Below are 121,896 nucleotides of genomic sequence, written 5' to 3'. Positions count from 1 at the left end.
CCCGCCTTAGCTGCCGTCAAACAGCAGCCCAAGTGACCAGGCAGGAAATATTGCATCAGATTACCAGAAAGGGAAGAAGAGTGCTAAGCAGGGAGGGAAATCTCCCAGGGAGGCAGTGTGCTGGACTGGGACCCAACAGAAGCCAAACCTGTTTTCCATCTCTGTTGCCGATTTCTGCCCCACTCTAGGCTGACCCCTTACTGTGAGGGGGCAGAAATCTATATAAATAAATGAAAAATTTTAGCAAACATCTGTTCTGGTGTCAATACCTTGTCACATCTCATTTTCTGCTTGTTGAAACAAACTTTACCCATGCTTCCTCTGCTGCACTTGGACTAATTTATCATGCATTATGTATGTTCCAGAGTTTAATTATTCATGAATCCCTCCACCCTCACCTTCTTCCCCTTCCAAGTGCAAGGACCAGTGGGCACAATTCATCAACTCAAGCTCTCCGTCAGCAGCAGCTCAGCAAGGTGTGAGCCTGCAGCCTGGCCCAGCCGTGGCCATTGCTGGCTCCTGCCAGAGATGCCCACATCCACGTGCTCACTGACCGGCCTGGCCTCGGGGAAGCGTCGGAGCACTGCCTCAGGCCTGGCTGCTGATGCGCGGAAATGTCATCTCCTCTGGGACTCCTCAGCAACCCTCCTGCCCCTCAAGCAGGTGCTGTAGGCTGGGGGCAGCCTAGTGGAACCCCAAAAAATGTGGGGTGGCCACCAAAGTGTGCACCAAAAACCCCAAAGTGAGGCTGGAAACAAATTCTCCTCATCCCCCACAGTGGCGGGAACCCCGAGGAGCCGCCTCAGGGCCCTCAGGGGCCTCTTGCCTGGGATGGGACTCATTGTTTCTCCCAGCACCATTTTCATTCCATTTCTGTCTGGAGGGAAATGTCTGAAGAAGGCAAACCCACCTGCTGGGTGCCAGCTTGCACAGGGGCCATGCCAGTCCTGTTCCCAGCCATGGTGGGAGTGGGGTACAGCGGACGTGGCCACATCGGACGAGGCCTGCTGGCGGCGGGGTGGGCAGGAGATGATCCGTGCCTGGTGTGGTGCCCGGGTGCTGGCAGCAGAGGAGCAGCCTCTGTGAGGAGAGGGGCCAGGGGCTGCCCTGCGGCTCCCCAGCCACACCACCGTGCACTGCCTCTGCCTGAAACTGGAGCTTTCTCTGGGAAAAGGCTCTCCAGTGAGAGCACAACTCTCACCAGCAGCGAGGGACGGTGTGAGGAATAGCCCTGGCAGCAGCCTGGGGTGGACGAGAGGCGAGGCAGCACGAGGAACATTTATAAACCCATGGAATGAGGAATTACTTACAGCACAGAAGCTTTTTCTGAGAGCCAGGCTCTAAAAGTTCTCAACTGCCAGTGCCATGGGAATCTTGGCTTGACTCAGGTATGTTCTCAAGAGGATCATACATGGGACCCATGGAGCATAAGAAAACACCTGATGCCAGCCAGGCCTTCCAAGTCAGCTTCCAGCATGCAAATCCAGCCAAAATGAGAAAAAGTACAAAATTATTACTGGTTTCTGTACCTTCAGTGCCAGGTACTATTGCTTGCATTTTATTCCAGCCCTCATTTCTAAACAGCCACAAATAGATGTTTTTAAAAAAACAGAGCATTTTTCTCCTAATTTTAGTAGCAGTGATATCCCACGGTGTAGAAGAGGTATAATCTGCTGTCACCACTGCTGTCCTGGGCCAGTTCTCTCACCTGTGCTGTATTACTACTTCATTTAGCACAGAATGCCTCAGTCAACACCACTACCTAATGCACCAAGTATAATGTGCTTTTTTTAACTTTTAAGGCTTCCCCTCCAGCTTGTATAACATTGCTCAGCTGATCTCTTAATTTCCTACATGCAAAAATCAAGCTCTTTGTTCTGAAACCACACAGCTTTCATCTGCTGCCAAAGGGGAATCCATCTGGGTGCCGTAACTTCCACCCTTTGAAATGAGTCCTCCCCACACCCACTAGCAGACAGGAGGCCTGTGGCCACAATTCAGGATGCCTGCCTGATTTTGATTTACCGGGGAAACAGGGAGAATTGGAGAGAGCAGGCATTCTCATCCTAGTCACAAATCCTTCCTCACAGATAAACCTCACAGGATGGGGGGATTTCCCATTTCACCCAGTTAGGGTGTAGCACCACCCTAACTACCCCTGTCCTTACCATTGGCTTTCCACCTGTGCTGTGAATTTAGTTAGGCAAAAAGATGGCATTTAATTTAAGTGTAGGAGTTATTTTGTGTTTTTCCATCCCTTAGAGCACTATGGAATTGGTTTCCTGTGCTGTGGCTCTGCTTGGCACACAGAGCCCGGGGCTGGTGCTGGAGACTGGCCCATGATGGAGATAAAGCCTTTGCAAGGCATGACTGTGAAACACTGCTCTGTCCACTGCAACTTCTTGGGCTGGCCCCTCTGCTGCTTTTGCAGAGCAAGAACCAGATCATAAAGCCAGACACATCCCATGGCAATTGATCAACCCCAAATGTCTCGTCCCCCACCCACAGCCCCTAGCCCAGGCAGGTCCCGCTTGTCTGGCCACCCTCACACCTGCTGCCTGCCCCTCAGACCTCCACCTTCTCTTTCAGTTTCATTGTTGAGGCTATTTCTTGCTGTAATTAGTCAATTGATTCCCCCATATGCGAACACTGAGGCATCCTGAGACTGTCACTTCAAAGGGCTTTTGTCACCAATAATTGAAGCATCTCCACCCAAGCAGACTGTGCTTTTGATCAAGGATAAGCAGTTTGCTCCTGACTGTGGGCCAAGGAAAGCTATAATTTGATCACAGTTGCTGGCAGATGTCCTAGTGAGCAGGGGAAACTCACTTTGTTATGCTTAGTAGCTCCTGCCTTTCAATCATGGGAAATCATAATTTGACTATTAGCATGTAAGAATTTTCCTTCCACACCAGCAAAGTTAAAAGGCCACTGTCAGCTTGGAACATGATGCCTTTCCCAGGGAGGCTGATGAGAGGCTTCACACTAATCTCTCCTTGCTGTTTGCCTATCAGTTTCTGGTAGTCTCAGGTTATTGAAATGTTAGATTTTTTTGCAATGGAAGTACTTAACTCCACAGAAATGATTCACTTTTTCCTTTTCTGTTGTGTGAAACAAGAAAAAGCACCACAGCTTCACTTCTGCAAATATTTGCAGTTTACACCTGCAATGAAAAATACAGGTTTTCCCCACCACATCCTCTCAGCACAGCAAGAGTGCTTTCTGCTTCCCCCAGGCTTGGGAAAGCAATTCATCCCCACAACCCAGCTGCTAGCATAGACATCAGTTCATTTTGCAATTCTTTTTGGGGTATTTCAAAGATGATTGTTTGGCTTTGTTAATGATACCAACATTGAATAGCTTACAAAGCCCTCTGATTTTATTCCTACTCCATCCATTTTGCTGAAAGGAGCTACTTCTGAGCTGTTTGCAAAACTGCCTCCAAATGTCTCCTAAAAATTTTGTTATCTAAGAAGTCTGAAAAATAGTAAACCATTGCAAATGCTGCTTATTAAAGTGACCATGGTCACCACACTGCTGTCTCATGCCTCAGCTGCTGGTTATCTCCTGCCTCTGGCCATATCATTCATTGCAAACCCTAATCAGGAAATGGTCCTTCCCTCCTTGGCAGCTGTGTCCTCAGCCCAGAGGAAGCAGCCACCTGAGTCCTCCAGAGCCACCCTGCCTTTTCCAAAATAAACTAAAGAGCAAAGTCCTTGGAAGCTGAAATGTCGGCTGAGTGAAAGCTCAATCCCAAGAAAAACCGCAGTGTAGTGGTTTTTTTCTGGGTGCAGAGAGCAGTCTCTGCCGACTGTGATGCTGCTGGTTGAGTTTTGCCAGAGATTCTGTCTCTACCTTGTAAAAGCATTTACAACATATTGATCACTTCACGTAGTAAATTGCAACTACAACGTTTCATCTGGAACCAATTGACCATAGCTCACAGAATAACACATCCATGTACTTCTAATATCATTTAAAGCAAATGACTTGGAGAGAGCTTTAAGGTAATAACATTGTGCCTTCATCAGGCTGACTTATAAAATCTCATTGCAATAGAATAATGTAACCAGAGGGGGGGAAAAAACTAAAAAAAGAAGTAAAAAGATATCTAATTTCTGTCTGTGAAATGGAAAGTGGATAACCTAAATATATGTGATGGATGGCTCAGTGCAATGCTCTTCAGGAAAGAGCATATACTTTCTACAGCTCTTTAGAATAAGATCCTAACTCAAATCTATAAATCAGATAAGAGAATACTGCGTAAAAAATACATCTTGAAATAGATCAACAAATAGAATACTAAAATCTACATACAGGAGAGCTGTTGGGGTCAGGGGAATTTGCCTTCAGTTTTACATGGCTCACAATACCATCTGCAGGAATTTGAAAGGATATTACTGATTGACATCCATATACATTCAGATTCCCAATTCTCTGTCCCATCCTTTTCTGTGTGCTTAATATTGCTAAAAGAAAAAAAGAAAAAAGGAAAAAAAGGAAAAAGGGGAAAAAGGGGAGGAAAAAAGAGAAAAAAAGGAGGAAAAAAAAAGTAACCTTGGTTTACCAAGGCCCTGTGCAAATTGCCTGCTCTGTCTATACCTACATTCCCTCTGTTGTCTGACTTGCAAGAATAGGGGAGAGAGAAGGTCATGTTTCACATGTGACAGGAACCAGAGCTTTCTTCAGATTTCTCAGTATTTCAGTCCCTTTCGCTAAAAAATGCATTTTAAGAAACAAACATGGAATATTTTCCTAAATCCTGATTGAAACAACCATGTTCATCTTTACCTCCAATTGCTTTAAAAATATGTCCAAATGGTGAATGAATAAAACAGAAAGAAATTCCCAAGAAAGATTTTTTTCAGGTGGAACCCTTCAAATCTTTCTTTCGTGGCATTTTTTTAAAGGCAACACTTTCTAAAATGAAAAAGAAAAAAAAGAAGCTCACTTTCAAAACACCAAGTGGCAACATCAAGTGTCTTAACAGAAAAAACATGACTGGTACTAATGTGATGCCAGTGAGCTGGACACACAAAAATATCTATTGAGACAAACATTATGAAATGTATTTTCTGACATTTCAGTCACATTTTAGGACATCTTCATGTAGGGGAAAACCAATTCAGTAGCTTTAGACCTGCCTTATAATTAAATTACGAGTTTAAAGGTTTGACTGATCTACATTGGTCACAAATTTTTCGCTGTGTTTTGGTGAGTGGCCTCCAGAGCTCAGCTTTCATTCAGCACCTGACAACCAGACCTGTCACCATCAGCACTGGGAGCATCACTCAGGCCAGGAGGCAGCACCTGAGATTCAGCTCAGCCAAATCCTACTCAGCAGATCTTCCACAGGACTGGTGTTGATACATGAGCATGGGAAGTTCTGATGTGAAATGTTACTTCCAGGTTTGATTTATTCCTTGCTCAAAGGCTAAAGGATTTGTAAGCAGCTAGGCAGTGGCAGATAGGTGTGTGAGAGAGCTCTAAATCTTCTGGAAGATCTATCTCCATTATTGCCTTGTTTGTAAAAAATGGATCTATCACCAGAGCTTTGTATTGAAATCTCACCTTATTTCAAATGGGAGACAGAGGAAGCCAAAGTAACTTAGCAGATGTTGCCAGATGCTTTAAAAGCTACATTTAAAATCTCCCCAAGGACCTGTGTATAAAAAAGGCAGGGTAAAGTCACGTTCAGTGTTACACACACACATACACAAACAGATCCATTAAATGAAACAGCTTTTTAACTGTTATTTGTATTGAGTAGTACAAGCAAGCACGTCATTGTTTGCTGCCTTTATTGATGTATCTGCACTGTGTTCAGCAATCCCATAAATCTGCTATTGCTGGGGACAGCTGTGGAGCAGACTGATAAGCTGGGAAATGAGCACACAGCTGGTAATGCTGAGTAACCAGCTCTAGGCTGGTCCTAACCAGAGCCCTTACACCTTGGAATACACACACCATCAGAAAATGCCCAGGTATCAGCAACACTGAAGCAAGAGCACTTCCCGAGGTAGCAAAGGATTATTTGGTATTATTAGGCTATTGCTGAGCTTAGGAGTTTCTGAAAAAAGGTCACTAATCAGGTGTACAACACTCATACAGATCTCTGCAGAGCATACAGGGGCACGGTGGCCTGGGCTAAGAGTGACATGGGCCAGGGCAAGGAAGGGGAAACAGCACAAGGAGTGGAGGGAGGCTATCAGAATCTGGGAAGGAAGTGAAAAAGGAGCAGCCTGGCAGGGAAAGCTTTCCTTGGAAAGACCAGCGGTATCATGTGCCATCTGGAGGCTTAAACCAGAAGTGAACAGGATATATTTCCTTTCTGGAGTGACAACAATCATGTTTTAGGTAGATGCATATCTTAATCAGAGGTGACATTAGACCATTATCAAAAAGCCTGTTTTCCTTCTGATAGCATATGCCCAACTCTGGAAGTATCACATCAAAAATCTGCTAGACCAAAAAAAAAAAAAACAAGTCTAGATATCCCTCAGAGAGGATCCTTGATTTCCTGTCCATTCTGCCCTGAGGTGAAACAAGGGCAACTGCCTGGCACTGTGTGTGAAGAGCACTCTGTCCCTCACACACTGAGCAATCCTAGAAATCCTGTCAGCATTAAGAATATACCAGGAATGTCCATTAGACATCAGCACTACACTTGGAATATTGCTCCAAACAATCTGGCTTTTGTCTGATTACTTGAAAAGTTGGAGATAAAATGTGATTTCAAGTAACTCACTTGGGATCAAACTAGACACTTTCCTCAGCAAAAGGGGATAATTTGCTAGCTTTGCTTCTGGCTGACAGAAAATTATGTATATTAATTTAAATTGTAATAAACCCAGGGAAAGAAACTTGAATGAATAAATGGGGGATTGCTAACAGGGACTAAGAAGAACAGGCCTGGATTCATAATGTTCTTCTTCAGATCAAAGAAATAGCTTGAGAGGGGGTCCCAGCTCCTCCCCTACATGAGATGTACTAACAGCTCCTTCCCTTCAGCCAACAATGCTGGCAGCTCCTCCTGGTGCTTCCAACTCAGGTTTTCTGCTTCATTTGCCTCCTCCTCCCTCACAGGCAGGAGGCTGGCACAGGCAAGGGGTTTGCCCAGTCCAAGGGTAAACATGGAATGAAATACAAGATTGGAGAGAGGCACTGTTTGGTGCCAACATCAAAAACACTTCTGCAAAGTGCTGAAAATGGAATGGTTTGCAGGCAGAGGTTTTTCAACACCAAAAGGTCTTACATGAGGAGCTGAAAGGGACTCCCTGAAGCAGTGCCACAGCAAAAGAAGGAAGTCCAGTAACTTTTCTGATGACTTCAGGAAGTGGAGACCATTGTACCTGCCCACCTCAGAAGCAAGTAAACTGTTATTTGCTTGCCCCTCATTCCAGCCCTTGACCATAGTGATTGCATCTGCATTTTTAAATTAGTTTTTACCTGAAGACTCAGGAGCTGTTAAGACCTTGGCTTTTTCTTTTTGCTTCAGAATAGCACACTGTGCAAAGATTTCAGGTGGTTTTCCCTCTCAAGCCCCCATTTCTGACCCGCTTCCACAAAAACACCCATGTGTTCATCTCCAAACTCTATATGGTGCCTGATAGCACCCAGCCAGGAAGAGCATGCACAGGCAGCATCAATACATCCCATTTATCAAGCCAAGAACAGGACAGAAACATTACATCCCCTCCATTCTGACCTCTCTTTAAGGCAGTAAAGCTAATACATGCCAGGTACAAAATGGGATTTCCAGATATTCAGGTTCAGCTCTAGCCACGCAAACAGACTAAGGCTCCAAATGGCAGCCAGAACAGCTGGCTTTTCCAAAGCTCTAATAGCACAAGGGTAAGACCAGGATGATGTGGCTGGCACATGATCCCACTGAACAATGACAAGACAATCAAGCTTGGCTCTTCCCATCTCACCATGCAGTCGTTTCAGAAAACGCAGCAGTTGCCACAGAGGATCCCAAAATTTTAGTGTGATGAACTGGAGAGCTGCTGAGTGCCAGTATCACCCTCCAGGCATGTGATCCTCCTCAGGAGTGATTCAGATGGCAGCCAGGAATGGCAACTAAGAATTTTGGGAGAAAGGCACTTAACTGAGATAATTTTCTATGCATCTACAGAGAGGTGATCTTTAATCCAGCAGCCAGCTATAGCATCACAAAGATATTTCTGCATCCCCTTCTATCACCACCTCCAGACAATGCAATATCTTCAACAGACGAAACAGTCCTCACTCTTGTTTCTCTGGAAGCAATCAAGTCTTTGAAACACTGGTCCTCCCCAAGGCTATTTCAGCAAATGGAAATCTTTGATGACCTTGGATGATGGTCCTGTTTTCTTACCTGGTATCAAACTCTTCTTTTAGAGAAGCTACCAACTGCCAGGACACATTAACATCAGATCCAGGGCCTTCCAGGGAAGTTTGAATGACAGATTATCACTGTCCCAGGGAGCTCCAGTGACTGCAGTACACAACTGACTCAAGTGCCACCCCAGAGGATGGGAGCCCCCTTTCCATTTATAAAACCCTTCTAAATGAAATGGGTATTTTAGCAAATTAATTTGATTCAAAACAGAATCTCAACAAAGGAAAAATAAGACAAAAAGTGCTCTAGGATGATGCTTTTTAATTGTTATTTTTATCTTTTTAAGAACAAATCAAACCATTAAAAATATTACAGACATGTACTGAAATTTCCTGTACAACAAATATGAAAACAATAAAATTTGTACATCATTTCAAGATATTCAACAGTCACTTATTTGAAACACATCAACTTTTCCCTTCTTAAGCAGGCCCCAAATGGGAAGAAAGAGTTAAACAGAAATGCAAGAGATGCAATTGTCACATAGTGGAGCTTTCAGTGGACAGCTTTAAATAAGCAACAGTGAGAGAAAACACTGACCAAAGAGACAGATCTCAGCAATTATAACACAGAGAACATCAGAGGGCATGGAGAAAACATTTGCAGGAATTCAAGTCATCTTGAGCAAGACAGATCCATCAGGCAGTGGAGCATTACCTGTACTCCTTATCCTGCAGAGACATCCTATAGGGAATGTCCTACTTACTCACACTGACACTACGCCCAACTTTATGTTTGCAACAGCTTAAGCCTTACCAACTTTTTCCACCCATACACAAAATCAAGAGGTCAATTATTTCAACTTTCAGTCTCTTCTCACAATGTGTCAGCTTTGGAAAAACACCTGCATCCAGTTCTTTAAAAATGGATACTCTTTAGATGATGGCACACATGAGAATTGGACGCCTGTTTCCAACACCAAAATAATGGGACAGATCCATCTGTTTTCTGTAAGAGGATCTGGGCAGTGGTTAGGCAGAAACACATACTGTCCTAGCTCATTTTCTGATGTTCTGCTGCAACAGAATAGAAACAACATGACCTAGCATGGAAGACTCGTCTCCCTCTCCTCTAAGCTACACAAAACAAGGGCCTTCAGAAGCGAAAGAGCACTTGCCACCCTAAGGCAGCAAGTTCTTGGGAGACCTGGAATAACAAATACTGGCTCTGTGCTCTGCACAGATGTGCAGTAATTAAAAGAATAAGAGAGTTAAAGAAAATAACATGACTGGAAAGGGCAGGCTTTCCTCCCTCCCAGTTCTTTTGGAATGGTTCTGTTTGGTGCAAGTGGTTTATCTTTGTCATCTGACAGCAGCTTAGGAAGAATGCAAATGTGGAATCCACATCCACTTTGTGGGCTGCCAGTTTGGATGGAGCTGGGCAGGATCCGGAACCTCAAGATGAGGGTTTTTTAAAGTATTTCCAGAGAAAGAGGAACAAAATTATATTCAAGAACCCACAAGTGGCTGCTACAAAAAAAAAAAAAAAACAACCAGAAAAACCCACAAAAAACAAACAAACAAAAAAACCAACAAAAACAAAAACAAAAAAAAAAACAAACCAACAACAAAAAACCAAACCAACAACAAAACCTAACAACCAAAGGTGCGCTGTGGTTTGTCCTCCAGTTTTGCTCACACAGCACACCACAGTTTCACACCAGGTTGTAAAAAATTCCTCAGGATATTTGTAAAGTTACAGTTGTGCACCAGGAATTCCTATGTTCTCCTTCAGATATTGGATCCTGTGAGGTTGCCAGGTTCCACTGTAAAGCCACATATACTTCTAGCATCTGCAGCTTTTTCTGACAACTCTACTAAAACAAAGAAAAACCCCCAAAACAACGACAACAAAAAAGCAGCAGAATTTCAGGGACTCTGGTTATTAAACCTTCATAAGATTTTTTTCCCTGCTTTATAGCTATTCTATAGCATTATTCATAAACTTCATATTCATCTACAATGCAACCAGTGCAACAATCCAAAGACCAAAAAAAATACCTTCTCCCCACCCCACACTACCTAAGTCCTTCATTGCTAATGCCTTCCTAAGTCTAACAGTTATGTACCAGCAAAATACTTCCAATCTGATCCTTGACTTGTGAAATCAGCAAACGGGGAATTTCTGCTTGTTCCTTCAGTTTCTAAAAGGACCAGTCAAAACAAAAGCAGCAGTATATTAAAATAATTACAAAACAATTACACTGGATCAGTGAGATGCAGGCAGGTAAGATGTGTCTCAGTTTTGAATGGCTAAAACAACCGAGAAATTTGTCTTTACAGCAGAATTTTGTGCAATGTCTTTTGGTAGAAACAGTAAAGCCAGTCGATCCATTTGGGAGTGCTTGAACACTTGGAACCTTAGTTTCAGCATTTTCACAGATTTATATATTTGAGGAAAAACAAAAACAATGATAAAAAGACACCAACCTGAGAAAAACTCTATTAGAGTGAGCATTATTCAGTAAATCATATATTGCACCTTTAAATAAATCATTATAAATTGTATAAAAACAGGAATATCAGGCAGGAACAGGGAGGAGCTATTCTGTCCTTCATCCACACGCCCACACACCCCCCGCACACACATTCACAGATTCACTTGCTCTGTTTTTATCTACAGTTAAAGCTCGGAGTGACAGACCACACTCCTTTTCCTCTGGCAGAGGCACCAAAACATTAAGGCAGGGGATATTTGTGGTGAAATGCAAAAACAAAGCTCACCTCCAAACTTCTGGAGAGTCCTGCCAACAGTGCAACTACAGTTAAGTTTGACATAAGCCTTATTTAAAAATCTGCGTTCTCATTAAGAGTTTCAGTACAAAAATAGAATCTCTGCTGTTTTTTTTTCCTAGAGTAGCAACTAGAAAAGGCACAATTTCCAAGTATGAATGTCCATTTGAAGGAGCCATTTGTACTCCTTTTTTAAATAAAAAGGAACACAGAAAAAAAATAGATCACAGAGGCACATATCTATTAACTAAGTAACCAGATACAGTAGATAAAATATGTTCCTGAAACTTATAATTAAATATATTAAAACAACCCACCAGCCTGGTGTCTGTAAATGAAATCATATAAAATTGTAATAAAAAGCTTGTGTTATTATTTTAATATTTAAACTCTAGTTCACTGTTCATACTGCAAATGCTATTTCACCTATCAGTACTGTTAAATTCCCAAGAAAAAAACAAGATTCCTCTGTTAACTTTAAAAAGTTTTGCTTGGGTTTTGTTGTTTGGGTTTTTTTAACACGAGTCTGCAGCTCCTGCCAGCGTTGTCTTTTTCCTCCTGTAGATCACACCTTTGAATGCAGACAGAACTGGAGAAGCCAGACATGAGACACTGCACACAACCCCAGAAAACATGAGTCGGACACCTCCCTCTCCTATAGGCAAGTAACACCTCCTGGATGGAGGCACTGGGTTCCTTCTGGACTATGCGTGGTAGCCATTGGCCTTCCCAAAGGCTGGCCCAGGTGTGAAGTTTTCATAGATTGCCATTGCTGTCACGTTTTGGTAGATAAGGTCCGTTTTCCTCTCCCTCTGGGATTTAATGATATCCATGACACACTGGTTTAGGAAGACGTACTGGTCCTGACGGGAGAAAGAGAGATGGAAATACATTTCTAAAAAATACCTGATTTTGGAAGAAATTCTGTTTCTGAATACAGGTTTGGGCACTGCACTGACTGTTATCAGAGTGCTTGTTTTAGAACATATATATAATATAGGTACACGGTTTGTGGTAATTGGGAATGGGGCTGCAGCAGAGCCTCATCCCCAATGGGCTACAGCTGTGACAAACAGGTGAACAGCATTGAAAGCAACGAGACACAGAGTGCCCAGGTGCACTGACCAACACCAAAGGGAACAGAGGGCACACAGGTGCAATGCATGAACATGAGGGGTATAAAAGGCTGGGCTAAAGAACAAGAAGGGCAGATGCTTGCAGCCTTCTGAAGTGACATAATGTTACTCTGTATAGGTTGAAGCTTTCTGAAATCGTATGGTGACACTCTGTCTGTCATGGCTGTCTTGACTGACACATGCTGTGACATATAGTTTATAAAAAATAGAGGTTGAAAGGACCTCATGATGTAATCTGATCAATGCCCCCCCCCAAAAAAAAAAAAAAAAAAAAACTAGGATCAGGTTTTGCTATCTAGAGCTAGGATCTGTCATGCCTAATGCTACCCCTAAAAGACTTTCATGATGGAGATCTTACAGCCTTTTCCAAATCGCCTTGAGTTAGTCCTTACACCAAAGTGGTAATTTCTGTAGGAATACTTGTATTCCTGCAGAACACAAAAGCAAAGATGCACACCGAGACCACTTGACTCCAGATAATTCTGGCTCACAACTAAAGGATAAACCCCCCATGGGTAAAACTAGTCTGCAAAAAAGTCTGCTTCAGGATTTGATTCCTTCCAGCTGCAAATGCCACAAAGTACTCTGTAAAGAAATTGCTTGGATGTACTGTGGTCCCTGGCTGCAACTACTTTTGTGGAAAAGAGATGAGGCAGGAAGGAGGGAAGTTAAATGAAGAGCAGTTTTAACTCCTTAATATCTCATTGTCCTGTAACTCAGAGCTACATCTGGATGATTACGAACATCTGAGAAAGGTGCTGCTGGATGGGAGAGAGCCTCACCTCAGTCTGCACCATGAGGGGTCGGTGCATGCGGAGGTCGTACACCACTCCGTACACATCCACGGTGTTCTCCATCTCCATCTGCTGGATCAGGCGGTCGATGGCGATGAACGTCCCCGTCCTCCCGACGCCAGCGCTGCAACAACACGGACAGGCTGTTTGTCCTTCCTCCCAAACACCTGCTCACTGCTGGCATGACAAATAGCCAGGCAAGCCAGGATGATGCCTCCTACTATTTCAGTGGCATGGGTAATAAAAGTCTCGGCAGCACGGAGGGGTGGCTCTTACCACCACCAAGAGGGGCTTTTCAGCCTTGCTCATGCACAGGATTTATACACAAGCTCTTGAGAAGACATCTTTTCCAGCTCAGTTTTCCAGGCTAGGAGAGATGCTCTGTTCTTATGACCTTTTGTATCACTTCCTTTGCTACCTACACAGCACTGTTAGTTTCTGAAACAACGGGCAAAGGTTTTAGTTTGGCAAGGCAAATAGCCCATGTCCTTACACAGAGAGACTTACTTTGGTTCTAATCCCACTGAAATGGAACTGACTGTAAAAAAGAATCCACAAGACAAAAGGGTGTCTAACAGAAACACCTTCTTCCTACCTGCAGTGCACCAGAGTAGGAGAGTCCACTGGATTCTGGCTGTTGTACTCATGGACAAGGTGCCTGAAGTTGATGAGAAGATCTGTGGTCTCCGGCACGCCGTGATCCGGCCAGGAGGTGAAATGGAACTGGCGCACTGTGTGGCTCTCAGGGGTGTTGGACTGCAGGAAGAGTAGACATTATAAAACTAACAAAAAAGACAATGAAAACTGGCTTCAGAGGAGTGACAGCTGGGCTTCCTGACACATGTACTGGACCAAGCCCAGCTTCATCAAAGATGCCTGTTACAACTGCAGTGATTTCACCAATAATATTCCAGTTTCATTCTTCCTTCTGCTGTGGTAGAGAATATTTTGAAATACTTTCCTTGTAGTTTACTCCAAGCTCATATCTACTGCATTGTATTTGCTGATGGGGCTAATTGTTTGGTCCAGAAGATATTACAGCTATCTGCATAAGCACAAGGTTATTTACACACTAACAATCAACAATCAAGACAGTCCTCACCTTTTCTACAGTGAAGTCCCTTATTGTCCATTCTGGAAGGACAACTTCTGAGACCATTGTCACAATAATGTCACCGTAGCTCTTGGGTTGTTTGTCTGGCCAGTACTGCTCACATTTTGTCTAAGAAGAGAGTTACAAAGTTAGACACATCGCACACAACAATGAAACAATTCACTTTCAAATTACCCACCACCTGAAGTGGGGCTAGAAAGCATGTCACACTTCTCAAGGGCTATTCCAGGGCAAGAGAAGATCTATCAAAATCATTCTTTAGAGAGAAGAACCCACAATCCCTCTGAGACAATCTATACTGGTAGTAAGCAGATATAAAAAATAAACTAAAAAAAAAAAAAAAAAAAAAAAAGGCCACTTTTTAAATTTAGGAAATAGTCTTCCTCCAAGAGGATGGTTGTTAAAAGACAGTAGCCAGCCTCCAAACCACTAAGGTAACAACAAAATTAGAAGAGATGCAGCTGCCTTCAAGAGACAAATCAGTATTGATAACAACATACCCGGGCTTGTTCCACACATTTTGTCAACATAACAATAGAATAAATACTCTTTTCCCAAATCATCTGCCAGAAGTCTTCTATTGTATTGGGTAATGGACCCTGTGCAGCAATAAATGCCTTCTTTGAGTTATAGCCCTAAGATGAAAAAAAACCCAAAATAAATATGTATATATATACATACAGCATCAGTGAGAAATAAAAGCTGATTTTAAACATCATCTTATGCCTACATCAGAAAAATATACATTATATTTCATTTCAGCTAATGAAGCAACTTACAGGCATATAGTTTGCATTAATATAGTCAGTTCCAGAGCTTTGATTTGTAAGTTTAACACGAGAAATATCATCTGCAGAAAGAAAAAGGGAAAAGACAACCATGAATTTTTGAACTGGAACCTTTCAGAACAATATTGTTTATCTAATGCATAGTTTCTAAATAAAATGTGTTCAACGTGCATTTTAAGAATAAGAATATAACCTTAGGAATCATAAATAGCAGTAGCCTTCAGAAAAAGGAGTGGCCAGAATAATCACTCAAGAAACACAGATTATTTTGGTTTTAAACATGGTTTGGTATTGCCAATTCATATGTTTAATCCAACACAAGATTTACTACAGTTTTAATTACTGAATTAAAAAAAAAGTGATTTGGCTCCTGCTGCCATGGCAGCCAATGTTTTTCCCCCAAAGCATCCTTAAGTACTTGTCACTGTTCACTTTTCAATTACTTCTGACTCTCTGCTACATTGGGATGCCCACAGGCAGCTTGACAGGGCTTAAACTCTTACTTCATCTGCAAAGCTGGCCAGCAGCCAGCTTAATATTCCTCATAGCTTGCACATTTGTTTGTCAGTGGTCAATTGTTATCCTCCTGTATTTTCAACCTGTATTGCACATATCTCACAAATGGAAAATTAAAGTTTTCTTGTTAAGGGAAAGTTCTTTAAAGAAGCTTTCTGAAGGGAAGACTCTTTCAGGTGTGTTTATACAGTGGCTTTGGGAAAACAGCAGCCCAAATTCATTCATTTGCAAAATGATATTTGAAACCTCTGGGTACTATTAAAGCTGGATTAGCCAAACCCAAAGGGTTTCACTTAAAACTCAACCAGTTGCATCTTCTGATGCAAACCCAAAGAGAATAACTCACATGGCAAGACGTTGTTGTATCTATTTTTCCCCCTGTTCTCAGGAAGTTCAGCAGCAAATTTGGGCTGATGAACACCAGCAGACTTAAGTTCCTACAATAAAAGGAGGATTCATTAGCACCTGGTCCTGGTTTAGCAATCATGCAGAAACATGACAAACAGAAAAGTAGTCCAAACACTTGTGTCCTGTACTGTAAAAGTAGGCAAGTTAAACTGGGATAAATGTCAATAAAAATCATCTTGTTACAGAGTGGGAGGGTGACAGTGGCAAATCTTTTAGAGAAGGGATTAATACAGAATGTAGGAACAGCAGCATGTTTAAAACCCACAGATGGACTTCAAAAGCCTGGAAACAGTTTTGTGGAAACAGACACTGATATCAATGGCAGCTCCTTCCGGCCCCAAGGCAGGGAACTACTGCATAAGCTCTGCAGACATTACAGGGATAGAGGAGCATATCATGAACCAACATCATGAACCAACTGAAGGAAGCAAAATCTGAGAGGAAGGTAAGGTGGAGCATCAGCCTGTGAAGTACAAAGACAGAATTTGAAGAAGTAAGTCAATCAATAGCTTTGAGGAGATGAGAAACAGAATGAGATTCTTTAACAGCAGACATGACAAGACAGAATCCTCCCTGACGCTTCCTTCCTGTCCTTCGTTCCCTACAGCAAGTGAGCTTTAGCACATTTCATAGAAAAACTCTTATGGTCAGTAAGCAAATCATAATTGCTGTTTCTCTGACTGAGCTATTCACAGGTGTGGTTTGCAAATCACACCCACGCACTGAAGAAGTCAGTGAGATTAGCAACAGACCTGTCTTGGTATGTACAAAAAACCCCAAAACAACCCAAGATGAGAAAACTGAAGTGCACAGAAATTATACAGTGTCCCCTAGGCTAAATTTGTATATGACTAGGGCAAAAATTTCTCTGGTGAGAGCTCTGACAAGTAGGCCATGCCACAAGCCCACAGTCAGAGACAATAATTCAGGACAGGAAGTATTTATCATGCACTTCAACTAAATTCAGAGCTGCATAAGGGAAGGCTCCAGCTTAATCATCTCTATAAAAAAGGACCCTTCTTTTCTCCTTCAGTAAGCCTTGTGCATGGTCCATAGGAAAGATGATTTGTCTTTCCAAAAATATTTGTCATGAAGCTCTCTCCCCACTGAGGGCACATACCTCATACTCTTCAGCAAAACCACAGTTGGAGTCAGCTTGCTGCTTCTTAAAGTATGACTCAAAGTTCTCCACTTTAATCATTTTTGATCTAAAATGAGAAAAGCCACGTGTCAGCAACTGGTGTTAGGTAACTAAGCCATGAATTAATTCAGTTAATGTGTTAGAAAGTATGCTTTACTTACTTCTTGATTCTTCAGGAGAGGGTGAGGGGAAGAAAAAAAAGCTGATTAGACACATGCAGTTCTATTTTTCATTATGTGAATCTAAGACTGAACGCATGACTGTTAGTTGCAGCAACAAAACAGTGCATTTACAAGGGACAGGGCATCAAGCATAGCATTTAACTGCTCTGTTAAATCAAGGAGAGAACAGTGCATTCTTCAGGAGAGGAACATCTCACAAGGTGTCAGCCAGCTGCTTACTCCCACTGGATTGACCCCATTCCCTGGTGTATTTTATGCCAACCATCAAGTCTGCAGAGGTGGGATTCCATGGGATGTCCTGGCCATGGCTTTCCACCAGCACAAAAAGTGGTGCCATAACCAATAATATGATTCAGTTGCAATGCCTATGACTTCCAATATATTGTGGTTACTCCCTCCATGGCTAGCTTTTACAATCACAACATTATCTGGATGAATGGCTCAGCACAAAGTAGTCATTAAAAAAAAAATCAGATCACAGAACATATTTTGCCTTTTTGCATTTTATCAACAATTCTGATTGTTCCCTCAATGTGCACAAAGTCTGTGTTTCATTCAAACCCTGTCTTTCAAAAACATGTGGAGCATTTGTGTGTCTAATGGTGATTCATGAAGTGAACACTCAAATCCCTGTGGTGGCTCTAGAAGTTTCTATCAACATGATTTTTTTTAGTCTGCATGCTGGAGTCTTTCAGTTCCACAAGGAATTAATACTTCAAAATTCTCTATAAAACTGCACAGAAAACAAGTATCTGAGTTTTGAGTAATTTTTTCAAATATCACTTAAGCTCAGAAAATACCAGGAGAAAAGATATGGACTTACTTAATTGGAGAAAAAGACACTTCAGTATTTCTTTTGTCTTTCCTATAAGGTGAAGGAAAACAACACAGGTTTACAGTAGAATTCAATGAAATTTATATGAGACTTCTTATCTGTTTTCTTGTGCCTGTTGAGAACAATTTCTCTTAAAGCATCTTATTCTGAAAAAAAAAAACCTCCTGAGGCAAACTTTTATACCTGGAATTAAAACAAAAAACAAAAACAAACAAAAAACAAACAAACAAAAAAACCCACACACACAAAAAAAAAAAAAAAAAAAAAAAACAAAACCCAAAAAAACCTTCACCCTTCTTTTGGTAATGTTGTGCAGAGACTGTTTCTTTCTCTTAGAACCAGAGTATAAAGCCTGGACACAAAGCACATATTTTGTGGAAGATGTACAACTGAGGGATCTGCACCACTAACTGATATCTCAGGAGAACTGCTGCTAATCCTAGAATCCCTACAGGAAGTGCTCAACAGTGATGTGCCATTCAGTGGTAGCTGAATGAAAATAAATGTTGCTAGCTTTAAAGGAAGCCCTTACTATGGTTGTACACAGCTATTGGATACAATTGTAAAAATAACAACAGCTACTTAAAGCAACTAAGAAAACTGGACTAAGGGCCCTATGGCTAACTCCACATAAAGGATGGTCAGAAGCAGGAAAAAGCCTTTTGCACTCTTACATCCCAGATGATTTGAACAAGACTGGAAACTGAGAGACCAGCTCAAACTCATCAGCTTCTGGAAATTCCAGAATAGAAGTTTCATGTGACAGGCCATCAAGCAAAAAGAATGACTGATGGATAACTTAAAACCAAATCATCTAAGGTACAATTACACCCAATTGCTTTTTGCACAATAATTTGAGATGTTTGCTCACTTGTGACTGAATGACTTCATCACTATTGAATGGTGAGGCACTGGCACAGGTTGCCCAGAGAAGCTGTGCATGCCCCATCCCTGGCAGTGTTCAAGGCCAGACTGGAAGAAGCTCTGAGCAGCCTGGGATAGTGGGAGGTGTCCCTGCCCATGGCAGGGGAGGTTGGAACTGGATGATCTTGAAGATCCCTTTCAACCCATTCCATGATTCTGTAAATCTGTCCTATGAGTTAAAATCTATTTTGCTTAGCTCTTCTCAACTCATTAGTTTGTAACTATGGGCTTAAACAAAGTTATTAAACACGTGGTTTGATACTTCAACTCTAATCTGTAACAGACATTATAATTTTAATACAACATATTTTAAAATATCTTGACAGTCATGTATCATGACAGAGAGAGCTCTTTTTAGGAGAAAGATACTGAAGTGAAACACTGGTGCTCCTCAACACAACCAATACAACAACAAACACACATTACCTTCTCCTTCTCCAGAATATGAATCCCCCGACAGCGACTACAGCCAAGATAGCCAAGAGGCATCCAATAACCACTCCAGCAATAACACCTGATAAAAGAGAAAAAGTATTACTCATTGTCCTCTTCAGTAACTTCTAACTGAATCAACATGATACAGCAGAACCTTGCAAGTGACTAACCAACATGCTTCACTCTACTAAAATATCTTGTCTTTACTGTCATTTGGTAGTACCAGTATTGAAATGTCATTAAGAATGATAACCAGAGAAAGTTAAATTAATATAAAATTAGGATCAAAGGACCAGTATCTGCATTTCAATACACCTGCTTCTAGTTTAGCAGAACTGTGAGACCATCAGTTGCTATTTGCCACTTGCTGCTACACTGAAGTCTCACTGTGTCATCCAATCCCTTTTAGCATGCCATGGCTTATGCCTACTTCTGCACTGGAATCATACATGGAAAAAGGGATCACCTGCAGAACTAGCAAGGTATGAATTTACAGAGCAGTGCCACTGCAAAGCTAGAAGGAAACTGTTCCTACAGAGAAACCAACGGGTGTTTTGATATTATGGAACTTGCCATAACTAAGGCATCTCCACATCTCTGTGTGTACCAAGCCACCAGTCCTACTTTTGACATTAACTATACCTGGATCCTGGGGCAGTAAGACTGGTTCAGAACAGGGTGAAAATGATACGTAACTATCTTCCCCCTCAATCACATCATCCATAAAGGTTATATTAGTGAAACCTGCAACACATGCCCTGTTGAAAAGGAAGGAATAAGAAAAAAACAAAACGAGGTACATTACAGGGTTTTAACAGCCTTTAGCAAGATCTGTAATCTTTCCATTAGATGATCTTCTAGATTTCAACAGCAGAAAACTTAACAAAAGAGTGGCTTGAAATAAATACCTGTATGAACGAAGAGGGATCAGTGGTCCGTTTTCATAGCCATACATTGTGTTTCCCTTGCCTACATTAATGACCTTTTTATCACTCTGAGAACGGGAAGGATGTGATTCTGCCTGCTCTGTTTTTATGACATACGTAACATAGGCAGTTGTTTTCTTCTTCTTGAAATCTTTGTATGTGTTGTTCAATTTAGACTTCAAAGACTCAGAACCTTCGGGAAACAACAAGAACATGGATATAATTCATCCCATGGTTTTGTATCAATTGACACAGTGGCTGAGGTGGTCACATTAACTACAGTTGTCATTCCTCCACAAGTACTGCTTGAAATGAAATGCTGAGAGCAACAGAATCTCAGAAACCTCTTCCACTGCAGTGGAATCTACTGCACCACCTCTCCCCAGTGTTATTTGTTTTAATTTGCAATTGGTTTTTACTTCTAGCATGTATAGGAGCTTCTGAATAAAGGTGCATGAGTGCTGGAACCAGGCATCCTCGTAGACAAGACTTCACCAGCCAAGTCAGCTTTATCCATATGTGTTCTATCCATTCTTGTATGTAGAGAATAAAATGCAAATGGTGGAGAAAAAAAATCCATCAGTATTTGTGCTACCTAAAAAGCATAAGGCCTCATTCAGGGTGACACTAAACTTGTCCTGACCTTGTTCTATCCTATAAGAAGTCTCAGACCTGAACTGTAAGAAATGAAAGAGGCAATTTCTGCTTTTCCTTGACATAGACAAGCACTGGACAAAACAATGGTCAGAACAGTTCCCCCTTCAGAAGATTAAGAACAGGCTCCCACAGTGAGTAGTGACCAACAGGACACCATCTGCAGAACAGCACCACTTTACAGTGTCTTGTTTTTATAGCAGACAAACCCTAGAATCTTGAGGCAATTATACAGTTGAAGCATATGTAACCTAAGAGGTAATAATAAACTCAACTTACTAGTTGTCCCAACAACTCAAGAGCAAGCCAACTGACAAATCTTCCCAGTGCTGAGGCAGGACAAAGAATCTCACTCGTTTGACAGAAGTTTGGTCTCTACTGACTGCCTTTACAAAGCTAAAAGGTCCTTCTAAAAGTGGGTATAATACTGAATTCACCTTTAAAAAGGAGAAGCCTTGCAGGAGGTTCTGAAAGGTGGAAAAGCTCTGGCAAATTTTCTAGAGCTGTGCAGACAAGGGGTGATCTACCACCAGTTGCAAAGCTCTCCTCAACTGTAACTCTGCAGCAACAGGGTGCAAGACAACTCTTCCAGAGCACTAACTTGGTCTCATTAAAAGACGATGAGGTTGCAAATAACTCAGCTGCCTAGAAATGGGTGTTCAATACTACCTGAGGTATGTTATGTCTTGTCCCTAGTTTCCATTCCAACAGGATGTACATCCCTGGTTATACCTGCAGCTCCTCGTAGATGCCTTGAATGCCACCCTACGGCATTTCAAACAGCCTTAGACAACAGAATAAAGCAGAATATCTCTTAAACAGCAGAATAAAGTCCTCTCTGTCTATCCTAAAGGTAACCATAACTGGTTTAGAACAGAAAAACACATCTCAAGAATATTTGTAATATTTCAACAATAAGGCTGAAGAGGTGCTTGGCTGTGAGGCTGTCTTCTGCTCCCATCAAAGCACTCACTGTAAATTGCAGATGTGGGCAACCTTCCTCCCTTATTTCTCTCAGTCACATCCTGCAAATTTCTCCTTGAATACCTTCCAATCCAAACCACACAGAAGAATACACCAGATCTCCTTGTGACTAACCAGGACTGGCTGGAGTTACAAGCAGAGCTGCAGGCAAAAGACTGGCATTCAAATCAGCAATTCCAGGGCAGCTGAGTAGGCATGTGAAAAATAGGAATTTTCTGCACTGATGTGATGTAACATATATATATATATATATATATATATATGCCCACACAAACATGCATTTCTTGGATGTATATTGCATGGAAAACCACTGAAGGAAGATCTATAATAAAAATTCAGCAAAATGAATTTCCAGTATTGTAACAAAGGAGAAGCATGAATGTCAACACCCACTGAGCAGAAACTGTCTCCATCAGGTGCCTTATTCCTCCAGGGCACTGGCAAAAATGAAGAGTTGTTCAAGTGGAACCTATGCTGCAAAACTAAGTTCCTTAATTTAGTATTTTATCACTAGACATTCACCTATCAGAGATATTTCTCAGTTTTCTAGTTTTCCATGGAATTTAACTTCCATTAATGCTGTCAATGATATTTAAGCCTTCCACCCACATCCCATCCCCCTTAGTTAAAGTGTTTTGGATAAAATCAGGAAAAAAAGCTCTTTTCCTTTTAAGACCTTACTGCAGGCATCTTTCAGCTGAAGAAGAAAGGGGGAAAAACATTTCATATTCCAAAGCTGCTTCTATTAGCTGGTCTGAAAATTATTCTGTGGGGAAAGAAAGGACACTACACAATCTTGGGGAAAGGAATCACTGGCAAATCAAGGTGGCAACAGCACAAGGGCAATACATAGAGATTTATGTACAAAACTAAGGCAGGAAAAGACTGAGAAAACAGGCACCTTCTGAGAACAAGGAGCAACCTGACTTCAAGCAAGGTATCTGCCTCATGATTTCTGAAAAGTGATTGAAAATTCTGGGTCTGCCTTTTCTTTATCTGTTTAACACCTATTTAAAGTGTAAAACATAATGTTGCCGGGTAAATTGTTTCAGCTACATGATAATATCATAAACATCTTACTTTGATCTTCTGTTGTAATCATTATTGCATAGGCTTCCAATGGACCATTCAGTGAATCAAAATCAGAGAATTCAACAGACAACGAGCTGTGACTGATGACCTTGACTGAAGGAACTTCGGTTGGGGGAGGTGGGTCTGCCAACAAAAACATTTTTTAGTACATTAAGCACTGATAAAAGTTTTCCAAACAAGTAAAGGCTGTGATATCAACACTATTCACATAATGCATATTTATTGTGCATCATATTAGACTATGAATTAATATAGTGTTCTATTCATACTCTGCAGGCTGATAATGTAGCGCATACCTAGTCTGGTATTCTGCAATCATGAAGTTAATATTTTTGTCCTACAAGTATCTTTCACGCTCAGATCTTAATGCTTACCAGTAATGCTGGTGTGACACAACTTGTCCACTGGAGAGCTTTCAGGGCCATTTGAAAGAGTTATAATAGTAACATTATATGTGCTGAAAAAATGTAAACGTGCTGTTTGGAAGGTTTGCTCCAAGCCTTCTACCGTGCAGTGTGGAGCCGATTCGTCTGTCACTACTGCAGAAGTACTTATATTATATATTTTGATTCTGAAGCCAGAGTTGTTACCAAAAGGACATTTCCACTTCAGCATTAGGAAAGGCTCCTTGGCCACTGGCTCACACTGAAGGGAATCCACTGAGACAGTAACTGCCAAAAGAAAAAAGAATAACAAAAAAGGAGGAGTAAGAAATCAACCTTGCCCTTAGAAAAAGCTGTGTATTTGTATGTTATGTGTATAAATGTTTTTAAAACTTCAGTATTCCTTCCCCTTTTAAAAAGATGCCTACATGGCACCTACTGCCTACACAAGGACTTGTCACCCTATGAGGAAGACAACTATTTAACACAATACACAGACCTATTCTGGGCTCTTTACCTCCTCTACAGACAGGGTTACTGGGAAAATTCAGGCTGATTATCTAGCAAGATCAGCAACATTTTCAAAATATTGTTCAACCCTTTAACATATTACTCTAAGTGGATTGTTAGAGTAGTATGTAGACTGCCACTAAATCCCTCTATAATTATGTAAAACTCTTAGTGGTGAACACATAACAAAATTAATTTAATCTCTGTCCATTAAGAGCACAGCAGTAGCCATCCTTAAAAGCAGCAACTATAAAAGTCAGTTTGGGTGAGTCTTCTAGGACGTAGCATAAAAACTGCAACCTTATGACCAGATACAGAAAGATACTTAGAAAGTAATGTAGCAGGAAGACTGAGAAGAAATGTTCCCTTAACTAAACATCTTGTAAAACTTGGCCTTCAGGACCAAAACACTTATAAACCTACAATTAAAATACACACCAAATTTACTTTCTCTCTTGGTAAGGAAGTATTTGGTACTTTCAAATACAGGGGTTATAGACTCATCTATTAAATTATTTTGTTGTTAGAAGGGGTATTATTTTAAGAAACTAGGGAGAAGCACAATTGTGTACCAAAAAAAACAGATTTAGTAAAAACAGATGTGAGTGACTGGGTCTTGCTTCTACTGCAATTTATAAATATTTATTTTTCTTCAGTAACACTGTCAGCTACTCCGACAAATACAGTGAAATTATAGGAGACAACAGACAAGTCCTGGAACACCTCTGACACTTGGCGACAATGGATGTCTGGTTTCTAGAGGAGTCATGACTTTTGACCTCTATCCTACGACTGTAGGAACAGTTAGATGAAGTATCATCAGTGCTCCATGGGAAATGTCAGAGGCCAGCATACTCTATTCCACTAAGGAAAATAATGCTGGGCTCTGTAAAAGTCATAAGAAGACTCCAGAAACTCAGCCAAGCAGCACTTTCAGAGTACCAGCAACTCTCTAGTTCATCTCAGAGCCCATGTGGAAAACCCACTCAAGAACTCTGAGCCAGATTCATTTCACCTCAGTCAAAATGGGATAAAACAAAGGAAAGGAAAAGGCAGCACATGATCACAACAAGGAGGAAAAGTCACAATGCCTAACATGAGGAATGAAGAAGTATCTCAGCCTTCTCCTACCTGCTGATGGGCTGAGCAAAGCAGCAGGGCTGACAACCACACCATTCTGTGCTGCCCAAGATCAGCGGCATCCACGGGCCCTCCAAAGGGGGAAGTCCCCCAGGCACAATGCACACTCTGTGGGAGGCTTTCCAAATGAGAACCTGAGGACTTCACCCAGAGGAAACAGAGGGCAACAAAACCCCCTGCAAAGATCCTCCTCCCACACATTACCATTGCTGACTCCAGGTAGGATGTGTGAAGCACTTCTGCCTAACAAAATATTGTATTTCAAACCCTGGGCAGGTGGGCAGAGCCCTGTATTCCACAGCAAACCACAGGCTACTAGGAATAGGGATATGAGAAACCATGACTTACATGTATACAGGAATATGGATACTCCTTCTCCTTCTGTCTCATGATCAGCTGCTACAGCAAATACTGTGAAGTTGTACGGTGTCCCAGGGATTAACCCCGTAATTTCTGCTCTGGTTTCATTGGATGTCACATTCTTCACAAATGTACCACTTACAACCTGTATCCTGTACGTGTAGGTGTCAGAAGCGCTGTCATTCACCACCCATTTTAAGGTGACAGAAGTCACACCAATGGATTCTGCCTTGAGATCAAGAACTGGGCTGGGCCCTGTGAAAGGCAAAGTAACAGCTTGTTAACTTGCAGGAACAGCTGCTCACAGACAAGGAAACAAGAAACACAGCTAAACCAGGGCTTCACTTCCCTCACACCACTCATGGTCCACAGTGTAGGAGCACCCCAACAACATCACCAGGCATTCCTGGAGGCTGTTGCACCCCTGAGCAGCTAAGACAGAATTGATGGAATGTAACCTTGAGTGGCATTCATCTCCCTTTACTCTAAAGCAGAACAGATCATTACGATGCCACAGCTCCCAGGATTTTGCTCAGAAATTCAGAGGTGTTGGTCAGGAGAGATACAAGGTGGGGGGACTGGAGAAGGGAGATGGTGGTCCATCTGCATATAGCAAAAGGTAAGGAACTTCAACTATCACAAAGAGGAACAGAGGTGATGAAAGGTGGCAAAGGAGCAGCTTGCCTAGGTCGTGCCATGAATGCACTCCTAAGCCAGTGTTATCTACAGTTCAGTCTGCTCCAGCCACTGGGCCCCACATCACAGTAACTCTATATGGGAGCCTTTAAAAGAATGTTATGAGGTCCTGATCCTCCAAGAAGTGAAGGCAACAGATGTACCCAAAAAATCCCAGGCCACAGAGAAAGTTCTTGGGAAGAGTCCACTGTGACACAGGCCTCGGTAACCAACTTCAATAATCATTGTTTTAGAAGTGTTTGTTTTACTCTGGTTTTTCATAGAAGGCTATGTCTATTTCACACAAACATCTCTGACTGCAGGCCGGCAAAGCAAAGCAACTCTGCCAGCAACACTATTAAATTTCAGGCCATGTGCAGGTGGGCAGACCCCTGTGCTGCCCAACAAAACACAGACCACAAGCAACAGCCATGCAGGAAACTGTGACTTACTTGTATATAGGAATAAGGATACTCTTTCTCCTTCTGTCACATGATCAGCTGCTACAGCAAATACTGTGAAGTTGTACGGTGTCCCAGGGATTAACCCCGTAATTTCTGCTCTGGTTTCACTGGATGTCACATTCTTCACAGGTGTATCATCTGTACCATTTACAACCTGTATCCTGTACGTGTAGGTGTCAGAAGCACTGTCATTCACCACCCATTTTAAGGTGACAGAAGTCACACCAATGGATTCTGCCTTGAGATCGTGAACTGGGCTGGGCCCTGTGGAAAGCAAAGCAACAACTCATTAACCTGCAGGAACAGCTGCTCACAGACATGGAAACAAGAAACACAGCCACAACAGGGCTTCACTTCCCTCACACCACTCATGGTCCAGAGTGTAGGAGCACCCCAACAACATCTCCAGGAATTCCTGGAGGCTTTTGCATTAACAGCTGGGTAGCAGGAAATTGAGAATGAGCCACCTCAAGCATAACTCATTTTCCTTTCACAGGCTAAGGCAAGAAGGGCACAGGCCAGCCCAGTACCACCACTTGCAGGGTTTCACCTGGCAAAAAGGTAGGCAGCAAGGAGAGAAGAGTGGATGGGAAAGGTGCCAGTGGTGCAACTCTGTTCAGCAAAATATAAGGAAGATGAAATATCGCGAGAGGAGGATTAGCAGTGATGAAGCAGACACTGCTGCAATCCTCATGCCCTGCACTTCACTCCCATAGAAGAGAAACCATCTCCAGACCCTCTGGAGACACTGTCTCCAGCCCCCTATTCTTTCTGCATCTTTAAGAGGGCAATTAGCCATTACAGACAGACAGCATAAGGGAGCCTTTTGGGCATTGACTGGTCAGCTAGGATCATACATGCAGGCACGTTTCAGGAAAAGACAAATGACAAGAACAGTCATCCATTTTCCTTCAAATGCACTGTGTGGAATGATCAGGCTGGCCTACTGCCTTGGAAGACAGCTTCAAAATGGTCTCTCCAACACCACATGTCAACACTTTTAATACTCAGCATGGCAAGCTGCTGGATGGCCAATGGAGTTCTGATCTAGCACTGCCTGAATCTCTCTCCTGGCTGCACCATGATGGCAGCTATAAGCTCCCAAATCACACAAGTTTGCTGGCAAAAAATGCTCTTTGTGGGAGCTCCTTAAAATAAGAATCTCAGGCTCTTTCCCATACTCTAGGAAACAAATGCAAATGCCCCTTCCCCAAATTTGCAAGAGATTAGTGCTCAGGGAAAAGTCTCTTCTCTTTCTTGCCAATCTTAGAGGTAGCTTTACCAGCAGCTTTCTACCAGGGCAATTCTGCTTCTACGCTAACATCCGATACTTGGAGATTGGCCATCTCTAGATCCAGGATGGAATCATCACCTCTGCCTGCAACAGTCTTAAATTACAACCCTTGGGTGGGTGGGTAGAGCCTCAAGCCACACAGCAAAGCGCAGACTTACTTGTATACAGGTCTTTGGACACTCCTTTTCCTTCTGTCACATTATCAGCTGCTACAGCAAATACTGTGAAGTTGTACGGTGTCCCAGGGATTAAATCGGTAATTTCTGCTCTGTTTCCATTGGATGTCACATTCTTCACAGGTGTACCATCTGTACCATTTACAACCTGTATCCTGTACGTGTAGGAGTCAGAAGCACTGTCATTCACCACCCATTTTAAGGTGACAGAAGTCACACCAATGGATTCTACCTCGAGATCAAGAACTGGGCTGGGCCCTGTGAAAGGCAAAGCAACAACCTGTCAAAAAAAGAAATAAAGAGCCACAGCCACATTTCCCTATTCCACACAGAATGAGCATCACTTGGAGCCAAGCATCACTTCCCTGTTTCAGGCATTCACTCTGAGGCATCTCCAGAAAGGTCATAAGAGCTTTGGGGAATATTTTATTTCATTTCATATGCAACAATTACTTGTTTCCACAGTGGTTTTCCAGACAGAGGAACAGATGGAAATCAGGGAAGGAAATAGTCCAAGCTGATCTTGGTCTGTTAACTCAAAATTGTGGCTGTGAGTCTCAATTTGAGACCTTCGGTCTAAACTCTCCTCAGTACCAGGAAAAAGAAATGGGCTGCTTGAACAGGTCCAACAGCTGACATACCTTAGGGGGCTGTGTCTGTAAGCCCGACTCAGCACCAACTCCAGACAGATAAAACTCACTTCAGACAGCTTAGACAATTTTATAGACTCAGTAGCATCTCCAGGACACACTCCTCTAAAATTGTTTTGTAGGGACATTGCCTGTTCTCTTCGCATTTCTGAGCTATACACAAAAGTAGTGTCTACTCCTATCCCATCTGTTTAATCTGGGAAAAAAAGTGCCCTGGCAAAACACCAACAAGACTGGCACCACACTCGATAATGTTACCCTAGGAAGTGAGTCAGTCACAGCCCACAGGAACCTCAGACCCCAGACTCTGCAAAGAGCTCAAAACAATTTTTAAGAAAAAAAAGCCTCAGTGACCGTGGCACTACATCCCTGCACACCACATCTTTTGGTACGAGCTGTGGCAACCCACTCCCAGAGGTGCTGTGAGGGGTCTACTCAGCCCTCAAGTGTCTAGGAGAAGTCATGCTGTGGTAGCAGCTGGATCTCTACACAGTCTTGAGCAGACATGCTGATGAAATAACTGATTCACAAGTGCCACATGCAAGCACACAGACAATTTCAGTCCTTTTGCAAAGACTGCTGCATTCACGCACACACACAGTTGGAGCAAAAAAGCGATGTCACAACAAGAAACAGGACAAAGCTGGAAACCCAAAGTAATGAAGTAGAGCAATTTGGTACAAACAGCACAGTTACTGGCAATAAGAGACAACATTTCCTTACTTGTATACAGGTGTATGGGACTTCCCTCTCCTTCTGTCACATGATCAGCTGCTACAGCAAATACTGTGAAGTTGTACGGTGTCCCAGGAATTAACCCCGTAATTTCTGCTCTGGTTTTACTGGATGTCACATTCTCCACAGGTGTATCATCTGTACCACTTACAACCTCTATCCTGTACGTGTAGGTGTCAGAAGCGCTGTCATTCACCACCCATTTTAAGGTGACAGAAGTCACACCAATGGATTCTGCCTTGAGATCATGAACTGGGCTGGGCCCTGTGGAAGGCAAAGCAACAACTCGTTAACCTGCAGGAACAGCTGCTCACAGACATGGAAACAAGAAACACAGCTAAACCAGGGCTTCACTTCCCTCACACATGGTCCACAGTGCAGGAGCACCCCAACAACATCCCCAGCCATTCCTGGAGGCTGTTGCACCAGTGGGCAGCTAAGAGACAACTGAAGACAAGCCATGGTGAGTGGCATTTACCTCCCTTTGACACTCCAGAGGAGAAACTTTGGTCGTCATTAAAGCAGAGCTCCCAGGGAATCCAGAAAGGGATGGGAAGGGTTAGACAGGAAAGGGATGGGTATGGTTGGCAATGCAGGGGCCTTCAGTTTGGTTTATTGGTTGGTTTTTGGTTTAGTTGCTGTTGGGGAGGACTTTTTGGTTTACAGTGGGGGGGGTTAGAGGGAGTTTGGTGTTTAAGAAGTAAATAAATAAATTGAGGCTATACATGAAGCACTATACATGAACCACTCATTCTTAGCATCTGGCCCAGGTAAGGCTCCTATTAAGTTACCACATCAGGCAGGTGGGCAGAACCCTGTCTTTCATAGCAAAGCACAGACCATCAGGAACTGGAATGTGAAAAACTGTGACTTACTTGTATACAGGTGTATGGGACTTCCCTCTCCTTCTGTCACATTATCAGCTGTTACAGCAAATACTGTGAAGTTGTACAGTGTCCCAGGAATTAACCCCGTAATTTCTGCTCTGTTTTCACTGGATGTCACATTCTCCACAGGTGTACCATCTGTACCATTTACAACCTGTATCCTGTACGTGTAGGTGTCAGAAGCGCTGTCATTCACCACCCATTTTAAGGTGACAGAAGTCACACCAATGGATTCTGCCTTGAGATCAAGAACTGGGCTGGGCCCTGTGAAAGGCAAAGTAACAGCTTGTTAACTTGCAGGAACAGCTGCTCACAGACAAGGAAACAAGAAACACAGCTAAACCAGGGCTTCACTTCCCTCACACCTTTCATGGTCCACAGTGCAGGAGGACCCCAACAACATCTCCAGCCATTCCTGGAGGCTGTTGCACCAGTGGGCAGCTAAGAGACAACTGAAGACAAGCTATGGTGAGTGGCATTTACCTCCCTTTGACACTCCAGAGGAGAAACTTTGGTTGTCATTGAAGCAGAGCTCCCAGGGAATCCAGAAAGGTTGGACAGGAAAGGGATGGGTATGGTTGGCAATGCAGGCGATTTCAGTTTGGTTTATTGGTTGGTTTTTGGTTTAGTTGCTGTTGGAAAGGATTTTTTGGTTTACAGTGGGGGGGGGGGGGGTTAGAGGGAGTTTGGTGTTTAAGAAGTAAATAAATAAATTGAGGCTATACATGAAGCACTATACATGAACCACTCATTCTTAGCATCTGGCCCAGGTAAGGCTCCTATTAAGTTACAACCTCAGGCAGGTGGGCAGAACCCTGTCCTGAACAGCAAAGCACAGACCATCAGGAACAGGAATGTGAAAAACTGTGACTTACTTGTATACAGGTGTATGGGACTTCCCTCTCCTTCTGTCACATTATCAGCTGTTACAGCAAATACTGTGAAGGTGTACGGTGTCCCAGGGATTAACCCAGTAATTTCTGCTCTGGTTTCACTGGATGTCACACTCTTCACAGGTGTACCATCTGTACCATTTACAACCTCTATCCTGTACGTGTATGGGCCAGAAGCGCTGTCACTCACCACCCATTTTAAGGTGACAGAAGTCACACCAATGGATTCTGCCTTGAGATCATAAACTAGGATGAGCTCTGTGAAAGGTAAGACAACAACCTGTCAGCCTGCAAGAACGGGTGCTCACAAACACGAACACAAGTAACACAGCCACACCAGCGCTTCACTGGGCAGCTAAAAGAGAACTGAAGACGAATCATTCTGAGAGGCATTCATCTCCCTTTGACACCCCAAAACATAAGCACAGGACATTACAGTGACTGAACTCCTTAGGCTTCCCTTGGGAATCCAGAGGTGGGCAGCAAAGCAACAGAGTGGAATGGAATATTTACTTAGAAGAGACCTACAACAACTACCCTCATCTAACTACCTGACCACCCCATGCCTCACCAAAAGTTTAAGGTTATTACTGAGCATATTGTCCAAATGTCTCAAATACAGAAGGGCTTGGGGCACTGACCACCTCTCTAGGAAGCCTATTGCAATGTTTGAACCCTCTGTCAGTAAAGCAATGTTTCCTAATGTCAAGCCTAAACCTCCCCTGAGGCAGCTTTGAACTATTCCCACTCATCATATCCCTGGACACCAGAGAATAGAGATCAGCCTCTCCCTCTGCATTCCCCCTCCTCAGGAAGCTGAGGAGAACAATGAAGTCACCCCTCAGCCTCCTTTTGTCCAAACTACATAAGCTCAAAGCCCTCAGCTGCTCCTTACAGGACAGGCACTCTAGCCCTTGTACCAGCTTTCCAGCCCTCCTATACAGGCATTCAAGGACCTTCACATGCTTCTTCAATTGTAGGGCCCAGAACTGCATCCAGTATGCATTCAACTCCTTCATCCATACCTTTGATAAATACGTTGAGCAGCCCTAGGATTGAGCCCTGAGGACAGCACTGGTGGCTGCTCACCAGCCAGACACAGCCCCACTCTCCGGAACCCTGGGAGTCCTGCCCTGCAGCCAGCTCCACACCCAGCACACCACGAGCCCACTCATCCCACAGCCGGACAACTTGTCCAGAAGGATGCTGTGAGGGACAGTACCAAAAAATCTTACTAAAATGCAGAAATACTACACTCACCACATTCCCTTCCCCACCAGGCGGGTGACCTTACCACAGAAAGATCAAATTAATTAAATGGGACTTTCCCTTTGTGACCCATGTCGATGGCACCTGATGACTGCATTGTTCCTAAATACCTTTTAACAGTACTCAGTACAATCTCCTCCATAATTTTTCCAGAACTGAGGTTGGTCTAGCAGGCCTGCAGGTTCCTGGGTCTTTCCTCCCACCCTCCTGGTAAATAGGAATAGCAGTGGCTGGCAGAGACCTCCCCAGGCTCCCAAGGCCTTTGGTAGCTGATGGAGAGTCCTGCTGTAACACCAGTGAGATCCTTCTGCACTCAGGGATGAATCCCAACAGGCCCCACGGACTTGTGAACATTCAGCTGATGCAGGTGGTCCCTCACAGTTCCAGTGGCCACAAGGGGAAAGCCACTGTCCCAGCTCTCATGGGCCTCCAGCTCTGGGCATCGGGCACACCAAAGTCTATCACTATGACCAAAAACTGAGGCAAAATACACATTGAATGCCTCTGCTTTTTCTTCATCCCTATTAGGCAGGTGACCATCTTCAACAAGGATCAGTCCAATGCTTTCTTTAGATCTCTCCCTTGCTATTAATGTACTTCAAAAAGCCTTCCTCGTTTTGTCAAAGAGCACTGGCCAGTTTCAACTGTAACTGAGCTCTGGCCCTTGGTGTCTTCCTCATGCATAGACAAACCACAGCTCTGTAACTCCCCTGAGAGGCCTGACCTCACTTCCAGAGCTCATAATTTCTTAATCTTCTGGAGCTCCACAAGGAGTTCCCTGTTCACCAAAGCTGGTTTTCTGCCCCAATTGCTTGACTTTTGACATAGGGAAACTGCTTGTTCCTGTGCTTCTAAAAGGTGGTTTTTAAAAACTGAACAGCACACGTGGATTCCTCAGCCCTCAAAACCAGATTCCCAGGGTAGGCTGCTAAGTAGAGCCCTGAACAGCTTAAACTTTCAAGACTCCAGGAGAGCAACTCTGCTGTCTCTTCTTATTCATTACACTGTAAATTTCAAACTTTATCATTTAATGATCACCACAGCCAAGTCAGCCACCCACCATGTCCCATGAGTCTGACTCTATTAAAAAACACCAACTCTAGAAGGGCATCCTTCCTAGTTGGCTCACTATTTGTGACAAGAAATTATCTCCCACATGAAGAGATATGGGAACAAAGATGGAGAGGAAGCAGGGTGGATTATGTTTGCCTGGATTTTCTTTTTAAAACCAAGGATGTATTTCTTCCCCACCTAAAGAAGCACACTGCTTACTAGACATTCCAGACTAGGCGACAGCAATAAGAAATCACATCTATACATACAAAAACTTTACATTTTAGCCTTCAAGCAGTTAGGAAGAGCTCTGAGCTGTCCACCATTTCCTTACTTGTATACAGGTCTGTGGACCTTCCTTTACCTTCTGTCTCATTATCAGCTGCTACAGCAGATACAGCGAATCAAGGCTATGCTTCTTCCATACATCAAGCACTCATTTTTAGCAGGTAAGGCTCCTATTATTACCTGGCCCAGGTAAGGCTCCTATTAAGTTACAACCTCAGGCAGGTGGGTAGAGCCTCATGCTGCACAGCAAAGCACAGACCATCAGGAACAGGAATGCGAAAAACTGTGACTTACTTGTATACAGGTGTATGGGACTTCCCTCTCCTTCTGTCACATGATCAGCTGCTACAGCAAATACTGTGAAGTTGTACGGTGTCCCAGGGATTAACCCCATAATTTCTGCTCTGGTTTTACTGGATGTCACACTCTTCACAGGTGTACCATCTGTACCATTTACAACCTCTATCCTGTACGTGTAGGTGTCAGAAGCGCTGTCACTCACCACCCATTTTAAGGTGACAGAAGTCACACCAATGGATTCTGCCTTGAGATCATGAACTGGGCTGGGCCCTGTGAAAGGCAAAGCAACAACTCGTTAACCTGCAGGAACAGCTGCTCACAGACAAGGAAACAAGAAACACAGCCACACCAGGGCTTCACTTCCCTCACACCACTCATGGTCCACAGTGCAGGAGCACCCCAACAACATCACCAGGCATTCCTGGAGGCTGTTGCACCAGTGGGCAGCTAAGAGACAACTGAAGACAAGCTATGGTGAGTGGCATTTACCTCCCTTTGACACTCCAGAGGAGAAACTTTGGTCATCATTGAAGCAGAGCTCCCAGGGAATCCAGAAAGGTTGGACAGGAAAGGGATGGGTATGGTTGGCAATGCAGGCGATTTTAGTTTGGTTTATTGGTTGGTTTTTGGTTTAGTTGCTGTTGGAAAGGATTTTTTGGTTTACAGTGGGGGGGGGGGGGGTGGTTAGAGGGAGTTTGGTGTTTAAGAAGTAAATAAATAAATTGAGGCTATACATGAAGCACTATACATGAACCACTCATTCTTAGCATCTGGCCCAGGTAAGGCTCCTATTAAGTTACAACCTCAGGCAGGTGGGCAGAACCCTGTCCTGAACAGCAAAGCACAGACCATCAGGAACAGGAATGTGAAAAACTGTGACTTACTTGTATACAGGTGTATGGGACTTCCCTCTCCTTCTGTCACACTATCAGCTGTTACAGCAAATACTGTGAAGTTGTACAGTGTCCCAGGGATTAACCCGGTAATTTCTACTCTGCTTTCACTGGATGTCACATTCTTCACAGGTGCACCATCTGTACCATTTATAACCTCTATCCTGTACGTGTATGGGCCAGAAGCACTGTCATCCACCATCCATTTTAAGGTGACAGAATCCACACCAATGGATTCTGCAGTGAGGTTATAAATCAGGCTGGATCCTATGAAAAGGGAAAAAAAAGCTAACTTACAAGAATATTTGCTGACAAATAAACACATACAGCACTCTCCTCCCTGCCATATCCAGTCTCTGTAAAACAGAAATCTGCCCGAGAAAATAATCAGCCACCTTTCTCTACTGCAAGGCGCATTTACAAGCTCTGCTATCTACTCCAACCCCTCAAGCTTCACTTCACCTCAAGCAGTAGAGCTCTCTAGGTGCAGCAGTGATTTCTGTGCTGCCTCAGCTGTGAGCTTCATGCAGTGTGCTGACAAAGACTGGGATACACAACACACGGTCATTTTTTTCCTTAACTTGATATTCCAAAGAGAGGAGCTCTTCTAGGTGCAAGATTCACACACCTGTCCTGTACATATGTGACACAGAATATTCTCTGCTAGGCAGAGGACTTCAGCTGTACCTCATCACCTATGCATTTCAAGTCTCTATGTCCCAGTGAGTTGAACTATTAACCTGTAATGTAAAAAGCCATAATAAGCAGGAAAGGGAGTCTGAGTCTAACATGGATAAAACTATTCCAAGGCTATGCTGCAATCACAGCATGAAACTGCACTCCTAGTCAGGCATGGAGATGCATTTCTTGGCCTCCTTCTCTACTGCAGTAAAGTAGTTGGATTCATGCCCCTGCAATGCTGAACTAGTGCAACCATGATACAGAAGTGCAAAATACCCCGAAGATTCACATCCCAGTCACAATCCAAACCACAAACATGTTACAGTGCTTAGATCACCTCTTGTCTCAGACAGTGATGCAGCCCCGACCACTCTTTCACCTGCAGAGGTTCTGTTCCCACTTGCAGAGTTTACTGATAGATCACCATTACTACTGGTTGCTGGTTCTGCAGTTGCATTTTTTGAGCTGCAATCCTCAGTGCCTGAAAGAACACAAAACTCTGTCTTTACAGTACTCCTGAACTTCCCATTTGCAGAAGTACAGTCAGTTACAGATATCATGCACAGACCCACAGTCATTTCTGTATTCCCAGTTCTACAGAAACCTCAATGCACATTTCCTGGTTTTACCTCTTAACTTCTGTGAGATTATTTGAACTATTATTTAAATTCACGTGACTGCCACATGATTTTGGCCATCCCCTGACTCCACATATGGTTTGGATGAAAGCTACTATGACCTCTCTTTTCAGTACAGTTTTGTTTGAAAGCAGTTGAAACAACTTGCAGGCACACTCCATGTGTGTGTTTTCTTCACGTATTATCAGAAATTTTGTTTAACCTGGCATAGCAATTTTGTCTCTTCCCCCTAAGCATATTCCCCTCTTCCCTTCTCATATTCCCACAATGTGTTCCCAAGTAAGTAAGGAAGAGGCATGGTTCTGTATCTAGAGCCAGAAACATTACATCAATTTTACAGGCCAAAGCATAGAAAGCGTTGATTCAGACCCTAAAATTTAAAGGCTAACTCATTTAAATCTGATGTTCAGTATTAAGGTAGAACTTATCTGCACACATTTTCAGAAATTTCTGCCACATGAAAACATGTTATTTTGGCCAGTACCACATTCTAAACTGAATTGCACTTCAGAAATTCTTTAAAAGCATCACTTTGTGTGTCTTTTGTTTTTTAGGGTTTGTATGGGTTTTCTTGCCTTTAAGCTTATTTTCCCATCTTTCTAAGCATATTACACCTGCACTTCATTTTACCAGACCTCTCTACAAACTGAAAAGCAAAGAGATTTAAATACAGATTTAGATTTTTAAATATCTTTAAATGCATTGAAGGTATTATAGTCACTAAAATAACTGAGTATATATTTTTAACTGCTTTCTAAAAATTCTTTCAAAGAAGCTTTTTCTTAATACTTTGCTGATACTGCTTAATCTTTCTTAAAACCAACTAAGACAAGGAGAGTTATATTAAAAAAAAAAAAAACCAAAAAAAAAAACCAAACAAAAAAAAACCAAACAAAAAAAAAGAAGCAAGCAACAGAATGATACTTACAAGCAATTGTACATCTGACCTGGAAAACAAAAACAAATAACAGAAATTAAAACTACTGGAAGCTCAAACAAAATAAACAGTAGTTTAATTAACATGAGGGAGGAAGAAATCTGTTTTAAGTTTCCACATTTTAAAAAGAAGTAGTTTATTTTGTTGCCAAAAAAAAAGGTTTGAATAACAGAAGTTGATTATTTTGCACATATATAAATTTATAAACCAAACCTATAAGATCTTAGTTAAAACACACTTTAGTTAGTAGCCTTAACACTGTCCCACAAAAAATGGTAGATGCCAATTACATCTTTCTTATTAGTAAGAATATTCCTTTCATTCTTTTGCTGTATAAACCTTCTTATTACTTCTCACAAAAGAGTGTTTTCTGTTTTCTGAAGCAAACACAGGGTAGTCAAAGTTCAAAACACTTGATACATGCTCTGAAATCACATTTACATGTGTACACACATCCATAACATATCAGCAGTTGCCATTTAACTGCAGCCTGAAACTCCTCTGCTGGTAATACTGACAAACACAGCAGAATTTTGCTTTGAGAATGATTTTTAGCCTTCAAACTTCATACTTTACTTTCAAATAGCCATTTCCTTTCCTGTAGGAGTGAGAATTGGCCCATAAATTGTCATATTAACATCCCTCCAGGTGGCATCACAAAATGCCGCTTAAGGGAATGAAATAAAAGCCCCAGACTGAGGTCTGCAAAAAGGATTCTTATCTAAGGCACTTGGAACTTTTGTTTTCTCTATCCCCATCCAATTTCTTAGCCATTTGTGCAATTCCATGAGTTAACTCAAAATAAGCAGCTAACTCACAAGACCCTAATGCAATGCTGGAATCCCAAATCACTCACTGCCCCAGCTGTCTTGTTGCTGGTGCCACAAGGAGCTCTGGCAGCCGTAGCTCCTTGCACCAGTCATGGGTCCAGGCAGACAGACCCTCAAAAAGCAGTCAGAAAACACCATTAAATCTTGTTCCTGTGATGGTCTCAGTGCCACAGCAAGAAGAGTTTGGGCGCTCTTCCTAGGCAAAAAAAGCACTTGTAAGCATTAAAGACCTAATGCCCGGTCTTGTCTAGCACAGCCCTTTGGACAACGTGGCGCACAACAGACATGACATGGGATGCAAATGTCCTACATACAAGTGTGAGGCTCCTCTTCAACCTGAGCTTTTGAGAGCTCAGCCAAACTGCAAGGCTATTCAGGAAGTGAGGAAATATTGGCCTGCACCCAGGTCAAGAGGACTTCATGAAGCGTCTGAGGAAGAAGAGCTCAAGAAGGAAACAGCCACTCTGAAGGCCGGAAGACACTACCGTGCAGTGTCCAGAGTAGAAGAGCTAAGCTGTGTGGAAACAGCTGCTGAATAATAAGAGGTGAGATCCCCTCCCCTCATTGCAATTCAGGGCAATCTACAAGCAAAGGCAAAAGGATGTTATGTTTATTAAGAAAAGGAACTCACAAGAAGAACAAAATCAACAAGAAATGCCACAGGACTAAGCTACAGTGATTTCTGCAGCCCTACAGACAAAGAATCAAGAGCCTGACATCATTCACAACCCGTCATGTTTTAGTTACTTTCTCCTCTGTAGAACTGCATGAAAATTAACTTTCTCATCTCCTTCTTCACAAATTATGAGTTCAGGGGCATGGCATCCTTCCTGAGCAACAGGAATGACAGGTATTATTATATGACTGCAAAGCAGGCATGCCACTAGCGAATACCCTGAACCCCTCCTTTTTACCATCCCATTTCTTCCCTGCCAGCTCAAACAAGGAACACAATTGCTGTTTTATGGGCATCTGATCTAATGGCAAATAATGACCAAGCTGCTTTAAATTTGGTTGTACTGTCACATGTGGATGGACAGCGGGCATCCTTTTATTAAGGATGCTCAAACAACCTCAAAAAGGAAAGTTACACTAAAATTCCTGTCACATGATTAAAAAACTGCACCCCATCATTCTACTTGCTCAGCACACACTGGCGATACTCCCTCAAAATACCCTTCTGACTTTCCAGAACCCTATGTGAAAAATCAAATTAAAAAAAAAAATCACATCCCACCAGCAGCAGGAAGGCCTCCTTCTGAAATCCAAAACCAAACAAAACAAATGATCCCATTCCCAAGCATCAGCCTGCCGGACTCAGTCATTCCGTGTTGTACTTTCCAACATCAGCCACGAACCAAACTGTTCTCAAACCTGATGTTATTACTTAGAATTTACATAAAGCATTTGTTTATGATTTCAGAGGATATTTGCACTGAACACCTGATTCTCCTTGTGTTTGCATTTAATACATCATGAGCCCTGCCATCTCTGCTTTTCTTTTCCAATGACACAAATCTCTATTATTCATTTATACAGTTGGGTAATTTTTTTAACTTATGTGGAACTTTGGGAAGGGGTGGAACATCCTTAACCAAGAAAAGAAAGCAAAATGCCAAATACTGATAATTTCAATTGAAAAACAGGAAGGAAATGTATACACAAACCCATCACTGTCATCAGCTAAGGCAAAGGAATTTTTTCGCACAGCCACATGTCACACAGCCATGCTTGGCCTAATCAAAGGCTGTAGGTTCCAGAGGAGCTGAGGAATTAATTTGAACTTGCACAAGGCCTGTCCTGTGCTCTCTATGTGAGCAGTTTACAACTGACCAGGAGCTGGTGGTGTGTGATAGAACCCGAATTCAGCTCCATCCTCCTCAGGCCTACACTGGGTTGCCTAACTGAGGAATCAGTACTAGCCTCACAAGTAATCTTATCCAGGAATTAAGACATGGTACAGGAAAACTTATTTAAAAATAGTGGATGACTGAGAAGACCAAATCCCACTGATATTTGATAACTCAGAGTAAGATATTTTCAGGAGTGGGATTTAAAACACGCCAGCTCTACACGTGCACTGGGAGAGCCACAGGGAAGACAGCAGTGCAGGACTTCAGCTCAGCATGGCTCTGCTGCCAAACTGTGCCCTCTAATGAAGTTGGGGTTCCTGCTCTGGGGAAGACCCTTGTGGACAGCAGCCAACCTACCTGCTCCAGTTTTCAAAACAAACAGCATGGTTTGGTTCACGTAAATATAAGGTCAAAGGCTGCCTAAACAGTCAAAGCGAGCAAACCAAAAAAATCTTAGCCAAAAAAACCCTTAGCCACAAATCCTTTCCAAGAACACCACTTGAGGTTGCTGCTTACTGTTTCTGGTGTGATTGTGCGCCTTCATTGTGTGCCTTGTGACTCAGATGCAAGAAGCCAGGGAGTTAATCGCACCCCTCTCAAAGCTGATCTTCCAAGTGTGTACCTTTGGATCTTATAGTCTCCACCCACCCATCCTCCCAGGTTTGGAGTTCCATGAAAATACCACCAAGCAATCACAGTGGCCTCCAAACTGCTTCTCAACAGCATTTGACCAAAGCAGCAGCATAATTAAGATCACTGCCCCATTAGACAGTACTCCTGATCTCACACCATTTTTTCCCCCTCTATGTCCAGCTGTGGTTAGTTGTCCCACATGAATGACTGTGGGCTTTGGGACAAGCCACCACACAGCACCATTATGATGGCTTTAGGACTCCAGGCTTGGCTTTGCTGATGCTGTCAACCACCACCACCACCTCCCAGCCAACAAACATTAACCAGCAAAGACACAGTAACTTGGCCACTTACAAACCCCTCTCTCACCTCTGATATCTCCTACTTAGCATGGATTTATTCAGGAAGTATTCCCACAGAAAGCTTTCACTCAAGGTCACACAAAGTAAGTGAAAATCAAACTCAGGAAGCCCCACAGTAACGGAAATGGACTGCCCAACTATTGCATCCACAGACTGATCCAGCTTTCCAATACTTGTTTTGCTAGGATTTTTAAAGCATGGCCTGCTATTTCACCTGGGAACATCTTTCCACTTGCCTGGAAGTGCAAAGTCTAAATCAGCAGGGAGTGACACCTTTCTGCTGGAGACTGTTATCCTGCAGGAAGACAAGGTGGGTTTTGGAAAGATGAAATGTTTCTGTCTCTTGAAACCCATCACAGAGCTGTTCCATCTCATTCATTTCCATATTATTTCCAAATTAATAAAGTTTTTAAGCTTACAGCACTGGGCAAGAAAATTGAGTTCACCTGAATTGGGGCACAGAACTATGTGCTCAAACCTGTATGAACCTAGTTCAAGTAACATGCCTTATCTGGACAATGTGTGGGTTCTGGGGTGGAAAAAATATCATACTGGAAAATTAGTCAAAATATACTTGGGTAACATAATAGGCCTATTTTCCATTTTTTTTTAAGAAAATGACATAAATCTTCAACTGCAAAGCATATCCCTGCATTTAAGCAGAAAACTTCAAGTGCAAATCACGGGACTATTAGAAAACACAGCATCATCAAGGCTGGAAGAGACCTTCAAGATCATCCAGTACAACTGTCAACACAGCACCACCACAATCACCCCCCTGAACCATACACCCAAATGCCACATCCAAACACCTCTTGCACACTTCCAGACAGCCTTTAATTTACACAAAGGATATGCCAAGCCAAGAAAAATAGGTGTTTTCCCCTGTGCTCACTGTCCTACAAGGAAAAAGGCAATGTGGATAAAGCCTGTGTGCTGAAGGAGTGCAAACATAACAGTTCAGTTACCAATTCCAGTGGCATTTGTGGATATTAGGCCTCCTGTATCAGGTCCTTACTACTTGAAGGAGGAAATAATCAGCAGGAGACTAAGTCAGAAGATAACATTTAATTATGTTACATAGTTTCATTGAAGAGTGATTACTTTCTGAATTCAGTGCTAGAGTTTGAGGTTGGTTATAATTTTTTCCCCCTTTCTAGTGTATATTTACTCTCCTAAACTCACTTTATCTGCAGTCCACAACAGTTCTGTGTTTTTGTTATTTTTCATTCAAATTAACTCCAGATTATCTCAATAATATGATGCATTTATTTCCAATGAAAAATGGAAAATATGCTGTGGCAAGGATCAATTCCACCTGTTTTCCTTCTGAGTACCTATTTATGCAGGTACTCACAGCCCATACACAACACACCACTTCACAGAATGTTTGTTGTGAGTGGGTTTATGCTAGATTAAAAAAACTCTAATTTAAAAAACAGCACTAAGTTTTTGTAGGATGTTTGGAGTCTTCTTTTAACCCTAAATGGGTAGCTCTGCCAATGAGCCTGCACAGGACCAGATGGAGATACAGAAGAAGAAAGAAGACTCGGAAGAAAGAAATGTGAGCTGGTGTTTGTTATGAACTGGGTGGGGCTGGACCCTCCTGGGCCACCCTGCTGTATTTGGGAGCTGTGCAGAACCCTGAAACAGCCACACACAACTGTGCACAGGCTATTTTCAGCTGTTATGCAGTTATGTGAAAGAGGAAAGACTATTTCCACTTTGCATGTATTTATATTTTGCCCCTGACATTTCTAAATTCTGACTTCCCTGAAGCAAGCATTTCTGCAAAGAGAGGCCAAATACAAATTTTTTTTTTCTACTGGTTTTTATGAAAACATAAGAGGACATTCTAGTTTGTGCAGCACCTCCAATGAACTGAAAGTGCTGCGGAAGACAAAGCCTTGTAAGAAAACAAAGATGAGACACCAAAAAGATATTTGTAATGACACATACCAGAGCAAGCTCTTTTTTCCTTGATTCTTCTGCAAATTTTGCCTGTATCTGCTTTTCAGATGGCTAGCCTAGGAGCAAGGAGTTTTCTGGGCAACATATCCAAAATAAAGAGAAAAATACAGACACCAAAACCCAAACATGACTGCATTGCAACTGACAGCTCTCTCACCACAGACCCTAGAGAACACCATTAGATTTAATTCCAGTGACTTCCAGTTTAAAACGTTAGTTTAAAATGTTTCCATGCAGGCCAGTAGCAGTTCTGTTTCACCCAGACCTCCAGGGCCTGATTAATTGCAGCCATTAAGTGCTGCAGACCACCTCATAGTTTAGTAGGCTCATTCCTCCAACTGAGGAAACCACAAAACTTCAGCCAAAAGACAGGCTGAAAAGTTTCAACAAGCTTAAATAATTCACATAACCCAGTAAGTTATACATGCAATCCAGAGACCATCCTGCTGAAGGAGGTTATACAGAGAACAGGGTGCTTATTTGACAATGGCAAGGAATAATACTTGAAACAACTACTTACTAAACCCCAAACTGTTATCCTACTCATGTTCCATGCTGGTTTCACCTGAGGCAGAGTTAACTTCCTCCACAGTGGCTGGTGTGGGACTGTTTTGGATGGGGTACTCGGTTGCAAGCTGGGGTTAAACCATGACACTTAACAAATATGGGTGGAACTGGAGATGGAAATGCAAGAGCAGTGCTTGAATTGGAAAAAAAACCAAACCTCTTCTTCTAAAGAGGAACTTCCAGCTAACACTGCCAGTAATTTCATTTTTTAAACTGAGGAAGCATCAGCCTTTATTTTATGTGAACAAGCCACATTCCTGCGAACTGCTCAAGAGCACTATTTTTTCACTCTGACTCATTACTCAGGCACACCCTGGAAGAAGCAGGATACAATGAAAAAATGGAGAAAGGAAAAAAAAAAAAATACCCTGGTGGCAATGAGACAACGCTCAGTGTCGCCAAGTCAGCAGGGCTGGCCACCCAGGCACCATGGAAAACTCACACCAGAGCCAGCAGCTGCCTGGCCTTTGCAGCACAGTCACAAAAAGGAGCAGCATTTTTCTGACAGAGCCCTAGTTCAGATCTGCTGAGCTGAGTGCAGTCAGGACTCTCAAGTTTCTCTTATCACAATGATATTTCACTATGCTGTGCCAGACACTTTGGACTCTGCACAGTCTTTGCACGGGGAAGTGTTAAAAAATACTTTACAAGGAGAATAACACTGAGCTGGATTTGGTTTGAGAGGTTTTCCAAGTAAAACTAGTTGCAAAGGGATTTTAAAACTTACACTACAGCTCAAAGACAACATCAAGATTATTTATACTGAAAAAAAGGACCAAATTTTTCATCTATGACACCCTGTCTGGTGGCAGGAGAACCATGGCCCGTGAAAGCCTTTCAGCTCACTCACACAGAGCTCAAAACTGTCTTGTTTACACAGAAAATCCTTTTGGGGGGGCAGCATTGATGCTGGTACATGAATGTTTTGCTCTTTCCTGCCTTAATTCTATACTTTTTAAAATACAGTCTATCTTTCTGTCCTTATCAAGGTCCGGAAAACTTCCTAATCTAAAAATCTGTGAGTTGTGCAGCTGGGAGAAACCAGCCTGTGACCACTGCCCAACACAGACTTCTCTCAACCTTCATCTCCTCCTTCACGCTCTGTTGCCGTTTATTACCACTCATTTGTGCTCCTTCAGTACATTCAGTTCTAACTCCGTGTGAAATGCTCCACTAGAACCCAAATAAATTTTCTGTATGGCACTGCCCGTGCCCTGTAGCCGGGTAAATCTGTCCGAAGGGAGGGAGGGAGGAAAGCAACCCTCCCTCCCCATTTCCGAACAGCAGCTTTGGAGCAGTCATACAGGTTGACACCACTAGAGGCCCCAGTAAAACCATCTAACTTCAGCGCAAGTGACTAACAGCAGGGAAATACGCTGCATTCCCATTAAAGTTGACTTTCTGGAAAGCACGAGGCTAAGGATGACCACGTTAAGAGTGTAAAATAGGGATGCAGATGTCAGCACTGCCTTGTGCTGATTGTCGGAGATAATGACACCAGGCCGAGCTGGCTTGGGCAGGCTCAGTGCATCTTCTAACATCATAAACCTGTCACAAGGAAAGTAATTTCATGCAATAAATTACTGGCTGCACCTTAGACTTTCTTCACAGTGCTTATTTACAAGACATCACATCTTCACATGCACTGGTTTACAGTGAATCTACATTTTTTGATGGGATCTAAAAGCAAAGTAGCTTGACTTCCTCAAAACAAATGTAAATTGCCTTAGAGTAAAAAACATGATGTGGAACCTTTTCCAGCTCCAAAATAAGCCAGAGATCTGGCTCATCTACAGGGATCAGATTATCACTAACACAAACAATTTGATTAAACAATGTTTTCCCATATGTTGTTTTCATATGCAGCACTATGGGGCTGCAGGAATACTCTTGGGGTTTGCCTGCTATCATCAGTCCATTTAATCCTTTAATGAATTTAAACTGTAGCAAAAGACAAATGGACTGCAAGCGTTCAAAACATGTAGTAGTACTCCTGGGAGTGAACAAAAGATCTCATTGTACAGCTCCACTAAGTTCATCTGGGGCTCTGGTAGAGTCTCTCTTTTCCTCCTCTTTGAACAGAAGCTGAATAGAAGCAGGAATGAGAATTGGCTCTGCCATTACCCCATTGCCAGACTCGTTTCTGTGAATACATTGAGGCTGCATGAGAAGTTATTCACTGACAACAACATGGGCTCTCTCTCATTCACCAGTCAATAGACACATCTCTCAAAGGTCAACTTCATGGCCATCTGGGAGGACTGGCTGTGGTGGAAAAAGGCTGGATGGTGCAGGGTCAGAACCAGAGATCAGACCGACACTGCAGCCTGAACAGCTGCAAACTTTTTATTCCAGAAAAATAATACCCATGACTTCTCTCTCCTTCCAAGACACATGAAGGAGCTCCTACTGATCTGTGTATTTGGCATAGCTCTGATACAGATCGAACAGCCAGTAGCTCATTTCAAACTCTTATTTCAGAGCAAGATGTTTATGTTCTTTATTACCAGTCTGGAAACATGCTTATTTCAAATACACTGCACATTATATCGCTGTGCAGTGTTCGCTTAGCCTTGTGTATCCCTTGCAGAAAGAAACCAAACCAAACTAAGAAAGCTTTCAAAGCTAAGAGTTAATTTTCCCAACATGTTGCTCATCCTTTGCTTAGAGCAACAGTACACCACTGATGTGGCTTCCCATAGCTTCTGCTGTCTCCATACACTTAGAGATTTTCTTCTACCTACACTACAACCCAGAATATAAAAGCATATATCTTTCTATTGCACGGTCTTTGCAGACAAATCCAAAGTTTTTGTAAAAGATTGCTAAAAAAAAATTTAAATCGCAATTAAGTGAAAGACAAAAAAGACAAAAGACAAAGTTCATTAAATTTACTCCAGCTTGTTTTACCACTAAATGAAGATCCACTACCATTGAGTTTAATGATGAAGCACAACTTTTACAATCAGAAATTCCCCCTCCATTTGAGGATGGTTCTCGCAAATTTTAAACACACAAGATTTTTTTTAGAAAAAATCTCCATACAAGTTCTGCTTCTGATGACACACCCATGTATATTTCATACAGGCAACCTCTCATTTCACAGACTTCCTTGAGAAAATACATTAAATGCACTTTGAAATTTTATTAAAAGTATGAGCGCACTATTAAGAATAATGGTGTCACACAATAATATCTGACAGTGTTGCCCTAATAGAAAAGCAGAAAGGGGCAGCAACAAGTGCAGTACCATCCTCTAAGCATTCTGGCAGATTCTCCCTTTGGCAAAGTCAAAGTAGTAGCAACTATTTCCTCAACCACAGCCAAGAAAAAAAAGGTAGATATTAAAAAGTACTAATACTGGTCAGGCACTGACTCTGCAGAAGACATTGGAGGTAGGGGAGGGCTTCATCAGTACTTCTCTTTTTCCTACCTATGCTATTAACCCCTTTAGTCTAATTATTTTCTCAAGCATGTTAGGTACACTTAGAAATTCAAATGGAGCTATGTTCCTGAGGTATCCTCAATGTCTCTCTTAATATGTCTATATGAAATGGCAGAGTGAAAGATGAGCAGCAGGTACTATAATCAATCACAACACCTCATCCTTCCTCTTTAGTTTTGCTGCTCTTTAACAACACATTAACACTTCCCTCAATTCATTATTCTTTGACTCAAACTGAAAGTCACAAAAGTAGATTTGATTTCTCCCAGATTATATGTTCAGAGTCTTTGAAACAGATGTGTTCTCTTTAGCTCCTCAGCCCTCAACAGACCACAAACATCGAAAGAGAAAAAATATCACTGCTTTTCTAAAAGGTTACTAAACTGAGCTAAACTACACAAACAGTTTCCTTGCACCACTGCAAAATGCCTGGAAAACTCTGAAGGATAAGAACTTCATGATTTCCAGACAGACACATTTCTTTCTGGCCTGGTGTTTGGTGTTTAATTTTTTATAATTTATGCAATAACTAAGGCATAACAGCTCTATCATATTCAGGGAGGAAACAAGGACATATCCAAAGCCGGAGAGCTAGAGCACACTCACTGCTATTATTTATTTGAAAAAAAAACCAAACATAACAGAAAACTTAAAAAACCCCAACCAAATGAAAAACAACCAACAACAAACCAATGCCTCCTCCTCAAAAAAACACCCCAAATCAAACAAACAAAAAATCCACAAACCAGTAAGGCTGTGCAAATGCTCAAGTATTCTATTAAAATGCACCTAGTTCACAAACAGAACTTTGAATTATCTGCTAGAAATATGCTTCTCAAGTTTCTCATCTGTGTGTTTAAGGCTGACAATACCAAGCTCTGAAGAGAAAACCCACATAAATGTGTCTGTGTTTGGAGCAAGAGCTTTGGGGAAGGTTAGATGGGAAACCCTTCAGTTCACTGTGGTGCATTTTCATGATGCACACGTGGGGCAAAGCTTCCTCTTCACACCCAAATACTAAAGCCACATTAAACCAGCTGTAAGACAAAGATGAAACTAAGTCCTTCATGCCTTGCATCCTGTTTTATGTGCATGCCACAGAAGGCTAAGTCATTTACTGTCTCTGCTCATCTAATAGCAGAGTTCCCTCAGATTAGGGGGATAACATACATATTTGTAACTATACACTGCTGCTGCTTGCCAACAGCAACAATTGTAAAGCAGCAATATAAAAAACAAACCTTAATTGCTCTGCACCACACTGCTGGTGGGATTTTGGTATATCTGTAATCTTAGCACAATAAAAAAATTACACATGAACTCAGGGTGCTGAGTTCCAAAGCCTCATATCAGATGACACAAATGACCTTTGTTACCCATGTGCAGGTAAGGGAGAAAGATAAGAGTGAAGAGGAAGTTAATTGCATTCCAGCTGCTGAAACCTTGTTATCTTGGTATCTTTTAATTGATGTGGTTTTGCTTCCACATCACCTTCCCTAAACTGCTCTTCTAGTGGCCTCAGGCTCTTTGCTCCCCACCTCCCAACAAGGGTTAAATGGAGAGTGATTCACAAGGTGGATTCCTCTGCACCTCTCCTGTCTCTAACAGAGATATCCAAAATGTCACCGTTATATAATGCTGCCAGAAACGTGACTACCTGAAGAACAGGTTTGAATATAGAATGTAAAACATTTATAAGAATGATTACATACCAGAACAAAGCAGTGCATCCTTCACAGGCCACAGCAGCCTCTCCCATCTCTAGGAGAAACTGCTTGCTTTATTCCTCCTTACATTTCAACTGCACAAAACAAACTAACAAGGAAAAGCACTTTGGAACAATTGGCCTTATTGGTGACAGCTGACAGTGGAGTTTGATCCACACCCCAACAGGGTTTAATCTCTGGCCTGCCTGGCAGCACCTCCACCCTGTGTTTCAGCAGCAGTGAGGAGGAATCCTGCAGACACTACCAGGAAGAGTTTCATCAAGAGGGAAGACTCAGCTAAGACGACACATACAAATGAGACTGAGGGCACGCCAAGCCAAGTCAGACTAAAGACCACTGTTCACTGCACCCAGACTGCCCCTGCAAAGCTGAAACACTTTTCAAAGGACTGAGGAACACATTAGCTTGAATACACTAGCACACACAAAGCCCCAGTTTAGAAAGATGCCTGATCCACCACCTGACTCCAGCTATGAAAATGAAAATATACCCACAGACTTTTCTTCTGTCATGCACTGGGACACATGAAGCTCCAGATGCCAAAAGGCAAGAAGGCAGATGGCTAGACAACCCCTAAGGGCTGAACATCTCTATTAAGACATTTTCTCCTTTTCTTTACTAGCAATATATCCAGTCTGCATGACCCAGAGCCTTTTAAAATCCACTGTTACAGCCCCTTCTCCCGTGCCATACAGTGGTTTTTACATCTGTGCTGCCTCTAACAGCAACTGCACATTGTGAAGTCTGTGTTCAGAGCCCACTTTAAATGCAGACTAAGTTTTAGAGCCCAGTCACTGTTCTGCCTCCCAAAGACACTTACCAAAGCACATTCCTTACAAGTAAGCCAAACAAACAGAAAAGAGTTTAGATAACTAAGGGGATTCCTTCTTCTTTGAAAATAGAGGCGTGACCAGCAAGTGTGAGCTCCTGCAGTGTCACCCAGGGGGTTCAGTGCAGGCAAAGAGATGAACTCTGATCATACAGGACATTGTTGCATGTAAGAGGGAAGACACAGAATCACTATGTCTCAAGATCATGGGTTAAAAAACAAAGCAAAACAACACTGTGAACAAAAAGACCAAAAAAAATCCTCAACCAACTAGAATGACTTACCAGGGAAAGCTCTAAAATCAGGGATATGTTTCTAGAAACATTTCAAGATTAAAGCCTTCTTTAGAAGCAAAAAGGTAGAGTTTGTAGCTGCCAAAGGGAAAAAAAATTTGCACTGAATTGCACTTCAAACAAGCATGTTTCATTATTGACTCCAAGAACATGAAGTTACCTACTTTCATTCATTCAAACACTACTACTCTGGTGCCAGGAATGCAGCATCAGCAGAGACAACCCAAGCACTGAAAAAACCAAAAAAATTACCTTTTTACTGACAGAGGTCAGCCCAGGGGTAATCCTGCACTGAAAGGAGCAAGTACTACAATAAGAGACAATAATTAAACAGGAAATTCTCTGGTAACATCTGTGAATTTTTTGATCCAACATCTACCACTGGATATTTCCTAGCCAATTTCCCCTAAAATTATGTTATTCGATATAACTTATCAGAATTTAACCTTCTTATTTAAATGAAAGAAAACAAATTGCAGTTATGGTATTTTTAACTCAAAGCATTCATATTGCACGTTAACCAAAACAGTCTCATCTGAATTACATCCTGTATACCTGACATTTGAACTGCCCACACTGGAGACTGGGGAGTGAGAAAAAGAAAGAAGGGGATAGAACATCATTCTTTCTACTCTTTATCCTAATTTAACTAGAATTGCATCCTGAAAGATACTTCCAGTTTTTCTAATGACCCTCTTATCCCATTTCTACATATACTGTATGAAGATTCCCCCATTCCCAAATATTACTACAGTAACATTTTAAGCTCTTACACTGTTCTTTCACATACCCCTCCAGTATCACAGGAACACTTCATGTATCTATAAATTCTTATCCCCTATAATATGCAACCTCTGAAATTTTTAATTAATTTCATTAGTATAAATTTTATTGCAATTCCATCAAGAGAGCACAGGGTGTATTTATAGCAGCTATCAGAAAAGCTGGGTGTAAATGGTGGCTCAGTCACCCCAGAAACAGTATCTGCATAGCTACACAACCCAAAATAGAGCCAAACCATCATCTTCCAACAGAGCTGATCTTCTGCAGAAAAAAAACCCTTTCCAGTAAAGCACCAGAGCTTCCTCCTTTACTTCAAACACTAATCAGACACCCAAGACACAGAACAGCTTGGAATAAGAAGTTTAAAATGCGCAATAGTTTCCTCTCTTGTTATAGAGAGTTTGTTGCCATGTAGATACCTTGCCCGTGTTACCATATGAGCCAGTTCCTTCTACTGCAGTACCAGAGCTCTCTTTTTAAATTTATAGGTTTATAAAAAACCCTAAAAGAAACCCAAGTAAAAGAAAAGCCTTCTTCCCCTGACTGCAGGAGTGAGGTTTGCTTATCAGCTGAACTGGATCCATACTGCTCACAACAGCCCAAAGACTATATAACAATAAAGAAACAGGCCTAGCAAATTTCAATATTGCTGCTTCTGGATGGAAAGGTTTGGTTTTTTTCTCCTTGTTCAATCATTTATTCATTAAGAAACAGAGTTTCAGGGAAGACTAAACTATTCATGAATATGGGCTGAATTTACAGAAGGGTTCACTCGAGGACAACCCCCTGCGACTCACACTGAAACCGAGGCGGGAGATGGGAGAGGAACTGTTTCCATTCCGACAAAAACCTTCAGATGCTGAGCACGGGCAACAAGAGCCAAGGCAACAAAGGGCCACAACCAGCCACAGTATGGTGACCATGGTTCCCAACAGCCCCACGGCCACAGCACTCGGCTGGCACACAGCAGATCCACGCTGAAAGCTCCTCGCTGCCTGGCCACAGAGGGAAGGGCAAATGGAAATGGGAACGGGGCTCCCGCTCCAAGAGCCGCCAGCCCGGCTCAGAGCTGCCCTCACCCCGTGCCCAGTTGTCCTTAATTACCGCCAAGCTTGGAACACATTCCTGCCAGGACAGACCCGAGGTCAGGCCCTAATGAAGAAAAAAAAGCTTCAACAAAACACATACAGGGATGTGCCACTGGGAAAAACATGGGCTGCCCCTTCCCCCCCAGCTGTCTTTCCATCAACTCCTTCCCCTGGGGCTCTTGAGTTTAAACACAAACCACAGAGGCAAAAAAGAAGCCCAAGGTAAACCACTCTGACATGAGGTCACACCAAACAGTCAAATTACCCTAAACTACCCAAATTGTGGGTTTGTCTTGCTGTAAGACTTCCCCCTGTTCCCAGCCTCCACTCCCATACCCACTATCTAGTGGAATTAAAACAATTTTTCCCCTTGAAAATGTTTTTTTTGGGGAGAGAAAGTTATTTCCCCATATCTATGCCACCAAATGCAAAAATAAAGATGTAGATTTTTTGGTATCTTTTCAGAAAGCAATTTTTTTCTTTCCAGAAAATCTAGCCACTGCAGAACTGTGCGCACTTCAGCGAGGGTGAGTCTGGGACACATTCACATTTTATTAGCACCTAGAAGCCAACAGCTCTGGGAGCAGAAAATCCTGTAAAAACAATAAATAAACATTCAAAAGAAACGAGGGGGAAAGGCATTTGTTTGCACACCAGGGTGGGGCAGCAGCAGAGGACTAAAGACATAAACTATTCTTTTTCCTTTCTGTTTAGCTTTCTGCATAATCCCTCTAAATAGCAGTAATTTGGGGAACAGCATCAAATTCCTCTCTCAGAGGCCACTCTGTACATACCCCTTATTCAAATGTAGTTAGAGCACAAAGGGAAGAATGATATTCATTGCTGTCTGCTGCTCAGGGTGGGACTAAATCTACTCAACAAGCCCGTATGGAGACACCTAAAACACATCTACCAAAATTAAAAGCCTGGGGAAGGAGGGATCTGAAACAATCCCAACTTTGTTGACAGGCAAAAATAGTAGGAAGTTAGACCCAAAAGTCATTTAATTATAAGTAGGACAACAGTATGAAGTGGCAGCAGTGAAATCATAATGCCACTCTCTGACTCACATCATGTATGCACAGCAAGGCAAGATTCTCCTGCCTGGGTTATTTTGGGAATCTGTGCTCTCCCATATGCTGTAATTGCAGCATTCCAGTCTTCTGAGTTAGGCCCAAATAGCTCCTTTTATTATGGCACCTTTACTGAAGAAAAAAAAACCTGTATTGCAGGCACAGTTTCTTACCTAGAAAGCGGCCACTCATACACAAAACTGCTCTTTCAGTACCCACGCAGCTTTCATGAGGCATTATACCCAATTAAGTCCCAGCAGGGCTGTCCCTTAGTGATTACTCAAGAGACTGGATGCTTCCAGCTCTATGGCTTTGGACACAACTTGCTGTCAGCTGGAAGTGCTGCCCCATTTATTCATCTTGCATCTTCATGATCCATCTGCAAATTTAGCTCTACCCTACCTGATGACAATAAATAAGTAAAAGGTAAACAATTAAATATAAAAGAGAGGCTAGCTGCTGAGGTTAAACCGAGTTTTGCATTTCTCTCATTGAGCAGCTTCTGTGAACTGCTTTCCCCACCTGCTGCTCTGACACGTGGCCAAGCTGGCAGGACCCTCTTCCCAGTCCTGAGTGGGAGCAGCAGCAGCCACTTGGCACAGGAGATCAGGCAGAGGAAAGCCTCCACCCTGCGGCACAGCTTTTTCAATCACCACTCAGCCTCAAGACTTCTAAAAACAAGATCAAGACAATGAAAGATCTCAGTGATATGATTGCAGCCAAAATTGCTTTTTTTTTTTTTTATTTTTTTTTTTTTATGTGCACACAAATGAATCAAAAGTTCCTGTCCGATAATGTCTTCCAGCACACAACTCCCAGCCAGTGGCACATGCCAGGCTGGGGTGGAGAGCTCCAGGCATTCATGGCTCTAACTGGAAGAACACCCAGTGCCTGGCAGTATCAAGAGTTTTATTTCCTAATTTCCATTCTCAAAACAATTGGTGCAGAAAGAAGTGTGTGTGGAGAAATATTTTATATCTATATATTTGTTATTTATGTTAAAAATGTTTGTATGGTTTAATAAAAAGAAAAATCGGTATTTGAGATATCTTTTCTGTTATTGATTCTGGACTAATGTTATGACATGCAGCAAACCTCTGTTTTTTTGCAGAATCTGTTGCTTCTCCTTATGCCAGAGAGTTGTTTTAACATAATAGGGGAAGAAAGAAATAACTTTTAGCATTTTCCCACAGTTCTAACCCCCACCAGCAAGAACAAGGCTTTAAATATATAAATAGCCTGGCAAGTGCATAGTATAAACCACACACCATCTCAGGGCCACTGTCTTAAAGAAAACTATTAATATTCAAAATGGGATGTGGAGAAGGTGATAAGGGTTGCACTCGACATATTTCTGTATCTACTTTTGAAGAACACCGAGTACCTCACACAAAAATGTTGTACCAGGTGCTCTCCACCCGCCCCCATTTTATTTTCCATGGGCAGCTCTCCCAGCCACATTGGTATTTGGCTTCTCCTGAAACCATGACAGCTTTTAATTGAGAACCGTGGCTAAGAGAACATATGCTCTGGGGTTTGCAGGGGACAGGAGTTCCCCCGAAAGCCATTACACAGAGTTTCAGGATGTTAAGGCAGGAAGATGCAGATGGGTTCACCCCAGCACAAGAGGGACATGGCTGCCCCAGCTTTCACCTTGCTTGAGGTTTCCAGAGCAATTGCACCAGCAGGAGCTGCAGTGTTCCCTCATGCAATTGGACATTTGACACCCAGAAGGTCCCATATTGCCAAATACGAAAGAATACAAATTTCCAGACAGTACACACTATTTCTGTGGAGCACATTTTCATTATGGGTATAGGAAGTTGCCGAGAAGTAAGATCTCAGGAAGCTGAGAAGAGGAACCAGATCTTTGAGGGACTAACAAGAACCAGAAGAGTTGCAATAGGATTGCTAAAACAGAAAAAACAGATCCCTTACGGGCAGGATTAAACCTTGTGCTTTAGTTATAAAGCCAATCCTATGTTCAGGGGAGGTGGAGAACTAACATGGAATCTCTCTCCATAGCTGAATTTGAAGTTCCTTTTTCTGCCAGAGCTGGAGGCATCTACCTTTCCCAGGCACCTTCCCCTCTTGCTGCACAGTTCAAGTGAGGGGTGAACACAGCCTCCATGCCCCCCATGAAAGCAGCTCACGTTTGGCTTGAGTGAATAACAGGAAAAGAGAAGAGGGCTCCCTGAGAAGCCGAGGCTTCACTCACTCTGTGAAGCTGGAAACTCCAATCTCAGCCTGGCTGTTCTGTGTCTGCCAAAAACCTTTGAAGTGAATTCTCTGAAGTTGGCCAGAAGCGGCTCTGAACTGGGGAGAGTGACGAGGAGGGCGGATGGGGGCCGGCCAGGGGCTTTGATTCCCACACAGTGGAGTCCAAGTCAAGCTTGGATTCAGCAGATAAAAAGCATTTTTTTAAAAAAGTCACCATTCATTTTACAGGTAAAAGATGTAAATCCTAACTCATGTTCACAAGATGACCCGTGGGCCAAACTGCAAGTCTCAACAAGTGCTACAAGATTCAGAAGTGTGCATGTATTTCAGCCTCACACTGCTGCAAACATCATCCCTTAAAGAACACCTTTATGATAGGACTGGATGAGGTACCAAAGCCCTTCACTGTGTGTACTTCTGCAGAAATGACTAACAATTCCCTTAAAGCTCTCTGCAGCATTTCTGCTACAAGGCAAAAGGAGATCTCAAAGCAAGTTTGAGTTTCAGAGGGGCAAGTAAGAGTGGGAAACATGTAAAACTGGCATTTTCTGGAATCCTTCTGCAAAGGGCATCTATGATCCCTATTTTCAGTACTTTACACAACATCACACAGACTGTAATTCTAAGGGTTACATCTTTGGAGAGTAGCAATAAGAAGTCTGGCTTAAAGTAACAACCAGCCTTAAAGCAATCCTGATCCACTGGGACCTGGCAATATATTATCCCTCAGAGCAAGAAGCATGATAATAAAATAAAATATCAGCTGAAAGTATTACATACTAGAAACATTTCATCCCCCTTATGATGCCTGAGGACCAAAGGAACAGAGGCAGTAACTGCAGTGCTGAACACATGCAGGCAGTTTTTCAGCAAACTGATGAATGGGAATTTGTGAAGTTTCTGTTGCACAGAGTAAGGAATGAGGCAGAGCAGACTGCCAGTATTTGGCCCACAGAATAATGAAAATGTTAGACATTATTTGATCATGCAAAAAAAAAGTGCAAAAGTTCAAATGGAACCAGTTGCACATAGAAGACTGCACCAAGAATGAAGTGCCTGAAATTCTGGGACCCTGGGTTTAGTCATACTCAAGTATTTGCTTCTGTTTTCCCTTTCCCAAAAGCCGTACATTCTTTAATACAATTACTTTCCCTTATAACTTAGAACTTATTGTAACTGTAGAAGTGTTTTCCATTCAGTCCCTGACCAGCTGCATGTAACAACCAAGAGGAGAGATGAAGATTTTTGTTTCACAAGTCCTCTTGCTGCATTTTATAACGATTTCTCACAGACCTTTTTACAAGCCAGTATTTTAAATTATCTTGGTAAGGAAAAGGAACTTGTCAATGCTATTTCCTTTTTATTTGCTCTGCTAATTTAGGGGCTTGTTGCAACAGACTAAATCAAATGACTTTCAATTTTGAAATCTAAAAATGCTTTGCAGCCTGCGTTTAACACATGAAGATTTAGAGTACACATATTATTTGAAACACAACACAGCAATGTCTCATAGTGAAAGGAAAACATAATAAAAAAGATGCAGGATTTATTGTACAGCCCTGAGTATAAAGGTTCTTAAGGCTGCTAAAAATGGTGCAACAGTTTCTACATTATTGTATCTCAGCAACTTGTACATCAAATTTGCAGAGCTCACAGACAAGTTGCCATTGTTACTCTATTCACTCTCACTGGGTTGTGGTTTTCTATTTTGCTTTGCTTTTTAATGAATTACTTCAGATCTGCAACTTGAAATCACTTAACAGTTCCACTGGGCTGCTTTTAGGAACACTTCTCATCTCCTTGCCTACAGAAGCATAACTTGTTAGAAATTACATGAAGAAATATTACAGTTCTAGTGCAGGGAGGTTACTCAAAATAAGCACAGCAACAAATGTGTTAAGCAGAAATATATTTAACTGGCCTGCTGGCCACAGTCACTTACTGAAGCCAGGAACAACCTTATGCAAAGTAGCTTCAGTTAACATGATGGTAAAAAACACACAGTACTATTTTAAAAACTTTCAGTTTCAACAGTGTTTAACCAGATAAAGTATAGTTCTTAGCACTAAGACAGTTTCCAGACATAAGTATTCTTTCTCCTCAGGGACACCACAACACACAAATGAAAAGATTTTTGAACTAGACCCGGAGCTAAGCCCTCTCAAGTTGTGTATTTAGCATGTCATCAACACAATGAACCAATAAATTGCTGCCCCTTCCTTCCATGCTTTGTTTTTAAAGGCCTCATTGTACTTTATTTCAGTTTATTTAAGCAAGATTTCTATCGCTGCTGGTACAGAAACAGGCAAAACTTGTTATCTTTGCAAATACAAAAAAAGCCTCTGAAAAATACATTCATATATATTAATTGCTCTGACCTTACAACTTAACAACTTAAAATTTGTTTGTTCACTCTAATCAGAAACCACAAATCAATATTCCTTCATACCTTGACAAGTTATGGAAATGAACGACATCAGGAGCAGCACTTTTAACATTTTCCTTTTTTTTCCCCTGACAAGCTCCAAGATCAGCAAGAAAGCCAGGCAATAGACCAGTTGTAAAACTATTAGTGAGCTTGCAGCACTTCCCTGAACATACAGCCTTTAGGAAGACTTCCACACCGAAGAAGAAAACTTCACACTAATGAAAAAGCTGAAGGCTAATTACTTCACATTGTGGGGATTTCCTATGACCCCACAGACACCGAAGAACAGATCGGAGAGCAGCTTCTAAAGATTTTCTCAGATCAGCTGCTCAGGTTCTGATGCACACACGGGTGTCAGCAAGTACTGTCTTGACAGACTTTCTCCTATTGCCTGCTTTCTGAAACACCCCAGACATTCAAAATAAAGACATGTGACTCATTTTCCCAACCAACTGCTTACAAGGATTATTGATTTCATGGGTCATTAGACACATTCCTGCTTTTTTCATTGTCTCTGCTGCAGAGCGGGGATGGGAGCTCAGTGCTCTCAAAATAATTATGAATTTAAGAGCAGCACTGACAGAGAAGAGAGGGGGAATAAAGAAAAAAAAGGAGGGTGGGTGACAGAGATGACATGGAACAGAACACCAGTACTTTCAGCACAAGAATTCCCAAAATACACCAAGGAATGCCAAGCCTTCTCTTTCTTCCCAAAGCACCATAAGGCAACAGCAAACAAGAGGAAGAGTTAGATAAGGAAAGAGCTGCAGCAGAGCTGGGAACTATGTTTGCTGTTTGCTTCCCTGGTTGTGGGTAAACATCCAAACATTTGTATGACTAACTGATCTTCATCATTAAATTTCTGTGTAAACTTGCCTATATCAGAACATTTCATCTTCGTATCTTAGAATGGAGGGTTTTGCTGTTTGGTTTTTTTTTAATTCTCTTTTATTTCAGAAGCCTAAAAACATGGGGCACAGACTATTTTATTCTCTGATTACTTTTTGCATGGGGAAACTCGAAATATGGCCAACAACACGTCAAAGAGCTGAAAACAGGTAACCTACATACCTATATGTAATCCATACAACATACACCATATGTGATCCATATAACTCCATAAAAAAGGCCTGCTTATATCATGAACAACTGTACACAGCCCTTCTCTGCAGCAGATCAGTACTAATGCTTTGGCTGAGCCCTTAGAGCAGGAAGAGGTGCCAAGTGACAACTGGAGAAAAGAACTTTTGTTCAGCTTTGTTCTTGCCACCCCAACCTGCGATTATTATTTTAACCCCCTCTAAAAGAGCCAAGTTTGCATTCTGAGGTCTGCTCTGTGTGAATGAAGCACACCCCTCTCTCTGCAGTAGAATACAGACAAGGGGGAAGTTTCCTCCCATTCCTGATTGCACAGAACACTCCTACAATCACTGTCATCAGCCAGGTCCCAATTCCTGCCCATGGACACCTGCTCTGCTCCTCTGCCGCTCTTTTTCAGGAGCGGGATGCGGGCAAGCTGACAAGTGACAAGTTCCACTGTAGAAATTTCAAACATCACTGAGCCAAGCTACCAGCCTAGTCTCTGCCAGGCAAAGCAAGCAATAAATTACCAGGGCAAATTTTGTCAAAGGACCTTTTGAATCCTTAGGAGAATCCCATCTGCCTGACTCCTTCAACCAATGTAGCCCAAACATGAGTCCCAGCTCAGGAGCCACCTGCAACAACCTGAGAGAGGAAACTGCACCACAAAGAGCTGCAGGTTCACCTCACCTAACAGGTCTCTTTAAACATTTTTTCCATAAAAGCAAGACCCAAAATCCACAGTGGGTTTTCTTTGTCACTTTTGTTCAAAGAGTTATTAAGTGTCATGTTCCAAATGGAGGCAAAAAGAAAAATTCAAAGGCACAAAAATCAGATTGAATAACGTTTGCAGTATTTCTGTCTATTTTCACATCACTATTTTCAGTGAGACCTTGTTCATAGGTACACAACATCAAGGTGGAGTGCACACATACAGACAAAACATTTACAAGTGAAAACATCTGGCAACAGTAGCTTGAAACTGCTTGAGCTGTAGAAAGGACTTCAGCCTGCTTTGGAGCTTTTCCTGGTAAAAACTAATAGGCTTTATATTCAATCTTCTAACCAGAAGTAATTCCTTACCAGCATGACTACAAGAAAAGTCTAAAAATCACCTTTCTTGTTAAAAAGTGTAATAAACATCTTAGACAATATGAATATTAAGCCTCAAATGAAACAAAATGTGTTTGGGGAAACAGATAAGAGCCTTTGGCTAAAATAAACAACTAAGAAACAAAAATTATTTCCCTAATGTAAACTGGAGGAGGAAGAAAAAATATTTGCCAGTAGATTCCCATGTTCTGACCTCTGCATGAACTCTAAGTAACCAGTCTGCAATTTCTAACAGCAACAAAAAAGGAAAGTGCATAGAAAGATACTGAAGGATCCCAGTCCTCCCAACTTTTGCTAAGCAGACAGGACACAAGTCAACTGAAAAAAAAAAAAAAAAACCAAACAAAAAAAAACAAAAACAAAAAACCAACAAAACAACAACCAAAAAATCAAACCAGAGCTTATACTGCACAAAGCTGCAGCTCCTTGTAGTAAATCACCAAAATGCTTCACTGGAGCCACCACCGGTGGAACACTGCAAGCCACAGACCTCTACATGCCTTGGGGACCAAGGCCTGACTCCAACTGCAAGTTCCTTCCCAAAATCTATGTATGCCTTGGGGTTTAGGTACATAATCAGTTCAAGGTAAAACCAGCTTGATTTAGAAATGCCAGATACTGGATAATCTATCACAACCCAATGTTAATGATTCCCCAGCTTAATTAGTGTTAGCATAATCACACATCTCTACTCCAAAAGGTAATGTGTTGATAGACAAATATTCAAACTGTTTTAGGGTACCTTAATGAGGATTTTCTAGGCTGAAATAAATAACAAAGCCCAACTGCACCCACTGAAAGTGTCAGAAAAGTTACAGGAGATCTTCAGCAAAGTAGGTGCTTTGCCTTCACATAGTGTTAACAAGCAGTAACTACTCAAATTATTGTGGATAAATTTGTCTTAAAAGTGGCAGAAATATAAGAATAAGGCGATATTACAGTGTCTATAATACACTGCATGTTTTTATTAAAAGAGGGTTATTCCTAAGTAATTAAGAAATTAACCATTGTCACTAACATCAGGTTCAGCAAGGCACAGACATACACTAATACTTTTTTTCTCATATCCCACGGTTTGTAGCAGACAGGTCCCTAGAAAAAGCTGGTAAGTTTGTTTTGTTTTGAGTGATAGGAAATAACGTGCTTTTGCTACACAGGTGTGTAACATTCTCAGCACATTACTTCCAGTTTTCTTGAAAAAAACAAATTCAGAAATTATTTTTAAAAGGAAAACTGATTTTTATGCTTGGAGGAGCTTCTTGTCTTTGCAGCTGTAGGAGAAACTGAATGCTGAAATAACCTCATCGACCATCAGCACATTGCTATTGCCACCCTGCTGGACTTTGATTTGCTCTATTAAAACAGTTCACACATTTAGCTCTGAAATTGGCATTTGATCTGAGGCTGACATAGATGGATGATGACACTGCCTAAGAAACTAAAACATAGTTAATATAACTTTTACTACTGCTGCTGCAGACTGGTTGACCCTGCCCATTCCTCCTCTCCTCACACTGCCCTCACTGAGACATGGTCACCCACCTGACTGCACAGTGAATTTGTTTAAGCAGCTCATTTGGCAGAGAACCTCTCTTCCAGAATAATGGGAATAGCTTTCTGCTAGTTTAGCTATCTCACCCAGCCCAACACGAGGTCAGACACGGGCCAGCAGAGTGAAAGGGAGCAGCTCACGTCACTGAGGGCGACACAGGGAAGAAGATGGCCATTAGATTGGCTCAGCTGTTTCGTAAGGCCTCACCCTCTTTCAAACATAAAGGAAAAGATCTAACACTCGCCCATTTCAATGGCATTTGAGGCAGGAAAACATTCACCTTCCGGCAACAACAGTCATTTCACAGAGGTGGCATATTTCAATTATGTAAAACAAGTAAACAGAATCATTTGCTTATCATTCTTCCTGGTGAAAGCTCTACTGGCAGCCTACTAAATGATGGCATGTTCTCTTCTGACCAGGAATCTCAAAAGCATCTTTTCTACAATCCACTCATTCCCTGCCTGCTTGCCTCACTTTCCTGTCTTTTGCCTATGTGAACCAGTTGAAAGACACGAGACAGGCAAGTGACTCCTTTAGAAAAGCCACACAAATTCAGGTCCTTTTGCCTTAACACTGTACATGGCTGGACATGAGAACATCCTTTTAGAAAGGCTGTTTTCAAAAGCACTCTCTATTCCAGGCACGCTACTTTATCACTGCCATGACTGAGATGCACAAGGCCCTTGCAGAGGGATTATTCCGACACAGCAGGAACAAATCATCTTTCAGCCAGCACCAACAATGAAATGAATGAACCAGTTGGGAACCCTGATGCAATTCATTAGACAACCTGCACTACTCCTTAGCAGAGGTTAGTACAGTATTTATTCACAACAGAAAAGGTACCATGTGTTCTTCAAGTAATTACTATAAACACTGCACAAATTAACTGCCATTAAATACTTGTTTTTAAATAAAATGTTCTCCTTCCTCTGTGCAATAGCGTTAGTGGAGAACACAAATACAGCAGCTTGAAATAGCAGAACTTGAAGAAAGGAGGAGGAAATTCAGCACCCTTTATTTTGCCTGTTCGTGCAAATTACATATATTTGCACTTCAGTAACACTCAGAAACAGAAACCAGGGCACCACTCTATTGAGAACTCTGCTCTCATCTGGCAAAACCACCTCCTGCCCATTGCCCTCCCAACCCAACCACAGCAATATAGGAGGGTCTTTAAGGCAGCTGGCAATTGCAAAGGATTTATCCCTTCCCCACAGTGCAAAACATTAATTCTATTTGCTACAACATGTGTTTTGAAAGATGAATCTACAGCATTCACTTGAGATAAACACTTCATGGTCCAGAAAAGGTTCAGACAGACAATCACCTTTTGTGCTGCACGTGGAGGGTACAAACTGTAGGAATGACAAAGTGAGGTAATCTACCCCTCTCTGTTTTAGTTATTTCCAAACTTCTGCCACCTTGGCAAGGAGACTCAAAGTTACTAAAATCCAGTGGACCAATGTAAAGAATTAAAAAGCCCCAACCTTGCAAAAAGAGAAAATTTAAGTCATATGCAGAAATACAAAGCCAGCAGCACACACACACACCAAAAAAAAAAAAAAAACAAAAAAGAAAAACTCAAACAAAAAACATTTCCTTTGGCATAGAAAGGGAACAGGCAAGTGAGATGTCAGAAGAGTTAAGTGGTCACAGGCTCCACTTCCCATCATCAGCAACCAAAAGGCACAAGGGTTCACTTCAACAGACAGCCAGACCTTCCATCTTCCTTTAGAAGGGGAGGAATTTTCCCCTTGGGCAGGGGGTGATGCTGAAAATAAGACATAAACTCCTAAAGGAAGAACAAAGTAAGTAGCTAAAGCCCTTCTGAGATGTACAAGGGAGTCAGAAAGAGGATGGGAGAAATAACGCCCCAGGAGCTCTTCACAGCTTTGAGTGCCATTTTATGAAATGGTAATTGAACTCTACACAGCCAGTCATAAATGTGTAATATGCTTTTCCTACTGAAATAATGAGAATATTTCCCTTATAATTTCAATACAGTGAGTTCAAAAAATATAAAGAAGTCACACAAGAAGAAGACAAGCTGCATAAAAGCTAGGATGTTCAAAACAATTGCAAGAACCACTATTAAGGTGTGCTTTTTGCATATAATAAAACCTATTATGTCTAATCACAGAATATATTCAAGCAACACAAAATCCCACATATTCCTTGAAAGACTAGACAGATAGCTCAGTGCAAAACAATGCACTACCTGTGCACTGAGCTTTTCTGATGAGGAGCAGGAAAAAAAGTAGAATTTCTGTTGCTGTACATGCCAAAAAAATTGTACTACTGCAAACTGTCTTCCAACATTCCCTTAAATTATCTCTGTTGATAACAGCAGAATGCAAGTTAGCTCAATTCACTGAGCTCAGCATTACCCGATTTTTAACTAAAAAGCTGCACTGTTAATTAGATTTTTTTTTCCCTGGTTTTAATCAGTTGAAGATATTTATTAGGGATAAGCACAGTTCCTGAAATCTATGAAAGCTTCTGGGTTTATAGATGTATCTTACTGTTTCCTACAGTACCTTTTCCTTCCCTGTTTTGTGTCTGCCACATGCAACATGACCAAAAACACAGAGCAAACAAAACTGACTTGGTGAAAGTGTTGCCAAAAGTTCCAGGAGGAAAGGGTGCACATTTTGGGGTTGCTTTTGTTTTTCAAAAAACTTTCAGTAATCATCATATTCAGAGTCACAGCAGTAGAAAGGTGTCATCAAAAAAAAACAAAAGCAGAAGAGTTGCTGCTTTACAATTTGACTAAGTCTGCTGGTTTAGGTGCTAGAGAAATTTAGGGTAATTTACTGCTTAAACCTTCCCCAAAAGAATGCCCAGCAGATCACACTAAGTGGTCATTTTTAACCTGAAAAGATGTATTTTTTCTGAGATTAATCCAACCCCTCCAGAAAAACATAAAAGGTTACAACAGCCACCAATACCTTAATTTCTTCTACACACTTGTATTAAACTCAGCCCTCAAGACCAATGTGGAAAACTGAAGGGGAGAGTGAAATGGAGAAGAGCAGAGTACATATTCATATATCCAAAAGGAAGCAAAGTTTACCAAACATCAATAAGCAATACTGAAATACAGAAACCTGGAGCACAAACCCCAAGGTGAATGACACAATAAAAGTAGAGCGTGCCTTATTCTGCAACTTCGGTTTTATTGCATAAAGATTTGTCAGGAAATGTGGCTCACACAGTGTGTATGCATTGCAATCCTTGGTTACTATAATGCCTCTTACAGAGTACTGCATGACAGGTGCTCCTTACAATGACTAACAGGAGGCGGTTGGGTATTTGGGGGAAAATGCCCTGGGTTGTAAAGAACTGTTTTTGTTTAATGAGTAATAGGCCTTCCTCACCCCTCCAAAACTGAAAAGTCAAGGAAGGAAAGCAAACACTGAGTGAGGTTACTGTGTTACAACACAATTCCCCCGTGCTGCTTTTAGCTACTCATTAACTTCCACACATATTAAGCAGATAGCAAAAGAGACAAACTCAGTTGTTTCCCCCTCCACACCAAAACAAAAAAATGAAGCAAAAAAAAATGAAGCAAATGATAGGTTTAGAACCACCAAAATCACCCAAGAGATGCATTGTACCATGGATAACAGCAGTATGGCTCCACACTCGATGGATCCCTACTATTGCCATGGGGCCACAGAGACACCAAAGACATGTCTGGAGCCAAAGTTTTACCTGGAAATTCCCATACTGTAACACAGCCAGATCCAGCACACCAAGTGATGCCCAGAAAAAAATACACATCACAAAACACCAGTTAGTTGTCATTTCAAGCACCTGACCTAAGAAAACATTCTTGTCAAGGCAAGGCCTCAAAAGTAGGCTTAAGGGTGACTGCCAACACACAGACTTGGACAACAGGCAGATTTTGGCTTCAGCAGTTTTTGGAATTGATATTTTGCTTAGGCAGTGTGTGGGGCTCTAGTGACAGCTCAGGGGAGGCTCAGTGAGCAGTCACAGAGGTAAGAAGCCAGCCAAGGACAAGAGCAACGCTGTGATGAGCTCCTGGCACCAGGGAACAAAGGAGTTGATGATGCTCCTCTTCCATGAGGACACCAGGGTGGTACAGGTCAGCCCCCACCTGAGAAAGCACCACGACCATCCAACAACGCCAGCCTTCCCACAACTGCAATCAAGCAAAATCACAGCAGGTGCTGGAGGATTCCTCCCCATAAAAAGGCTTTCTTTTTATTAGCAATGAAAGACGAACAAAACCAAGACCATGAAGCACAAACCCCCCTGTTGTGACCCCTAAAACGATGCACAGTCTACAAAAGACAAACTAAAATGGACAGAGCAATGGACCTTTCACTCCCCTTAATTCAATTCTCTCCTTTAAGTCAGTGCACTATTATTGCCCTCGTAATGAGACTGTAACACTGAAGTTTTTCAGCTTGATGGTAAAATCACGTAGTGTCCATCCATCTCCAATAATAGCAATATTGAGACAATGAACTCTATTGAGACATCTAATAAGGCAGATAGTCATTTGCATAGTACATTTTCTGTGACTCTCTGTAATACAACATCTCAAAGACTCAATTCAGACTATTCTCCTTTCCCACAGACATTTTAAAAAAGGATTCTTTTACTAGAAAAAGAAACAATGACCCCTCCCATAATAGGAGAAAGCAAAAGATAGAATTTTCCTGCCTATGATGAGTGCACACTTTTGCCTGTGTATTTTTATTTAGTTGGGCTAGCTTCTTTTCCTTTTTTAAAATTAACTCTATGTGCTTTTCATCTCTGTTGTGGCTTGAATGCTCAGAAGTTTATTTCTGATTTTGTTCCAACAGGCTTCTGACCAGGAAGTACTTTGGGATCCCCATCCACCACCACAGAAAAATTTCATCTTTAATTCCTGTGCTACACTCTTTTTCTTCATGTCTTCACATATTTCTCTCCTGTGTGACTCCCTAAATTGTGATTTGCTGGACACACCATGGTTTTGGAGATACACAAGCCCAGTTATGAGCCCTGAGTTTTAGGATGGGCTCTGCAATGCAGTACTTGGGTAAATTTGACAAATCACTTACCTCCAACAGACTGTAACAGCCTCAAAGAAATGTACATGCACATAATGGATACTGTGCCTCAGAGTTCAGCTCAAATAACACCTCCAACTTAGAGAGGAGCCTTAGAGAAGCACCAGTGATTCTGTCCTTACTCTTCACAATCCTTCTAATTTGCCCTCTTTCCAGTAATAAATCCTGGACTTTGTCAGTGTTCCATTTGGCACAAGGAAGCACACATCTTATTCCTGGAGGTGGTTAAGCTAGCTCTACCTGTATAGTAAAGGCACACACTCAAAATACTACCTCAGTGTGCTCCCACAGCTCTTGTCTGCTCTGCCCTCTGTTCCTCAGCATAGTCCTAGACAAGCTCCAGATTTTCTTAAGTGCTCCATTTTCTCTGCCAGAGCCCAGAAAAGGAGCAGTGTAAGAGAACACACATCCATAACTCCCAGCCCATGATACAATCATTGATCCACCTTTGGCCATGAACACTAGCTCTCTGCAGCCAGGCCAGGGTGCAGAGGAGACAACCACTGAGCTACCAAAGTCCTTGGACACTCCCCTGCCACGTCCCAGAAAACCAGCGGTGACACACACACTCTTCACACGGCTCAGGCATGAAGCCTCCCTGCAGAAGGCTGAGCCAGAGCACTGCTCTCAGGTTAACCTTCAGCAGCTCAGTGCTGGGCTCTTAGGAAAACAAAACTAGAGGGCATTTCTGGCAAGTCAGAGAAGGTCAGCGGAAAGGGAGAAAAAGCTGCCACACAACAGCCCTAGTGAGGAACAGCACTGCACTCTTGGTCCAAGTTTCTGATTTTATCAGATTATGCCACAGTGTTAACATTGTTTATGGCCCTATTTTGTCTGTGAATCACCCACTCCCAGAGACTCTTCCTCCACCCCAGATTATAAATAGCACCATATACAGAATGGAGCCTGTAAAGCAAAGGAGACTTGCTGAAACAAAATAATGTATATTGAACTGACAAAAATCTTTCAAAGGCCTTTCTTATTTATTTATAGTGCTGGCTAGACAGGCAGATTCCCACATTTTATAAACCGTGTAGGTCACTATCTCCATTGCTCATTCACAAACAATTCTGCTAATAAATAAAAAAAAAGGCCTTCTGGTGATAACTGAACTTATTCCCCAGCACACTGCTTCTTGGCACATGCCTTTTGAAAAGAGAGATTTTTAAACAAACAGTATTATGTATTTTTCCTGTTTCAAGCAACATATGTCTAGACCATGATATGACAATATGACATTATTTATGTATCTGGAGACATTCAGACATTGCAATCCACCTCTTAGTGCTCTATCAGTACACAGAAGTAATTTTCTACCATATCATAGCAGACTGTGACTTAAATTTCCATTGATTCTATTTTCACAGGAAAATACATTCTGGATAACAAGTACGAAATCCATCACAAAGAGGGATCCATCCATCAAAAAGAGGGTTTTTAAATTCCCTCTTTTCTCCAGAAACAACTTCTTGCAGTGGGAAGTTCACAATGCTGTCATCCAGGTGACAAAACAGACAAAGATATGCGGCCAAAAGCTGTAGAGAACAGGCTCCTGGAGTCCAAATGCACACAACACATTTTTAAACCAAGACATAATGAGATGCAGGCATAAGGAGCCAAATAAGCACAAGCCTGGGCATTAAAGAAATCCAAATTCCCCTCGAGATGGGATGGGCAGAAAGCAAGCACGCACATTCTGCTTTGGCAAGGCAAACCTTCAGTGCTCCTGATGAACCCCAGGGAACTCGCCCCATCTTTCCATCCCCACACTGGGATGTATTTGCCACAGCTTCACACCAGAAGAGGATCTGGACTGGATACACATCAGCCCAGCAAGGGCCTGCCGAGCTCAGGCACACACATCAAACACACACTGGCAAATATACACCACTACAATGTCCCCACCAGCTGCCTGACCCTTTTTACCAGGCAGACACACCAACACCAGAGATGCTGGGGCTGGAAGAAACCCTTGACTTTTCCTCCAATTACAGGGACACAAAATGCCTGTGTAAAAGACATCCTGCCCAGAATCGATCAAACAGAAACAGAAGAGCCACTGAAACAATCCTGGCATGTTCTACTGATGAAATTTCCTTTTAAGTGCCTAAGGTGAACCCATTCAAGTGCTTCACTATTTGATTCACCATTTTCCCCCCTGCCATTCATCACACGATTATTTGTCAAGCTAACGGTTCCTTAATCAGTTGTAGAAGTTCAAACCTGATGTAGCAAGGTTCCTCTTTAAAACACAAAGGAGGAGTAAAACAAAGCACTCCAATGCATATTTCAGGAACAGTTAAATATATTAATACTGTTGTTCTTCTTTATTTTGTAGACTCAACAAAAATCAACTGTTTATAATCTTAGCAAAGAAAGGAAAATACTAGTGCCTGGAAAATATCACAGTAAGTCTGGACATCATTAAAGCCAAGTACATGTCTTTTTTTTTTATTCTCCTACTGCTTATCTCAACACACAGTTCCTTTTCCTTCAGCCTGTTTCAAACAATACTTGATAATAAACAAACAAAACTAGATAGCAAAATAAATTATTTCTCACTAAAGGCTCATTTCTTCTCTTCTGTTCTACACTTAAAAATATATACTGTGGACATACACAGTCACACACACACACACATATATATATAGAGAGAGAGAGAGAGAGAGAGAGACAACATATATACTGAACTAGCTAATACTACTTAAGACTATCCCATTATCTTAAAGTTACTCAAAAACTTACTAGTATTAAAAATTACTTTTTTGTAGAAAGCAAAAACAAGAGTAGGGTCCCCTTGCAATGACCTAGCAGCACTGAAATTCAGAAACTGCAAGCTGTGTGCCTTCACTTCACTGTTACTTCAGACCCTTGTGCCTTTTTCTCCACATTTAAGAAGTTTTCCCAGGGGCTGAACACATTGATTTTCATCATCACTCCAAAATACTGACCAAAGGACCTACAGTAGCAATATTTAACCTTCCATAAGCTCTTTCCACACAAAAAACATGTCCGTAATAACAATCTTTGTTATTACAAAATCTGATCAACAGAGAAGGAACTGCAAGATCATAAAACAGGACTGTGCCACAATAACAGTGATGGGGATCTCCCACGTAAGTTCTCATTTATGCACACAAAGGGGAAACAGGGAGGAAAAAGAAATTTAATTAGAGCTGACTGAAAAGTGAGGCATATGGCTCACAGGAATTTTTGCTTTCAATTAAAGCACCATCCTCCTCCTCAGCAAGCTAAATAAATACAAAAGAAACCAAACTATTCTGTATATGCAAAAATTGAATATAAACATGAAATAAAATTGGGGTGCAAGCTGTACCACAGACCATGGGCAACTACAGTCTGAATCCTGCAAAAAACACTTTGTCACCACACTAATAGAGGCACTTATTCCTCTCCATCATCACTACTTTTAACTATCTGTTTCCCCCTCATTAGTAAAACCTATTCCACCTACATACCTAAAATTTGACTTGAGATGTGGGCAGAAAAGGAAAGGGAGAGATAAAAAGTTGTAAAGAACAAGGATGAATTTTAGGAGTAGACTTTTTAATAGAGAAATCATGTTCTGAAGTTTCATATTGATAAAAATGCTAAAATATGAAAATAACTATGTTTCTAAAATAATATGTTACAGGGAAACATGTAAAAGACAGGGCCATTAAGGATGGATTTTCAATCAAAATGACAAATTGCAATTATATTTATACACAGAAGACTTAAGAAAATGGGATACACTTGATTTAGAAACAAGTATGAGAAATGCTGTGAGAAAGACCATCCATACTTGCTCTAAGAAAACTGAGACTGGGTGGAGCTTTCACCCACTTTAAGTTACACCAGGATTACCTGGCCCAGAGAAGGGAGAGTTTAGGAAAGGCTGTGACACTGGGCTGCGCCACAGCTCTGTCAAGGCTGCCCATCTCAGGTGTGCCTGGAGATTTCACCACAGCATCACCACCACAGTGTCTCTAACTGAGGGTGCTCTCACACACTGAGCATCCCACACCACAGAGCTTGGCTGGGGGCGAACACCTGCAGCAAGACAGGAGCAGGAGGAAGAGCTGTTCTGTATGACAGGGAGACAGGCACTGATGCTCTGAAAATCAAGGCCAACTAGTTAAATGAGAAACCTGAATGGTAATTCACAGGGTGTAATGTGACATTACCAGATCTCCTATCAGAAGATCCTTCTTCATAACTTACCCCAAGTGCTCTGGAGGCAAAGTTTTAGGACTATGTGCCAGCATCTGCCTATATATATTTACTTAATTATGAAATGTTGCAACCAAAATGCTTCAAAACACTGAGAAAGGGGAAAAACAGATTGCTGTGCCAATGCTAAATACCCTAAAGACCTTTTTTTTTTTATGGTCTGGCAAGAAATGGACTTTCCCTGACCCCTTTAGCACTCTCTTCACTAAAGCTGCCCTTGCTTTAGCTAGGAAAAGCTTACATATTTCAGAAATACTTAGGATATCAAAATAAAAAGTCTTAATTGACTTTTGCCTATTGGAGCCTTTGCAGAACTGGAGCACTGGGGGAAAAATGCTCTCACCTCAGCTTGAAAGCAAATCAAAAAATCAAGGGGGGCAAACACACCGCTTAGTAAGGCTCTGTATGGGGAGCTGCACTGGGACACCCTCTACCTGCATCCCAAAATATATCCAGGAAATTTCTCCAGCAGCACCTTCTCATGAGGGGGCAGGCACTGAGCAAAGACAGCCAAGCATGGGAGCAGAAGAGTATGGCTCTGCCTCCATCCTTTGGAAAGGGGCAGATTGAAGTCAAATGGGCAGCTTTAACTCCAACACGTCCTAGGTTTTCAGAGATGGATTATGCAGTCACAGAAATGATCCCTAAATTCAGACTGTTTACACACATACTTGCTTAAAATAACACACATTTGGGCACTTCAGAACAGAGACTGCCTTCCCATGCATTTTCAAAAGAAGCAAGGTAGCCCCACTCCCAACTAGGGAGATTTGAGCAATATCCTGAAGTGTATATATATATACACATGCAATCAGTAACACCAGTCACATCTTCCCCTCAATAATGGTCGCCACAGACTGGAGACTTTGCTACTGTGCAGTGAAACAGATGAACCAGACAAGCTCACTCCTCTTAAGCTCTCAGATCGTCATAGGCTGACCATCAGCAGACACTGATCATCATCACCTCTTTGCAAAGAGCACACAGCTGGTGATCTCACGTAGAGACAGCCCGCAGGTTCAACACTAGCTGTCCAGAAATGCCTTCCACCACTTTTAACCAGTATCCAAATTAGAGGGGATAGTGCCATGTTATCACGGCTGTCAAGTGTGCAGAGGTCTGGGGGTGGCAGGTGCGTGTGAATTTGGCCACCCTCTCATTTCAGGAAGGGATGTCTCATCCCAAGAGGATCTAATTAAGAAGAAGGAGGTGGACTGGTCGGTTTCGTGTCAGAGGGAATACGGTCCAGCTCTGTGTAATGAAACAGCGCATACTTGGGCACTGCTTCAACAGCTGAGGCACGCTGCTAGCTTACGTAGGCTGCAGCAATCTTGCTCCTCATGTACACTCTGTTTACTCATCATCCTCCCCCAACAGCCTACTTCCCTTTCTTCAGAAACTTTGCTTCCCTTCCACAGAGATGGACATGATGGAGGAGTGCTTACACCCCAGGCTCTAGTAGCCTCTCGTACACTTGTCCCCCTCAGCTGCACCCACTGGCAGCTCTTGTTTAGCTCTCTTTGCTGCATTAAAGCAGGGTCAGGAAGATCTCAAAGTCCTCCAAACACCACCCAATACATACAAACCACAGACTGCTCACAAGACCAGTCACAGCCCTATAGGACATTCAGAAACAAACTGTGGGTTTTGTTGGTCAGGAAAAAAAAGCAGTACTTGCTGTGCAAAGACAACAGAAGGGTTTGTTTCAGTTATGTACAATACACGCTGCCTGGGGCTACAACAGCCTGATGGAAGCCATTTACAACACAGATATTTCACCAGCATACTGATTTTTGCACCTTTTCAATAAGCTAAAGGCTGTTACCTTTAGCAGGGTGTGCACATCCATGTGCCATCCCTTCAGAAGCTCCCTAGCATCCCAATGCGTCTCACTGTCTCACTTGCTATGAGTAGAGGCTTCAGAACTGGGACTTGCTCCATGACACATATCCAGGGTGATGTTCACTGTCCCACTAAATGCCTGCCAAGGTTTTGTGCAGCCTCACTCACACTCCTACTCCCTTTTCCCAAGCACTCGAGTGGTTTACCACAAGCTGCCCTGTGTCTAGAGGTAAATGTCTAGCTCACCACACAAGAACCCTTTCCCCATCTGTGCCTGATGTAAGGAATGCCTTTCCTATCTGCAAACCCACCAAGAATTAGCCAATTCACTTAGAGAAGAAAAAGACGAGGCCCCACAGCCCCACTTTTGTCTGATTTATAACCCATTCATGACCAAAAAGGAACCCTGTATTCACAAAATACAGCAAGTTATATAAAGGAAGCTTTTTTTCCCCCTTGCAGCTCATATTTTTATGCAGTTTTTGAGCAGAAGTGAATCCTGGCAGAGAAAGGTGAGGTGGAGCACTATGCTGATTTCCTATATGCACCTGCTGACTGAGAAAGATTCCTTTTTTGAAGTCATTGCCAGAGTCCCCAACCCCACAAGATTCCATAGTAGTAGCCATGTACAATTATAATGTCCCATGGCATTTACAACCTCCAGGTCACAAACCACTGCAAGAAAGGGGAAGAAAGTGCAAAAAAGATTTGAGGGGTGGCAGGTGTGCAGCTCCCAAGTCCTCAAACAAATCTTGACACAACAACCTACTGCAATTCCTAGAACTTCTCAGTCATTAGCTTTATCCTCAAAACTCCAGCAGAATTTCATCAGTGCTATGTTCCATGCTGGAGCATGAAACAGCAAATGTCCGACTTCAGGAAAGCAAAAGTAAGAGGTCTTTGTTCAGAACGGAAACTGAAGTTTGGCACTATCTTATCTCCCATCTTTTCCACACATTTCTACAGGAGGAGACAGAATGTTCAGCTGACCAGCTCTCACTGCAAAACTCAGATTAACATTCACGGAATGAATTTTGATGAAATCTGGAGACAACAGTAACAAATACCACATGCAGCAATGACTGAATAAATGCCCACATATGAGATACCTGTTTGCTCTTTCATCTTGCCTTTTTCAATTTAAAAAAAGTCATTTACAAGAGAAAAGAAGCAAGCAAGGTAGGCAATTTGCAGAAACAAGACTGCAGGAGACTCAGTCTGCAGCAACAGGTTTTTGCAGAGCTGGGCATTTCAAATTGCTATTCTTCTTAGCAGCTGTGCCAGGTGTTGTGAATAGCCCGAAACTTAGGGAAAGGAGGAATCACTGCACACACTGCTTACAAACCATAAATGCACTGCACAGAATTCTGCAGGCAGCATAACCTGTGGGGCATTATCAGAAATGACCTTCTGTCCAGCAGGAGCACCGCAAGCAGGCAGTGGCTCTGCTAGGATGGAGCTGGGGTTGCTCTGTGGGAATCACCCACTCATTAACTTCATGATTTAATAATGCTGGATGGACAGAAGTCCCTTCCTGCAAGTGAAAAACAGTGCAAGTGAGTGAAAAGGACAATTTTTTTTTTTTTGTAGGCTGCTCAGACTTTCAGAAATTTAGAAGAGAACTATTTGCACCACTTAGATCAACTCCTAACCAATTCCACCACGAAGAGAACTAGGCTCCATTATCAGTGAAGAGGGAAAAGCGTGCTCTGCAGTAACTAAATAGCAGCTCTGACCTTCTGCTCACTCCTCCTGCAGTGCTGTGCTTCACACACTGAACCAGGAAATAGTTGAACAGATACACGTAAAATTATGAAGACTGAGTCAGAAGACAATAGTTAAATAAATACCAGTTAAACCACATACCGTAGATCTGTCTTGTAGGGCTGGGAAATGACTATCCCCTAAGGCTGCTCCAGATATTGCATCCACCTGCAAATATTTGCTGCTGGCTAAAGCTCAGCACATGCACTCTCAGCAGCAGCAGCAGGACTCCCCAAAATAGTGCAGACAAGAAAGAAAGAGAACGTTAGCTAAATTCAGAGTACAAAAAACTAATTATATCTTTTAATCATCAAAAGCATATAATAGCTTGTTGGAAGACTTTTTTAGTTTGGGTGTTTGGTGGTTTTTTAAAGCACATTAAAAAGTTAATTAAGGATGCACCTCTTTTTTTCCAAGAATTTTAGGCCTTCAAATTCATGAATATAGAGAGCTGATTGTTAGCTTCTTTAATGTGGCTATTTTACTACGAGTGTACAGCAGACATCAGAAACAAGAATGTCACAGAGGAACTGAGCACACACAATAAAAGCTCAGAAGCAATTACACTTTCATTATGTAGCCTTAAATCCACATATAAATAAGTTAAGACATTTATATTTTAGATAAACTAGCCTTCAGCAATTGTGAAAAATCATTGAAGAGAAAGACAAGATAAAAATGCACTAACATGGTGCTGGAGGACTTGGCCATTAAAGTCACATCTTCTGAAGAAACATCTAAACACTTTGTAACAACATTTCATCTGTAACTGTTAAGCTGGAAAAAAGGCCTGTCTGCAAATGGATTCAACACATGGGGGGGGGGGGTTTGGTTGATTTTTTTTTTGGTTCTGTTAACAGGCAAGGCTTTTTTTCCCTCTGAAACTATCTCACTAAAATTTTAACATGTCCAAATGCAAGTCCTTAATAAGTTACAGGCAAAGGCAAGTTTTCTCTCTTTTAATAGGGAGAAAGGAGTGTATTGTTGAGATTTGTCATACTCATACAATTACCTGCATTGTTATGGAGATTACAGAACAAAGGCCCAACAGATCCACTTCCAGATCTTACAGCCTTGTCCTTTCCCGTAATTATTGTCTTAAAATTGGATTTCATTTAACACATTCACAATACCAATATCTACCAGTGCTTAGCATGTTCTTAGGGTAGTTCCAATTATTTTTAAATTGATGTAATGGTAATGTATTTAATTTATCACTCAAATGAACAATTTAGTAGAACTAATAAAGCAAGGGCTCTTTTTAGTTGGTTGTAAGAAGTCTTAAAACTAGTATAAAGTTCATTAGAATAACTGGCTAGTCTATCACTCACTTGAAAATAAATGCAAAAGAAACTTTCACAAATTTATTTTTTCCTTTAATCTCAGAAATAGCATTTTGAACAACAGAGATATTGAATTTTTAAAAAATGCCAACAAACAACTTTTATCCTGCAAATATTAATGCCACTCCTTTACCTGATATAAGAGTATGTCAGTCTCCCTTCCTCAGCTGTCTGATACAAAATCTATCAGAAACTCTGAGTTTAGAACACCAGGCGTGTCTGTGACACGCTCAGTGTGCCAGCTAAAAATCTGAGGCCAGATGCTGACCTCAAAGTTGGGCAGCTCATTTCTCCCTGGTGCCCAGCTGCACAGAATTAGAGGTGAATTACCCTGCAAGATATTCAAACTGAACCAAAGATAACGAACTTCCCCTAAGAAAGAACTTCTTTTTTTTTTGTTGAAGATACACGCTTACAACGACTGTGAGAAGGAAACTGTGGTTACAATTCCCGTATTTCTCCCCTATAAAATAGAAAAGTATAAATCCATAGAAGGTGAAACCATCAAAGACCTCAGTTAACCAGGCACAGCCTACTTAACAAAAAAACAAAAAAAAAAGCACATCAGAACTGACTACAAAAAGGACATTTTCATTGGTACTGAACTTCAGGCCAAGTATTAGAAGAAGCAGCTGACCCTGCAAGCAGATGGAAAGAATACTAGAATTTTAAAAATATAATTAATGTAGCAGGAAAGTCATGGACTCAATTCCAAACTTGATTATAAATGGGCAATTATAAAACCTGCAGTCTCAAGAAGATATTAGAATTCCCATATCTGCCTTCACTACAGAAAAGTAAATGAAGAAAACAGAATCTGATGATCCAAAAGGACCCTACCAATTTATTGCTGTCCACTTTATTTCCCCCTTGATTTATAAGTACTTATAAGTATGTAAAATTCCTGCAGAATCAAAGATCATCACAAAAGGAAGAAAACCCTAAACTCCCTTATTAACATGATACAATTTTACATATGTAAATTTCATGCCAGCCACAGGCATTCATTCTTTTCCTCACATTGTGTTTCATAAAAAGTCACATCCATTGTTTAAAAAGTACAATGAAACTGTGGCACATCTCATATTGTGCTAAAACCACCAGCAAGGCTGAGTCCATCTCCTTTGATGGTTCCATACTGCTACTTCTGCTCATGGGCATTTCTTTCACCTGCATCCCAGAGGGAAACAGTGGAAGCCCTTCTCTTTGTCAGCCAAAACCACATCTTGGATTCAGAGAGCTCATTTACCCCAAATCCCTGCTAGCACACAAAACTAGTAGCCTTTCCAATCCGGATGTCCCTGGTGGTGGAAGACTCGTCCATTTCCACACCAGCATCCACCCTGCTCTTTCCACTTCGAAGCACAGAGGCCACCTTGCACAAAGTCAAGCAGCAGAGCAGGTTTTGACAAATAAAGACAAAGATGGGACCTCTCTTACTATAAATTCAGACAGTAACAATTCCCCTGTCCTTAAGCTGATGCAGACAGATGAAGGCAACTAAAACGAAGTCTCACACCATTTTCCCCTGCTGTATCATGAGACCTTCAGGAAATTAACTTGAAAGTTTCAAAAGGAGAGTCTGGGAATCAGTTGTCTGAGCTACTTTGGGCATCAGGAAACCCTGGGAAGGAAAGGCAGCAGAAAGAAGCAACATCCACTTATCTAAGGGACTGTTGATCTTGCAGGCACAACAACAGCAGTTGCTACAGGGAGGCAGCAGGAAGCTTTCCCAGCCTGTAATACCATGGATGGTCCCATGCTTTGCTGCTTATATAGGCTGGCCTGCCCCAAAGCTAAGTTCTGCTGCCCCATTCTTTGCAGCATCCTCCTGTCTCATGAGTCAATATGGCAGTCACAAACCAATCCTCTGGCTAGCATCCTCTGCACGCCTCTCTCCTTTGAGAAACAGAGCTGGTAGAAAATAGAACTTGCAAGTGAGGACTCAAAATCAGGTATGTAGAAACAGACTTGCCAGCGGTGACCTGCTCATGTGTGTATATAAGAAAATAAACAAGGAAGCTTATTTAAAGTGCTCTAACTTACTAGAATCTAAGTGCACAAGAGGAAATAACGACAGAAAGCTCTGCCTAAGCTCAACCATGATGGGGAATGCAGAAACAAAAGCCAACAGCATTGCTGTGCAAAAACACCCTCCAGAGCCATCTACCATTGCAGAGACAAACCATCAGCAAGCAGAGCAAGATGCGTAACATCATGAACATCATCAGGACCAGGAATCCTCTTACAGGCACGAGAGCTCCCTGTCTAACCACCCGCCCACCAAGACATCCATGAATGATTCATTTTGACACACTCCATTTAAAAAAAAGTCCTGCTGAACTAGCAGAAGCTTTTAAATATGCATTTGAAGTCATGCCAATCTACAATCCCTCAATGACCAAGGACAGGCTACCTTTTCCACAAAGCTGGTCTGCACAAATAACCCTCTTTGGGGAGCACTCCCATGCAGTTCAGCCCAACTGCTTGCAAGCTGGCAGACACCAAGAAAAACCCCTACCAAAATAGTGGCAAGAGGAAGTAAGGATTTACTCTGAGAATGCAGCTAATCACAGAGCCAGCTGTGTTGTAGGTACAACTCTAACAGCCTAACAAAGGAAAGCTCCCAGCCACTCACCTGGGCTCTGATGGGAGAGAGGGCTCCAGCACTTCGGGGCTCAGAGGTGCTAAGAGACTGCATCTGCTCACCAGGCCACAAGAGACAAGCTGTAATTTGCAATAAAGCTCTGCACCTGATGTTCAAGTCTTAACTTGGTGATTTTACAGTCTCGGAAGCAAAAATTTCTTACCTTCAATAAGGAAAATGGGGCTGACGTTCACACAAATTATTCCTTATATTCAAGCCCTGGCTCATTTGGTGCACAGAACACAAAAGCCAGTACTACAGCATGTGGACATCATTCTCCTGCACACCACAAAGCCAAACCAATCAACCAAAAAACCATTAGGCCCTTCCAATAAACAAAACACCCAACCCAACATTTAAAGCAAATACCCACATTCTCAACCCTAAAGCAGAAGCCCACATGCAGAACATAACAAAACCTTTGCATGCAATAGAAACTTCCCAATGACACACTACCTATTTCTTTTACTTGTTCAGTTTGGCTAAAACTGTACAGAAGAATGAGAAAAATCAGAAGCGCACCAAACAAACGGGAGGTTCAAGAAGAACAGGAAACAAGCAGATGAGCAGCACTGGAGAGAAAAAGACTTTCAGGCACCAGCTAGGAGAGCCTGAAGGTGATCCTAACAGGGGTCCCTTCTCCTCCCCAAAGCAGTAGTCATGTCAAACACAGCCTTCACCCTCTTCCGTACTCACACCAGCTGGGTTTGAAGCACCGTGTAAAGCCAAGGTCAGGTACAGACCCCACAGGTCTGGCACCACAGCAAACACCAACATCCTCCTTCCTCCATTTACAGCTGCCATTTCTTGTTCTTTGTAGCTGCAATTTCTTCAATTCTGAGACATGGTTAAAAGCACAGTTACCTTTTCTCCTATTACATTTCTACATGTGGAGAAAGAAGGTTTCCTACATGGCCTTTGGTATCTTCACAAAGAGCACAGAAGGAAAAGAGGGATGGGTGGACTGCTTGGTTTCTGATATCAGGGGGTTCTTCCAATTTCCTGGTGATGGTAGGAAAATAAGTACTTTCAGTGATGTGCCAAATACCAACAACATTTATGGAAAGATATGGATATAGCTTTCCCTGCCTTTTCCACTGAAAGCCCATGAAGGCCATAGAAGATAACTAAATGAGGCCATGAATTTATTGATTCAGCTCTGTTTGGACGACATTTACATGTCCATTCTTTGTTGGATTACAGAAATACTTTTCCCACTTAATCTTGGATTTTCTCCTGGAATTTTGGATTAATAGCCCCAGGAGGCCTGTTTATGTGCAGATACATTTGGGAACAGCTGGAAAGCACTCAGAGAAGAGCCTTGGTGCAGCCTTTCAGAGCAGTGCATCTGTTTTGTTCTTCTCTTCCTGTGATGCCTGATCACTCTTTGCCCCACACTCTTTGCTTTCTAACACTTCCTATTAGCACATGTTTACTTACACTTTATTTTCTACCCTCTTCTCCTAGTTGAAGTCCACCCCTGCACAGTCATCTCCTGCTGAAAATTAATTTCCTACTGATAGCTCCATTTAAGGCAAAATTCTTTCACTCACCCATCCCTACATAGCAGTAGGCCCTCTCTGCTGGAGAAAACTCAGCTAGCTCCTCCTACACTTCCAGCAACCTTTCAAAATGTTCAAGGTACAATCTGCATTCAAATTCTGGAGTCAAACTAAAAGCATCAGGCTAACAACCAGATGTGCAGCCACCAACTGGTTCAGTAGTGTCTCTCGCCTTTGCTCATACTGAGAATCTTTCAAGCAGGCAAGTAAATGTCATAGGTAAGCTTCACACCTACAAACATCCAAGAACCCAACCGCTCTCCAACACTGTCAAAATGCTCCTTCTGTAATACACTGTAACTCTAGTAGAAAGAAGGAAATGCATAAATTAAAATTATATAGATTATGCCCTGCACAATGAACCACCAGAGATTTTAAAACAGCAGCAATTTTGCTCATATTTAGAAACTCCAACCATAAAAAATTACATGCCATGAAAATTTTCAACAAAGACTTGCATGTAGCTCCCATAATTGAGGAAGTACTAATAATAGCGTGGCTGTTTGCACAGACAACATTTCCACTGTGAGCCTCAATTCTGATCTCAAATATGCAGAAGAAGATATTTTGTTGTGAGCTGCTGGCTGGAGACTCAAAGTACTGGAAACCATGTGAGAGTGCTGCAATGTGCAGCCAGCCTATGCCTCTAAGGAAGCACATCCACGCCACGCTGAAGACAAAGCCTCCATTGAGCCCTGCAGAAGGTGCTTGTGTTGCGGGGCTTTGTAAGGAACATAAAGAAGCTCAGGAAATTAACCTGTGTTGCTGTTGTAAACAAAAATGAAAGCAGTCATCACACAAAAATAACCTGGCCTGGCAGATGAAAAGTTCATTTCTATGCTCTGCAGCCACAAGCAAACTCTGTTCACAGCTCCAGCTTCCCCTTCTGGTCTCTGCTGCCCAAGGTCAGGCCTGCTCAGGTCTCCAGTTCAGCAATGCTCATACCTGTGTTTTTAATAGTGGCCATTAAAGGGTTTGCCCCAGAAGTGCACATACAGAAGCAGCAAAGGAGCCTCACATTCCTCTGTCTTTATTCTTTTGTAAGCCTGTAAATGAGCTGTATGTAGACCAGTCACAAAATTAAATGGAAATTACTATTAACTTCTTCTTGCATGTGCTGAAGATTACCCAGAATAATTTCACAAACTAAAATTTAAATTTAGTGTACTATGCAGAAGACTCAACAAGGATGATTAATAATGACCAATATATAGCAGAAATTATCTCACATGCAACATACACATGGCAAGCCCACATTTGAGATAAGATGGTTCCTCATTTAAACTCCTCACTTGAAAATTCAGACCAGTAATTAAGTCATAATCCTGTATAATCAACTCACAGAGTATCAGTAGTTCTGTGGATGGAATAAGATGTAACAACAAGCTATTAGGCCCACATAAAAGGCACTTATAATTCTAAACACCAAAACAAGCCCAAAACCACTGTCTGTTGCTTTTTTAGAAGATGGCATTTATCGTATCACTGGCGTGATCACTCTCACTAAGAAACAGAGAGCAAGGTTTGTTTTTGAACAACTCCAACCTTGCCCACTATGTTGTAATTCCTGAAAAAATAAGCAAGATGCTTATCCTTGAGTAAAAGGCACCAAGAAAGATCATGTGCCCATCACACCATTGAGGAGCTGCCATGACACAGCCATTCCACAGCTCCCGCTGCTTCCCAGTCCCTGCGTGTGGCTGGGCCCACAACGGTGTCAGTGTGCAGCACTGTCCCCTCTCCGACCCCACAGTCATCTGAGAGGAAACACAGAGGCCAGAGCCAGCCAAGAGCCACCTCCACCCCAGCCCTTCCACTCAGGGGCTGGCTGGAGACTGCAGAGAAGGAGCGATAGTTCTTACTGGTAACACATGAAGCCCAGCTCATGCCACATGCCTGACAGTCCTGCCAGCCGCTGTCACCTTCCTACAGCAGCTAAATGCCTCCCCAGGCAGTGCCAGGCCATGTCCCTGTACCTGAGCACACACCACACGTCAAACAACACCGGCCAACTCTAACACCTGCCTGAGCCTATGCAAAGAACCCTACACGAAGAGCAAAACTCTGCCCTGTTAGAGAACATCCTCATTTTTAGAGGGCAAGACCATGTGAATAGCACTGGAACGGGCAACGAGATTATTGCACTTGAAGCATTGCCTCCAAGCAAGGCTTTATTCTGCATCCTTATTGCTAATAGGCTATAGAAACATAATGACTTTTCAAACATGAGTTATCCCACCTGACCTAAGTGGCTACAGTGAAATTTAGTCATTTCAAATGAGAGGATGATTTGCAGAATCACACCATCAGCAAGCACCTGGTTTACATCCTATTCCTCTAAGGAAAAAAATCCTTTAGGACCTTTCTCCCCACCTGTCTGCAGTTCAAGCACGTGCTCTTAATGTTCAGAACTCCACCAGGTGCTGATCAGCATTAGTTAAGAAGCCTGAGAGTTTCAGTAAACTGAGACTTCCTTGCCTCAGCCTTCACATTCACAGGTACAATTAAGTCAAAATTGAGAATGTTGTCTTTTAAATTTTCAGTAGTGACACAATGAGCCGCAGAGTTCCCACCTAAAATTATGAGCCACACCAAAATATGCAGATCTCACCTATGTCCCGTAGCATGTTGATGGGACCTCTGGTAACATCAAGGGATGACAAGACCTAGCTGAGGGTCCACAGCTGGGTCCCAAGACGATGAATACATAAATTTAACTACATATAACTGAGAAGCGGGTTCATTTTTTTTAGTATTATTATGAATCATACTGGACACCAATTAAGAGCCTGACTTAAGAGAACATTAGAGATCACTAAGTCACAAGATTTCATACCCAGCTTGAGAAGAAAAACTGCAAACAACAGAGGTCATGGCAGGCAGATCCTGCAAGGCTGTACCCAAGGACAATCCCGGCCTCCTCTGAGGTCTTCCAAAATGCCGATGTACTTTAATACCCAGTTCAGTTTTAGCTCTTATTTGGAAGAGATTTTTGAACCTAGGCTTGGTCAACAACAAACAGAGATCAAATGACAAAACACTGCAAGGAACCCTAAACTGAAACAGACAAGACGAGGAAACAAAGGTTTACAATTGTCAATTGCAACCAATGGCTGCAATCACAAGCTGGCATCAATGCAAGGTAAGGAAAAAGTAGTCAAAAATGTAAAGCAGCAGTACAGATCTCCTCTGCAGCTTTCAGGCAGGTCTGTCACCATATATTACTGAGCACCTTGGTGCCTATCAACACACATTCACACTTCTGTAGCAGAAACCACTGAGGCAGAGAGGACAAGTGGGTACATCTGGAGGCAAAAGTTCAGCAAGCCCCAGAACATCAGAGTTCACAGCAGCCATGAAGCACTCCTACGGGAACACTGAGAACACATCAGCTGAGGGAAGCAAGGATGAGAGTCTGTGCCAGCATGCTGAGTGGGTCACCTGGCACGCCATTCTGATTTACATCAATGAAAGGTGTTCTTGGAAGAACATCCCACAACACACGTGGGAACAGAGCGGGGCCTCAAAGCCAAGCGCGCTGGCCAAGGCCTCCCGCCGATCTGCTGCCCGGCACCGCTAGGGCTGCTCGCTCCGCACCACGGCAGCGTCTTCCCGGGGAAACTCCGCGCTGATCCCGAAAGCTGTAACCCCGCGGGTGATGCGCACCACCGGAACGGGCAACGCGCAAAGACCCCGCTACCACATACACCCCATTAACATAATTAACCAGCACCGACACGAGGAGGGCAGGCTCCAACACTGGGCGGACGGGAGCCGTGCCTGTTGTACCCAGGGCAGCTTTTACCCAGGAAAACAACCGGGGCAGCCTCATGCCCCGAAAGGAGCCACGCGGCTGCACCGCCGGGTTAAACCGCAGCACAGCCCCCGCTGCGGCCGGCCGGGGGACGGGGGGAGGCCGCGGGGCTCCCGCCCCAGGTGAGCAGCGCCCCGCCCGGGCCACAGCGCGGCCCCCAGCGCTCCCTGCCCTCCCCTCCGCGGCCGGCACCGGCGGAGCCGCTGCGGGACAAAGCCCGAGCCCGGCCGCACACCTGCCCCGCCAAGCCGGGGCAGCGGGGGCAGGTGCGGCAGCCCCCCGCCTCCCGCAGCTCGGTCTCACCTCGGCCGGCAGCAGCAGCAGCAGCGGCGGCAGCAGCAGGAGGCAGGGCAGGGGCAGCCGCCTCATGGTGGCGGAGAGCGCTCCCCGCTGCGCGCACGGCCGCTCAGCCCGACGCCGCCGCCCCCGGAGACATGGCCGGGCTGAGCCCCGCACCGCCCGGCGTCCCGGCCCTCCCCCGCGCCCCGCCCTGCGAGAGGCGGGGGGACGGAGCCGCGGGGGAAGCCCTGCGCGGGGCGGAGTGAGGGGGCGAGCGGGGCAGCGGCCGCCAGGGAGCCGCGCCGGCCACCTCCCTGCGCCGCCGCTCCTCGCCCGCGGCTTAAATGGCCGTCTGGCAGCGGGCGGAGGGGCTGCGGCTTCCCCGCCTTCCCCCCTCCCTCTCTCCCTGCCGGCATCTGACATCTCCCCCCGCCAAGCCGGGCCGGGCGAGGAAGTGGCTTTCTCCGAAAGTTTCCCGGTCTCCGTCGGCCCCCGCGGAGGGAGCGGCGCCGCGGGGCGCGCCCCGCCGGCCCTGGCACGGTGCTCGGGGGCGGGCAATCTGCGGAGGGGTCAGGGGTAAGGGGAGGTTAACCCGGCCGCGGGGGCTCCGCTGCCCGCCCCGCCGCCGGCCCGAGGCGAGCGCTGCGCCGTCCGCGGGCACACGCGGCCCCGGGCGGGGTAAGGGGCGCCCGGGCCCCGCCGGGGGTTTGCCGCAGTGAGGGGCTCTGCTTGTTGCACCATTTTTCATCCCCAAGCCGTCCCCTAAGAAAGTCTCATCCCGCTCCAGGCTCGGGTTTGGACATGCTTTATCCATGTCATCAAAAGGGACGTGACATCATCAAACGCAATCGCTTCTGTAACCTTAACTTACTTCCCAGGCTCAGTGAAGTGTTCCACATTTCATTCATCTTGGAGAAGGGAAAGGGGGAGGCAGGGACAGTTTACAGAGCATATCTTTAATTACGGAAACACTGGCAGTCCTCGTTTTCTCAGAAGTTTTGAGCTCATATGTTTATCATTTCCCTGTCTTTTCTGAGCCCTCAAAACATATGCATAGCATTACGGAAGCAACTATTTCCATGGGAGTTCATGGGAAAATTCACAAGAATAAGGACATTGGGGTTGTTCTCTGGAAAATAGAAGGCTCCTGGGAAACCGTATTAGAGCCTCTCAGTACTGAAAGTACGTACAGCTTTTAAGAAAGATGGGGACAGACTTTTTAGCATGGCCCGCTGTTAAAGGACAAGAGGGGGTTGTTCCAAACTAAAAGACAGTCAATTCAGAGTAGATATAAGGAAGAAAAGTTTTACGGTGAGGGTGGTGAATCACTGGAACAGGTTGCAGAGGGCAGTTGTCGATGAACCATTCCTGGAGATGTTAAAGGGCATATTGGGTGGGGCTCTGAGCAACATGACGGAGTTGGAGATGTTCCTGCTTATCACAGGGCAGCTGGACTAGATCACCTTTAAACATCCCTTTGAAACCAAGCTATTCTATCATTCTCTAAGGGCACACACAAACCTTGTTTGGGAGGCTGAGACCTACAGCTGGACATAGACATTGTATAGGCACTTCATGTCAGTAAGATTTGTAGGAAATAGAGAATTACTTCCGAAAAGGGTTGTTTTTGGTTGTTTTGGGTTTGTTTTTTGGTTTGTTTGTTTGTTTTTTTTTATGTTAGGGAGTACTGAAATGAGGCAATAAACACTATACAAAAAAACATTAATAAAACTTCTTACACTTTCCATTCAGTGCAAAGCACCTGAGAATTGTTTTCCAGCTGAAGACTCCTCCTGGTAAACCACACACCTGAAAGAAGTCTCACTGGCTGCTGTGAAGTTGTTAAGCTGACATAACTTCTGCAGATCAAGCCCTGCCATTTGGAAATTACAGCTCTGACTCATAAAATAAATTCCCTGTTGCTGCTCCCTGTGCCTGGGCAGACCCCCAGCGGCTCTAAGCTGCCACACTGCAGCTTCTGGCCAGACTGGGTTCCATTGTCTGGGCTGCACCTGAAGTGCCACAGCTGCACTTAAACAAGCACACTTGGTCATCCTTGGCTCCAGCCCAGTGGGAAGTGTGTGGCTTTTCTTAATTACATACCTTTCCAGTGCAAAAGCCTGGTAACTAATCCAGTTGCCATTGAAATTCAGTGGGGATCTCTTCACTGATGTCAGCAGTAATGGCAGCCTGCTCTGAAAGAGAAAACTAAATGAAAAAAAAATAAAATGCACTGAGAAAGCAAGTGGGATTCTCACCTGTTTTATCTCCAAGCTGATGTTTCCATCTCCAGACTCTAGACTTTTAAGTTCACTCATTCTTTTTCATCGAAGAGGACACAGAACCCAATTTAGAAGTAAAGGGTGTTCTATTTCTTAGGCTACGTTAATTCTTTGCTCCAAAGAGCCAACTGGGCAGCTACATCACTATTACAGGAGGCTGAACTCCTTTCACCACACCACGTCTGTCTGGATCTGGTATAACTGGTGGAGGTTTTCAAATACAAGCTACATGGAATCTGTAATTAATTGCTTTCTCATTAACCCTTCTGGCTGAGTGTATATTGTATGACTACTTGTATGTCAAGTACCTGAACCAGGAGGCCTATGAAGTTCTGGGGCACAGTCTTGTTTCCAAAAATAGTAGAGAACTGCATTAAATTTGCTTGCAGAGACTCTAAGCAGAATATTTATAGGATTGTAGTTACCTTTATGGCATATCTTTAATTATAACCATAACTAATGCCATCAGTAGGATTTATGTGCAGCAGCTTCAGCTGGCACACAGAGAGCCTGGGTTTGTTACTGTTTCAGGGTGTCTGTCTGACTGACTCCTAGCAGACCCTCAAGGAAAGAACTGACTCCTTTCCAGAGACATTTCTGGGGTGTTGGGGAGTACCCACCTTCCAACTATCAGGGACTCTGTCTGTAGGACAGAGGAGTGAACTATGAAAATTCATAAACAATTGAAAAGACTCAGATATGCTGAAGGTGGCCACAAGAAAAGGAAAAAAAAAGTGTTAAGAAACATCAGGCACTAAAAAGTGTAATTATTTTGTAGCATAAAACAGAAACACAATTTCTGTTTGATTCATTGGAGAATAAAAAAAGAAAACTACTGGTAGCAATAAACTTTTTTTTCTTATGTACAGATTCTAAAGGAATATTTGTGCCATCTAGACTGCTTAGAATTCTGGGAGGAGTGTTCTAAAAAAGCTTTTCTGATTAGATTTTGAGAGCTCCATGGAGAAAGAATCACACGTGTACCTGATTGCTTTCTTCAATCAATGCTTCTGCCCTTTATAGCACGCTCTGCTTCACTGCTACCCATGCACACCTCAGGGAAGAGAAGGATCTCAAAGAGCTATGATTCATGCCAGAACTGCCTTCACGTGTTGAAAATGGAAAAGATAAATTAAAAGCCAAATTTTTTTTAAGCTCTTCCAGGTGCTAATTGTTTAGCAGCAATAACCATCACAACACAAACAATTTCCTAGGAATTAGAGGCTCAAGGTTGCATTTCAGGCCACAGGCTCTTCGCAGCTTGTTACTAACCTGCTGGAAATTTCCTGAATTACTACTGCTACTGCCTAATTGTTTCTATAGGTGAGTTTTGTTTATTCGACAGGCTCTTATTAAAGCTATATGTGTGACAGGCTTATGAAACCAGGTAGGTGTTGCTTCTGGGCTAAAGCTTCTACTTTTTAACTCACTGGAAGGTAATTTGTGCATCTGAGTCATAAAACCTCTTCAAATGGAAGTGTCAGAAAGAAGTTATTCCACATCCTTATGATCAAGTTTTCAAAAGAGACCTTAGTTTAAGTCACGTTGGGCCCCTGCACACAAGTCCAGGAAGAATGTGCATATTACTTATGGGTGCCCCAGTTTACACCATAAGGAATACTACTAATTCTCTGGGCAGAATTGGAAGACTGCAAAAATGTAGTGATCCAAAGTTGTCCAATTTGGAGCAGTTACCCTGGCTGGTAATACTTCTTTCACTGAGACTTTGAATAGAATATGGTTTAAAAAAGAAAAAAAAAAGTCAGAATGGCCATTATTTAACTGCATATCACAGCCAGCCTTGATCACAAAAGTGTATTCTCATTGCTTATTCCCAGTTTCATTCATCAGCTCAATGTGCAGTGTCAGCCAGAAGAAGTATGCAATTGTTGAGCATCGTCAGGGAGTTGAGAGGAATGCAGAGAGCATGGTTTTGCCAGTGTGTAAAACCCAGGTGCACCCACATCCTGGCTGAGGCTTGTCACTGCTCTCAGCACTGCAAGGGGGACAGAATGGACTGAGGGAAGGTACCAAGAAGGGCAGGTAAAGAAATGTGGGTGATGGTGCAGCTGTCTTATCAAGGGACCCTTAAGAAGCTGAGAGTTTTCAGTTAGGAGAGGAGAAAGCTCCCTGGAAATAAGATGAATGAAGAACAAATCAAATTTAACAGTCATAATAAAGTGCTTTTGTACATGGCAGGCAATGAGCTTGTGAAATATGTAGTCACAGCAGGTTTTAAAGGCAAACAGCATGAGCAGTTCCAAAACTTCATGGACACATTCATGGACAGTATGTCCATAACCAGGGAGAAGGCAGAGATGAGTTTGTAGTGTTTGGATGCTGGGAATGGTCCTCAGAGAGCAGTCGGGTTTGTTTGCTCTTCCTGAACAGAATCTCCTAACACCACTGCTGGAGACAGGATATGGGTTGGGTGGATTCATCCACCCAACTGGGCAAGTACAGCATTCCTTGACTACTGTTTACAGCCAAAACAGTGCAAAGCACATAACACATAAAGAAATGTATTAGCATGTGGCCTGCTGGCTCAGCAAGACAGGTAACGTGTATCTGGGTGTGTAACTATCGTCATTCACAAAGGAGGAAGGCTCTCTGCTGTGATTTCAGACCGAGGTCTTGGATCTGCTCTGGCTTTGCTTTCCCTTGCAAGCCCTCAGATTCAGACATTATGTGACATCTGTGACCGACACAGAATTCCAAATTAACTTCTGTCCTGTCCATCATTGCTCAGTGCCCTGGAGCTACAGTGCTCTTTCTGGCTGACATTGCTCTGGCTCTTACTTACACCACCTCAGACAGACCTTCAAAGGGTCCTCCATGTACCACCAAACCCAGAGATGAGTATTTTGGGAACAACTCTCGAGCAGAACTACAAGTGCCTTTAACACTACAACAGAGGAATGCTACACTAACCTTAGCAGCAGCTTTGGTGAAAAGACAGTAAGTAGCCACATGCCTCACCTGAATTTTTAAACTTCTTTTCTGCCTCTGTCAAGGTCAGGATTGAAGCGCTCGAGACAATATTTCATGTTCAGACTCAGATGGTCCTACCATCATGCAGGAACATTTCAAATCTTGGATGTGGCTCTAACCTGGTTTCTGCTGGTACAAGCCCACCACGGCCTGCAGCTGCAGGGGGTACTGGCTGGGGACTGCTGGGTAGTATTTTAACTCCTAAACACTACCTTTAAATTTATCCATCCCAAGAAATTAAAGGTGCATTGAGCTGCTAGCAGAGACATCTTTCAGATGGAGGGTAAAACAGGATATTCAAAGAAAACCTGTCACTTCTTACAACAAGAGGGAAGTTAACCTGACTTCTGGTCAGTCCTGGTTTGGGGTGGTTTTATTTTGACTGAGGAGGAGAAGACTTTTTGCTGTGGGGGCCAGCAAAGAGAAACAAAAAAGGGGGGGTTTTGTTATTTTTTTGCATTTTGCTTTTTTTTTTTTTTTTTTTTTTTTTTTTTTTTTTTTTTTTTTGTTCTGTTTTTTTTTTTTTTTTTTTACACCACTTTCCAAAAGACTTTAAAGTTGAAAATTACTTTTTGGAAGTAGATCATGCCCTCAATCTCTTAAGTTCACTCAGTGGCCAGCTTCCTTTGTGTGGGAAGGCAGGTGAGTGGGAGGATATATTTCACATAGTAATTGAAGGGAAAATATGCATTAAAACCACACAGACTAGCACACTCCAAAGCATTGAGTCAGCTGCCCTGGCAGCCACAAGGGCCAGCCGTGTCCTGGGATGCCTCAGGCTCAGCATCAGCAGCCTGTCAGGGGAGGTGAGGTCAAGTGAGGTGATTGTCCTGCTCTGCTCTGCACTGGTGTGGCCTCACCTCCAGTCCTGTGTGCAGTTTTGGGTGCTGCAATATAAGAAAAGACAGAGAGGTATTAGAAAGCATCTAAAAAAGGGCTATGAAGATGGCAAAGGGCCTGGAGGCAAAGCTGTATGAGGAGCAGCTGAGGTCACTTGGTCCTTTCAGCCTGGAGGAGACTGAGGGGAGACCTCACTGCAGTTACCACTTCCTCCTGAGGGGAAGAGGAGGGGCAGGCACTGATCTCAGTGGTGACAGTGACAGGACCCAAGGCCTGAAGTTGAGTCAGGATGGGTTTAGGTTCAGGAAAAGGTTCTTCACCCAGAGGGTGGTTGGGCACTGGAACAGGCTCCCTGTGGAGGTAGTCAGAGCAGCAAGCCTGACAAAGTTTGAACAATGCATATGGGTGTGATTTTGGGAGTTCTCCTGCTCAGACCCAGGAGCTGGATTTCTTGGGATCCATGTTTGGGATCCCTTCCAACTCAGCAGATGCATGATTCTACAGCACTTGAGCTACTTCTAGCACAACAGAATCTTTTTGTAAGTGATTTGAGTTCAAACAGACACCTTTTAATTAGGTCATCTTCTACACAGGAATGAATGGACTCTGTTCCAGTAGGAAAGAAGTTGTGGTCCTATAGCCTGTCTCACCAATGCAAGGTCCCATGCAATCACTTGGTTTCAGCCAGGAGTAACGTCATGGGTTGCAAAGGGCTCTAACACAATAAATATACATCAGAGTTTTACACAGACTTGCAGAACGGGCAAGAGGAAAGCCCTGCTCAGTATAGGCAGTCCCTGCCATATTACCAAAGGCCACAGCCATAGCTCAGCTGCCCCACTCAGGAGCTAGAGCTCTGAGGTACCATGGAGAACCAGGAAGCAGTGACTGGCAGGATTCTGGGAAATACCAGAAGCTGGCAGAAACATTTCCCCTTTTTCCCTTCCCCATCTGCCAGGGTTTTTTTTGTCCTTGTCTCCAAGCTCATGAAAGGAAGGCATAAATTTTTCTCGGCATACAAAGTTCCAGCAGAATCACTTTCAATTACTATTTAAGTCCCATAAATGACACCATATAATCCAAATTAAATAACACCAAGCTAAACTAGGTGCTACAAAACATTACAACAGCTGAGTCTGCCCTTGATAATGAGTGAAATCACCTGCCTCCTGGAAACCAGCAGGTGTGTGCACGGCAGGCAACCTCTGTCAAGGGCAGAAAAGGGAGTGGCTGGATACATTATGTTGTCCAGAAGCCCCGTTTGCCATGATCTCCCACGACACACCCTGCCACCTTTGAGCACTGAAACCTTAAGAAACTTGTCAGAAAAACCATAGTTGTGACACCACCTGCAAAAATATAAATGCTTAAACAGAACCAAGATTTCCACATCCGAGGATTGTCATTCCAGAGTCATAGATGACTGCTGAAATCCCAATGTGACAGATATCCATTAAGGAAGAAAAAAGTTAAAAGGTTAAAAATTAAATCTACCAACATGCTTTGAAAAATGGGTCAGCCTCCTTTTCCCTTCCTTCTGACATTACAAATTGTGGTGGGAGGGTGGAGCACAGTCTGAATGCTGGGCATTTATAATGTTTTGCTCATTAGCAAAACCCTACCCCTAACCCCCCTTCTCCCCATAAGTAATAACTTGGAGAAATGATGCAGAAGTGCAGGTGTCTTCCAAGTGTGATTCATGTCAATGATTTCAGGAACTGGCTGCTTATGGACATCCTAGGAGAGCAATTAGCATCTTCAGGGTCATTTAACTTTTGGTCCCTTGCAGATATTGCTCCTAAAATATAGGCACATCATCTTGTGCTTGTTCAACAGATGGTGCTGAAGCATGAACTATTTTCATGGCAGTGTACATTTGGCAATATCATAAAAGTGGGAGAAGCAGTTTTCTGAGCAATAAAACTACTGGCTGGAATGCCACTGGCCTGTTTTACACATAACCAGTATTTTCTGCACGAATGCCTGCTTTAAGGTAAACATCTCCTTTTTACAAAGGTATGCAAAAAAATGACAGGAAGCAAAGAGGCAAAAAGGAAGAGGTGAGACCGATTACCCGGAGTGCTTGTATCCATCATATATGTGCATCAGAAAGATATCTTAAGGATTCTCTTGGTGGATATCAGGTTCTATTTACTGTGCTCAAACCGCTGTAGCTGGATTGGGATGGTTTCAAGCTTGGCAGCAACCCTTAGCTTAAACAGGAGGATGGCAAGAAGGATAGGAAGACATTTTCCTGGGAAGAAAACAAAAGCTGAGATCAAAAATTATCAGTTCACATACCAGCTAGCATAGTTGAACTCCTTGGCTCTGGATTTGCATCCCTGCACTTGCAATTCTAATGCCTGGTGATGTGCTCTGATCTTTGTTGGTTTACTTGTCCTGTCTGACTGGAAATGGTGTTTTGGCAACAGCCTGCTATTTACTGTGGCACCACAGCCCTGAACATCCTTTAAGACATGCTGAGGCTAGCTGGCCAAATTCTTGTGCTGGCCTTTCAACTCTCATTGAGAGCCAAGTGCCTAGCTTGACACATCCTTTTCAAAAATCTCAGGTTCTGGGTTTTGGTAACATTTTTTAAAATATCTATTTTTAAGACTAACTCCTTTCCATCTAGCACTTCAACCTAGTCAGTGCTGTACAGCCTTCTGATGCTACTGGGAAAAGCTTTTAAACAAATGTTCACTAAACTCTAGTAAGTGAAATAATAAACTATACATCAAATAATGAATTAAATAATTCCATTTCCCTGTGTTCTTGCATGAGAATGATGCATCAGCACATTGCTTTTAGGATTATTAGTTTGTGTGTGCAATGCTTCCACCTGTCATTCCTCAGTTTAACAGGCTGTTCTGAACAGTATTTCTGCTCTCCAGGAAAACAAGAGTCCAAAGGGCAAGGAAGTCACGTCCACAACTAACAATCTCCATGGAAGGTACAGATCCTTTTAAAAATTGATGGACTAGATTCATTCTGCTTCAATGGGCACTCACCAGCAACAATCCAAATTAATTTTACAGCTGACAGCTTAAAGGTTGAGTGAATAATCTGTCCTCTTAAAAGGGAAAATTTCCTTTTTCTGAAAGATCCTGAACTTTCCAGAGTGCATCTATACAGGTGTAAGCTGTTACAACAGCTTTAGAGGCTATGAAAACAAGGAATCATTTGTCTCTTTCTGTACTTTACTCATTGCTGCAGAGCAGAGTAACTCCAAAGCACACCTTGCAGAGGGGCAGTGGCTCCATGGACTATGTTCTCTGCCAGAGGAGATGTGGCTTTGCAGTCTTTTAGTCCCCATAAGTGCCTGGCTAAGGAGCTGTACCTGTCACCTCTGTTGCTAGTTGAGAGATTAAGCACAAAACTCCTTCCAGGTAAGTACTACATGTACTTCTACAGCAGTACACTTGCTCAAATTAACTCTGTCACTGCAAAACTGCTCCTTTTTTGACAAGAAATAACAGTGGACAGGGAGAATGGAAACAGAAGGAGAGCAGGGTGAGGGGGAAACAGATATCAAGGGCATGGCAGAAAATTACTGCCTTATTTCTCCATAGAACTCATACTTCCATGTGATACCAAAGCAAGGAAATAAAGATTTAAAGCAGCTGATCAGAAATAAAATAAACTGCCCAGAACATGAAATCAGGAGGTCAAAAGCAAGGAAACATGGAAACTAGGGGTTTTTCTTGTAGAAGGAGTATTGCTGCTACTGCACTAAGCAGAGGGAGGACTCAGTGTGCGGCTGCAGGCACTGCAGGAGAGGCCATAAGCACGTTTTCTGTCAGACTACACTGTCATCTTTGACAGAGCAGACACTGCTGAGGCTTTCTGCCAGGACGAAGCTCTTCACTCTCAGTTACTGGCTTCTTTGTGCTAATGCACTCTAAGAGGGATGCTCAATGACAGAGGGAAAAAATTATTGTCATGGGAATACTCACCAGGCCCATCTACTACAGCGATGTGACCAGCCTCGCCTGGGTCCCAGGCAGGTGGGTGTCTTGTCGTTTCAAAGCAGTGTGTCCTTTTGAATGATTTCTAATTCCTCTAGCTGAGGAAAGCAGGAGATAATGGAAGATGTGCTTATGCTTCTTAGTGGTTATCAGAGGGAATTATAATGGAGCATTTTCAAAATTAATTCATTTCCTATATCCAGCATACTTAATTAATCTGGGGAATAAAACTGATTAAGTTTCTCCTCTAGAAAGCATATTTTTTCCTCACCAGAACTTGATCTTGCTTTTACTACTAATACATGGTTTGGTGAGATAACTACAACCCAATTTAAATGATTTGTTGAAGCATCAGTCTTACCTAGTCTATAAGCCAGTTCTGATTCTACAAGGGGTATGTATCTCCACAATGCAGGAAGTCTTTGTCTGAAGGCAGATGATTCAAAATTAAAGTTAAAACCATGAATATATTGACCTGAGTAGCCAAGAGATTCTGATTATTAATCAAAATTTTATTTGCTGTTCTCCTGCTCGAGAGGTCCTCAGGTTTTAACTTGCCCAGGTCTTAAGATACAAAAAGATTAACCTTGATTGCTGTCTGCATGCTCATTAGAAGTTTTTATTTTCTAAACAAGCCTTATAGATAAGAGAAATAACATAGATTTTTCTTTAGAGGATTAAAGATTTGATGGAATAACTCCTTCCCTTTTGTGTATGAACTGACCTTTCTGATGTGTGTCACTGGAGCTTGGTGCTATGTAAAATCATGGGCTGAGGAAGAAGTTAAGACAAGCATGGGCAAAAGAAAAGCAAGAGCTTTAGCAGAGAAGCAGAAGATGTGAGGAATTTATTTAGCAGTCAGTGGTGGTGCTATTCCTTTCAAGAAGATTCCCTAATTGTCCCCCCCATGTTTTCAGCCCTCCTTCTCTGGACACAGAAGCCTGCCATCCATGTCCTGTTACTTCTATAACTCATTTATCCACAAATGTGGGCCATGTTCCCTCTTGGTACCCGACTAACTACAGCACTTGCTTTGGCCATGTAAGCTTTACTGCCTCGCCTAGGCTGTGCCATAAGAAGCTGGAACACAGCTGTTAGCCAAGTTAGTCTCGCTCTCAGGAGGTGCTGCCAGTCCCCCTGCCCTCCCCAGACATCAGTAGGCAGCCACAATGCATTCTCTAAGAAACACCCATTGACTAGTAAAGCTAGTAAAGAAGTAGCAGAGGCCAAAACGCAGTGCAAAGTCTGATCTTGCTGCCAGACGACTATAAATAATCTCAATTTCTCTGATTTAATTTCAGTTTGACTAGAGCAGCACCACCTTTAACAGTGTGACTGCCAACTTCATGACAGTGGGTTTTTTCTTTGCGGAAGCTCTTGCATTCACGTCACAAGTGGGAAAGACTCCAAGCTTTTATTTTAAATGAAATATGGTTGGATCCTGAATAGTGATCCAAAAGCTCCCTAAAGGATCATAACCCAGTAGGTGGGAGGGGTGAGGCAAAAAACACACGATAAGTTCTTCTCATGATCTTTGAACACCTGGCAGAACCAGAAGGAAAGTCTGGGGTTTGAGGAGCTTTTGACACTTTAGCAGTCACAGACTTTCCATTCAGTCCTTTGTCATCTTTAACTTGGATCGCAAATCGACATTCCAGATACATAAGGTGAAGAAGGAACACCTTGAATTCTTGAGTTCCTGTCACTGTTAAAGCTGTTCACTGCCCGAAACACTGACCCTAAAAGCCTGGCCTGGCCAGACAGTGCTGTTTGGACAAGGAAAGTCTGCCCAGGTGCTTTTAATTAGCAGGAAAATAGTTTTCCAGAAATAGCTTGCTGGCTATTTGCCAGATCTATTTCTTCCAACAGGAAAAGCAAAATGTAAACATCCAGCACTTCATAACAGACCACAGAAACCCCTCTCCAAGTGGAGCAGGACTCTGGAAAGACTGTGCTATCTTCCTGTGCCCTAACCCTGGGCTACCCCCTAAGCAGAGTTCTCCCACCACTCACCTTAGCAGCTTGCTATGGGACCTTGTGGGAGCTCCCTCACACTGCAGGAGACTGTGCAGTGCTGAGGACTGGCTCTCGGTACAGAAACGCTGCTTGGGAGTGCAGATCAAACAGGGAGCTACTGCAACACAAATGCTTATAAAGCCCTTGGGTACTGCCAAAAGAGACCAGTCCCACCCAGCTGCCTCCGAGTGGCAAAACTGGGCCCACCTGAAACTGTTTGAGAAGGAGGGGTGCTCTCATTTAGTCCTGTCTTTGGATTTATTTCTTTTTTAAACCTACTACTATGGCTGCTGTCAGCTTCTCCTGAACTTCAGAACTACTTTTTAGTTATGTGGCACTCTGCCTGCAGGTGATATAGGTGTAGAGGTACCTCATGGTATCTCATATGTTGCAACATCTCCAAAGGCAGCTCTTCAGGGAATATTTCACTTTCTCTTTCCTTGATTCGTGCCTGGGAATGTCTTATAGGAGGCAGACCCCTGGGAAAAGTGTCTCCTGATAGCTGTAAGCATATGGGAAGGAAACAAAGTGTATTTTCTGGGTTCTGTCACCTATGCACAGCACTCTGGCAGGAAGAAGATGAGACAGAGAATGTTACAGTGAATAAATAGAGCTTCACTTTTTGCAGTAGCTGCCAGGCAGCTCATGGCTCCAACTCTCCCTTTGCATCCTTGTTCCCTGCCGGCACAGCATCTGTGCTGAGTCTTTCAGCATTGAAAGCTCCTTATTTCTGGAGCCTTTAGCCAAAATACATGACTGGATACACATTCTTATTAGTGCTCTAGTTTCTAGTTTGGCAATTTTTGGAAGGTATCCAGAGGACATGTCAAAGGATGAGGAATTGGCGTGGTTGATTACTCAGATATTACTCTTAATTCCAGTGATGCCTTGGGATTATCAGGAGCAAAGTTTCTTTGCTGGTAAGTGCCACACAAATATGTAGGATAACATTTGCAATACAGCGGTGATGGATAGAAGAGGAGACATAGATAAGGGGAGTTGTTTAGGGATGGCACAGTAAGTGATTAAGGAGCTTGCCCAAGGTTGTAGAAAGAGATCATGTGAGAGCCAGAAACTGAGATGATGTCTGCTGAGTCATAAAACACGAGTTTACTCATCTGAATTTTTTCCCATTGCATAAATACCAAGGAACTCATCTGCGATATAACACACACACAAGTTGCTTAAATGCAACTGAACTCAGTAAACAGAGGGTGGTTTCATGAGCTTAAAGAAAGGAAGACCTTCATCTTACAGAGGGTGAAAAATAAATTATTTCTTTGCAGGGAAGGCATTGGCTGGGCAGTGTCACTATTGTGCTTGGTTCCAACAGGGAGATGACTCAGTAGTGCTGACACTGATGCTGCTGTTGGTCTCCCTTGCACATCTAACTTCCTTGCTTTGGGCAGTTTTTGCAACTGCACCCATCCTCCACAGGTCTCCAGCCCATTTAAAGTCTCCACTACCATTCCCATTCAAAGTCTCCAGAGCCACAGTCAGGTCAGGAGGGAGCTGTGTGAAATCACTGCTGTCTGCTATGTGTGTGATGCCAGGGGAGGCTTCCAGCTCAATGAAGTCCTTGCAATTTACAGTAAAGAGAGGCTGGAAGAGGGTGTCAGGAGGGAATTGTGTTGCAAAGCACTGCAGATTGAATTGGGAATTTCTCCTCTGGAGACCAGTTGTGAAAAAAACAACGAAGCATCATCTTGCTTCCTCTTCACAAGAGGTCAGGCAAGGCAGACAGTTGGCATCAGCCCCAGACAGATGAAATTAGCAAGAATTAGCAAAAAATGCAGTGTCCATAAGCAACCTTGATAAAAGTTATGACCCTTATACGGCACCAAATAATGCAGAGGAGGGCTTCCCAAGAGGACTTTGGAAACATCAGCACTGTGCCATGGGCAAACAAACAGCTAATTCAGTCACTAAAGAGATCTGACACTTTCAGGGGAGGCTCTGCGAACTGAAGAGGTGGTGTGACACAGGGTGGTAAAGAATGAATCAAAGCTGAAGCAGAGGATTCCAATGTGTAGGAAAAAAGCTCCAGTTGGCCAGAGTCTGTCTGTTTGCCCTGTCAGCCTCTGACCTGGCAGAGTTCTCTCAGCTCCTTCTTTGACTTGCATCATTTAACCAATTTGTTGAAGACAATGTGGCTGCATCTGGGCTTGAGTATAACACACAAAAGAAATTCTCTACTGCACTGCTGTCTTGAAGTGCTTCCCAAAAACACAGGAATGAGGCTCTCTGGCATTGCCTACACTAGAGTTTTGCTCAACATTTCCCACCAGTCCACGTCAGCTGTCATAGAGAGGCAGCAACAGTGTGGACTCATGAGCAAAACAGAATTTGAATTTGCATATTTAAAGTCTGAGTCCATGAGAAAAGATTTTTAGAAGTCTTAAATGTATTAGGAGCTTAGTTAGCGTTGTTTTGCCCCTTCTAGAAAGAAAATCTGTACCTCAGAATCCATATATAAGTTTCTAGAAACGTAATTTGACTTTCAAAGTAGCATCTGTTATGATCTCCAGTGGGACTTGCACACATCCAGAACTTATGAAAAAGAAATATATTCTTCTGTAGGAGTCCAAACCTAAACATTTATTAACACAACTTTAATACATGCACATTTGCATTGTTGACCTCCCTTTAAAATATTATTTTGCTAACTGATTTTTCTTATTATCTAGAGGTTGTTCATGCAGTGCCATTTAATAGGCTGGGTGTGAAAGAGGTCACACCCAAATTGTGAAATTGGGTGAATTCACACTCAGTAGGTTGAGTGTAAAAATGAAGATTATGTCAAAACAAACTTCAAACAAAGAAAATTATTGAAAATTTTGGTCTGTTTGGGTGGTTCCTGCAATTTGTGTTTTTGTAAAATTGCTTCTTGCCTGAGGAAAAATTTAAATGCTCTTAGTTTTTGAATATTGTCCAATGAAAATTTCTGAAGGTTATTTTTTTCCATTTGAGAACAGAAACATGCCCACTCCATGGTCCCCTGCCCACAGCTGTTAAAAGATATGTAAAAGCACAGAAAGGAGCCCAACCCAAAACAGTAGTTATTAAACTTCCCCCTTCCTCTTATTTTGCAATAACAGTTCAGAAACATGCACAGTTAACTTTTCATCATGAAAACTATTCTCATCTAAGTTCCTAATACACCCATAGAACTGATAAGCTGAGAATATTTCCTGATTTTTTATTATTTCCACTATTTATTTCCATGCCAAGTAGAAGCATGTTCTCTACTCACTTTGAAATTCATTCTCAAAGATACATTACCTGTGGAAAGGCAGACTTTAGGAGTTTCTTTTTCTTCTCTATTTTTGTTCTATCTAATGCTTTTATAGAAAGATGTTCAAGAATCTGATTACTCAGAGTGCTCTGAAAGGACTTTTATTAGTAACAACCAGGACTCATAGGCCAAGGCAGTACATAAACAAGAAATTTCTTCTTTTAACATCGGGTTTCCTGAACAAAAGGATCTATTGATCTTCTGACCTACAATGCAGAGCACTCAGCTTTCTGTACATTGCCTACAAAAGCTGCTCCAACTTCCCGACAGGAAAATGATGCCAGACTGACTTTATAAGGCACCCTAAAAATGGCTTGATCTCTTGTGAAAACTGGAAATTACATGGCTATTCTTATTACTCCTATAAATATTACTAATATTCCCTTTAAATAGGTTGCTAAGAAAGTTCTGTATTATCTTCCTGGGGTAGCTTTTACTGAAGCAGCATTCTGCAGGTCCTTACTACATAAGCACACTTAGGTAGTGGCAGGAGGAGGATTTTGAGCACAGACACCCACAGCACTTGTCACAGGACCCCAGGAGGACCTCTGTGAGTGGGAGCTCTCTTTCTGCTCAACTCTGCTGCTCTTGAGTCTCATGAGCCTTGCTCAAGTGAACTGTCCCCCAGCTGACTCCCTGCATTTGAGCACAAATCCCCCCAGCCTTGCCATCCCAGGGACTGTGATGTGCCACTTCAGGACTGTGTTACTTGGACTTGACAAGTTTGGTGGGACTGGCTGTGCTGGGTCTCAACCAGGTGACAGCTCTGCTGCTGTGGCAGGTGCTGGTGTTCTGCAGGAAAGAAGCTGAGAGATGACATCAGACTCCTGTTAGCCTGATATCCTCTAAATGACAATAGCCAGCAGCAGCATCCTTGGGAAGAAAAGGAAAAGAGGATAACACCATGCTAAAGATGTAGTAATGGTTTCCCAGAGTCTTGCCAGTGGGTTTTCTGCAGCATCCAAACTGCAGCTCAGAGTGTGAAAATATAGGAGTTTGTAGTGCATCTACATGGTTAGACCCTGCCATTGACACTTTTCTGTGTGAAAGAACACAATTCAACAGGAAGCAAAATACAGATGTTTCTTTCTTCAAAAGTTAAATCAGACTTTTAAACACCAGAATCATTTGATGTAAGCCTAGGGAATTTTTTAGAAAAGAAACTAAAGAGCAAGAAAAAGGGATCTTACCATATCATGCCCTGATCTCATATTCCCTTGTCTGTACCCCACTCATTTGGCTCTGTTGAGCTGAATTGGTACTGATAATATGGTAAACTGCAAACTGGGTGAGGTTATGCCAGTAGTACAGGCAGTCATCCTGTCTTAGCAAACCCATTTTCAGAGGAACAAGAGGAAGGACTAGGAAGACCTTTGTAAAGTGCACAACTATATCAGTGCTTTTATGGCTTGGTTACTGGAAGCCCTACACATGTTTCAGTTGATAAGGCAATCACAAGGTTTTCATTCTCATCTGAATAAGAATATTTAATCTTTGTGGGATAAAGTCCCATGTGCTAAATTAAATTTCCTGCCAGCTCAGCAAACAGTTTTGCTACTTTGAACTGCATTGTGCATGATTTCCTTTCATCACAGGATGCATTCTGTCTTGAGCATCAACAGCCAAGAGGGAAAAGCCCAGTCCCCTCCTGCAGAAGCATGAACATGGGGTGGTATTCAGAGCCACAATGCCCCAGCAGGCAGCTGGGGTGGGATGCAGGTGACAAAGCAGAGGTACCTGTAATGGGGATGAGTCTGTCTGCATGAGTCACTTTAACTGTCCATGAAGAAAAAAGGCTCAGTGGCACAGTGCAGCCCAGCTGATGGAAGTGCCTGGCTATCCTAAAAGGGCCTCTTTCTCTGCATTGCTTTTCAAGGATGTGTGGAAAATCAGCTCAGGTGTAGATAGCCACCTTGCAGATACCTGTGATCAGGAGGGAGGGATCTAACTTCCAGTTTCCTCCCAGTTCTAGCTAATAGAAGCCTTTGGACAGTTGGTTTGAGGAGGCTTCTCTAGGTTCCCTCCTTACTCATCTAGGAGTATGTTTCAAAATGTTTCATGTTTATAGGCTGAATTTGGCCATTTCATTCCACAGTTACCTGAAAACCTAAAGCAGAGAAAGTTGGTTGTATTTTTCTTTCAAGGGAAGAGAAGGAAGAGGAGGAGGAACTAATGGCATTATTGCAAAAGCAGAGGTTTTCTTTTCACATCCTGTACTCTCAATGAATTTAAAACATTGCATCTTGGTACAGTTCACCAAATATTTGTGCTGATTTTGTATCAAAGTTTTATCTGGTTTAATTCTTTGTTAAACTTTCCTTATTTCCATTTTTACTGTGTGAGGGTGGGTGACACTTGTGATTACAAAGATTTTCAACAAGGAGAATGGATGCTACAGTACAAAGCAAAAGGGAGACTGGGGTCCCCTGTTGTTAGGGAACAGAAAATCATTTGCCTTCTGGTTCACTCCATTCACAGTTCAGCCTCATCGCAGCCTTTCTTGAATCATTAGGAGTTCATAGCATTTTAGAGACTTGCTGACACAGGCTCAAAAGTAGGGATTTTGGCTATTAAAATCAAACTCAAAAATACTATAAATGTTCTTTGTCTGACCAGTGAAATGTGACAGGAAGGCAAGTTGGACCTACAAATCTCAGCTCCTCAGTATCTCAAACTCTAGCTTTACTTGACCAGACTAACTGAACATATCTGAAGAAAAAAAGCTTCATTGGCTATAAGAAGGAATTAAATGTGTATAAACAGACATTAGGTTTTGGCAGGCTATTCTCTTTTCTAATCCTCAGTATTTCCCCAATTACTATACAGCCCAATCATTCTACATAAGTTGTTTTTATTAACACTATAAGAGGCCATCTGTCTTCAAATACCCAGTGAAATAATAGAAACCAACAGAAGAATAATCAAATTCAGCTACTGACAGATCGAAAAGATTTGTGTGCAGAATAAATATTTACTTTTTTAGGCACTTCAATATCATTCTGGGTGTTTTCCAAGCATTTATAATTTCAGGGTGGCAGGGAATGGTAACAATTCTTTCTCCACCCACTTCAAGAATTTTTACTTTCAATCACCAAAGATGATGTAACATGAGGCCTTTCCAATCTGCATCATGTTATCACACCCCTAAAATAATGAACATGCTGTGAGTGTTACAAGATCACAGGGAAAAAAAAAAAAAGGCAAATTTTGACCCCCCAAATTTTGACTCTATTAGAGGTGTCTCACCGAAAAGATCAGAGTTGCACCACAAAAGTATGGCTGCAAAAATGGACAGGTTCTCTAAATGAGTCGCCTGAATCAATGCAGATGGATTTGGTTTAGCAATCAAAACGAAACTACTTGGATTAATTGAGCAGTTTCTGTTGAGAACTCTCCCACCACACAGCTTTTTCCAACCACTCTGCCCCCAGCGCGCAGGGGGTTGTGACCCATATGACACAAGTTGCTTTGTTTTCTACAAATGGCCAGCAGGCTGTTCTATGCAGCATCCCCGTTCATCTTTCCCTCCTTTGTTTTCAATGGAAATATTGAATAGGACAAGCAATGCTGATTTAATACTGAAGATCTTAAAGGAAGCTTCTATGCAAATTAGTGTGTTGAAAAAACACAAATCAAAATAGTTTCTTCTCCCATGAAACAAGGTGGGACAAGAGGAAATAGCCTCAATTTTTTTTCCAGGGGAGGTTTAGATTGGATATTAGGAAAAATTTGTTCACCAAAAAGGTTATCAAGCAATGGAATAGGCTGCCCAGGGAAGTGGTTGAGTCAGCATCCCTGAAAGTGTTCAAAAAAGGTGTGGATGTGGCACTTGGGGACATGGTTTAGTGGTAAACCACAGATGAGTTAATGGTTGGGTTTATGATCTTAGAGGTCTTTTCCAAGCTTGACAACCCCGATATTGTGCGATTTCACTGACACTTCAGAACTGAATTTGCCTCAGTGGCCATAATGATTCTAACCTGTAATTGTGGGTTTTAAATAAAGTATCAAAACTTAGCGCAATAAAAGCCAATTAAATGCGATGATGAAAGATCTAAAGAGTTTTATGAAAATAGACTAAATTGCCTCTTGAATGATTATCTCTGCTTGCATACAGAGATACTTAAAATAAAACTTGTCTTTCTCAGAAAATGTTGCCTTCAAAACAAATTTCTGGTTCTTAAGAAAATGAAATTTCAGGAGGGATATCTTTTCATAACTATCTTACACTGTAGAGTTATGATATACTGAGAACAATACCACAGTAACTAAAAAGGTACACATGTAGCAGGTTTGTGTAAAAAAATTACATAAATGTTTGCAATATGGTCTGAAGTACTATCATTAGTGCTTAGGGAACGAAAACTTTTCACCAGGGAAAACTACAGCTGCTAAAAATTGGCCATTATGTAATAGCTGGGGGGAAAAAAGAGTGAAAGAGGGAGAGAGGGGAAAAAAAAAACTGCTCTGCATCTCCTCATGGTCCCTGGAGTATCTATCCAGACCAGATGTTAGGAGGGAAGGATATGCTTGTGCTGCCTGCTGCACAGCAAACAAATACGCTTTTTGCAGTAGGGTAAGTAGAGGGGTGTCAGAAATGCTGGGGTACTCATTCTCATGGAAAGCAATGGGCAGGACAAACCTCCTGTTCTTAATTGTAGGTCTCATCTTCAAGGGGGCCAATTCCTGGCCGGGACAGCTGGCAAATTGACTCCTCTCTTTTTGTGCCTTGGCCACCTCTATGATGGCTTAAGCCAAAATGCAATTTTGCAGTATTTGGAATCATGTTAAAAACTGACTCATTAATTTTAAAATCACAATAGTCATGTTAATAGATATTAGTTATTATATATTGCTGCACCATTAAATAGTTGTTATAAACTACATTTGTATTTGCTTTGCAGATTAAAAAACCACCAAAACAGTGCATTTGGAAAACAACAGTTCTCCAATGACAAAACCTCCACTAATAAAACATATTCCACTTCCTGCTCAAGCTATACTGTTCTAAGGCACTTACCACCCACATAGCTCAGTAGAGGGAAGGCACTGAACTTCAGAGCTCAGAGAGGGACCAGCAATAAAAAATGCTCTTCAGCTGTTAAAGCCACACACCATTTTGCTGGGCCTGAGAAAAGGATGGACAAGTAGCAGGAGAGTTAATGTCAGGAAATAATAATAACACTAATACTTCACTAATTACTCTTTTCCTTCGCACTCGATCGAAAGTGAGATTAGGACTGCAGCTAACCAAAAAATAAACCCCCAAAATTTATGTTAAGAATAAGAGGATACATCTGTTTCCTGCCTTAGCCAGATCTGCTCACCCCTGCCATCAGAATAGCTGCACTGAGACGCAAAGTTCCAAAGATTAAAGCTGAGGGCCACTATTTTTACTCAGAAGAGCTCCAGAATATGCGTAAGAGTAGTTTATTATGTCATCTCTGCCTGTGACAATGCAGAAGTGCTGCCAAACGGGGAAACTCAGAATTGTGAAAAGCCCATTTGGGTGAATGCAAGTAAGAGATTAAGGAAATATCTGTCCCAAAAGAGTTCTTTATGCCAGTTCTGGAAGTCAAAAAGATGAGCTTACCATGGATTTAAGTAAGCACAGCACTGACATGTGGCTTTAGCAGGACTTTGCTAGTTTGTCCAATGTGTCTCAGCTCCTACAGTGGAAAACATTTTCAATATTTCAAATCTGGAAAAGAGACATTTTGAAAATGGACTCCTTCATTTAATTTTTCTTTTACATACTTCTAGTTTTGGCCTGTTGGCAAGATTTCTTAAAAGATGAAAATTGCTAGCAAAAACTATCAGAGTGGGAATACCTAGTCACACTGACAACTTATAACCATCTGTTACTGGTTACTCATGAGTGGTTGGAGTCCCCTTTGTGCTAAGCACTTCATGTATGCATAGCAAATGAGAAAGTGCCTGCCCCAAATAGCTTAGAACAGACAGAGCTAAGATTTGCCCAATTCTGCAAGATGTACATGGCAGAACTGGGAAATGAGCCCAGGTTCTCTCATCTCAAATCCAATTCCAATTCATCTTTCTAGCTGAAATGGATTGGAAACTGTCCTATGTCTGTAAGGAAAAAAAGTTCTGCACCACTGACAAATACACACAGGGTTTTGGTAATCTGTGGCTAAACATGGGAGGGTGTCCTGATGCTGCAAAGGAAAAGGCTAAATTATTGTTTAAGTTGAATAAAGATAGAGGCTACTGCCCATAGTGTTCAGAGTGACAGCAGCAGAACTAATTCCTTTGTTTCACAAAGGCTTCTCTCCCTGTGAAGTCTCCTGTCCTAAAGGAAGTAGCAGGGTAGGTTTTGTCATCCTTTTACTCCCTTCCCTAATATAAGCCCCATGACTTTCTGTTGTTCTAGCAACTTTCTATCTTCAAAATATTTGAACCAGGTTTCTACAAATCAGGAAAACCTTTGGAAACCTTTTTAGTTGTCTTGTTTGTGTTTTGGTGGGGTTTTTGTCAAATACCTGAGAATCTGATTGGGCAGAGATCTGAGTACAGAGGAAGAAAGGGAGAAAAATATCCCTGCTCAAATAAGCAGCCTGCTCCTCCTTGCCCAAAAGATCTGCTAATATCACAGCATCTTTGCTGTACAAGATCTCCATAAGATCTTGAACCATTAATATAGAGTGCTATACTGCACTCCTAACTCACACATTCAGTCAGATGGAACAAATCCCAGCCCAGGGATATTCCTGGATTACTGGTATATAACTGGTATATCCCTGGCAGTGTTCAAGGCTAGGCTGGATGGAGCTCTCAGAAACCTGGTCTAGTGGGAGGTGTCCCTGCCCATGGGAACAAGATGCCCTTGAAGGTCCCTTTCAACCCAAAGCTTTCTATGCTTCCACTGGAGGCTCAGAGCCTGTGAGGTGTGGCAGGTCCAGAGAAGCCACGTGCAGGAATTGCACGTGTTGCTGCAGCAATTCCCTCTGTAGCAGGCAAACAGCAGGAGCTGTCATAGGCCCAAGGAGACAGATCTGTGTTAGTCCTACTGACCTGCAACCAGGTCTGTTTCTCACAGTCCTTCCATACAGGAAGAGAGGAGATCACAGCTACAAACTGCAGGCCAGGAGCTGTGGCAGTGACCATGCAGCTGCTCTATGCTATGTCTGTCTTAATGTTGTATTACCACCAATTCTGGAGCCCAGGCAGTCCCCACACAGAGCTCTTTTGCCACAGCTTTGCAAGGAATTAGTTTTTGGAACCAAAAGGCACTTAATTGTAATGTAAATGAAGAACCATGGAAGGTAGTGCCTAGGTTTTTGACAGCATGATTCACAGTGGTAACTTTGGTCTTTTCAATGGAAGCGATGTAATTAGGAAAAGCACAGTCAGATCGAGTTGGCCTTGCAGGAGGAGACAGAACTACAGTGATGAGGCACATAACAGAGCAGTGGAAAATCAGCCCTCCTCCACAGTTCATGCAGCACTCACAGTGCCAGCTTTGAACTGTTCTGCAGTGTATTTTGAATAACACATTACATATACGCCTGGAATAAAACATAAGAACCCTAACACTACATTGATTGGATTACATGTGCAGTTTCTAATGTTAATGCTCAGACTGCAATGAGATTATGGTATTGTTGAAATGAAGGAATTCCTGTTCCGTGGTGTTGGTTTTGGCTGATCCTGTATTGTGAGTTAACTTTGTGTGATGTATTTTCTTTAGAACAAATTTCCTTCAATTCATCAGCAGAGGTTCAAGCTGCTCTGCTAAGAATTTGTGACATTTTTTAGAAGTAGTTTTGAACACACCAATGCAAAGTTAACAGATTGTTGAGAACACTCCCTTGGGAATGATGTTTCTAATTTTTCTTTATCCTTCATCTTCTGTTTATACTCTTTTCCCTTTCAAGACTGTATCTTTCCAGGCGAGAAAAACTGTTGTGTGGAGCTTTTGCCACAATCCTAGAGAGCTGCAGAAGAACGCAGAGCAGAGAAGAGCATTCTAATTATCCACTAGAATGGAGGCCTTGAGCAACAGAGATTCAAGAGCAAACCTTCAGTCTGCTCCTGGCTTTCTCTCAGACTCATTGGATAATCATAGTCAGTTCATTACAGTGGGGTATTTCAGACCCAAGCATACAGACAACCAACAAATTATCAGTGGGGCAATTGCTGCAGAGCCAGCAGGTCACCTGGGGAATTACCTCTCAACAAAACTAGGTTTGTGCTATGCTGTGTGCATATAGGTATGTGCTATGCTTCACAAAGGGCAGAAGCAATGAATACACAGAGCAAAACTGGAATGAGCTCTTTGACAGAGTACTCTGGGTCATGACAAGAGTGTGGCATTAAGTATTTAGTCAGGGGAAAAAGGTATGTGATTGTAGGTAACATAGCTAAGTCACCATTCTTGGTAAATTACAGGTAAACCAGTATGCTCAGCCAAGTAGTGGAGAAAGATGGATTAAAATAACATGGTGTCAATAAGAAAAAGAGGTGACAAATTCTTCTGTTTTCAAGATAAAGACTACTTGCTCTTTATTTGCTTTGAAGATCTTTATATTTTAAACAAATTGACCATTTTGAAAAATACTAATTGGCTCACTTCATACAAATGCCTGTCAAAGTCTCTTCAAATCCTTTGAGAAAGGCAGAGAGGACTAGCAAAATGAAAAAAAAACAATGGAAACAGTCAATGAATGACCTTCTCATATAGTCCTGTTTAAACATACAGTTTCCTTAACAAGTGCAGTAAACTCCAGCTTTGAATCGGATACGGAAAGAAATACTCCCCCTGAGAAGTAAGATTTTGCTCAGCCATGAAAGCTGCTCTCTTTAATGTGGCAACAACAGGAATACAAGAGCTTCGCATTCCCCTTTTATATGTTTAACCTTTGACAAAAAGGTTAAACACTTTCCTCACAACTGACTCACATCAGGAAACGCAAGAACTCCACTCTCCAGATGAAGCCTGGCTAGCTGAAAATGCAATGTCAGCATCCAAGTGCATTAAGACAAGGATTCCTTGTGCAGTTCCTAGTGCTGCTGCAGGGGCAGGAAGTGGGTCAGCAAGGGGGTCTTTTACAGACAAGAGGGAGATGAAATAGTGCCGGGAACAATAAGGAAGTTCAGGGTGGAGGGAGAATTATCTCCCATTACAAACATCTCACTGAGATCTATTTTAAACACGTTGATGTATTAAAATCCCCCTAGCAACGTAGCAGGAAAGTTTACAAAACATTAAATGGAATATCTATGAAAACTTTCTGTGCTTTCCATTCTTTGTCTTATGGATATTTTAGGGCCAGATTCTCATCTGGTGTCAATATGCCTAATTCCTTTCACTTGGTAGATGAATGTAAGCTCAAGTTTGGCTGGACGTGTTGGTTTGCTCATTGGAAGACTGGTGGCAAAACTCCTGAACCAGAGCAGCTCCAAAGTCAATCAATTCTGCAAGTACTTAATACATCAAAAACTCAGGGCCATTGATTCTTAGTGCCCTAACTGGCTGGAGATGTCCAAGAGAGTAAATACAGGCCCTATCAGGTGGGACAGAGCTGCCTATGGAGTGCTGAAGAATGAATGCTGGAGGAAATGCAGAATGCTGAGCAGGGACATCTCCCCGGGACAAAGCACAAAGAAATGATCAGATGTGAGTCCAAGGGTGACTCCTCACCTTATCTTAATATTTGGAGGGGTCACCTACACATGTAAGAGTGTACCTGCAGACCCAGCACAGTGCACACCCAGGAGTGCAGTTCCTCTACATGGAATATGCTGTGGAAGAGAAGAGAAGAGAAGAGAAGAGAAGAGAAGAGAAGAGAAGAGAAGAGAAGAGAAGAGAAGAGAAGAGAAGAGAAGAGAAGAGAAGAGAAGAGAAGAGAAGAGAAGAGAAGAGAAGAGAAGAGAAATTGTTAGGAGCATGACAGTCAGCATCTTGAAGAAAGGTCTGCCTGCATCCATGGACAGACCATGGCTGCTATGATAGCCAGGCAACAGAGATTCTGGGAAGGTCTTGGTAGGGGCAGATTGTGCTACTCCCCTTCCCCATACTCTGTGACAGAAAGGGGAAGGAAGGATGTGAAGAACCAAGCCCTGTTTGCAGGAGCAGATCCTCTCTGAGGTGACTCCTGAGCTTGACATCTGCCCCAACTTAATCTCTCTCCTCTAGCCCCCACTCCTCTGTTCAACCTTCTTCCTTCTGTATCTTGATTTGACCCATTCTTCCCTGGCAGAGGAAAACCCACTAGAAAAAGTCACAGCACCCCAGGACTTCTTGCTCTTCCAGGCTTCCTGGCTTCTGCACCTTTCCCTGCTGCTCACAGCCAGCCCACCCCAATGCCCTGCTCACCCTTCTCATGACATCACATGGCCTCATGCAACAGCACACAGGGGAAAATTTCTCCTGCCTAAACCCTGCATTTTAGGGTGGAAGGGTGAGCTGGCACCTCTGCTTGGCCTAGGACACAAAAGCTCTTGCAAACCACAGCACAATATAAGGAGCTTAGGAAATGGTTGTGGCCGAGTTCCCAGTTCCCTTCTGCACAGTGAGGCAATTGTGAAACTCCGTAGCTCAGCACAGCATGGGATGGTGTCCCAGTGTTGTCCAAAAGTACTCCCTCCACGACAATGTGCAGAGAGGATGAGAGGGAGAGGCCATTCCAGGACTCACTTGACTCAGAAGGAACAGAATTGCTTGTCACAACAGCACAGACCTCTTCAGCCAAGTTGGTGTGGATGAAGGATTCGCAGCTTATTAGGGTACAGAAATGGAATATTCTCTGGATTGAACCTACAAGGAGGTGATCCTCAACCCTGAACTAAAATTATAGAATAAAATTGGACCTCTAGGTGACATCTGCCTGGTCTGTCTCCTGTAGCCCTCATTATGTGTGCAATATAGCAAAATCCTAGCTCTGGAACCTTGTGAGACTCCTCAATTTAAGTGAAGCAGAAACTGGCTCTTGATAAGTGATTCAATGTCCCTCCAACACCAAAATCATAGAAATGAAAATGAACTCTTCTGCATTTGAAGAGTATTCAAAAAAAAAAAGAGGTGTTTTCTTGGACACTGGGATGAGGATGTGAAAAGGTGTTGCCAGAGCACTGACCTGCAGCATCGTTGTATTGCACAATGCTAACAGGGGACACAGCCACCACCCCAGTGTGCCCCAGCAGACACACCCTGCAGTAAACTACAGGGTACACTGGCTTCACAAACGGCGCTATGGTGGCAACCACCACATTCCAAAATCACCACACACCCAGGCTCCAGCATTTTGGTATCAGCTGTGCCCAGCCTGCCCTCCTCACATGGGGCGTTTTGAGCCAAATATTTTACGTGGAGCCCACAGCATCTGCCACCGAAATTGTCATAGTAACGCTGCGTTTCCTGCAGCTTGGTATACGATGCAGCAGGCACCAGGTGGCGATATCATTACAAGATTAGCTGAGACATTACAAAATCGTGTTGTAGCAGAAGTGTTAAAATTGTTACCTAGACACTGTCATGGACCGTTATTGATCCAAGCCCAAAAATTGTATCACTCTCTAGCAACTGTCTGATTTTTCATGCGCTGACTTTCTGATCCGCTGCAACAGGGTAGGTTTGACCTTTAAAAGATCAAAAGGGAGATCACATTGGTGTGGGATAACTGACAGCTTTCAGCACGAATTTCTGAGACAGACTCTGAGTGGGTTTGCTCGTGGTTTTGTGTGCACACGCACATGTGTGTTTCAAAGAGTCAGAATAACTCGAGCATGGGCAGAACGAACTCCTGCCCTGCTCGTGGAAATGCCAGGCACTGTGCACCATTGCACTTTGCAGCAATTCCCCACTGGGGGAGAAAGGGGGGAAAAGGAGTGGGTAGAACAGTCATGTAAGGGCTGACTCAGTGAACAAATGCTCACTTAGTGGAACAAGCAGAAGAAGAAAGTAATAAGACAGTAAGGAACTTTCCCAGCTTGCTGGCTGGAATAGCTGGCACCAAGCACTCGGACCTGCAGCACTGATGGGCCCTCCAAGGGAGGATCGGGAGCAAGCAGACCTCAAGCCTGTTTCTCCTCTCATCAGGAGTAGCAGATTAAAGTCAGCAGAGCTATTCTAACATACATTCCCATATCTGGGTGCCAGATGGGAAATTAGTAACACATTTTTAAGAGTGAGAGTGACTAACCATTGGAACAGACCAGCAGGGGAAGCAGCAAATTCCCAGCCCTAACTGGATTTCTGTTTCTGAGCCCAAACTGGATGCCTGCTTTGTGCAGGCTGTATTACAGGGAGACACACAAAGCTCATTGTGAGGACAGCAGTCTAAGGTCTGTGATAAGAGAACACGCTATTCAATCTGAATTGTTTTAATCGGTAGCAGTCCAGAGTATAGAAGAGGAGAACTGGGCCCTGCATAGTTTCCCAAGCGGGTGCATGGACCGAGCTTCTGGTGTACTCACAATGCAGGATTCAAAGTTCATTTTTTCATAACTTATCTACTGGTATAATCATATAATTTGATATTCACATTAGCTCATCTAAACTGGTTATAACAGAAGTGAACTATCCTCCTGGTTTTCTGGATGAGAATCTTTGCTCTGTGTTGTGATTTTGGATAAGCAGGAGAAAGCTTAATTTACAGGCAAAATCAGCGAGCCCAACTCTTCTATTTTACTATTGCATTTCTGCTGGCTAATCCTACTTAAGACTCCAGACAAATTTCAGGTGATGGACAAAAGGTGTTGAGGTAGAATTTACCTCTCTCTGCAATAAAGTACAATTCTGAAAGTTCAAAATATATAATAACAATATCAAAGATCCATTTTATATTTGAGCACATCAACTCTTCCAGAAGGCAAAGCCTTTGAAGCAGTTAAAAACCATTTCATGTCAAAAAGACATATAACTATCTCCAAACAACTAATATAGTTTGAAAATGTTTGTCTATGTGTCCTCACATGTATTTCCTTTCAACGAATTGTGGTACAAAAATATCCAACAAAGATGGGTCCATGCTTCTGTAATTGGCTGGAAAAACTGATTCAGGAAACTTCATCAGCTGAGTTTTGTAAAAAGTTCTGCTTTTGATAAATGAGCTAAATTGTGCCTACACTTTCATTTCCTTTTAGCAACAATGAACATGCCACCAGCCATAACATTTTGCACTGGTTCAATTAATCCTGACGGTCTGGTGCATGGAAGAGGTAAGATATAATATCTCTAGACTGTGACATTTTATTCTTGGTGTTTCATTATTATTCACTCAGTATTCATTGCAAGGCATCTCATCTTGATTAATGTAGTGGATAGTCCTGTGGATTTCCCTTTTCTTCAATTAAAACTGCATGATAATTCACAACTGGCATAACAAATTGAAATAATGCTTCCTTTTTCAACCACATAATCTATTCATTACAAAAGTATGTAACAGTCTTATTGTCTGCTCATTAGGAAGTTGCATGAAAAGAATAGACCAGAACTCTGTTTCTTGAAATAAAAGAGATGAAAAGCTTATTTTCTTCTGTCATTTAAATATATAGACGGATGTGAATATTTGTGAATTTCCCATTCATATGTGCCCATCTCCATCTCCAAGCACCACTGCACATAGAAAAAAGAAGTTCAGAAAGGAATGATCCAGAGCAGTCCCAAGACACCTTACTGAACCGCATGCAGGAGAACACAGCACTTTGTGTCTGTCCATCCACAAGCTCCACTTCCTGTCACCATTATATTCTTTCCCTCATGTAAGACAACTGAAGTCATTTGGGAGCTCAGCTGCCTTCCACCTTCAGGATGCAGCATAAAAGACAACTTCTTTACTGCTCCCAGGCAGAGAAGCCTGAATCCCCAAAGGTCTGACTCCACTAGAGCAGACCAAAATGTTTCTCTCTGCTCCCACAGGACCCAGCCTGTCAGTACTGATGTTCAGAAAAAGCTGACTCCTTCCAAAACCACAGCTTTGGGTCCCAAGTGCTTTTTTTTTCAAATTTTAGGATCAGACAAAGATCCACATAATTGATGTCATTCAGGGATTAAATCATGTTCCATGGTCAATACGGTGAATGAGCCTACTTTTGGTCCCTATTTTACACAGTGCTGCAGAAAGTGCACTCTTCTGTTCTCAGAATTTCTACTCCTGCCTGCACATTTGCAGTCTCTTGGGTCATTGCCCCTTTACTTGAACAGAGTGGTTTTTCCTGCTTCAAACAATAAACTAAACTAAGTACTTCCTCACAGCACCGTTCTAGTTTTACCATCTCCTTTCTTTACATCGAACAGGATTTTAAAAATTTGTTCCACATCCATTTTTGACACACTGTTGCACTGTACCAAAGTTAAAAGGCTCATTTTCTGGGGTAGGCAGATACTCATTCTCTTTTCAGTTATTGGTGTGCTTTGTAAAGCACAAACAACAGACAGCTATTTCAGCAGAGCCCAGATTAAGCTGTGTTTTCCTGGAAAAATATTTTACCAAGCAGTAACAAACACAGCTGCTTGGTTTTTGTTTTGGGTCAGGTGGTAGGAGATCTGAAATTAATTCCATCTCTGAGATTCAAATCCTGAATGAACATAAATAACATGAAAATCTACCACTTGGGAAATTATAGTATATGTTCATTTTTCACTGCCTCTCTTTTAGGAACAAATTCTACTTGCTATCAAACCAATGTAAATTCACAGCAATAGCACTGGTGGTGATTTTGTACTGAAGTATAGCCTTGTATATCAAATTAGGGGATGGGCCTCCATCCAAAGGTGAAAGGCATTGTATGAAAAATGCTGATTACTTATTAACAGTGGAGTGTTGTAGGATCACTACCAGCTGAGCTAATATGCATTTTCAAATTCTTGAGGATCACTTGCTAACAAAGCTTTTAAATGTATTTTAAGATACCAGTTAAAAATGGAAATTCTGAAGCAAGTATGTGCTGGTTTTTAGTATTTCTCCCCACTACCTGAAAAATTTCTTCAAAATCCAAGAGAAAAGCATTGTCCTGCTCTGCATCTCCCCTAGGTGCATGATTAGGGGCTAGCCAGCTGTGTGATCTCTTGGACAGACCTCTGGCCCAGGGATCCCAGCAGCCAGACCCTACTTCCCGCTGCCAGGACCTGCCCCTCTCCTAACCTCACTCTCCCATCTCTCCATCCTGCCTCCTGAGCCTGACTTAAACTTCAAGCCAGGAAAATACCACTCTTTGGGGCAGTCTTGAAAATAAACCTTGTGAGGGACTGAGTGAAGCCTGGGTCAGCGCACTTGGCTGGGGCTGGTGAGTGTACACTTTTGGGCACAGTCTGTTTGGCCTGGGCTGGCCCCCAGGAGCCATGGCCAAGCTCTGGCTATGCTCGCAGAGCCCCTTGCAGATACCTGTCATACAAGGCTCCTGTCACATCTTTGGCTCCTTATCTGAAATTGACACTGAATTATTCTCTGTGAGGATGTAAGAGGGTCTTTTTCCTTCTGTACTATTTTTTTTTCCTATTTGGAACTGCCTTTACCATTTTGTAGACAAGTTCCCAGCCCCAAAAGAGCAGTGCATGACTGCTGTGGGTGTTATGTGAACGGAAATTACGTGGTTTGGATTTTTATGTGAGAATTCCAGAAGGAGGCAAAATGCTGCAAATAAACTTCATAAATCATTTTAAACAAAGCTCAGGAAATTCCATCATTATTTAGCTCTCAATATCTAAAAAAGAAGTTCACACTGTTGTAAGACTCCTGTTAAGTAAGTATGTTTGCTTAAGATGTAATTGAAAAAGTGCTGTGTGACCGTTTACATTTTCCATTTTGTATCTCCTGTCCGGGCACAGCTCACTGCTGGCAGCTTTTAATTTGCGCTCTGCAGTATTTCATCATCCAAAAACCAGTCCCTCTGGGGCTGCAGAATAAATGGCTGGAGGGAGATAGGTACGAACCAAAACGTCTGGAGAAGGCTGGAGCGAAAAGCTGGTGACATCTATGGAGCTGTGGAGTTACTGCAGCTTCCTTTGCCCTCCCCTTTCCTCAGTCGTTCAGGATAGGAAACAACCCTTTACTCAGCGTGGGATTCCACACTTAGAACATCAGTCTGCTTATCTGTTGTTCTGTACTGCCTCACACATTTATTTAAGTCGCTACAAAACCCTGCATAAGTAGATTACTGTTTTTTAAGGAATGCTCTTTACAGATGGACAGCCAGACAGCAAAGACCTGCTTTGTTTAGTCCGAGTCAGTGATGAGTACTGGGTAGGGAGGAGATAATTCTGGACTGTAAAATACCAGTTTTAGTAACCAACTTTAAGGAAAGAAAATTAATTTTAGCAAGCAGAGATGTAGTTTCAGGACAGCAGCAGATGTCTTGCTACATCAACCTTTGACATCCAATGACAGCCTGAAATGAGATTTGAAAACAAAACCAACAACATTTACAGCACAAGAGTAAGGTTTAGGCATTTCTGTCAATTTCCCTTACTGATCTGCCACTAGGCTTAGAGGTAGGATAGTGGATGAGCTGGCTTTGGGCTGTTTTGTGAGCATATACAGTTATAAAATTCTCTCATGTGTCATTGGTTTTATATGAAGAAAATAGCTGTCTACAGTCAAGACTTTTTACTTGCATTTCTCCCAAGTGAGTTTTATACTGTTTAATAAAAACTCACCTGTCTTCATAAAATGATAAATTTTACTTATTTGGTGTACAAAAGCAAAACCAGCACATCCCACATTAATTTCAAGGAATTAGAAATCATTTACCTACTTATTAGAAATAATTACCTATTTACACCTATTTTTACTTCTGTATTTCTTGTTAAGCTGCCCCAAGAGGGCTTGGGTTCCAATACATCTATTTAGTGAGACATGGCCTCAGTCTGTATCTCATAAAAGACAGAAAAAAAATTATCATCCTTTCTTCTTACCAGAAGGAACTGAGGGGCATGGTAATTTGCTCATACACTCCAAAGGTCTGTGTCAGAGATGGAATTTTAATTTGGATCTCTTGAGTCTCTTGCAGTGTCATTTCTGGTGTCTCAGTGAAAACAGACTTGAATTTCTGTCACAGTTCTGAAGGCAGAGCGCCTCACACAGGCTTCCTTCAGCTTCCATACATGACTGCAATGCCTCTGGGAGTTGCTTTGAGTGACAGGAGACTCTTTCTCTGCTGGCAAGATAAGTGTGTTTATTACTTTTTTCAACCTGCATTTTGGAAGGTTGCTTATGCAGGCTTAGAAGTTCATATGTGACTCTTCTGTGCCAGCACTCAAGAGTCATGGTCCCTGCTGCTGAATATTTGCACAGCTCTTTTGATACACAGCTTTGAAGAGAGATCTATCAGAGAGGGGGAACTGCCACAGCTGTCTCTTCTATAAGTATTTATTTATGCTTATAAAACCAGATGGGAAAGGTGCCCATCCTGTGCTCTAGGCACTCCTGATGATTATTTAAAAGCACAGTATAAAAGAAAGACAAAACCAGTAGACCCACACAGCAGGAGCAGTAACCCTTGCTTAGAGCCTACATCAAAACCAAGAGAGTAATATGAAAGAGAGAATATCCAGGCCTCTGGGGTGAAAAAACCCCATGCATTAAGAAGCAGAGATGTTTCTAAACAGCCTAGAATTTTTCAACTCCTCCAATCACAAGAGATTGGGGAATCCCGCAAAAATATGTGTGGAAGCACTCAGGTCAAGCAGTCTGACCATAACAGAGCAGGTCCCAAGAACATCCAGATTTATCTGTGCAAATTTAAAAAAAAAACAACTAATTTTTCTTGATGACTGAAGAGCTTCTCAAAAATTCTGACCTGGATGTAATTTGCTCATTGTTGGTCACACATATCAATAACTCCATATAAAAATCCCCCACTGGCTCTCTCTTGCTTATGCTCCTAAAACAGGGATAAAACATAGCAATTTCACAGACTCTGCTCTGCTCCAGTACAACAGTATTCAAACACAGGAATCAACCATACACTTTTATGTCACTGGGGAAAAAAACCAACAACAACAACAAAAACAAACAACCAAACCAATAAAAAAATTTGACAAATTCCTTTCCTCCCCTTCCTCTCCTCCTGAGTCTTTTCTAATCATTCAGTTCCATTCACTGAAAGCTGTTGTTTTCTCCCAGGAGGTGACAGCTGCCTTGAGAGAGCATTTCTGAAGTACCCTTAGTGGCTTTCAGAGCCAGAGGTGACATTTAGATGCAGGCAGAACAAACCAGGAGGTTTAGAACACCTCATTGGAGGGGCAGCTGAGAGCTCAGAGTGCCTCAGGACACAGAATTACAGCCCCCTCAGACAGAAGGTAGGAATTGAGAACCAATTTTTAAACATCCCGGTGAAATCCCAGCCATTCCTGCTGCAATTCTTTGCTTTCCTGCAAAGTTGAACTAGAAGCCAAAAATTAACCTTGTATTGCAAGAAAATATGGTTGTTTTTTTTTTTTTTAAATCATGTCCTTGTTCATATTTTCCTTAGATGTTAGTTTTCTAGAAGGTCCAGGCTGGTTTCTGTAGTTCTGGTATCTCTAAGCAAGCTTTTTTAAAAGTCTTTGCATTCGACATGTTGGAAAATCTTTGGACAGCATGAAGGTTCACTGAATTTACTCTTATTATACCTGTTTAAACATCTCTAAACTGATGACCAAATGCCCCCTGGGAATGGGGGCAGTTTGCCAAAGTCATTGACTTTGCTATTGAAAGGCATTTTCCAGATAGAAATATAGTCTATCTTCAGTCATCATGAACCACTTGGCCTGTGACAGAATCACAAGATTCTGAAATTCTCTGTTAACTACTTTTTTCCTCACAAGGCACAACCATTTCACCCCACCCAGGGTTCCAAACTCATACTAGCAGTGTTGTATATCTTGCACTCTCCCATTTGTCCTGTTGGATTTCTCTCCCTGACACCATTATCATGAATGTGGTAGATGAATGGATTGCTTCAGTCTCCTGATGCCAAGAGCCCTGGCCTTTGCTCCTTCTCACCAGTAAACTTCATGTTTTGAGCAAAGCTGGAATGGTTCTGAGCCACATCTATGTAATTTGTGCCTATGAACTTCAGTACCACTGCCTTGCGCTTTTTCAGTTCAATGCCAGCTGAATTCTCCTGTAAATTCTGAATGGGCACAAGGCAGGGCAACCAACAGTGTGCCCTGGGACTCACCTGGCCTTAGGCAATTTAGGGAGACCCAGTGGGTTGGCATGACAATCACTAATTATTCAGGTGACACAGAGAGAAGTCAAAACCAGACTTTTTGACAGAGACAAGTCAAACTGAATTCAAACAAAAAAATCAAAAGTTCAGGAAACATAATACAGCCAATTCACTTTAGGACTACAGAAATATCTGGGGCCTCCAATCAGTACTTATGGTAACTTTTCAACCCACAGAAAGGAAAGTATATCAATATTACCATGTGTGCTTTTGCATTAATTGATTTGTGGCAAAGAGGGAAAAAATTGGCCCAATTCCTGATAAACACAAATTTTCAAATACCAGATTTTCACATGGGACAAAATGTTTTTAATTGTTTTCTTTAACTGCAGAGTGGGAAAAAATCCTAGGCATAACTATATGAACCTCCAGATTACCTCTGCTTTTTGATGGAGGGATAGAGGCACAAAGCAACTGAGCTCTGACTGATCCAAGGACACAACAACTGAGTAAATCACCCAAATGACTCTCAGGAGCCAGGAATTCTGACTCTTTGTCCACTGCTGCAATGACTAAATAATGATGCCAGCCATGATAAAACCATATAAGAGGAGAAGGTGGGCGTTAGAACACCAGCAATTAGCAACAGCTAGGCTAATCATATGTAGTCTGTGTAATCCAAACACTTAGAAAAATACTTTCTCCAACCCACAGAGGAAAATTGTGTCACTCTATACTCCTACAATGCATTGTACTTCATTTCTTGTTAAAACAGCATCAACAGTTTGTGTAACACTCTTTACTAACATATTCTTAAGTTGGAAATAGGAAGTGAGTAATAACATAAGCAGTAGCATCTCCTGTGTTATTTTTTTTGTGCGTTTGCAAAATATAAGTGAGGTGTGTCTCTGCTCTGAATCAACAGGAGAGACACCAGGTCACTTCAATCCTAGTAAAATTAAATTGAAACCAAAGCTCACCCTTTTGTTTCTCTCCTGCTCTCAGGGGCATTGCATCAATAAATACAGACAGGAGCTCCACGCTGTGAAGGAGTTAATGTCCACAGAATTGACATTTAAATGAAGGGATTAAAATACTGTACATTTAACAAGAAAAATTGATCTCAGATAGAATTGACTTTGGAATACAGGTCTAGTCATGCCTCAGTGCTGCTTTAGGCAAGCCTCTCATAATCACATTGCAATGGAAACTGGAAGGGATCTTTCAGTTGGTACTTTGGCAAAAGAACAGGAACTTATTCTTGACACTTTTGTTTCCTAATTGTTGAACTGTTCCAATAGCTATTTGCATTCAGACAGCTCTAGGCATTCACATGAAGAACACAGAAACAGAAAAATCAAATTGAGGCCTTTTAAGATTTAGTCAGTTCTGGATATACATAGACATAACTTGCATCAGTTTCAAAAGGAATTGCCCTGGTTTATGCCATGGACAGGTGTGACCTTTGAGCATGTTTGTTTTGTATTCAAACTCAAATATTTGCAGGTATGAGCTCAGAATAGCCCCTCTGAAGTTAGTTCTGCAGCAAGGGGCTAAGGAGGCAGTAAGGCAGCTTTGTCCACAGCCATATAATTTAAATAAAATACAAAAGCTCAAAGTAAAGTGAGCTCTGAAGAATTCAAAAACGAAAGTTAAGTACTTAATAGTTTTGACCTATTGTTTCAGCTTAGAAGGACTTTTCCTACTGCTTCAGTTAATATTCTGACATATTATTTTGCTGATATGTTTGAATCTTCAATGACACTAAGACACAAAATAGTACTGCAGTCTCATCACACAGTGTCCCATCTTGACTCTCCAGACCAGGAATGAGAGTGTGTCCTCTGGCTGTAGGGCTTTTTCTCCTCTCATATCCCATCCACTCTCAGTGAAGTCCCAGTGCCTGGGGCCCTCTCTGGTGAAGCCCAAGAGTCCAGTGATTCACAGTGATTCACTCTTGGCCATTTATCTCATAGGAATAGGGTGGCACTACAAGAAAGTCAAGCTACATCCCCAGAGACAGAGTCTGCAGCTTGTCCCTTTGACAACTGCAGCCAGAGGGAGACTTTCCATTGTTAAGAGGTACAGTGCTGGCGTGAATCCCTCCCTTTTCTCTTACAGTTCCAAGCCATCAGGTGTGCATTAACAAGCCAGGTAAAACCAAAACCATTCTCAACAGCCCACTTTAAATTAAGCAAGCTCTATTTCCCTGACAAAGCAGCACTTTGCAATAGGCAATAATGACCAGGGCTCACTGTTCCAAGCTTGGCTATTGCTTTGTTCCAGTGATGTTATTTTATATAGGAAATAGATGAAAAGATGAACTCTAACTCACTCACTCCTTCCTCAGTGGGATGGGAGAGAGAATCAGAATGGTAAAAGTAGGAAAACTCATGGGTTGAGATAAAGACTGTTTTATAGGTAAAGCGAAACAGATTCCCCCCTTCCCAAGGGCAGGCAGGTGTTCAGCCAGGCTCCATCACACGTAACTGTGACTGGGGAAGGCAAACGCCATCACTCCAAACATCTCCCCCATTCCTTCTTCTTGCCCAGCTTTACAACTGAGCCTGATGGCACATGGTGAGGAATGTCCCTCTGGGCAGCCGGGGTCAGCTGTCCTGACTGTGTCCCTCCCAACCTCCTGTGCTCTCCCAGCCTCCCTGCTGATGGGGTTGAGAGGCAGAAAAGGCCTTGGCTCTGTGCAAGCCCTGCTCAGCAACAATGAAAACATCCCTGTATTACCAGTGCTGTTTCCAGCACAAATCTGAAACACAGCCCCACACCAATTACTGTGAAGAAAATTAACTCTAGCCCAGCCAGAACCAGCACAACCAGTAATTCTCAGAGATTGGAGCTTGGAGCAGGTGCACTTGCTTTCTTTAATAATACTTCTTGCCTCCTCCTACTCAGGCCTGTGACATTCCCCTCTGCTTCATTTTAAGAAGATAAAGCTACAGAGTATGAATAAAGATACAGGGTAAGAATATAGATGTTACATCCCTATATGTAGTGATACAACAGTTGGCCACAGGTGAGTAATTTATTTTTTATCCAAAGATGAAGCTCTCTCTCCAGCTGAAGTTTGGATGACCTTTCAGTTTCTCTTGCTGAATTCCATGCTCAAGTGCCATATGGATCCCATGTCAGCTACTCCTACTGTGAGTGTCACACGCACCAACTGGTGTGCTTTCCCAAGCACTGGATAATGAGAATGGATTATTTCTTTCTCATGTGGTTAACACAAAAAGTTAAAATTCTATTTTTTTTTGTGGTTTATAAACTTTAACACTGTTCGTATGTTGCATGTAGAGAGGTAATAAATTGCATGGCAGACAGTACCAATAGCAATAAGGCTCTTCTTAGTTTTTTTCATTGTCATTGTTGATTATTGATACTTTTCCAGTTGGGAAAACCTGATTCATAAGCTCCCATATGTCACAGCTTGGAGTAACTTCTGAGCAGTGCCTGGTGAACTGGCTTTGTCACAACAGGCAGAAAGAAAGGGCACTGCTGCTGGCAGTTCTGTAGAGCTAAGTGACAATGAGACTGGGAACAAATACTAACTAGAAGAATTCAAAGAAAAAGCTTGACAACAACTTCAGGTGCCAGACAAAGCAGTCTTGCAGACCATATGCCAGCTTCTGATGACTACATACAATATGTAGGTCCTTGGTTTCTTAAACAAGTTATTTTCAGCAAA

The 121,896-nt window shown here is 42.5% G+C and overlaps 2 protein-coding genes across 2 annotated transcripts; both read right to left on the bottom strand.

The window, feature by feature from the left end:
* Positions 1 to 9,945: 9,945 nt before the first annotated feature.
* PTPRJ (protein tyrosine phosphatase receptor type J) lies at positions 9,946 to 75,064 on the bottom strand. Its single transcript, XM_038138063.1, has 27 exons — positions 75,059 to 75,064; positions 74,149 to 74,214; positions 37,262 to 37,280; positions 36,033 to 36,176; positions 35,006 to 35,281; positions 34,116 to 34,391; positions 31,194 to 31,469; positions 30,307 to 30,582; positions 29,420 to 29,695; positions 28,029 to 28,304; positions 26,565 to 26,840; positions 25,426 to 25,692; positions 23,419 to 23,715; positions 23,033 to 23,167; positions 20,297 to 20,507; positions 20,031 to 20,146; positions 19,380 to 19,467; positions 18,018 to 18,059; positions 17,174 to 17,182; positions 16,992 to 17,079; positions 15,810 to 15,900; positions 14,939 to 15,009; positions 14,660 to 14,794; positions 14,148 to 14,267; positions 13,641 to 13,801; positions 13,034 to 13,169; positions 9,946 to 11,978 (listed from the first exon to the last, which is right to left on the bottom strand). Exons 1-27 carry the CDS (start codon positions 75,062 to 75,064, stop codon positions 11,820 to 11,822), a joined length of 4,293 nt encoding a protein of 1,430 aa, XP_037993991.1. The 3' UTR covers positions 9,946 to 11,819.
* Positions 43,673 to 85,184, bottom strand: LOC119701303 (translation initiation factor IF-2-like). Its single transcript, XM_038137827.1, has 2 exons — positions 78,733 to 85,184; positions 43,673 to 53,395 (listed from the first exon to the last, which is right to left on the bottom strand). The coding sequence occupies exon 1, from the start codon at positions 84,112 to 84,114 to the stop codon at positions 83,122 to 83,124; it is 993 nt and encodes a 330-aa protein (XP_037993755.1). The 5' UTR covers positions 84,115 to 85,184; the 3' UTR covers positions 43,673 to 53,395; positions 78,733 to 83,121.
* Between the last annotated feature and the right edge of the window lie 36,712 nt (positions 85,185 to 121,896).

This window comes from Motacilla alba, chromosome 5, assembly GCF_015832195.1.
Source record: "Motacilla alba alba isolate MOTALB_02 chromosome 5, Motacilla_alba_V1.0_pri, whole genome shotgun sequence".
Lineage (NCBI taxonomy): Eukaryota > Metazoa > Chordata > Aves > Passeriformes > Motacillidae > Motacilla > Motacilla alba.
This window is presented reverse-complemented; position numbering and strand designations above follow the sequence as displayed.

Bases quoted from the DNA above. Each gene is read 5' to 3' on its own strand.
- PTPRJ (XM_038138063.1), bottom strand. The intron at 26,841-28,028 runs GTAAGTCTGCGC...TGCTTTCCACAG, and splicing joins GTCCAAAGACCTGTATACAA to GGCCCAGCCCAGTTCACGAT. The intron at 14,268-14,659 runs GTATGTTGTTAT...CTCTCTTCTTAG, and splicing joins AATGTGTGGAACAAGCCCGG to ACAAAATGTGAGCAGTACTG.
- LOC119701303 (XM_038137827.1), bottom strand. From the start codon at position 84,114: ATGTCAGATGCCGGCAGGGAGAGAGGGAGGGGGGAAGGCGGGGAAGCC.